General features: G+C 42.2%; 1 protein-coding gene across 2 annotated transcripts; it reads right to left on the bottom strand.

Moving 5' to 3' along the window:
* Positions 1 to 37,942: 37,942 nt before the first annotated feature.
* LOC147628132 (putative choline kinase 2) lies at positions 37,943 to 106,804 on the bottom strand. 2 transcript variants are annotated; one of them, XM_086813164.1, is made up of 7 exons: positions 106,313 to 106,804; positions 105,608 to 105,729; positions 60,943 to 61,056; positions 60,632 to 60,827; positions 40,344 to 40,461; positions 38,352 to 38,503; positions 37,943 to 38,261 (listed from the first exon to the last, which is right to left on the bottom strand). In XM_086813164.1, exons 1-7 carry the CDS (start codon positions 106,751 to 106,753, stop codon positions 38,172 to 38,174), a joined length of 1,233 nt encoding a protein of 410 aa, XP_086669290.1. In that variant the 5' UTR covers positions 106,754 to 106,804; the 3' UTR covers positions 37,943 to 38,171. The 2 variants fall into 2 exon arrangements, with proteins under 2 accessions (XP_086669290.1, XP_086669291.1); XM_086813165.1 differs by lacking the exon at positions 60,943 to 61,056.
* Between the last annotated feature and the right edge of the window lie 37,375 nt (positions 106,805 to 144,179).

Here is a 144,179-nt window from a genome sequence, read left to right as displayed (position 1 = left end):
ATCTGCATACTCAGTTAACCACTCTGGCTCTTTAGCCTTGCATTTTATGTCTATTGGATTCATTTTGACAACATACACAACGTGCCTCTTTCTGAGCCCTTTTAATAATTTAGAAGCCTTGACTAATTGCAGCACTGGGGACCTAGAAATTTCAATTCCTTGAACTTTATTCCCGTGAAGGTCTAGGAAAGAGATGGTTTCTTTGTGACAATGAATATCAGCTTGATTCTTACGGAGCCAATCCATTCCAAGGACTCCATCATAGACTCCCAAGGGTAGGACGACTCTGAAGAACAGGCACTCTGTTATGTTCCCATCTAAACTACACTAAATAAGGTCTGTCTCAAGGTATGTGAAAAGAATTTTTCCACTGGCCAATTTCACTTACATACGTTTCCCTGACTTTTGATTTAGGACTAATTTATGTAGACATCCTGGGGAAATAAAAGAATGAGTACTACCTGAATCAATCAAAAGCTTGAATTGCTTACCCTGGTACTCTCTTGGAGTCTGGAGGACTGAGAATTGATAGTTATTCCCCTGATGCTCTATTGGCTGCATAGATCTGTCATTTCTCTTCCTCCACTTCATCAGCTATAGTGACAGCTCTAGCTACTGTAGTCTGAGGTGGAACTCTCTCTCTTTGATTGTTTCAATTTTGGGAGGGAGTTCGAAGACTACTTATTAAGGCTATAGGCTGAGCTGGCACTCTTCTGGGGTTACCTTGATTTTGGCATGGGGAACCCTGATTGGACTGATATGAAGGAGTCTGTCTCTGAATTCTAGGACCCTTGCTTCCTTGGCCCACAGAAGGAGATGGGTAATCCTTGAGCTGGTGCCAAAATCCCTGACATCTAAAGCATATGTTCTCGCTTCAACGCTCTTTCCTTTGCATTCTGGAGAGAGCCGGATTTCCTGAGAAAGTACTTCGAGGGAAAGGTCTTCCTTCATTCCTGAAGCTTCCCGTCTCCAGATTCTAGTTGGGACCTTGGTGTCTCTTTGGAGGCAGAAGTGTAAGATTCCTCCTCAACCTGAATAACAAATAAGCCTCTACTTCAATCCCTTGTAATCATTCTATGTTTCTGAATACAAGAAAATATTATTTTTCCTTGTTTGGCCTAGCGAGATAAAAATTTCTAGAGAGTGGTAAATTAATATTGGGATATTTTTGGATAAATAAATTCTACATATATCAAAAAAATATTTCCTTGAAATAGAAAATCAAAATAGATTTTCCAAGGTGCAATTGGAATTAATTAAAAATGATTTAGAAGACCTTAGCCTAAGGGTCAAGATTTTCTGAAAATTTTAGATTAAGGTTCCTATGAACCAATAAGATTAATCCAAGTGTTGGGATAAGATAGATCCAAAGAATAAAAGAAAATACCCAAAAATGAGTAAATGCCCACATAAGATGAAGAGTTGACTAAGTACTAGATTTATTAGTTAAAATTTATGAAGTATTAATAAAAAATGAGATATTTTAAAGTAATCATTCATTTTTGACACATTGGTAAGGAGAAGGGGGCCCTTCAAGGAGGCGTCTATTTCACATGTGTGGATGAGTTTTAAACTAAAAAATAATATGATATTTTTATCTCTCCTCTCTCCTGGATCAAACCACATCAAAAAGGAAGCCAATCTGGTCCAAATCTTGTCCAAATTCAGCCAAACTGAAGCTGAAGCTTCAGCCAAACTGAAGCTGGAAAATTCTAGAACTCAATTGGACTCGGTTAATGGCCTCCCTCACCTATAAATAGACCCTCATTCTTTTGTATTCTCATCTGTGTACTAAACTATGTCGGTATTACTCTAAGATAAGCTTATTTTCTATTATCCTCTAAAATTTCTCTACAAATTGAAGAGATTGGAGCTTCTCTCTCTCTTCAATCTTCCTTGGAGTCTTCATCAACATACCAAACCAATTGATTAGTTGGAGGCCTCTACTTTGATTAAAGAATCAAGCAATCTAGGAGGTAAAGTATGGTTTACGGTCTTTTTTTCAAATCTCCAAATGTTTCTCTCTTCTCAACCCCTCGCAAGCTTGAGAAGCATTCAATTGAATGGCTTTTTAATACAATTGAAGTTATTTAATGAATTGTAGTGATAAAACACAAATTTTCATTTATGCTTAAATTATAATATTTTTTTTAAAGCATTTCTCTCTCCCCCCCAAAGAATAGTCATTCCTATGACCTATTCTATATTCAAATGAAGCTTCTCATGGCTATTGAGTGAAGAGGTATAAAAAAATCCGGCTATGTTCTACTAAAGAATTGCCAGTTCAGTAACAACTGGTTACATGTTTCTCCAAGTCCTTAGGGCCGATGCAGGTTCCCCGTCTCACTGTCATTCTCTTGCATGCGGCATTCAAGCAATTCTCTAATCTAAAAGTAATTTCTATGCTTGTCAAATTGAGGCCAAATAAGTGGCTTCTAAATGCTTTTATGCTATTTTATTCATGGAAAAATTAGGAAACAAGTCCATAATTGGATATTGATCCAATTAATGGTTATTCTATCATATGATATTACTAAACTTTATGTTTTCAAAATAATTGAGAATTATCAGTAATAGCAGCAAAGCTATGGCAAAATTTTTGAAAAATTAACACATAAATCATTTTCATTCATAATATGAAAAGAGGACTTCCTACCATATTCTACGATTAAATATCCTAGATTAATTGAATGATTCTCATTTATGATCATGGAAAATTTGATTTTTATGTTTATGCATAAATAGTTAATTAGAAAAAAGAGAAATTTCTAGTAATTGATTTTTATGTTAAAAGAGTAATCCCCATGACAATGGAAATCCATGTATTCCAATGAAGTAAGAGAAAAATTGGGATGTCAAAATAATATATATTTTATTTAAAAATAAAAGAAGAATTTTAGTTAAATTTATCTTTTTGCATAGATAAGTTTAAATGATGAAAGAGGAATCCCCACCATATTGGAATTCAAATATTTAAATGACGAAAGTGTAATTCCTAGTGTAAAGGAATTAATGAAAATTTTTATTTAAATTTTCAGAGAAAAATTAGTTAATTTTTTTTTGCATAGATAAGTTTAAATGATGAAAGAGGAATTTCCACCATATTGGAATTAAAATATTTAAATGAGAAAAGTGGAATTTTTAGCTTAATGGAATTAATGGATATTTTTATGTAATTTCAAGAAGAATTTTAAATAGATTTAATTTATGGTATAAGAGGAATTCCCATGATAATTGGATTGCACTCATTAAAATGAGATAAAGAGGGATTTCAAGTTTATTCAAAAAAAAGGTATGATATTTAGTTAAAAAGAAGAATTTTTATGATAATTAAGAAAAGATGGATTTGAATTAAATTTTAGTGTCAAAAGATGAATTTCCACCATAATTTTACCGAATGAATTAAGGTTGAGAAATTATGTGATAGAAGGAATATCTTTGGATATTTTAAATTGGTAAAATCACTAAATAGATATTTACCCAAATCCAGATGTTTATCTGAAGGGAGAATCCTTGTAGAACTAAACCAAATGAATTTGGCTAGACTACGACGAGAGGGACGGACAGTAAACCTACTTGTCCATCTCTCGATCTGAATCAAGTAAAAACTTCGTGAACCAATTCCAGTTTCTAATCACAAAGAATAGACTACTGGAACTAAACTAGTTTTTCCTTACCAAACTCACCAAGAATCTAGTTGGACAATCAGACTAAATGATGGGTAGATTACCCTAATGAGAGATCAAGGATCCTCGTTATGAAACTGGGAATTATGGAAAAAGAGTTTTTGGAACCAATCTCAAATTGGAATTTTACTTGCATTGGAACCTCTGTTTTTTTTTCAAAGGATTTTTTTATGCCAGAATGGTGGAGGAAGCATTTGGCTTATGTTTTTCTAAGAGGAGGTTCATTGGTGCAGCTAGCGAGGAGTCGTCAAGGGACGTCGCTCGTGGCAAAGCCTGTTGACCAGCCTTGGTACGGCGGTTAAAATGTTGCGCTTTCGATACGATGGGCGAGGACCGACGAAGCGGTCCTTGAATGAAGTGCTAGGACACCTAAGGAGGATCCTAGAGGGTTCGGACCAAGGGATGCACGGGCTCACGGTTGCTAGGACACCCATGCGTATGTCGAGGAAGATTTCGGATGGATTAAAAGGAAAGATTTTTGGGAACCAAATTTTGATACTGGATCTCGTTGGTTGGCCAGTTGGTCTTCAACGGAGAGTCCAGAGGATATTATTGTAATACAATGGACTCGGAATTTTAGAAAATGATGATAAAAAATATTATGATTTCTATTGAAGGATTGTTTTAAAGCCAGTCGAATGTGTTATAAATGGTAATTTCATATTGGGTGTGTACGTGGTATGCCTACCTTAAATTTTGCATAAATCGTCGGCTAGGGGGCTTGGGAACTCTTTTCCTTGGTACTCGGGCAAAAACACAATCTTTATAAGGAATCCCACCAATACATGGTCAGGTGGTTGGCTAACCCATGGGCCTAACCCATGGGCCGGATCAGAGGATTCCTGAGAAACAACTAGATACGATTAGGTACGTTAATCAGTTTAAATCCTGAGAAGACCTTGTTCTGTGGGAGGGGATTAGCGACTGTGCCTCTCGTAAATGAGGAAAAAAGTGGTGATTCCATGGACCAAGTGCAAGTCTCTTCTTGATCTGACTATGTGACTTCAGGTTCAGTCAGATCAGTTTATCTAGTTAAGATTTTGACTCGTTAGAGTAATTCCCCTGTTAGAAGATTTTTTCCTATGGTGGAATCGCCTGTGCCTTCTAGGCGAGGGGAGTCTTCCGGGCCCGCCGGTCTCGGACGGACCACCCAAGCTAGCCTCTCGTCCTCGAACATCCGCGGGTGAGGCCCCGAGTGTGGATCCCTGGTCTGCGCCACGGGAGGCCGACGCTGCTTCCGCCGACGGCGGCAGGGCACCGCGCAGGGGGCAGGGACCTCACACCTGGTAGCAGAGCTTTGTTGAAAGCTAATAAGGATAAACGAATTCTTATCAGAATTGATAGTAAAAAAAACTCAAAAAAAGCATTTTTCATAATGAATTTTCATTCCGCAAGTCTCATTAATAAAGAATTTTTAATCAAAGAAAATTCTTTTTAGATGGAAGTTCCATACTTATCTGGTGTTCCCGACCTCACCCAGTCACAAGACATGACTGTGTTCGCTCTTTGAGCATCTCATCTCTTCTGTTGCAACTCGAACAAGCCGAGTTAGACTTGCACACCATTTTGAGGATTTATATTTTCCTGACCGAGCGGAGAGACGACAGCATAAGTGGTTTGCAGGGTAGTATGTCCACGCCTCTTGTGACCAGCATGCAATGCTGAGGCAGAACCTCTCATTGGCCATGATTCTGATGAAGCTGAAAGTGGTACATGGTGTTATTCTATATCATTTAACGCCTCGGAATTTTAGACTTTCATGCCAAATCTACAGACTCCTTAGTCACTTTATTCCTAAGGAGAAGATCATAGCTCCCTTGGCAGTAAGAGAACGTTTGTATCAGGGCATGGCTATGGCCCAGTATCGCCGTCTTATGCGTCTCCCAAGGAGATTTTGATTTCTCGAGCCGAGCTGCTCTATGTACATATTGTAACTTTTATATAAATAAAGAAATGTTTTCTGGAGAAAAATTCTGTGTTGTATAAGTGATTGTTTATGGACAAACTGATAAAGAAAAATCTGTTACCGGACATATATCATAGATCTCCAATAAGATCATTTATCTTGTTTAAGAAATTGTTTTTCGAATCCCTTAAGTCTTAGGATCTTGTGGATGATATCAAAATAAAAATTTAATAATATATCATTTTTTACAGAATCATGAGACGAGGGAATCGTGGCCGTCAACCAGACCCTCTCTCTGAAGATGATGAGCTTGACCCCAACGTTCGCAAGGCTTTTCATAGAACTCAGCCACCCAGGACCCTTCAAAGGAGAAGGGGAGAACCTGGGCGAGGCTATGGAGAAATGGGTGGATCATAGGCTATAATGAGCGAAGCAAAATGGCTTTTGCCAGGCTAAAAATAGTGGAAACAGCCAGGGTAGCATGGAGGAACCATTGTGACACCAACCGTCTGGACAGGAATAATCAGTCCTGGAACAACCTTAAAACCTATTTGAGGAAGAGATTTTGTCCCCCTGGGTTTTTGGAAACCAAAATAAACAAATTCTTAGAACTAAAGTTGGGGAGCAAAACCATCGAGGAATATCACCAGGCCTTCGCTCTTCTACTCAAATATTCACCACCTCTAGATGAAGAGCAACTCATGGCCAGGTTCATTCGGGGAGGAATGAACGAACCCTTGGACACACTGGTCAAGAATGCCAAGCTAGTGTCCATGGCAGAAGCTATCAGAATAGCGAAGGACTTTGCCAAAGCCTTCATCGTGAAAGTCCACCAAAGCTAGCTCCCTCATCCTTTAAAAGATTTCAAACACTGGGAAGTTCTTCCAACTTTCCGCCTCCAAGAGACACTAAGGTCCTAACCAGAATGTGGAGATGGGAAGCTTCAAAAATGAAGGAAGACCTTTTCCTCGAAGTACATTCTCAGGAACTCCGGCTCTCTCCAGAATGCAAAGGGAAGAGCTTCGAAGCGAGAACAAATGCTTTGGATGTCAGGAATTTGGGCACCAGCTCAAGGATTGCCCATCTCCTTCGGCAGGCCAAGGAAGCCAGGGTCCTAGAGTTCAGAGACCGACTCCTTCATATCAGTCCATCAGGAACCCCCACGCCAGAATCAGTGTAACCCAAGAAGAGTGCCAGCTCAACCTGCAGCCTCCATGCAAAGCAGTCTCCAAACTCCCTCCCAAAATTGAAATAACCAAAGAGAGAGAGTTCCACCTCAAACTGTAGCAGCCAGAGCAGTCACTATAGTTGAGGAAGTACAGGAAGAGAAAGGACAGATCTATGCAGCAATAGAGCATCAGGGGAATAACTATCAATTCGCAGTCCTCCAGACTACTCCAGCAGAGTACCAGGGTAAGCACTTCAAGCTTTTGATTGATTCAGGCAGTACTCATTCTTTTATTTCCCCAAGATGTCTGCGTAATTTAGTCCTACATCAAAAATCAGGGAAACCTATGCAAGTGGAATTAGCCAATGGGAAGATTCTTTTCACTCACCTTGAGACTGACCTTATTCAGTTTAGCCTAGATGGGAATGTAACAGAGTGCCAGTTCAGAGTCCTACCCCTGGGAATAGGACTCTGAAAATGCAAGTGAAATTAGCCAGTGGGAAGATTCTTTTCACTCACCTTGAGACTGACCTTATTCAGATTAGCCTAGATGGGAATGTAACAGAGTGCCAGTTCAGAGTCCTACCCCTAGGAATATATGATGGAATCCTTGGAATGAATTGGCTCCAAAAGAATCAGGCTGACATTCATTGTCACAAAGAAACTATCTCTTACCTTGACCTTCACGGGAACAAAGTTCAAGGAATTGGAATTTTTGGATCCCCAGTGCTACAATTAGTCAAGGCTTCCAAATTATTAAAAGGGCTCAGAAAGAGGCAAGCTGTGTATGTCATTAAAATGAATCCAGTGTAGACATAAAATGTAAGGCTAAAGAACCAGAGTGGTTAAGTGAGTATGCAGATGTGTTTCCTGAAGAGCTGACTGAGATGCCTCCATCTCATAAAGTAGATCATGAGATCGAATTAGCCCCCGGAGCTCAGCCACAGTAGCCCAGCGTGCATACAAAATGCCAGTCCCTGAAGCCATAGAACTTAAGGAACAGTTAAGACAACTGTTAGAACAGAGATTCGTCAGACCCAGTGTCTCACCTTGGGGTGCGCCTGTTCTCTTTCAAAAGAATAAAAATGGAATGTTAAGACTCTGTATTGACTACAGAGAGGACTGAATCAATTAACAATTAAGAATAAGTATCCTATTCCTAGGATTGATGAACTTCTGGATCGGTTAAGTGGGACCCAAATGTTCACAAAGATAGATCTCAAATCCGAGTACTACCAAATCAGAATCAAGGAGCAAGACATCCCAAAGATAGCATTCAATACTCGCTATGGGCATTATGAGTTCACAGTCATGCCGTTTGGATTGACTAATGCCCCGGTGGGCCAATAAGATTAATCCAAGTGTTGGGATAAGATAAATCCAAAGAATAAAAGAAAATACCCAAAAATGAGTAAATGCCCACATAAGATGAAGAGTTGACTAAGTACTAGATTTATTAGTTAAAAATTATGAAGTATTAATAAAAAATGAGATATTTTAGAGTAATCATTCATTTTTGACACATTGGTAAGGAGAAGGGGGGCCTTCAAGGAGACACCTATTTCACATGTGTAGATGAGTTTTAAACTCAAAAAAATAGGATATTTTTATCTCTCTTCTCTCCTAGATCAAACCAAATCAAAAAGGGAGCCAAACTGGTCCAAATCCGAATTCAGCCAAACTAAAGCTGGAAAATTCTAGAACTCAATTGGACTCAGTTAGTGGCCTCCCTCACCTACAAATAGATCCTCATTCTTTTGTATTCTCATCTGTGAACTAAACTATGCCGGTATTACTCTAAGAAAAGCTTATTTTCTATTATCCTCTAAAAATCCTCTACAAATTGAAGAGATTGGAGCTTCTCTCTCTCTTCAATCTTCCTTGGAGTCTTCATCAACATACCAAACCAACTGATTGGTTGGGGGGCTCTACTTTGATTAAAGAATCAAGCAATCTAGGAGGTAAAGTGTGGTTTATGGTCTTTTTTTTTTAATCTCCAAATGTTTCTCTCTTCTCAACCCCTCTCAAGCTTGAGAAGCATTCAATTGAATGGCTTTTTAATACAATTGAAGCTCTTTAATGAATTGTAGTGATAAAACACATAAACTTTCATTTATGCTTAAATTATAATGTTTTTTTTAAGCATTTCTCTCTCTCCCCCAAAGAATGGTCATTCTTATGACCTATTCTATATTCAAATGAAGCTTCTCATCATAAAGCAATTCTCTAATCTAAAAGTAATTTCTATGCTTGTTAAATTGAGGCCAAATAAGTGGCTTTTTAATGCTTTTATGCTATTTAATTCATGGAAAAATTAGGAAACAAGTCCATAATTGGATATTGATCCTCCTCCTCTTCTGCAACTTTGCATCTTTGCTCTTTCTCTTGCTTGTGGAGATGGTGCTCAGAAGGGAGAGTGGTGGGGAAAGGTTGACTCTTGGGAATGGTGTATGGGAAACGTTGATGCTTGGGAATGGAGTGAGGTATGGTGGTGTTGGCGCTCAGAAGGGAGAGTGGTGGGGAAAGGTTGACTCTTGGGAATGGTGTATGGGAAACGTTGACGCTTGGGAATGGGGTGAGGTATGGTGGTGTCGCCCTATAAGCGGATGGGTTTGGGTAAGTCTCCAACCTGCTATATGATACAAGACTTCTATAAGAAGGGATGATGCTGCCGACTTGCCTTGTGGGTTAGTGCAGACTACATGTAGCTCCTTGTGTAGGTATTCTGCCGAGTTGATTTGCATGCCTTAATGAACTCTAACAAGGATGGAGAGGTTGTAGGGGTTAAAGGCAATCCACCCAACGTGTGGTGAGGAGGAAGGAGAGCACCTGTGTTGGCATCACCAACTCCTAGCGGGTGATATTGTGCCATTCCATGCCATCCTTGGTTGTGGAGCCCTAGAAGATGTCAGGCACATGCTGCATGACATGGCTATGGTAAACATAGGGTTTTTCTAGCCAGGGACCTAGAGGGCTTCTTCGACTACATCCCCCAAGATAAGGTCTAGAGTGAGGAGAGTGCCTTCAGAATCAAGTATCTCCTATGTGGCCTAGCTGGCATTGTAAGATTTGATAAAATACAAGAAATTGAGGAGGTCCAGTCCCAGGATCCATGGTGGGCAACCCACCGAGCATGATTTTCTCCAAGAGCACGACCACTGGAGGCTTGGCAATGGCTCAGTAGCACTGCTTCGTGTAGTAGAGTAGCTTGAGCTTGTGCTCCACCTTGTGTGTGTTCTTCATTAGTCTATGGATGGCATAGCCGTCAATCCTCTTCCATGAGTGCTTCACCTAGATGAGAGAGCTGGGTGGGATGCTTACCATATTCTTTGAAGCGATAAGTGAATGGTCACGGATATATAAGAGTGAATGGTCATGGCTAGAATGAGTGAATGACTGTGGATATACAAGCTAGAATGAGTGAACGGTTGTGGATATACAAGACTGAACGACCGTGGATATAATGGGTGAACGATTGTGTCTAGAATGAGTGAACAAGCGTTATTTCACCTCCTCTATTTTTTCCCCTTTTTTGGCACCCTATTTACAAGTTTTGTACCCTTTGACTACGTGGTCAGCACCCCATTATGGGTTTTGTACTAAATCCTTTCCCGATTTGCAATGGCCACCACAAGTCACATCCAATTGGGTTTTGGTGAGGTTTGCAACCCATCCTCTGGCCATGCTGCAACTTGGTCGAGGGCGGCTTGACAGTTAGGGGTTTGAGGGATAGGGTATTTGGTAGGGGTGAACCTTGGGAGTCATGTGATGAGGATAGGTAGGGTTGCCGAGGTTAAGAGTATATCACTGATGAAATGAGTTTTTGTAGTAGTAGTGTTCTTGGCCCCCTCTTGCACTTTCCCTTTTCCCTTAGTTGGCAAAGTACTAGTAGTAATAGTTGTGCCAAGCTTTGTTGGCCACCATTGGAAGTGTTGTGGTACAATGGGCATGTGGGGGGCAAGATGTTGTGCGTCAATAGCCTTGGTTGCCATACCTGCCTATTGCCTTCATAGAACTTCTGGGCTGTGAGGAGATCCTTAGGCACCCATCTTTGAGTGGTTGTGGTTTGAAGATGAGCTGGGATTTTTTGATGTTTTTTCTTTGGTGGTGACCTTCTTCAGATGTTCTTACTGACCTTGTGGGTTTACAGTTGCCTTGGCAAAGGCCGACATGAGGTTCTAGTAGTGTATCTGTGTGTTCGAGCCTTTGGTGTTGTTGAGGCTTGAAAGCTAAGTTGGGATCTCTTGGGGATCCACATGGCAGTAGCACCCTCGTAGTAGTAACCTTGTGTGATGAGGATCATCTTGGGTACCCACACTAGTGAGTATCAGGGGTTATCAGGGGTCGGGTAGATAGCTTTGGTGGTGGGGTCTATAAGGAAATTATTCGAGGATGTACCAACTGGCAATTAGTAGTGTTAGCAGAGTTAGCGGGGTTAGCGGGCGGCATTGGCGAGGTTTGTCATGCTATGGAGTTTGCTTTGATGATGAGGCCTCATTGGGGGGTTCATGGTAAGTATTGGCCTCTTTTTTGGTAGTGCAGTCTTACCTTTTTCGGATCGCTGAAGGGGATGATATGACTTATTGTGGTGGAAACCACAGCTTTGGCTCTTCGTCTATTAACTTGCCCTGAGGCAAGTTGTAGTGTGGCCATCCTTGCATCCCAGTTGATGTGACACCTGTTGTGGCACATCCATTCTTGTTTAGGAAGGATTTCTTCTTGTGTCATCCCTATAGGCATGACATATAACTTCCCTTCCAGGAGGTTATTCCCTATGTGAAATAGAATGTGAAATAGAACTATAATAGCACCTAGGCATTTAACACAATTTGAAGCAACGGTAGTGACTGTGACCAAGGTGCAAAGTAAAGTTGGTTGACCTTCACTCCTACATTCATTCACATCCATTCTCATCATTTCTACATTCATTCACATCCATTTACATCCATTCTCATCATTCCTACAGCCATTCTCATCATTCTTACATCCACTCTCATCCATTCTCATTCATTCACGTCATTCTTACATCCATTCTCATCATTCCTACATTCATTCACATCCATTCTCATCATTCCTACATTCATTCACATCCATTCTCATCATTCTTACATCCATTCTCATTAATTCACTTCATTCTTACATCCATTCATATCCATTCTCATCATTCCTACATTCATTCACATTATTCCTATATCCATTCAATATTTTCACATTCTTTCTCAAATTTCTCAAAATAAAATACGCTTAATATTCTTCTTTTTCAATAAAAGATTCATGGGATTTACAAAATCAATTATACCCATATTTTTACTTTTAGTATAAACACTAATCCATTTATCTAAATGAATCATTTCTATAATTCTCATAAATTGAATGATTCTATAAAATTTGTGCATAACCTTCTTTATTTTTCTGATTATTGAATAATGTTCAAAACTCATCTTTTAGCATGAAAATATCTATGCCTAGAATTTGATGGGAATTTCTCTTTTTGCATTATTAATTTTATACATAAAAATAAGATTTATCTTTTTTCTGAAAAATTTTGCCATAGCTTCGCTGTAATTTCTGAGAATGTTCAATTTTCTATACTTGATTAAATATTCACAATTGAAATATAATAGGAACTCCTCTTTTAAGCTAAAATTTTATCATGCATACATAGCATAATTTAAACATAATTATGATTAATCCTCTTGATTTAAAACATCCATTCATCATTTCTATATCCATTCATAATTATGATTAATCCTCTTGATTTAAAACATCCATTCATCCATTCATAATTATGATTAATCCTCTTGATTTAAAACATCCATTCATCATTTCTATATGAGAATTCTTATAAAATGTTAGAATAACACTCTTTCAACTTTAAAATGAGTTTATAGGATTTTTCTAAATCATAAACAAGCTTAAAGAATTAAACCATCATTTTTAACTAGATTAAAAATCATAAAAATATCTAATCTTTTTCTCTAGCTTGTCAAGCCTAGAGTTTTGATTAGGATAAAGAGATTATCAATGAGAATCATCCTTCTACCAAGGATCTAACCTTAAAGATGATTAATCTTTCCAAAAGAGAGATTTATTAATAAAAAATACTATAATTAAGCATAAAAATTAGCATTAATCTAATTAAACATTATGAATCATTGGAGAGCTTGATTTCAAGAGAAAACCATTCCATTGAAAGCTTCTCAAGCATTAGAGGGGTTGAGACGAAAAAAAGCATTGAGAAGAATAGAAAAAACCATTAAATTAGGGTTTACCTTTGATTTCGGCTTGATTCTTTGGATAGAAGTGAAGCCCACAAGCAAGTCCTTGGCCACCAAGAGGGGGAGGGTAATCTTTAAGAGAGGATGGAGAATAGAGAAGCTCCAAAGCTCTTAAAAGAAGAGGCAAAATAGAGGGATAATAGAAATTACACTAAAAATGAAGATAATACTAGCATGTAATTACTCAAAGATGAAAATACAAAGGAATGAGGGTCTATTTATAGGTGACAGAGGCCACTAACCAAGTCCAACTGGGTTCTAGAGGCTTCTAGCTTCAGTTTGACTTAATTTGGACAGATTTGGATCAGTTTGGCTCCAAGTAATGATGATAAAAAAGGTGCCTACTTGATGGGGCTCTCCCTCCTTACTGAGCTGTCAAAGTTCATAATTTTACTAAAATACACCAATTTTTAACTAATAAACCCAGTCCTTGGTCCACTCTTCATCTTATGTGAGCATTTACTTATTTTTGGGATATTTTCTTTTATTCTTTGTATTTTTCCCATCCCAACACTTGGATTAATCCTATTGTTCCTTTGGAACCTTATTTGGACCTTAATCAAAATTTTTTAAAAATGTGAATCCTTAGGCTAAGGTCTCCAATACAAATATTAGGTAATTCCTAATGCATATTGGAAAATTCATTTTGAATTTTTGTTTCAGGGGAATTCGTCTCAGATTTTAGGAGAATTTTTGTATCCAAAAATATATGAATTTCGTATTACCTCTCTCTAGAGTATTTTCTTTCTCTCTAGGCCAAAATCAAGGAAAAATAATATTTTCTTGCATTCAGAATTAGGGGATGATTACAGAGACTGAAGGGGAGGTTCTTACACCTTTACATCTCAAAAATTGGGGGAGAGGAAGCTTACATTTCCAAGGTCTTGTTTGTCTCTACTACCTGCTGTTCATTTCAATCATCGTATGCATTCCGTCTTCCCAACATTTCACTACACTCATCTCGTAGGTGGGAACTCAAGGCCTTACTTTTAATTGGTTCAATCATGATTATAATGTCATTGTTGTGAGATTGTTGCCCACATCACTGGGTTTTCCAATACCCTAAACGCTTGCATTTGTTCTTTTTATTTCTTTTTAATACTCGGCATCACCAAACCTATATGCACTTTTCAAGAGGACCACTTCCATAAATCCCCTCACTCACAAAACAATGTAGGATTGGACACGTGAAATAGCCGTCTGCTATTTCTTCACGATGTCAAAACCCCATCTCAGTTTTATGAATAATCAACCGTTGTCCTAAAATCCGCCTTCTAAATGATAGATTGCTCCTCCCAAAATAGTGAATCACTAACACACATCACACACTTTTAGTCGTGACCTACACCTGCTACTTCACGACTTAACGTTTCACGAATTAACAGTTCATGAACTTTCAGTTCACGATCTGCTACTTCATGAATTAATAGTTTACAAACTTCCAATTCACGAACTAATACTTCACGCCTTAACAATTCACCTCGTAATCTTAGCCATTTCATGGTTTAACACTTCATGAACTAACAGTTCACGCACTGCTAGCACACGCCTTAACACTTCACAAACTTCCAGTTCATAAACTAACACTTCACGAGTTAACAGTTCACGCACTGCTACTTCACGACTTAACATTTCACGAATTAACAGTTCATGAACTAACACTTCACGCCTTAACAATTCGCATCATAACCTTAGCCATTTCATAGTTTAACACTTCACAAACTAGCAATCCATGCACTGCTAGCTCACACTTTAACACTTCATAAACTTCCAGTTCACGAACTTACACTTCACAAGTTAATAGTTCACACATTGCTACTTCCTGACTTAACGTTTCACAAATTAATAGTTCACAAACTGCTACTTCACGAGTTAACAGTTCACAGACTACTAGCTCATCCTTAACATTTCACGATTTAACATCTCACAGCTTAGCCAATTCACGAACTAACACTTCACGCCTTAACAATTCACGTAGTAACCTAAACTCAGCTAATTCACATTTAGCCATTTCACGGTTTAACAATTCACGAGTTAACATTTCATGCACTGCTACTTCACGTCTTCACATTTCACGAGTTAATAGTTCATGCACTGATAGCTCACGGGCTTCCCCTATTGCTTCACGAAAAACATCAATTCACAAAGTCCAAGGATTTCTGCTAATTCAAAATATCCATTTTTTATTGTTGATTACTCACCACACTAACACTATTTCCATCATACTCCAACGCTTAGGAAAGCACTAATACACACACACACACACACAATATATATATATATATATATATATTTATAGGGTTAGTGGGAATATGAACTGGGTTAGAAGAGTAGCGAGAGAACATACAATCAGCCTCAGTTTTGTTAGTAGGAGATACACTAGGAAAGGGATTGAGTAGCTCATTGGAGATGGAAGTATAAAAACTAGGTAAGTAATAGATGTTGATGATCCTAGTGTTTCTTCTTGTCCTTCTCCTGAATCCAGTGGCTATTGGGTGGGCTTGTTAGTTTTCAAAAATTCTTGGAGGTCGAGGATTTCTTCTTTCTCCTGAATCGGATGGTTGTTGAGTGGGCTTGTTAGTTTTCATAAATTCTTGGAGGTCAAGGATTTCTTCTGTGGTTATAGTGGGATATTCAATATGTTCTTTATCAAAATTATAAACCAAAGTGGTGAGAATTGCCTCGAGATGTTTATGGATGTTTTATATAATTTTATAATGCCATATGGGTGATATAATGTTGATTCAGAGAGATCTAGATGTTGATGAGTATTATAAACTTCAATCCACCCTTGGGTTGATTACCCATTGGTAGCTACGTGCAACAACCTGGTAGTTGGCCGATGTTAATGGTATGTCATCTGGTATAAACATGTCAAGTTTATCGACACTGTCATCGAGGATGGCTAATTGTTTGCAGCACATGACACCAACTACGAAGGTTGAGCACTATTGGGTGTAATGGGAAGAAAAAAGTGTCATCTGGTTAGTAATTACTAGATCCCCTTTGAGGATTCCCATTACTAAGGTGGGATCTGCATCTCTTTTCGTATTTTGATGTATAAGTGTTCGGTCCCCTAAACTGAGGTCATCGGTTAGGTTAATTTTGTATTGAAGAAGAGAGAGGGTTAGTGTAGATAAAAACAAAGTGAGAGTCTGGGGAGGGGTCTGAGGAGTCACTGGAAATTAACCTATCTCCGAAGCTCACTCGATGAGTTGTCGTAGTTCATTGGGTCGATCATCCCTTTGAGGTTGTTTGCTAGAGTGCGAGCCGTCGCTCCAATTCCTGGATCCTGGAGTCTTTGCCATTAAGGAGTTCTGAGATGGTTATCTCACGTTCCTCTCCTGAGCAGCCGCTAGCTCTGTGTATCGACTTTCGGCTTCATTTTTGGCTATGCTATGGGTTGTGGTTTGAGGTTGAGCCTCATTGACATGTTGCAGGCGCTCTTGTGCCAAGACTTAGGTGTTGTGGAGTTGTTGGTTCACATGCTCAAGAACTTGTTGGTGGCTTACCAACATTTTATCCATCTCTTGTGTCTTGGTATTGATAACCTCATTGAGGTCTCTGAGCTTCTCTGCATACATGTGCCTTGTTCAACTGTTCTCTTTTTGTCTGTAGGGTAGCAACCTTTTGTTGGAAGGCAACAAGTGCTTCCTTAGCTCTTAGATCTGCAGAGTGTATCCTTCTTCTTTATCCTTTCTTCTTTATCCTGGAATGTGGCTTGTGCTTCCCTTAATTGGGGTGTGTGTTGTACCTCTTTCTCCTTGGTGTGCGCAACTTACTTTTGGAGTTGTTCCTTCGCTTGATCAACTTGCACTTTGAGCTCATTATTTTCTTTAGCTATTTTGACTATGGTCTACTTAGTAGCTGATTGTGTCCTTCCATGGTTTTAAGCCTTGATTCCTGTTCTTTGACTGCCTTTAAACCCTTAATAATTAATTACCTCCTTATGTATGGCGTCAGCGTAGCTAATTGATCTTGAAGAGATTGCACATGATCTATTTTTTCTCTGAGCTGCTGCCACAATTCTTCATGTCTTTCCTCCATTTGAGGACATTAATAAGTGTTACGTAAAGGCACTATAAAGGTTGTACATTATGAGATAATTGCCACCCAAGGCCTTAGTTAGTAAGTTTTGGGCGCCCAAGTGTGAATAAGGGCCATATGTATAAAAGGCAATTTCTCATAAATAAAAGAACACAATCCCCGTTTGTGCTATGAGAGCTCTTGCTTTGTCTTGAGAGAGAGAGAGAGAGAGAGTGTGTGTGTGTGTGTGTGTGTGTGTATACTCTAGTGCATGTTCCTCTTCAATGCATGTGTATTGGAGAGTGAGAGGAAGATTGCCTTCCATTGTGGTGTGAGTGACTCCGTGGTGACAACATGGAGGTGGAGATTGGAGGAGTGGAGCTTCCAAAAGTGAGCTTAGAGATCCTCAAGGGACGTGAACTCAAAGCATTAGTAAGTACCCAACGATAGTTGTTGCCTATTGCTTCTTCCAAAAGTGAGCTTAGAGATCCTCAAGGGATGTGAACTCAAAGCATTAGTAAGTACCCAACGATAGTTGTTGCCTATTGCTTCTTCCAACTGAGAATGTGTGGAGTTCCCTCTTGGAAGGTGTGGTAGCCCATAACAGGGGCACATTCCGTAGCAGCTAAGGTGCTAGACTCCTTTGGTTTATTGGCCTTCTTGAGCTTGGCATGTAACCTATGACTACATTTAATGTGGATATCTTCCCATGTTAAATGCTCAACACATTGAGGGATGGCATGCCTTTGACCATGGAGTGAGAAATTGATTGCAAAGGGAAATTCTTGAAGTAATGGTCAATTCCATAGTCACCGCGTGACGTTGTGGCATCACTGGTAGGCTTTTCTTTTGAGGACATTCAATCACTCTATGGGGTCCCTGTGGTGGCAAAGGAAACACTGAAGAGGTGGTTTCCCTACAGGTGCACCTATGGTGTGCACAATTGGTTTAGGGTCCATGTGAGGCACATAAAAAGGAATATGATGTGTTAGGGGTGCCTCAGAGATGTCGGAACACAAGGGCTCTAGTGCTTAGCAATGGACCAGGGTTTGGATCTTTCCTTGATCAATGGAGTTTGCCTTGAGAGGCAACGGTTGGAATGGAAATATGGGCACAGTAGAAGGTCATGGTGGCGCTATGTGTGAGTGGTTAGTTGGGGGTGGTGCCACCAGTAATGCATGGTTCCCGGGAGGAGATGAGAGTAATATAACAAATGAGCTTTGGGCTGTCATTAACTCGGTGTGGCCAATTGCATGGAATGGCTTTCTTGCATGTTGTCATTGAGAAATATTGCCCATTTATAGGCTTGATCAATGGTGGAGGGGTCCACCAACATGTGGTCCATGAAGACTTGGATTATGTAAGCCCAAGAGGAAACAGTTCATTAAGTTCTTGTCACTCAATTTTTCCCTTTCTTCGCAATGTGAATTTTGGTACTTAATGTGTGTGATGTAGTCACGTAAGGTTTCCTGTGGTTTTTATTCCAATTGAAACAATTGGATTACGGGGCTCCATTTGGGCCTGTAGGGTGCAACTCCAAGATTGAAGGCCTCTCTCACTGCTTTGAAAGTGCCTTTGTGCCAAGGGTCCAAGCAGTGGAACCATTGCACTACCTTGCCTTCAAGGAGGTTGAGTCCAAAGATATGGACCTCTATTACATCATCAAAAATTTTAAATGCTTGAGAGATTTAGTTAAAGACCTCTAGGTGGGATACGGGCTCTCCAACTCCATGGAATTTCGGCATAAGTTTGAAAATTTTTGCCCACATTGGTGGTTGTGTATGTGATGTCTGTGGGTGCAATTGTTGTGCCACTCCCCTTCCTATAGCTCCTGCTAAGTTCGCAATGTCAATTTGGGGATCAAGGGGAAGGTGGTACGTGGGTGGGGGTGGGAATAGATCCATGGTTATAGGAGGAGGTACGTGTATGTGCTCGGAGTATCTACTCATGTCGGGGGTGGGAATAGATCCATGGTTATAGAAGGAGGTACATGTATGTGCTCGGAATAGATCCATGGTTATAGGAGGAGGTACGTGTATGTGCTCGGAGTATCTACTCATGTCGGGGTGCATGTACGGAGGTGCACCAATAGAGGAGGGATCTTCATAAATCATGTCGCCCTCATGGGCCAAATGTGTGTGGCATGTGGCAGTCACATGTGAATGTACAATGGCCGGCGTGCCACCTAATGGAATGGGGGCACTTGGGGCATGCAACCATGACGGAAAGGTGTCCATGGTGCACGTTGGGGCATAGAAAAGCTTCAACGATGAGCGCGCAAAGTCAAAATATGAGGTTTGGATCTCTTTTTTCTTGCGCACATGAATGCACCCTTACGGTGAAAAAAGGTCTTTTTAGGTGTTTCTTGTGTGTAAAAACTACCCTAGTAAGTTCGGGAGGTAAACCTTAAGCACCTCTAAAGATCTAAAAAATCTGGAATTTTTTTTCGAGACTTTTTTTGGAAGGTATGCCCATACGCTTATGAGTGAACTGCCATGGATTTACATGTGAATGGCCGTGGCTTAGGTGTAAACGGCCGTGGCTAAGTTCTTTCTTCCAAAAAAAAATAAGTTTTTTTTCTCGGGAAGTATGCTCGTACGCTTATGAGAGCGAAAGGTCGTGGCTTTAGGAATGAATGGTCGTGGCGTAGGTGTGAACGACCGTGCTAAGTTTTTTTCTCCAATTTTTTTTAAGGGTTTTTTTCAGGAAGGTACATTCGTACGCTTATGAGCAAACAGCCGTGGCTTAGGTGTGTTCGAACAGCTATGGCTAAGTTTTTTTTAATTTTTTTTAAAAGCTTTTTTTTCGAGAAGGTACACTCGTGCACTTATTATAAGTGAACAGCGACGGCTTTAGGAATGAATGACCATGGCTTAGGTGTGAACGGCCATGGATTTAGGAAGAAATGGCTATGGCTTAGGTATGAATGACCGTGGCTTTAGAAAGAAACAGCCGTGACTTAGGTATAAACGGCCGTACCTAAGTTTTTTTTTTAATTGAATTTTTTGGGTGTCGATTATGTCTGAACGTCCTTATGCCGCGCAATTTTGAATTTGGGTTGGGTGGAGATTTAAATTTTTTAGTGAGGGACAACTAAGATTCCCTCATTAATGTCAAGTAGGTGGGAAGAGGCTAAAGTTAAAGGTTAACTCTAGATTAGTGGTTTTCAACTAATCTAGAGGCGCTCTAATCTTAATTAAAAATTAATCTTTCCTAATCCCAATATTAATCACCTTTTAACCCTCTTTGCTCTCTAATTACTCCCTAATGGTGAGGGTTTAGAGATGGGGATTAGATGGGTGGATTAGTAATGTTTAGGCTAACCTAATGAGGTGATCATCTCCCCAATTAATTTTTCTAATTAGGTCTCTAATTAACCCACTCAAAAGAGAAAAAACTAGGCAAATGAGACCTAATTAGTGCTAATTCTCACTAAGTGTAACCTAATGAGAGTGGTCTATGCATGGAATTAGGTCAAGGCAAGTGTTTAGAATAGTAATGCCACTCCAATAAGTCCAATTGCAAGTAATTAGGCTCAATTTTTTTTATTTTTAGCTCTCTTTAAGCTCACTAATCACACCAATCAATAGATTAGTGATAATTAGTAAAACTTAAGAGATTATTTGTGATTTTTTTTATGCTTTTTGGTTGTTTAGGGTTCTATTTTACATTCCTAAGCTGTCTATGTACACTAATCTAACAAAAAATAGGTTTAAAAATCTCTAATTTTTTTGTTAAAACACTTGCTAATCTTACTCCCAACCACAAGCTATGCACAAACTCAAAACAAAAACAATAAAACTAATCAAAAACGGAATGCCATAGTTACTTACTTGGCACCGAGCTATGGAGACTCTGTCGGATTCGAATCTAGGAAGGCTTCGATAAGTAGCAGATTGGCGCTCTCCGACAACGGTGCCAAAGATGTTAAGCTCACTCATATGTGTCGTGGGAAGTTACCGATCCCCCAAGCTCGAGCTATGCCCAAGAGCTCCATCGTAGTAGTCGCTTGTCACCGTTACCGCACTTGTTGTCACACCAAGGCGGTTGCTAATCCAATGGGTGGTGCAACCTCTCTCAGCAAAGATCGTGTGGGATCTCCACAGAAGACAATCGTGATGATATCCTAATCACTTAAGCAAGAGGGAGAGAAGAAGCAAGAGAGAACAATTGATTAGCACTAATCACTCCCGAACCCTAACCCTAAGCACACCACACATGCTAGATTAGAGTTGCAAGAGAGAGGGAGAGAAGAAGCAAGAGAGAATAATTGATTAGCACTAATCACTCCCAAACCCTAACCCTAAGCACACCACACATACTAGATTAGAGTTACAAGAGAGAGGGAGAGAGAACACTCCACTTCTATTGCACAAATGGGAGAATGAGTTACAAACAAGCGAAATTGGCTTTTATAGTTCCAAGCCTTTTCCTACTAGGCCGCCCGAGAGTAAGTGACCCGAAGCACACAAGGCTTTTCTCTATGGTTTGGCCAAGTGACTGAGATCCTCTTGTTTGTCTTTCGAAGCTCAAGACTTGCGAGCATATTTAGGGTGTTTCCCTCATCAAATTATGGGGTTTATAATATTTTGCGAGTGTCCATTACATAAGTGTGCAAACATAGTTATCATAGAAATGTGTTAACCATATGTGATTAACACTTCCATAGACTCAAGCTACCTTGAAGCAAGCTACCAATGGGAATTTGGATTTGTGAGACAGAAAGGAAGAAGACTGGAAATGTCTCTTAGAATGGAGGCAGGCTCATGAATCCAATGATCCCTATCCATGCTTAGGCTTCTCAAAGTGTGGTATAGGGAGACGAACATCAGTGTGATTTTCTTGGGCGGTCATCCCTCAAATCCTTAACATCAGCAGCAATAGGGTTTTCCTGATGTAGAATTATTTACTAATTCTGGTTCAACCTTTTGAAGGAGATCTCTGAAGAGTACTTGGTGGTTAAGTCCTTTGTTTAGCTCATGGGTTTCATCAATTGGTTCTATGCTAGGCATCAAGGAACTTCCTGTAGCTTGAACTATCTGAGGTCCCTCCTCCAATTGAGCTTGACATTCCTTAACTAGCACTTGAGCTACCTATAGCCTACTTTTCTCCTTAAGTGGGTTCAAGTATTCAACCAATTTCCTAGGCAGACGATTGAGGTTTTTCTGTTCTCTTGCTTGAGGGATGGATGGTAGTATCTTCTCTTCATCAGATAAGGAAGATGACACATTTATAGTCATCCTCTTATCGAATCCACTTTTTATAGTCACACGGCTTTCTTCCTTTGCCGATCTTTGTGGCCCTTTTCTTTCGAGTGTTGTTTGTGCTTGCCTAGGACAAGACCCTTGCTTGTCCTGGGGTTTCTTGCTTCGCGAAGTGGATGCTTTGGTGGTGGCGCCATGAGGAGTAGCTCCCCCCCTACTTTGTATCCATATGACTACATTGAGAGGTATTGTGTGGATGAAGCCATCCCACACTCAATAAGTTAATGCTAGTTCTTGGTTTAGCTTCATTTCCTTTTCCATGTACACCCGTTCTCAATGGGAATCCTTTTACATGTGGTCTATCCCACAACCTGTGCAAAAGGGACTCAAAGCCGGGGTACTCAAAGGAGTACTTGTCATCCCTTTCTTGACTAGACATTTAGCTATTCAGTGAGGTCAAGCACAGTGATAGCATTGCATAGGTGGTCGTTTAGACATACTGTTTAAGTCCCGTCCATGTCATATTGTAGCTGCTAGGTATACGGGGTATATGTGTTCACCCTTGATCACATTATGACTCAGGATCTATGGGGGTGGTCTACTTGGTTTAGGTGGCTTGAAAACGGTATTGTTAGTCACCTCTCTCTCCTCACCTTCTTCAAAAAAAATTGTAATGGTCAACTGGTAAAACGGGGGCCACTTGAGGTAATGGAGGTTATGGTGAAAGGACTATAGGTGGCAATGGTATGTCGGGTACCCTGAGGATACCTCACTTTGCCACTTCATGGTGGCTAGGTTGAGGTGCATTGCACAATGTGCAGGGTGCTGGCAAAGTGGCCGATCGCCTTTGGGTTAGGTAATAAGGCCCATGGTAAGGGCCTAGCTTGAGCAGCTCTTTGGTGGTAGTAGTTTGATGTTTCATGAGTTCCCCATCTTTGGCAGTAAGCATAGTAGATAGTTGGTCTAGGTCTCAAATGTGAACACTCCATTAGTGTGGTTTGCTCAACAAATCGGGCACCACACTAGTTCTCTCTTGGGATAAAGATGAGGTTGACCGGCCTGGTCACGGCATTCACCTATTCTCCATTATTGGGTCATATGTTGCATATCAATTCAGCTGCTAACTGCTCACCTACTGTCTTGAAAAGGATTCTTTCCAATTCCATTCATATTTTGTTCTTATGAATTTAAAGGAATCTTCAAAAGTGCCTTCATGCAATTCTCGAAAATAAGTTCTCTTGAAATTGTCTTCAAAATCCATGGCACTTCTATATCATTTCTCAAAGGAGGTGTGTCAGAGAGCACATAGGGAATTATGCAAGGCTACATATTCAAGTCTCTCTAGGAATCGACTAATTAGTTGTCCTTATAATTACAACGAGAGTGAAGATATCTCACCTCGTTGATATAGTCTCAGATGGATTCTCCCTCCTTATGCCTCACATTACGTAATTGTTCGACCAAACTCCATCGAGTTCCTTGTCTTGAACACCCGACCTTGAAGGTCTCTTTCAAGGCATCAAAGGTAGCCTTGTCTTCTGTTTTAGTGATGATTAGGACCACTTTCTCGCTTTTCCATCAAGGGGGGTGAGGCCAAAGGCTTTCACCTTAATCTAGTCTTTTACATGGCCAAATTCTTCACAGAGTTGGTCAAAGATCTCTAGATGAGGTATGGGATCCCACGACCCATCAAACTTAGTTATTAGTTTAGAGATATGGGTCGGTTTTTTCCTTTCTATTCTTGGCAATGGCATCGGTTGCATGGGTACTGGTGGTACCATCCCTGAAGCTACCCCCTTCCCTCTTTCCATATGCTAACCTCAACATTTTAGGTGTCAACCCTGCAACGGCTGGAGCAGGTAAAGGTGGAGGTACAGGAGGTGGAAAAGCAAAGCCTGGAGGGTAATATCCCATCTGTGTATCATGCCTCAGTGTTGGGCCAGTGTGCACTCCATAGGGATCCATATGGTATCCAGGGTACATCCCTCCAGGTGGGTAGTTACTATACATGGGTGCCATGTGTTGGCTGGGGTGCTATGGGTGGGATCTCCCCTTGCTAGGAGGTTTTAGGGCCTGGGTTAGCTGGTTCTTGACCTAGTATTGGCACAAATCTAGGTTCTTGAAATGAATCTTTTGGCAAGGAAGTCAACATAGCTCCCGAGATTGTTGGATCGGTTTGGATTAGGTTATCTGGGCCCTATCCCACTTCCAATCTTGGGTCCCTCAGGGGTGTGACAATTCTCTCAGGTTGGTGGTCCATACTTCCTTAGTCTCCCAGCAAGACTCCTTTATGAATGTACAAGGGATCTTGGGGCTTACTCTTAAGACAATGGTATGTCCATACATTGGGTAATTAATCCACCTACCCCTGAGTCAGGGGTGGTTCGTCCAGTGCTTGGGTGCTCTTAACTTTTACTGGTATCAAAGACCAATACTATCTAGCTCGACAGAGTGTTGACCAATGGGTCAGATCTAGAACAAGAGATTGCATGTAGGAGGGTTTAGGATCGTCAAATAATGGGTTATTTCACAACACCAATTCCATGAGCATAGGTGCATTAGTGTGTTGAGTGAAGGTGTAGAATCACAATCCTAGAACAGGGAGATTTTTTCCCTTTGGATGTTAGAAATGGCCATTCGTTTCTCAAAGGAACGAACAATCGTCTGTGTGGGTACAAGCGTAGCTTAACAAGAACGACATCCGTTCATCTTCTCAAACATGGGGATACATTCATGGTTGGATAGGATTTTGGGAACGAACGTTCTCTTGCTAATGAAAAAACGTTCACAAGTGACGGTTCAAACGTAGGTAGATTGGGGAACGGACGTTCCCTCAGGGAGGAATGGATGCTCCCACTAGTCTAGAAAGATGTGGCCATAGATTGTTCGAGGAGCGGGCATTCTTCCAGAGAGGAACGATCGTTCGATTTGGAGAAATTGCGACCGTGGATAGCATGGACAAAGGACATTCTCACTAGTAGGGGGAATGTTCGTGGGCTAGCCCAACCGTTCACTCATTGAGGGATGGTTGTTCGTTTGTGAAGGAACGAGCATTCATATAGGCTGACAGAAAGATGTCTTAATAGTGCCGAAATGGCGTATCTCTGATAGCCCCTCTCAATATTCTCCTAATAGAGTCGGGTGCACAACATTCATGCTCTTTTAATGCCCATTACTCATTTATGGATTAGATTTGGAGAGATTTTCAAATTAGAAGTGCATGGGAGTGGCTAAGGAAGGCGCATCCGTTTATCTATGAAGGAATGGGTGTTCACTTCTTAGGAATGCCACTTGAGAGTGAGTTGCAATTGGTTTTCTCTTGGCTTTTCCTTGATAGCCCCTCTCAATATTCTCCTAATAGAGTCAGGGGCACAACATTCATGCTCTTTTACTCATTTATGGATTAGATTTGGAGAGATTTTCAAATTAGAAGTGGATGGGCATGGCTAAGGAAGGCACATCCATTTTTCTATGAAGGAATGGGTGTTTACTTCTTAGGAACGCCACTTGAGAGAGAGTTGACTTGGTTTTCTCTTGGATTTTCCTTGATTTTTTTCCTTGGTGATGATTTTTTGAGGTTTTCTTTTTATACATAGATTAGGCTATCTTAGGCTCTCTAATGATGCAAGGAATGCCTTGTTTAACCTAATATTATTGCATTAATAGTGTAATTAAGATAACATGCAATTTTTCTATCTATTTGAAGATAAAACCAAAATTCATTGAAATCAACGAAAAAATTAAGACGCTTGTTGCTTCCGCCCTTCGATGTAGCCTTTGAAGCTCCTATTGCTCCCAATGCAACTCCATTGTTCAAAGAAACACAAATCAAACAACTAACTCATGCCAAGCTCATACAACCACTAGATTTGCATTCCATCCAGGCAAGATAAGTCTCTAGCTTAGGAAGAAATTGTGAAGGACCCTAATCTGAGTGCTATCCCCAGCAGGCGGTGCCAAAGATGTTCACCTAGATGAACATCTTTGGATGTTCACCTAGATGAACATTCACCTTGCATGAGGGGAGAAGGAGAGAAGAGATGATGCAATGGTTGGTTCGGGAGCATGCACTTAGTCAACCCTATGAGAGTTAACTCCTCGATATGAAGCCACTAGGGGCTCACTCCACCACCACTTGTGTCACCCAAGTGGAGCTTCCATGTGCCAGGTAAAGAGAAATGAGAGAAGGAGCTATGGAAAGCTCAACTTCTATCTTAATGCCTTCATGTGTGCAAGGAGAGAGAGAGAGAGAGAGAGAGAGAGAGAGAGAGAGAGAAGAAGAAGAAGGGGAGGGAGAGAAGATAGAGAGCATCACCTACTACAAGCACACACTCACAATTAAGCAAGGAAGCATGCATTAACACGCAAGCTCACCACCATAACCATGCAAGAGAGAAACGGGGAAGAAGAAGAAGACTCAAACGTGATAACGGGATTTTATCCTTTTCATATTTCATTAAGTTACTTATATACAAGAGCTCACTTTTTACAATGGTCGGGTGCACATTAATCGGGTGCACATTAACAATTGGGGGCCCAAAACTAGTCATCTAGCTTTATGTATACCTAGGCTTTGTAGCTCATGGTTGGCATTACACATGTCGTAAGCTCAGTCATCCTATATCTTTTTACATGAAGCGCTTAGCGCACTTTTACATAAAAATGAATTACATGTGCCACCACATTGGTCAAAAATAGTAGGAGTAATGTCAACCATTGTGGTTAACAATGTACACCATCAAGCACCAAGGATCCTATATGATGATAAAATACCACCATGTATCCTAAAATTATATATACCCCTACACGAGAGACAGTTTCATCGACATTTGCACCCATTGAGATAAAAGCCAACACTTTGTTGTAGACTCGAATATTCTTTCTGAAATTTCCACTCTGAACATTATTCAGCACACATTAATGATTTTAAATGGTTCATGTGGTTTTGCAAGTGGACATAAAGACACATGTCCACCTTTACAATAGTATTTTCCAATGACTTGTCTGCAAAAGCATTCTTCTTCTCACATTCCCACAATTGTGCTTCACAAAAACCACACCGATTTTTGAGTGTCCCTAATGAGTGTACTATCAAAGCTAAATAAACTAATGGCCACATTGTGGCATCATGCATACCTAGTACATGGGGATATTCATGAAGAATATACAAAATTCTTCCCTTTTCTCTATCATGCACGTAGCATGAATCACTTTGAACATCTCTCATTCTCATCACATGCATGTGCTCTACTTATGCACCTTGATGAATAAATGATACTTCTACATCTTGGTGAAGATTTGTCATCTCACTCTCCTCATGAAGATTTTCCCTTGTCACCTAAATATGTGGTACCTTTCTACTCTAATGTAAACAAATGCCAAATCTACATCTTGGTGCAAATTTAGCATTTCTCTTGCCTTATGAAGATTATCCCTTGTCACTCTTTCAATACATGCTACTTCTCTATCATGTCAAAAAGATGATACATCTAAGTTATGATGAAAATTTGCCAGTTCAGCATACTCATGAAGATTCTCCCTTGTCACCATGTCAATAGACTTTAATCTTTGTCACCATGTCAATAGACTTTAATCTTTCAGCACAGATATATGCAAGTACTCATGAAGATTCTCCCTTGTCACCATGTCAATAGACTTTAATCTTTCAGGACAGATATATGCAAGTACTTTTGAAGAAGCTCTATCCCTCACAATTTGTTGACGTTTATCCCTACTTAGCTTTAATCTTACTGCTAATGACAAAGATTTATGCCCATCATGCTACCTAAATCTAGGCAAGCTGCTTGATTTCAAAGGATTTCTATTCATATAGTAATGTCTAGCCAATTACTTTTATTAACTTTTTGTTTTATTGGACTCGGCAAACGGTTGTGCTTTTTCTCCTTGACAAGACATTGATGTACTCTCCCCAATATCCTTAGTATGAATCCCATGCATCAATACATCTAGTGTTACAAGAAACATTATATTGAGCTAGGTCTAAGCAATGAGAAATATTTTCTCGTGGTTCACATGCATTTATTCTCTTCAGATTGGTTTTATCTCAAGTTGTTTGTCATATCATATCCCTTGTGGCATTCAAACATATTGTCTGGAGAGGACGTCTCAAGGTACCCGATCTTACCATTTTTATAAAACACATATTTCTTTTATACGTTTTACTATCAGAGTTTTATATTCTCTCTCTCTCTCTCTCTCTCTCTCTCTCTCTCTCTCTCTCTCTCTCTCTCTCTCTCTCTCTCTTACACATGCAAACATTTATACATTTAGGTTTCGATTCATTTTATAAGTGTTAACATACATCAAATCAATTTCTACGAAGACTTGAAAAGAAAATTATAATTTATTTGATTTCTAGTAAACTACACATTTTGTAAATTTTGTAAAGAAAATTGATTATATTTATTTGTACTTGTAAGAAAAACAAATTTCTCAAAAAAAACCCTTTTATGTGAGGGAGGTACAACAAAGCTTTGATAGCTCTTATGGGATAACTTTGACTAGTTGACTTGGCAGTTAAAAAGTAACTCATGAGCAAAAGGAAAAAATAAAGAGAACCTTTTTTATCAACCAGTCACACGCCACAATCCAAATGTCATAATCTACCCATCGTAATGCTCTCAACAATTGATACTAACACGTAGGCCATAAAGTTCAAACACCATAGCATTTCTCATTCTATTTTTTAAAGCTAACAATACTGAGGTGTGTTTTCTTTTTGGTAAATTTTTAAAAGAAAAGGAAATGCCTTTTTTTCTTGTCAATACGTGTGGGACATCTATTATTATTATAGTTAGCATTGCCTTTTTTATCTTTATTAAGCACTCGATCAGACAATACATATACATCTACACTACTCTTACAAAGCCTGAAGATTTTGACAGCAACTGGAGCCACTGAGACGTCTCATTCGGCTATAGCAAGCATCTCAAACCCTCATCATCTAGTCATTTTCAAATCCAAGAGCTCTGTCATAAATGATGGGAATTCTATCCATTACTCTATCACCTAGGGACCTAATTTCTCTTTTTCTCGAAAAAAGAATATTCTTTTTTGTAATTTTTATTGAGGAAAGGTAAAAGAGAAGTTTTCATCAATTAAAAAAATGAGAAATTTCCATAATAAACATTTATACACTTAGGTTTTGATTCATTTTATAAGTGTAGCATACATCAAATCAATATTTTATAAAGTATAATATTATTTTTATATTAAAAAATTAACAGACTTGAAAAGTAAATTCTAATTTACTTGATTTTTTATAAATGACACATTTCATAAATTGTCTAAAGAAATATGATTATATTTATTGCAAGAAAAATGAATTTCTAAAAGTAACTACATTGACGGCCAACTCATGAGTAAGAGGAAAAAATGAAGAGAACCTTTTTTATGAGATGGTCATTATCCACAAAATGTCGTTCGCACGCAATGCTCTCAACAATTGATACTGCAAACAAGATTGGCAAAAAAGAGCAGACACCTTAGCATTTCTCATTCTGTTTTTTAAAGCTAACAATACGGAGGGTTTTTTTTTTAAACTCAGTATCTTTTCTTTTTTATAATTTTTGATGAAGAATAGCAAAAATAACATGATCAGGGTTAAAATTTTTAACCAAGCAAGCGCATCGTGAAAGAGAGAAGCCATCCTTCTCCTCCTCCTCATCTAAATCATCATCATCATCATCATCATCTTCTTCTTCTTCTTCTTCCCATTTGTTCTCGCGAGCTCATTTCCTCAACTCATAAGCTAGAGCGAGCGACTCACCTCTAAATAGGTGGTGCTCCTCTAATTTGTGAGAAGAGGAGCCACCCAATGGCGCCTGACTGTGCTCCTTCCATTTAAGCCCATCAGCCTTGGACTTCTCCCCCCCTGCCTTAATTCGCGAGTATTGACGCCTCGCTCTAGCCTCGCCTGCAACCTTTATCGCACACGATTCCAATGAAAGAGTTGGGAGAAGACTCCCATGCATGTCGCCCGCGCCCCTCGAGGAGGAGGAGGAGGAGTTGGTAACTGCGACATCATCCTCCACCCACGAGAAGGAGAGCTTGTAACTGCTGCTGCTGCTGCTTCTTCATGATGGAGAGCTTTTTGCTCACCGCCATGGACACAGCATTGAGGCCTTTACCTCCCCTCGCAACATTGGGAGCTTCGCCGCCTTTGGACTTGCAGTAGCAAGAGTTTGAGAGTGCAGTTGAGTGTGGAAGCTGGACATGCATGGATCAGGCGGCGGCTGGCGGTGACAGTGTAGTTATGGCTTCTGTGGGTGCTTTAACAATATCCACTTCCTCCACCTCCTCCCTTCTGACACCCACTACATTCATTCCTTTACAGTAGCAGAGCCAAAACCGTCCTTTCCAGTTCCCTCTCTGCAGCGCCATCTTGCAGAAACAAGCGGATTAATGTGGTAGCGGTGCACAACTCGGACAGAGTCACGAACAATCTACGGTTCCCCACACTCTTTGTAAGCCATTAAGCTCTTGTCTCCACCAGAGTTGACAAGATCAAGAATATGGGATTGTATAATTCTCGATTGGGTTGGAAATCGTAACCACAACTATCTAGTTTAATTTTTTCTTCCTCCTCTTTATTTAGACAATTTCAGGCTTTGTTCATGTAAATACTATTTCTTCTATGCCTCACTTTCTCCTCTTGTGTCTTTGTTTCTTTTAGTTCCTATTTCTTCATTTCCAATTCATATGGTTTCCTTTTTTACAAAATGGATTTCTTCTAACTTTCTTTTGTTGCAAGGCCCATGAAATTTTCTCAGTTTGCTCCCATTCATATATGAGTCAAATGGAATACTATCCAATGTTTTAAGTCTTGCTGTGCTAGGGTGTGCGAACTCTGAAATTTTGAAGGTTCCTAAACCTAACAAAATTTAGCATTTCTTTGTTTTTCTTCGGTGAAGCTTCTCAACATAAAGCCCATTATAGGCTGCTCATATATTCAATTGCTCGAGCTGAGTTAATCTCTCTGAAAGTTCATGGAACATTAGCCTTGTACTTATTACCACTTGAAGAGATGGCACAATAAATTCTAGATGTATTACTACTTCCAACCCATAAGCTAGATGAAACATGGTCATTCCTATTAAAGTTTTATATACAGTTCTAGAAGCCCTGGCAACTTTTGTTCCCATTCATTTCGTTTCTTGTTTACTATTTTTGCTAAAGCATTGCACATGATCTTGGTGGTGCTTTTAGCTTTGGCCATTCACCTGTGGTGGGTAATATAGAGAAGATTTTCAATGGATTGCCATGAATTTAGCTAGGAGGAACTTGATCACTTATTGATAAAATAAGTTCTCCTGTCACTTACTAGTTTAAGTGGACACCCATATCTCAAGATAATGTACTAGTTCAAGTGGGCACCCGTATCTCAAAACAATGTACTCATAAATAAACTTAACCGTACTCTACATATCAACTTTGACATTTCTTTTCACCTTTGCCCATATACAGCAATAGCAAGTAGCTACAATGATACACCTCGCATGAGTAGATTTTTCTCTAGGGCTAATGGGACTAACAAAGTCTTGAAAAACTTATAAGGACACTATGTTGGTTAGAGGCATGTGATTCATGTTATCAGTGACATTGAATCATTGGCATTTGTCACATCTTTTAACAAATTCAACATCTCTAAATAAACGAGGACAACAACACAACCTTGATTGAAGAAACTTTTTTGGCTATGGTTTCTTGCTGGCTATTCCATTATGTGCTTTTTCAAGTACTCATATTCAGACTCAAGGACACATTTGCAAAGGAATCCATCCTTTCCTTGTCTATAAAGTTTCTAGAGATGAGCTAAAAAAAGTGCAGCTAGCTATGAATAAGCTTTCGAACTTTGCCCTTGGGCATATCAAGATCAATGTAGGTAGACCATTGGTCAAAAAGTTGGAGAATATCTAGGCTCCATTCAAGAATCAAGTCAACTTAAAAAAGAGGAGCATCATGAAGGTCATCATCAACTCCCACTGGAAGGTCATCATCAACTCCCACTGGAGGTCACCATTGGTAACCCTTGATGCTCTACATGTATGTGGGTAAGTCCTTTCCAAATTGTAATAATGAAATCAAATTCCATGAGGATAAGAAGCCACCTAGTCATGCATCTAATTGTGAATGGTTTGTTAAAGAATCATTTGGTGATCAACAAAGAATACAAATTTGTTTTTGCCAACAAATACTGTCATAGATTTTTTATTGCATACACCATTCGTAGATCTTTCCTCTAATTTCTCTTAATATCATTGAGTTGTCTACTAGAAAAGCTTATAGGAAAATCCATATTGTGTACTTTAGGTTGTGCTAGTATACACCATATAGCCAATGTTGATGCATAAATGTGGCCCGATGAAAAATCACATCCCATCTTGGTACTCTAAGGATTGGAGCCAATATAAGTGCTCTCTTTAGTTTCTCCTAATACCTTTGGGACAGATCATTCCACACGACACAATCAAAAGTTGGATGAGATACAGGAGGGGTGGAGGCGCAAGATTGGGGCAAGCGGAGAGAGGGAGGGACAAAAAAATTTAATTAATTGGGAAGAGTGAATATGAATGATTGTACTTATTCTAATATATATTGTTGGTTAATAGTTGGTATGTGTGATTATGCAAATGCATTCGAAGAAAGAAAAATCAAGTGGTGAAAGAAAGAAAGAGAAAAGACAAAGAAATATAAAAACTAGAAGCAAAATAAAGCAAAAAGATAAAAATAAAGGTGGAAATAGAAAGAAAGAAGAAAGTCGAAGGCAACAGAAAAATAAGAAAAGAAAAAAAGGAAAGAAAAAGTATTTTAAAAATCAAAGTAGAAACCTAAAAAAACAATAAGAATAGAAGGACATGTAAAGCAAAACAATTTAAAAATCAAAGAAAAAAGCTTTTTAAAAAAAACAACAAGAATAGAAAATAAGAAGAAAAAGAACAAGGACATGTAAAGAAAAACTATAAAAAATTTCAAAGCGACAAGCAAGAATAGAAAACAATACCAAAAAGGGGGGGGGAGAGAGAGAGAGAGAGAGAGAGCGAGCAAGGAAACCGATAGAGTTGAGTTAAAAAGATAAAACAGAGAAAAAAAACAAGGAGTAACACAAAAAAAGTAGGAAAAATATTTAACCACCTAAAACTATAAATTTTCCAAGATTATATTTAAAAACATCAAAAAAAACATCAAAACTAGGTATGCACGTTATTGTTCTCACCATGTATCCACAAAAATTTGACTCACCAAGCAAGTAAAATATTTGATTCATTAGAATGCCATTGGATTGGCATTGATAAAAAGCTTGAGGGAGTGAATATGCAGAGCTTTTGAATCATTTCAAAAACAAGTCAGCAAAGCAGAAATCGGCATTGAACCATAATATCACCGAGTTGAAAGTGAGGAATGATAACATGGCCTAGTTTTAAATGAGCTCACTAATCATGGGTCAACAAGAATCAAAAAGGTTATACTAACTCTCTAATAGTGTTAAAACTGACTCTTTAAAAGATAAATTATGGATAACTAAGATCAACCGTGTGATATTGGTAAAATGGACATAAGAATATTACTTCTACTAAACAAGAATATTTGTGACCACTTACCAAAAATACAAATCACTAAAAATAGTAAGTCAACAAATACTGACATGGATGCAAGGAGCAACAATGAGAGTGTTGTGTGCTAGAATTAGAATTAGAGCTAGAATGTTGTGTGCTGGAACAAAAAGGCAATTTAAGCATACGAGCATTGACTTATTAATGATCTGACTTATATTGTATTGAAGCAAGTAAGCTCGTGTGATGGTATTAGGGTATGCTCACTTATGTGCTTAGATCATACTTGATAAATTACGTGTGAGATAATAGAATCGATCACTTACCTTATGGATTTAAGTATTGTAAGAAAAAAGCGACCTTATAGAGACTTTCGCTTTTTTGTTTTTTTCCAACTTTTAAATATATTGTTTCAAAGCAGGTGCCAGGGACACTCTCTCAACACAAGATATTACTCGAAAAATTATCATGTGTCAATAATAATGCCTTCAATTGCTATCATTGAGTAACTTTTTGTTTTAAAAAATTATAATTTTTAAATTTTTACTTTAAAATTACCTTATATAATATTCGAAGTACACTAAAGTGCAATACACAAATTTGGCCGTATTTAAGCCATTGACATGTATCCTCTATCAATCAAAGGCGCACTTTTTTAATATACTTCTTGGTTTTTATGCTATTTTAAGTAAAATTTAAAAATCATTAATTTATCAAGTACATGATTTTTTTTTCTCAAAAGTTTTATATGCTGGATAAACGTTCTCGTTAGTTGATCTTCATTCTATTTCTTCAAAATTCATAAATCTGTCTTGGTAAGCTCCTCTTGATGTTTCTCTCTAGTTTTGGAAGTGATCGCTTTTGCAACTCTTGATTTCATAGTGCTTAAAAGTGTTCATCCAATCACAATTGTGTTTTGGTAGCTTTGTATGAGCTAGGTTTGTGTGAGAATGGAAAATTTGCACAATTGTGAGAGAATAGTAGAATAAACACATCTTTATTTATTTATATTTTTTGCAAAAAACTACAATAATTTGTTTCATTTTCACAACACGTTAAATCATGTTCACAACATTCACGTTCACGTTCACGCATCATCAATTCACATTCATGCCACCTTAGTTTGTTCATTCCATGCCCTTTGCCTTTACTTTACAATACAGTTCTCATCCAAGTTCATGTTCACACCTCACTAAAGATTCAAATCTCTTGGGAAAAATGAGTGTGTGCAAAAGAGACAGACCAGCCATTGGTTAGAGTAGATAGATAGGTTCACAAGAAGAGAATAGTAAGGCAAGTAAAATATGTAATTATCTTAAGTCTTGTCTGACCTACTATAGCAATAATTGCATACGTATATCATCTTTCTTGGGTTGAATCAACACTAACTTTCTTTACAAAGTACATTGCTATTCCTTCTCGATGGTAAGTCAAACAATGCTCCCATTTTTCGAATATTCCTTCACCTAGGCTTTTCCCACTGTATTTTCAAAAAGCTCACGTTCTTATTTTGATTTTCAACTTATTTTTTATAATAATCATATAAATATACTAGACACACCTTAAAAGAAAAGCATTCCAATCGCTTAAATTTTCACTTCAATTATTTGAAATGTAAACAAGGCAAAGATGTATCTAGCCTTTTAAGATGTAAACAACAATTATAAATATGCGCGTGCTTGAGTTGTGCCTAAATGAGAGAGAGAGAGAGAAAGAAAGAAAGAAAGAAAGATTTTATTAACGTCTTCCAAAAGACCGAACTTGACCTATGAGACAAATCAGTGTACCTGTATGGGGTATACTCTGTCATCCCAACAAAATGAAAAAGTACTGAACTAAAAAGCTGAATCTGGGTGTGCAATAAGTACAATGAGTGGTGAAGGGGATGGAGCTCTACTACTAGGAGAATGCAAAGCTATATGCATGGAGTATACAATCATGATATGCAACCTAGCTAGATCCATCCTGTACCATACTGAGGGTATAAAATGGTATACATCAATGAAGGGGGTGTCCACAGCTCCCTGAAGAACATGCTTGGATGTACTCTGAAGCGAGCCAATCGCTCCGCACCCTCTCTGTGAAACTGAGCTCTGATCTCTGTCATCTCTCTGGTATAGGCGTGGTGTCCGAAAGCCAGGTGTCCTCTGTCTCCTGCGGGCTCTGAGTGTCTCTGCTCTCGGGAGAGTAATTCCCTGCCGTGTAGGAGCTAGGAGTGGGATAGATCTCTGAAAAAATGTAGTAATCTGCGTCTGTCGTCCCCCCTCTAGAGCTGTCTGAGCCTATAATGATGTCTCTGTGGCGCTGTATGTCTAGAATGAATCTCCCCAGTATGCGCTGGTCTGCTGCCTCAAAGATCTGGCGTAGGGAATGTGACTCTCTGAATAAAATGGGATATCTCTCTCTGATGGCTGTATATGCTCTGCATCTGCATACATTATGCTCCTCACTCTCCACCTCCTCTCTACACAATCTGCATACCCTCTCCTCTCGAGGGATCCGTGCTGCTCTGCTAGTCTCAATCTCCAATCGGTGTGATGAAACTCTAAGCTGACCAATAGCCACTCGGGAGCCGTGTGGTAAAAAGCCCTCCATGTATCTATAAATCCATCATCAGTGATACTCATGAAGTGATCTCTGTAGTATAGCATCTTCGGTGGAAGAGGCTGTGTAGGCGATATCCATGTCTCTCGTGTATAGAGCTGCCATCGATCCTGTCTCAATACTCTGTTCCTCTCACTATGAGAGACGGATATGTGGTGCATCCCTGTCATACTGGAATGGTGGTAGATGATCCATGTCTAGGCCATGCTGTGAGAACCAATGTGTGACCTGTGCATACCATGATCCTCTGTCTCCTGCCTCAGCCAGCTATCTACATGTCTCAAAAGCTCTATATGACAATCTGTCCTGTGGCATCTCTCTGAATAGCAGACATATAGTCTGAAATATGGCCTCTACCATCATAGGAGGCGTAGCAAACTCTGCTCGGATAGTATCATGAGGTACTGACGGTTTGCTGCGTATCATGTGTGCCATCATGAGGGCCTGTGGTCTCTCTATCTATGTCCACCAATGGGTAGCAAGGCCTGGCGCCCATACCGCTGCTCCATACATCAATGCCGGTGTGACTAATGTGTCAAATAGCCACCCCTTCGTCCGGGTGGCACTGTCTCTCTAGCATAGCCAATGCTGCGTATCCCCGTGTCAATCTAGCTCTGGCTGCTGAACCCATGGTGAAGCGTGTGGCTGCTTGCTGCAGAGAAGGTAACCCCTAGGTACACGTATGATGTTACCACCTCCACCTAAAGAACATATGAAAAAAATGCATGTGTTTGAGTTGCACATAAATGAATGAGAGAGAGAGAGAGAGAGAGAGAGAGAGAGAGAGCTTTCCATTTAGAAATGAATGGTTAGCTTTCAACCATTACTTTCCGCCTTGACTTAGAAGTTCATTTTATCACTATGGCACACCATCCATGTGTGCAACCCATATGACACACCTTAGCTACACCTTCACAATCATGGTCAAATTGAACGCTTATCTTGCCACTACGGCCTACCAAGGCACTGCAACAACAATGGTAAACCATACTACTATCAAGACAACAAATAATTGTAGCCACCAGTACAGTGAATCTGCTACTTAATGTCAAAGGTTCACAATCAATGGAAACATTAAAGAGCCATACCTGCCATGCCAAATGCTTCACAAACTTGATTACCATTCAGAAGCATACTTACTCCAATTCAACTGCTATGTACACGACACATTTTTTGTTGGTGTCTATGTGCACGGGCAGTGTGTGTGTGTGTGTGTGTGTGTGCGCGCGCTTGCGCACCCGCATGTGTAACACAGAGAGAGAGAGAGAGAGAAAAGACGTGCTGTGGTTCTATGCCGTGTCCAAATTTCAAGACACGGCTCACAGAATCTGTACGTCCACGCATTGACCTGGTGGGTTTCTCACAGAATCTGTACGTCCATACATTGACCTGGTGGGTTTCTCCAATCCCAAAAAAAAAAAGAAAAAAACATTCCTTAAACCTACTGAACTGCATCTAAGCAAAGTTATGACTTTGACACATTTTGAACACGCTCACTTATATAATCAATTTTCATCTCCATTACATTCGTAACAACTTTAACTCCATTGCCCCCTTATTTGCAAGTGTTATAATGAGGTTTCTAATTTTTTTGACATCGTGAAGACCAGCACAATATATATTCACTATAGTGAATACGAAAAGAATCCATGCAGGAGGGGCACATTCAATAATTAATATGTTTTTTAATTTAATCTGAAATTAAGAATATCAAACACCAATTGTTTCAAAGGAGCGAGGGCTTGCTACTATAGTAGAGCTTGAATCTCTGCCGTGCATATGCCAAATAATCAAAGTCGATGTTCGAGAAAGTTGACTGCACAGCATTTTAGAGTCTGTTAAACCTTGATTCATATCCCCTCTTTTGATGCTTAAATAATGACACAACAGCAAAAAGACAACTTACAGAAAGGATCCCCCACAGTCCCCAGTGAATATGGCTGGCAAGTGTGTAGCGTTCAACCTCCTCTATGAGTTCCTCCCTTTCAGGCAGAGCTGTACTAACACTACCTGAAGCCTTCAGGTATGCTTCAATAAATCGAGAACGCTCCTCAAAGTCTGCAGAATCAGGAAATTAAAGAGCCTGAGAAAGGAACACAAAATGCTGAATGTGATTCTACTAGTAAGGATTTAAAGATGCTTATAAAACATGGAGGCCATAACAGCACACTACTGCTAAAGGGTGTCAATATAAAACCTACATTGTGTAGGGAAGATATAGTGTGTAGTGGATCATTTAATCAAAGATTGTCCATACAAATCAATCGGCGAAGCTTCAACTTTCACCAATCTGCGGCTCCAATAAGGCTTTGTATGTGTGCAGCCTAGCCTGGAAAAGTACCTGGTCGAGTGACGGCCCCGTTACTTACTTTCAGCCTCTAAATCAAGTCGAAGAAGAAGGGTAAAGCAAGTGGGCAGGCGTGAATCTATATGGTCAAAATTTAGGCCAGACGAGAGCTCAACCCTTGTGGAAACAGCAAGTAATATCCCGCGTAAACCAGCTCCTCCCAAAGAAAAGAAGCCCATTGACTATGCTAACCTTCCTAAGAAGCTCAAAGAGTACCCCAACCCCATGTTGGAGAAAGAGTGAATGAAACAAGCCCAGCAGCTTGCGAGGAAGGCGTAGGCATGCCCTTGGTGGCAGTTTGTAATCCACTTACTACCAGGTCGTTGAGGCATATACCTACATGGGAAAAAAAAAACAGATGAATTTGGTTTGAGGCCGGGCTGAGAATAGAGGCAGTGCAGGTGATTGCAAGGAGGTGATATTCAAGTTTGCCAGAATATAGGCAGTGCAGGTGATTGCAAGGAGGCGATATTCAAGTTTGCCAGAATATATACTACTGCTGGAAAACTTGGTATTTGCAATGGTCATCAAAGGTAAACCCCCAGTTTAGTAAATAATTCAATCTCTAGCAAGGGAGAAGTTGAAAATGAAAATGGAGATATCCATCCTTCAACTCACTCACTGAAAGCATTTCATCCCATGCACGTGAAGGAGGGAGAATGTGCAGTCCTCCAATAGTTCAACTGAGACTTTTATGTCTTATTAAAATAAATCACATTCTTGTCTACCAGGTGTTCGTTGTAATCTGAGCCCATCCCACACATGGGCCACATGAACTTCAACGAGACCTTATCTATACCTAAGGCTATTACCGTGCAGGTGATGCTTTCAGTTGCAGCCCATTTTGGTTGGTCAAAACTCTACATGGCAGATGGATGTGCAGTCTAACTTTCTTAAGGCAAACTTGAAAGAGGACGTATACATGCAGCAACCCAAAGGCATTCAGGTGAAAGGGAATACTGCTTTAGAAACCTCTTATTAAACCATAGTTGTATGGGATGGAAACAGTAGATGTTTGCACAATGGAAACAACTAGGAAACGGCATTAACATCACATGGTATATATGAAAAGTAAAAATATTTTTTAAAAAATAGAAATGACGAAAAAGTCGAATGAAATAAAGGAGAAACTTGGGGTAGATCAGAAGATAGTGAGGAAATGGGGGGGGGGGGGGGGGGTGTGTGTTTTTTTGGGTGGGGGGGGGGGGGGGGGGGGGGGGGGGGGTGGGGGGTATCTTACAGGGAGACTAGGAAACTAGAAACACAAATGGAAACGAAAACGCTAATGGAAACAGGGACTCTAGAGAAATAGTGTTCCTGTGTTTCAGCTTGGAAATGGCCGTTTCCAACACTTGCAGTGAATAAAGAGTACAACAGACTCAAGTGTGTGTTGCAGAATGGAGATATTTTGGCTAAAGTCATTCTCTACGTCAACAATCTATCATTAATGGGAATGATCATGCATAAACCATAAAAGAGTGTCACTCCATTTTCTTTAAACATTGATTGCTCATAGTAAACATTGATCTGGTCCTCACTACAAAACCATACCTGGATACTTTGAGATGTCCAGCACATGAGATGTCTCTGTGTGATAGTTTGCAGTCATCTCACAAAAATGATTGGCAATATCAAAAGCTACCGGATTGAAGCTTGCATACTCATAGTCCTACACCACAACACAATCCCCAAAAAAAAAACCTTTGACATCATGGTGTAAGTTGAAACCAGAATATTATTGATCAAAGAAAACTAATTATGTGAATAAAATGTTTTCTGGTTGGCCAATCCCTGCCATACAATTTGTGGTACATTGGGATCCATATTAATGTGTGTGCATGATTGCATTATACCAGAAACAAATCTACAACAATATAGAACTTGTTCTATGTAGACAACAGAAAAATTATTACAATCACTACTAGTCAACCCAAATCTCTCCTACAGGGCTCCTCCCATTTTCTCCCCTTTTTTTTTTTCTGACTTGCCTTAGGCCCAAGATCCTCACGTAGTTAGCGTTTTTCAGTGCCCGTAGGTGCCCACCCATAGGTGCTTTTTATCCTCCCATAGGCAATGCCGCCTAGGAAGCACCTTGTGGGGTTTTGAACCCAGGACCTCCTGGTCGTAAGCAAACACCTTCACCACTTGGGCTATCACTTGTCACAAGATGGGGAACGCGGAACAATAATATAATAGACCAACACTTCAAATACCAGACAGAGCATGGAAACACAATGGAAGAACCATAAACAATACAATATAAATACACCGCACTGAGCCGGAACGACCGGCCCCCCATAAGAACTTTATTGAGATAGAAGCTTTTAAAACACAAAGAGGTGCAGGTGCATATAGTACCGGATTTTCCACAAAGCATCAGCACATCTCTTGCCTAGATCTCAGTCTAGAGCCAAGACACAAACATAGCTCCAGAAAGCCATCCGATAGACTGTCTCAAAACAGTCCCATAATGTCACCACTTCTCTGGCAGACGTCTGGAATGATGTCATGATTGAATACATGTGGAAGGGCTCCATGGAAGGATTGGTATCCTGGTGTGAGTTCCTGGCATGATTTATGAACTCATAGAACAATATGTAAAGCATGGGGACAGTTGAGGGATCAGCCTGCACTCTTTTTGTTTGATGATGCATCCACAGATAATTTCATTTCGGTACAGATGGCTGCTGCCATAGGCTTGGATGTATCAGATTTTGGGACTCAAATGAATGCAGATCCCGCTTTTGAGGGTAAAGGAGTTGATGTAACGCTGATCTTTGGCAAACTCCGAATTCATATACAGGGATATCTTGATCATGAGAGTTTCTTAGTTGCTCCTCTCAGAGGATGTGATGTTTTGTTGGGGATGCCTTGGCATGCTCGTATGGAGCCCAAGAAGGACTGTAAGTCCAAGAAAATCAGCTTTGTTCATAGAGGTAGAGAGCTTGTTATAGAAGCTGGTACTCTAGGTGGTACCATACCTATTGTAAGTCATGTGCAGGTTTCCAAAATAATGAAGAAGTCAGCTTGTTCTTACTTGGTTTTTGTACAAGAACAATCTGAACATGAGAATGTAAATGTAGATCATCTAACTCGAGAGCGCATAGACTTTTTGCGTGGTTATGGTGATTGTTTCAGGGATGCATTACCAGGAGAGTTGCCACCTGAGCGTCCCGAGGATCATCGTATTGATGTGATACCTGGGAGTACGCCCCCGAATAGATCTCCAGGGTGAGTGCAAGTCAGCAAGAAGAGATTATGGCGCACGTTAATGACTTGCTTGAGAAAGGGTTGACACCCTAGTTCATCTCCTTATTGCTCACACGTGTTGCTGGTGCAAAAGAAAGACGGGACGTAACAAGGTGACGATAAAGAACAACTTTCCGATACCACGTATCGATGATATCTTGGATAGGTTGGAGGGTGCAGCATGTTTTAGCCGCATCGATCTTAAGAGTGGATATCATGAGATATGGGTGGCCCCTCAAGATATTCACAAAACTGCCCTTCGTACGCAGTTTGGGCTTTATGAGTTTCTTTGATGAGATCATTGTGTCCTCTAAAGATGAGAGCTGTGTGGGAGAAACAGGAATTAGGGTTTAGAGATTCATGTGAGAGACATACACAGAGAAGCACAAGGAAGAGAGAGAGAGAGAGAGTTGTGGAGATAAGTCAACTCATGAAGATATGAGTGTGTGACTCCCCTATCACACATGTATATTGCACTAGTACACATAGTGCACTTAGTACATTAAAAGTACTAAGTGTACTATGTACTATAACTTATGGGCTTGTACACACTATAAGGGTGGGCATAGTGCCTTTACCCCAACAACCTCCCACTTAAAGGCAAAGTGCCCTTAAGTAAAGGAAAAGAAAAATCAGCATGTACATGATAATATACAAGGCCATATCAAGGCTGAAAATGGCCTCATCCAATGCCCATCAAGTGTCTGCAATGAGCAAACCGCTCCGGACGCAAACTCTTTGTCAACAGATCAGCCGGGTTGTCATCCGTATGAATCTTAACAAGCTGAATTTGCTTGTTCTCTATCACCTCTCTGATGAAGTGATACTTCACATCCACATGCTTCGTCTTTGCATGAAAAACAGGGTTCTTTGCCAACTGGATGGCACTCTGACTGTCACAATGCAACAATGGAATATCCCCTGTATAGCCCAAATCAACCACTAACCGAGATAGCCATAATGCCTCCTTGCAAGCCTCTGTGGCTGCAATATACTCGGCCTCTGTAGTAGATAAGGCTGTGCACTTCTGCATCCTGGATATCCATGACACGTCACACAGCACCTCCTGTGAATGTAAATACATAACCGGTAGTAGACTTCCGGTTATCTGGATGACCGGCATAATCCGAATCCGTGTAACCATGCACTAATGCATCCTGTTTGCCAAAACATATGCACATATCCTGTGTGCCCTTCAGGTATCTCATGACACCTTTCACTGCTTCCCAATGCTTCTTGCCAGGGTTGGCCATGTATCTAGAAACCACTCCCACTGCAAATGCAATGTCCGGCCTAGTAGCAACCATGGCATACATGAGACTGCCACAAGCTGAAGCATACGGAACCTTGGCCATATCAGCCCTGTCTCTATCTGACTGTGGGCTGTCCATAGCACTGAGTTTCACATATGGAGGCAAAGGAGTACTAGTCTTCTTCCCCCCGTCCATATTGAACCTCTGCAAGACTTTGCCAATGTATTCCTTCTGAGACAAATACAACACATGCTGATTTCTGTCCCGAAGTATCCGCATACCCAAAATGTGATTTGCATCACCCAAATCCTTCATATCAAAGGTTTGATGCAGCCTCTGCTTCAAGGTATCCATCTCCTTACGAGATTTCCCGGCAATCAACATATCATCAACATACAAGATGAGGATCAATAGAATGCCATCCAAAGCTTTCTTGGTGTATAAGCAGTGATCTATGTCACTTCTCCTGAATTTCTGTGATTTCATGAATGTATCAAATTTATGATACCATTCCCTTGGTGCCTGTTTGAGCCCATAAAGACTCTTTTTCAGCTTGCATACAAACTTCTCCTTTCCACTCACTGCATAACCCTCTGGCTGTTGCATATATATCTCCTCATGGAGATCACCGTGAAGAAAAGCAGTCTTCACATCCATCTGAATCAAGTCCAGATCATCATGTGCAACCAAAGCTAACACAGCTCTAAGTGTGGTCATTTTGACCACTGGAGAGAAGATCTCATCAAAGTCCACACCATATTCCTGCTTGAAGCCCTTCGCCACTAACCTGGCTTTGCATCAGGTGCAACTTTGAGCTTGTAAACCCACTTGCATGGCAAAACCTTCTTGCCTGCAGGCAAATACACCAACTTCCATGTTCCATTTTTGTGCAGAGAATCCATCTCTGACTTCATGGCACGCTCCCAAAGAGCCTTGTCTGTCCTCTGTAAAGCCTCCTTATAACATGAGGGCTCCCCACAGTCAGTGAGCATCAAGTAGTCAACCCCTGGAACAAACCTGTCAGGGGCTCTGGAGGGTCTTGTGGACCTCCGTACCCAATGACCATCATTTGCAGGTTGCTGTCCAGCCTGCATATCATCCATTGGTGGCTCCTGTTCCATGCCATAAGGCTGAAAAATCATGCCCGGTATCTCCTCTAACTGTGGCATATCCATAGGGATATCTTCTGCCATCTCTGGCTGTCCATTTGGACCATTTTCAGCACCATTTAAGGGCTGGTTTTCCTGCTGTAATGGCTGATTTACAGCCCTTTGTTGTTGTCCATGATGTCCATCATCCTCAAAGATGACTCTGCCAGGCTCCTGTTGCCTTGCAGGCTCCTTATACATGCATGTTTCATCAAAAATGACATCATTGCTGCGTATAATCTTTCTATTCACGGGATCCCAAAGTCTATACCCCATTTCACCTCTGTCACCATATCCTAGGAATATGCATTTGTGAGACTTAGGATCAAGTTTGGTGCGCATTTCCCTGCGTATGTGCACGTACGCAACGCAACCAAACACTCTCAAGTGCTTGTATGACGGAGGCTTCCCTGTCCATACTTCCTCTGGCACTTTCCCACCAAGCCTCGTGTTAGGTGACCTGTTTATAAGGTGAACGGCTGTCATAACAGCTTCAGCCCAAAAACCATGAGGTAATGCAGCATGTGACAACATAGAACAGACCTTCTCCTGAATGGTCCTGTTCATCCTCTCTGCTGTCCCGTTTTGTGGAGGATCATAAGGAGTAGAGAGCTCCCTCTTGATGCCTTTAGCATCACAAAAGTCCTGAAACTGTTTGGACATATACTCTCCACCATTGTCGGAACGCAAAGCCTTCAGTGTTTTGCCAGTTTGATTCTCCACATGAGCAACAAACTTCTGAAACACTGAGAATGTATCACTCTTCAAACGAAGAGGATAGACCCACACCTTGCGTGTGACATCATCAATAAAAGACACAAAGTATTTTGCTCCTCCCAAAGAAAGCTGAGGCATCTCACATACATCTGTATGCACAAGCTCTAACTGAGCATCTTTCTGTCCAAGAGCTTTCTTGTGGGGGCACTGCAATTGCCTGCCATATATACAATGCTCACAAAACTGAAAACTTGAAAACTTTAGAGAAGGCAAGTAACCCAAACGAGACAATTGCTCCATTCCTCTGACACTCATGTGTCCCAACCGGCTATGCCACATAGAAATTTCCGGCAGCTCGGTTGCATTTACATTAGCATGGTGACAAACACCTGCATGCATGAAATAAAGAGTGTCCACCTTAGAGCCTCTGGCAACAACCAGTGAGCCCTTACTAATTTTCCACTTTCCACGACCAAATGTGGTAACATAATCAGCATCATCAAGCTGTCCAGTAGAAAGCAGATTCTTCTTGATCTCAGGCACATGCCTGACATCATGGAGCATAAGCTGTGAGCCATCTGAAAACACAAGCCTCACATCACCTCTACCAAGAATCTTGCATGCATGGTTATCACCCAAATAAACCACTCCTTCATTGCCAGCAGCAGTATACCTGACAAACAAGTCTCTGCAACCTGTGACATGAAAGGAGGCACCTGAATCAATGATCCATGAGTGCATACCATGACCACCTGTAAGAAGTGAATGGGCATCAAGTGAAGACGTAAATAGGACCTCATCCTCACTGCCACCTGCATGTGACACATTGATTTCTTCAATCTTGACTCCACTTTTGTCCTTTGGCTTTACATCTTTGGCTTCATCTTTGTCTTTGTCTTTGTCTTTTCCCTTTTCCTTTTGATCATTTTTCCATTTGTAGCATTGCTTTTTAATATGTCCCTTCTTGCCACAATAATGGCATTCCAAGTCGTTTTTGGAGCGGGACTTGCTCCTTCCCCGTTCTTGGCTTTTACCCCTTCGTTGGGATCTCCCACGTGCATTCATTGCATTGGACTTTCCAACAGAGTTGTTTTTCCTGTTCATCTCCTCTTGAAGGAGAGCACCCTCAACATCTGCATATGACAGCATAGCATTCGAATTGCTAGTGGCTGTTCTGAATGTGTCCCAACTCTCTGGCAAAGTGCATAAAAGAAAAGTGGCTTTGAACTCATCGTCCATCGCCAACTTTTGATTTATAACTTGGCTGACAATACCATTAAACTCATTTAGATGGGCTGTCATAGACGCCCCTTCCTTCATCTGAAGACCTATGAGTTTCTTCAACCAATATACTTTGCTTGAGGCACTTTGTTGGGCATACAAGTCCTGCAATCTCTGCCACATTCCCCAAGCTGTCTTCTCTTCACGAATGCTGAAAAGTAATGAGTCTGACACAGACAACATGATAGTAGATCTTGCCAGCTCATCCATATCTTCCCACTCTTCAGCAGTAAGAGAAGCGAGCATTACGCCCCTTTCTTTGATAGGCTTGTGCTGCTTTTTCTGGAGCAACACATTGTAGCACTGGGTTTGCCAAATATCATAATTATGCGAGCCTTCAAGCTTCTTGATGTGAAGCAATGAAGAGCTCTCACCTGTGGTCGCCATAGCAATATGCAACCTCTCAATGCCTGACTCCCTGCAAAATGTGCAAACACTGCACCAAAAGCACACAAAGTGCTCACTGTTGTTCTCCCAAGCTTTATCTCCCACTGCGGAAGCACAAATGCAACTTTTCTCCCACTTTTTGTGATGAAAACACCAAAATCTGGTTGCTGCAGATTTTGGACAGCACCTTAAATGTGCTCTGTTGCCCTTCCAAAGTACTGTACAGCAGTACTAAGTGCTCACCAATGATGTACCAAACCTGTACCGGCAAGTACAGCAGCTGAAATTGAACCTTTTGGTCACTCAAAACAGTGTACAGCCATGCCAAAACATGCACAAAGCTGTGCCAAATCTGTACCAGCAGGTACAATAGCAATAAATGCTCTCCTGGCTGTCCAAATGAGTGAAAATCAGACTTTTACAGTCCTGTACACTGCATACAACAGTCCCGAACAGAAATTGGGCAAAAGCCCCTTGACTGCAAGCTGATTTTTGAGGATTCAAGGCATAAATGTCTTGCCTGCTGCTTTGCCAAGCTCAACAAGCATACGAACTTGAAAAGCCCCTTGATTTAAGATCAATTTCTGATCATACATGGTACATTGACGCACATGAAGGCATCCAGAGTGTTCACGATGCTTCCCCCTGGCCACATATACATCAAATACATGAAAGCCCCTTGATTTACAGGCACATTGAGTGCTTGTAAGGCATCAACACATTATCCACAGCATCAAACGCGATTGCCTGCATGCAAATCAATCAAATCGGCACAAAAGCCCCTTGATTTGCACTGCAATTTGCTGCAATTTTGCCCAAATGTGCGATTTTTCACATCATACAGCATGTATGAGTGCTTAATTGCACAATTACATCAAAAGCCCCAAATTTCAACATCCAATTTCCTGCAAATTGATCCTGATTGTGACCAATTTCCTGCAAATTGATCCTGATTGTGACCAATGTCACCCAATTTTGCCAATTTTGCTCAAAAATTGAGCAATTGGGCGCCTGTACCTGCTCAATTGATTACTGTACTTGCTCAATTGCAAATCCCAAAAAAAAATTGAGGAAAATACCTTGTAATTTTCTGATTTTTCTTCAATTTGCAGGCTGAATTTTGATTGCAGATGCTGGCAGGAGAGGGGGGCAATTCTTGCTGATGTTGCTGTAGAAAGAGTGCTGCACGATGATGATGCTGCTGCTCGTCAGGCTTCTACAGTCGTATTGAAAACGTAGGAGGTGCTTATGCGCTAGGCGTAAAGCCACGAGGCGTGTAATCTTCACGTCAGGTTCACCAACGCCTTCACCTGTTCCACCTGGCTGCTGCAGGCGTAAAGCCACGAGGCGTGCTTTCGTAGCAAGCTATCCTATGCTGTCAACCGACGCCTAGGTGTGTTACACCGTTGCCTGTGTTTCCGCCTGGGTTCGCTCCACGCTTACGCAGCCTGTTGACGCCCGCCTTGTGGACCAGCCTGTTCGCCCGCTTCGCCTAGCGAAGGTAGCCGGTTGTATTGTCGCCCAGCCTACGCTTGCATTCGACGGCTCGGGTGGCGCCTGACACGCCTGCCTTTTGTACTGCCGAAACGCTGACACGACTGCGTATGAAAAAGCGCAGAAATGGCTGCCCGACTCCTCCAGCTACGCTCGACGCCTACAAGGTTGAATGCACTGGCTTTTTATTCGCTCACGCCTGATTGCTGCCCAGCTTCTTGTTGCCGCGCCGACTGGACCTCCTCCAGCCTCACTCACTGTCGCCTATTACGCCCAGCACAGTTTTTGCACGCCTCACCACGTACAAGTGCTCCATGCCATCGCTGAGCAACCAACGCCCTTCACAAAGCTTCAAGGGCGCCCTTCTCAACACCTACAGGCTCCGAATGAACCAGGCAAACCTCCCTCTAGCTCTGATACCAGTTGTGTGGGAGAAACAGGAATTAGGGTTTAGAGATTCATGTGAGAGACATACACAGAGAAGCACAAGGGAGAGAGAGAGAGAGAGAGTTGTGGAGATAAGTCAACTCATGAAGATATGAGTGTGTGACTCCCCTATCACACATGTATATTGCACTAGTACACATAGTGCACTTAGTACATTAAAAGTACTAAGTGTACTATGTACTATAACTTATGGGCTTGTACACACTATAAGGGTGGGCATAGTGCCTTTACCCCAACAAGAGCAACATAAGGAGCATTTGGCCATAGTGTTTGAAGAGCTTCGTCCCCATAAGCTCTACATTAATGGCAAGAAGAGTGAAATTTTATTGGCTAAAATTCACTACCTTGGTCATATTGTATCCAAGGATGGAGAACGTATGGATCCGCCAAGTTGCAGGCTATAAAAGATTGGCCCGAATTGAAGAATGTACATGAGATTAGGAGTTTTCTGGGATTATGCTCATATTATCGCCGGTTTATTAAGCTCTTCGCCGAGATTGCTTCACCTTTGCATGATTTAACAAAGAAGAAAGCTACTTTTCACTGGGGTGACAAGCAAAGGAATGCCTTTCTTAAGTTGAAGGAAGCAATCATGACTGGACCGGTGTTGATCATTCCACATTTGCATAAACCCTTCTCGGTGGAATGTGATGCATGTGGGAGTTGTATTGGTGCAGTGTTGAACCAGGAAGGCCATGCAATGGCATATGAGAGCCGTCGGTTGCAACATGCCGGACTCCACTTGCACGTTTACGAGAAAGAGTTATTGGCAGTGATTCATGCTCTCACGATGTGAAAGCATTATCTTTTGGGAGCTGAATTTACCGTTGAGACTGATCATCAAAGTCTATGGTATTTTCTTACACAAACTAAGCTATCTGAGAAACATATGAGATGGGCAAACTTCCTATCTATGTTTCATTTTCAGATTTTACATACTCCTAGTAAGAAGAATGTAGTGGCCAATGCACTATCCCGAAGGCCTCAAGTAAGTGCTATTACAGTAGCCTATCATCATGACTTATCAGATATGCGAAATTCTTATCATACAAATGATTATTTTCAACATATATGGGCTGGTTTTCAGCAGGGCATAACAGCCCCGAATTACTCCGTACGTGATGGGTATTTGATGTTTTATAATCGCTTATGTGTACATAAGGATTTGAGGCAGAAAGTGATGGATGAATGCCATGCACCACCTTATGCAAGGCATAGAGGAATCCTTGCCACTACACAAGCTTTGGAGAGATACTTTTTCTAGCCAAGAATGCGTAAAGACATAGATGACTATGTGCGCCAATGCATGGTTTGCCAGAAAGTTAAGTTTGACAGGCATAAGACTCCGGGGTTGCTTCAACCGTTGCCGATTTCGAATCAGCCTTGGGAGAGTATTGCCATGGATTTTATCATAGGTCTTCCTAAGTCGCAGTAAGGGAATGATGCCATCTGGACTATTGTGGATAGGTTCAGTAAGCAGGCACATTTTATTCCGGTACGGAAGACCATAAAGCCAGAGCATATGGCAAAGATATTTATGGCACAGGTTTTCAAGCATCATGGTATGCCAAAAACGATTGTGGGGGATCAAGATCCTTGCACCACAAGTCTCTTTTGGCGAGCATTGTTTGATAACATGGGAACGAAGCTGAATTTCTCTTCTGCAGACAGATGGGCAGAGTGAGATTGCAAATTCAGCAGTGCTTGATCTTTTGAAATGCTATGTGGCTGATCGCAAATCAGATTGGGAGAAGTATTTGTCACTGGTAGAGTTTGCTTACAACAATACAGTGCATACTTCTACGGGCAAGGCGCCCTTTGAGATTGTTTATGGCAAGATTATTTTGCCACCTATCCTTCGCACGAAGGATGAGATATTTGCAGCAGATGAGTAAAAGATGGTAACTATCCGAAGCTATCTTGCAGGTATTACGGACCATTTCAAATCTTGGAAAAGACCAATGAGGTAGCTTACAGGCTAGTGTTGCCATATCATTGGCGGATTCATAATGCTTTCCATGTCAGTCTCTTGAGAGATATATTGGTCCTGAGCCGGTGGAGCCGGTTATGGAAGATCAACCCGAGGTTGATGAGCTGGAAGAGGTATTGCAGCCTAAGCAGATTGTTTTTCACAAGGAACGGAAAGCTGCTAGAGGCAGGCTTGTCCGTAAGTACCTTGTGAAGTTCAAGAACTATCCCGCACTTGATGCGAAGTGGATGGACAAGGTATATTTTAAAGATTATCCAGATCTTCTTGCGGCCTACTTGGAAGCTTTTCAATTGCGGGCAACTAATTAGAAGGCGGGGGGTATGTCACCACTTCTCTGGCAGACGTCTGGAATGATGTCATGATTGAATACATGTGGAATGGCTCCATGGAAGGATTGGTATCCTGGTGTGAGTTCCTGGCATGATTTATGAACTCATGGAAGGGTGGCAACCCTAGTGAGTGACTCTGGACTCATGGAAGGGTGGTTACCCGGGTGAGTACTTTTTGGTCCTGTGTGGACGACGCCTGTGAATGGGCTAGTTGGATGTACAAGATGTAAGTTGGGAGATTTCATCCACTATGTTTGTGCACCAGCATATGTATGTGAGTTGCACATGCATGGATGACTTGTTTTTGATGCCTGGACATTGCTTGGTATTTTGCCTGTGAATGTCCACAGGCACCGAGGATGCCTGGACAACCCGTGGATGTGTGCACACCTGTTTGGGACTCATATGGTTTCCTTATGTGTTTGCAGGTGGTAAGTGTGCACACTTAACCCATTTTATTCATTATTTCATGTTATTAAGGTTTATTGGGTGCAGGGTTCACATTCACTTTAAGTGTGGGCGGACACACTTGTAATTTTTCACATCAAGCTGGACTGAACCAAGGCCAATTATGAGAGATGGGCACCCGGGCACTCCCAAATAGCTCCACGAGTTGCTATTCTCGGTGTGGGAGGGCCAAAGTGGGCAAGCCCTGACTTGTAGAGCACTCATCTGAAAAGCGTGGGCTGTTAGGAGCTGTTTGGACAGGAAAAACAGCAAGTTTACTCATTTGCATGAGCTACAGGTGGAGTACATGCCAAGAGCAAGAGTCCCACGGTTGGCTGGCTGCTATTTCTCTCTCTTTCTCTCTCTACAGGGTTGGCCGACTGCATCTACAGGGTTGCAGGCTGTTAGATTTGTTTCCAGAAGCTAGCACATGGCTGTTGGGACTGTTTTTGTGCTACTCTGTTGAGAACGGGGCTTGGACGGAGTGAACAGAGCCTCAACAGGAGCTGGCCGACTATTGTAAGGGCCATTATTGGCTGTTTTTACAAGTTTGCACGAGGTTTCTCACGACGAAACTCGAGCAAACATGTCCCTAGACAAGTACCAGGCCTGGGGATGTGATCTGGTGGAACCTGTGGGTGGCCAGTGAGCCAAAACCATGGCTGGTTATTGCTTTGCAGGTTTGGGACAGCACTTTGTTAGAGGGTTGGTGACCGCTCTATCAAAGTATAGGAGTGGTTGGTGATCTCTCTACCCTGGTTGGTGACCGAGGGTATTACTACAAGAGTGGTTGGTGATCGCCCAACCTTGGTTGGCGACTGAGGGTGTCACAATAGGAGTGGTTGGTGCCACTCAGCCTTGGTTGGTGACCCAGGAGGTGCAGGTATTGTGTTTACCTATGTTTTCACAGTTCGATAAATCTGGTGTCAGCTGGATGAGTGTGTACTCTCCAGGCACCCGCATCTTGTACATATAAATACTTCTGTTGGTAATAAAGATACCTCGGGGGGGGCTGGCCCAACTTCAGCCCCTAGTGCTGTGTCATGTGCAATTTGGTTTATGTTTGCAGGCTGTGTATGCTCATATAATGTTTCACAATGATGGTAATCATGTATATGACAGGAATGGTTGATGTACGTATGCTGTTTTGGTAGTAAATTGGTTCCGTATACACGTGCCCGTTTGTGACACAAACTGTCCATAAAACAGCCCGGCACGGAGCCCAAAACAGCCCCGAATTCCATGCCAAAATAACCCCCATAACAAATCCATAAATCAGCCCCAGAGGAGCTCGTCGGCTCTGAGATCAACCCCAAAAACAGTCCATAAACAAGCCCCAGAAGAGCTCTTAAAACTGTCCCAGATTCCTCCAAAAACATTCCCAGAAAGGAGTCAATCAACCTTGTCAAGTTCTCGGAGAAAGCGACCAGCCATGTGGCTGTACTGGAGGAAGTAGACCAGCTCTGTGGGAGGTTTGGAAGAAGTGTAGAAGGCATAGTGCAAGTCGGCCAACTGAAACAACCCCGAATCTATTGTACAGCCAGTGCAAGAGAGAGAGTGTTCCCAACTGCTGCCTCTTCTTCCTTCTACGAATTCAGCCCATCCTCCCTTTTGTTGGAGTCGGCCAGATCTTTTTAGCCCTTGCTTTTCTCCCTTGAGCACTATGGGGTTTTCATCATTAAAATGATAAGTCAATGTTTTCACACATTATTAACAAAGGGCTGGACATATTATTACTTTTGGACAGGTCTGTGAACAAAACAGGGCGCCTAGCTCCAACTTGGGGAGCAAGTTTGGGAAAAAAGCTTAAAAGTAGTTATTTTTGGCAGCTAAGGCCACTTTTGGCAAATTGGTTCCACCTAGTGTGTGAAACACTAGTCAAGACGGGTGAAGGGACCAAATGGTGGCATCCACCTCATTGGCAGGCTCCTCCCACTTGCAAGGACATTGTTGCTCCAAGTGCTCTGGCTTCTCCTCCCACTTGCAAGGTCATAGCTGCTCCAAGTGCTCTAGCTTCTCCAAGCACTACAAAGACTGAATGGTTAAACGAGGGCTACAGTCCCCTTCCTTTTTTTTTCCTTCTCTCCCTTTTCACTTCCCCCTTTGTTGCATCCCTTTATTGCATAGTATTCAACTGTTGCCCTTGGATCATGTGCGTTTCACTCACTTATACAGCACGTGTTAGGCTTTCAGACCCAATGAATTAGAACGATTTATGCATGCTTTCACAAGGTCTGTCTAAGTACTTGTACCTCCCTTGCAAGTTTGTGTCTAGACCAACTATGGTAGTTTACTAGCTGTGTCATGGGATCATGTGCTCGTGGATAGGAATGATTGTGTCTACAATTGGGGTTCCCTCTAGGAGGATTTGAAGGAACCAAGACCAACTATTGGGGTATATGTGAAGAGAAGCTATACTTATTCGTATGGGAGACGAAGGTTTGGGCTCATAGCTTGATCTAACCTCATGCTTGAGGGCTGGGTGGTGAGGTAGTCAGCTCTTCCCCATCAGCTTTGACTACAGTCTATCTTTTTGTTCAAGATTGTAGGTTTCATGAAAGATTGCTTGTGCACACTCTGGCACCAGCATATTTATAGGCACATGTCTTCAAGTTACAAGGGGGGTCGGCCCTTTCTGGCCCTATTGCAGTGTCATTTAAATTTCAGCATTGCTATCTCATTTGGTTCTGTGCCATTTCATCTTGTTTAAAGTATTAATAGTTTTAAGTGTGTGTTGTGACAAGATTGTGCTCAGCCCTACTTGGGGTTATTGCATTGGTATCAGAGCCTAGGATGTTCGTGTGGAAGACAATCCTATCTTGCTTTTAAACACTATGGCAAGCCATCCAGGTAGTGGAGTGAATGTATACACAAGAAGGCAATCTAGTGGAGAACAGGTTGTCGAAGATGTACACCATGGAACTCATGCAAATGACGAACACTATGCTGAAAATGTATCTCATGCATCATGCGGTGATTATGCACCAGAGGGACAGCCGTCCCGTAGTAAAGGGAAAGACCGTGGTGATTGTGTAAATGAGGGACATCCGTCCCGCGGTAAAGAAAGGGTGAAAGACACTAATGTACTTGATGCTATACATGCTGAGATGGAAAATCTCAAGAGGCAGCTACGTGAGAAAGACACCCAATTGAAGAGCTTGCATGAAGATCCGGAAGTTAAGCAGGTATTGGATGCACAAAGGCACTCAGCTTTTGTGAATGATGCATTGGAAACTATTGCACTTGAATTGGGTGTCAAACCAAGAGAGATGGCACTCTCTTTTCTCATTGATCATGGTGATGTTGTGGAGGGAAAAGAGGGTGAGCTTATGTTCAAAAGGGCACCTCGTCCAAATCCTCTTGGAGCCGCTTCCACAAAGCTGAAATCTGCAATTCAACAAGAGAGGGAAGAGGTGACAATAACCTCTCGTTGTGCCTCTACTACTCATGGAATCCCATCTCACACGCATGCTTCTTCACTTGTAGGAACACATGATAGGAAACCCACTAGGAAGGAATTGGACCGTTACATTCCTCATGGAGACAAAGGCAAAAGAAGAGCCAACATTGGTGAGGAGGATGTGCATCATAGCAAGAGGGCGCCAAAGGGTTCAAGGTAGGAGAAATCTGTAAAATTTGAGAACTACCATGGCGAGTATGACTCTACCAAAGCTTTATCTTTCATCTCCCAGTTTGAGATTGCTTTTCATGAGGGAGGTTTCACAGAGGGATCAAAGCTTAGACGTGTTGGCATGTACATGAAGGGGACTGCAACACATTGGTGGTTGGCCGAGAGCTTTCCGGCAACACCATTGCTACATGGGCTGAATTTAAAAGCAAATTTTATGCTCCGTTTCTACCTCCCAATTTCGTGAACAACATACGCAAAAAGTGGCCCAACGGCATTGGTTGGGCCAGAAAGAAGGGGAATCAATGACTTCTTATGTATCAAAATTTTGGAAAGTACTATTGGAAGTGGTTCCCTTTATGAAGATAGATGAAGAGAAGAAGAGAAAGTTTGAGTTGGGCCTTCAACCCATCTATCAACATGGGGATACAATAGCTCATAAATTCAGCTTTGGCCACTCAGAACCTCAATGTCAAATGGGTGCAATCTAAGATTGATATGAGCATGGGAAAAGGCAAGGACAAAGCTGGTCATTACTTGCATAAAGGTGGACAGCCACCTAAGAAGAATTTTAAGGATGCCAAGGATGCCCCGAAAGCTGAAAATAATAAGGAGAAGAAGCCTTGGTATAAGAAGGGAACATTTTGTTTGTCACGGCAACAAAGAGTGCAATACATGCGTGAAGGCAAGTGCTTCAAATGTGGTAGCAAAGACCACATATCGCCTCAATGCAATAACAAAGGCAAGAAGGAAGAAGAGCCCAAATTGCATATAAATATGGTGCCAGATCTGCAAGGTAATACGAGTCATGCAAGCAAAGATAGAATGGTATGCAAGGCATGGGGACAACTCAAGGATCAGCCCGCCTTATTAATGTTTGATGACTGCTCTACTGACAACTTCATCTCCACCCGAATGGCAGCTGCCTTGGCGATTGAAGTGGGAGACATGGGACCTGAAATTTATGCATGTTCAGCTTTTGTTGAGAAGGATTGGAAAGCTGCGGATTCACATCCAGGATAATCTCGACCATGAGAACTTCCTTATTGCACCTCTCAATGGATGTAATGTGTTGCTTGGCAAACCGTGGCATGCACGCCTTGAACCCCACAAGAACTACAAAACAAATAAACTTTCTTTTATGTACAAAGACCAAGAGCATCTTATAGATGCAAGCGAATCTGGTGACACTATCCCCGTTGTATCACATGTACAAATCAATAAAACAATCAAAAAGAGTGTCTCTTTGTACTTGGTTTTTGTACGTGATGATGTGGAACATAGCAATGTGCATGTAGATTCTCTTACTCGTGATAGGCTGAATTTTCTAAGTGAGAATAGAGATTGTTTTGCCAATGCATTGCCGATCCCATACGGCCAAAGGATCACCGTATTGAATTGGTGCCAAGTAGTTCACCTCCTTAAAGGCCGGCATATTGTGTGAGTGCTTGCCAATACCCTTGTATGGTGTGATTGTGCAAAGCCACAATTTTTGGATTTGTCTTTAGTTGTGTGCTTAATATGGTTTACCACAATAGTGTTCCAAGATCCACGCGTCCTGTTAAAGCACCCAGGTTTAACCTTCATGCACCTTAAAACGCCATTTTACTACGCTTGATATTTGTGCATCTTACATATCATTACTCTTAAATCTTTGCCAACTTAAACGCCACTTAAAGCTCTCCAAAACGAGTGTAGCTTAAGCTTGTGAAAACACCCGCATCAAAGCTTCCAGAACAGCGGACTCTTTTTTTTGTGCAGCTCAGCGCACTAATCTCCACGCAGCTTTTAGGTGGCAGAACTCACACAGCTTGGAGGTGGCAACCCAGGTGAAGATTTGCAAAGCCCATGGAGCTTTGAGGTGGTGGAAATGGACACTGCATTGAGGTGGCAACAACCAAAAAAAACACACACATGCAACTTTTCAAATTGCTGGCTCTGAAAACACTCAGCATAGGGAGGCACACGGCTTATTGGAAATGTCCTACAGAGTTCTCCAACCAAGTCACCGGACTCCTCATGGAACATGTCCAAGATAAAGTTTCATGGAAGCTGTTGATGAAGCCCACACATCATAATCTAGGATTAACACGTAAACACATGTTATAAATTAGGAGATTAGTGACATCCCCCCCGGCTTCTAATCAATTGACCGCAACTGACAAGCTTCAAAGTTAAGCTTTAAGAAGATCATGGTACTCCTTAAAGTTAGCCCTCATCCACCCATTTTGGTCCTCCTTAGAGTTAAGCTTTAAGCTTTAAGGAGATCATGATGCTCCTTAAAGATGGTCTTCATCCACCCATTTTGGTACTCCTTAAAGGTAAGCTTTAAGCTTTAAGGAAATCGTGGTTCTCCTTAAAGTCAGTCCTCATCCACCCATTTTGGATAATTTTTAAATTTCACAAGGTATAGACAAACAAACTTGCGGTTGGCACCGTTCCATTCCTTATGAAAAACAATATGCTAAGGTTGTAGAATCTCTTCAAGCTCATCCACTTCCGGTGGATCATCCAAAACCAGTTCCACACGTTCCATCCCCACATACCTTCTCAAGAGGCTCACATGAAAAGCATTATGAATCTTCTCACGATCCGTCAAGGCAAGCCAAAAAGACACATTTCTTTGAGATCTGGAAAGGACCTTCATATCTCTTGGACTGACCCTCTTCCCAAGCTTAAGGTGTGCTTTCTCAAATTTCAACAATATCCAATCACCTTCCTTGAGATCCATCTCTTTCCACAATTTATTTCTTGTTCCTTTATGCTTTTCCCGAGATCTCTCAATAGCCTTGCATACTTCTACAAACATAGTATCCAAATCCCGTACATACTCATCTGCAACAAATATCTCATCCTCGGTTCGAAGGATGGGTGGCAACACCACCTTGTCGTACCAACTTCAAAGGGTGCCTTGCTCTTTAGAAGTATGCATTGTGTTGTTGTAGGAAAACTCAACAAGTGGCAAATACTTCTTATTCTGACTTCCATTCCGAAACAAAACATTTCAGCAAATCAAGCATAGCTAAATTCACAATCTCACTTTGGTCATCCATCTATGAATGATATACTGAAGAGAAATTCAGCTTTTTATCCATGTTAAGAAATAGTGCCTGCCAAAAGAGAGTTTTGGCTGTGGGATCTCCACCACAATCAACTTGGGCATTCCATCATGCTTAAAGATTTGAGCCAAGAATATCTTTGCCATATGGTCAAGCTTGATATTCTTTCGCACAGAGATGAAGTGCGCTTGCTTGCTAGACCTCTCAGCAAATCAAGCATAGCTAAATTCACAATCTCACTCTAGTCATCCAAAAGTGAATCATATGCCGAAGACAAATTCAGCTTTGTATCCATGTTAGCAAATAGTACCCCCACCAAAAGAGAGTTGTGGTCATGGGATCTCTATCCCCCACAATCAACTTGGGCATTCCATGATGCTTAAAGATTGCATCCAAGAATATTTTTGCCATATGGTCCAGCTTGATATTCTTTCTTATAAGGATGAAGTGTGCTTGCTTGCTAAACCCGTCCACAACAGTCCATATAGCATCATTCTTTTGTGGAGTCCTAGGTAAATCCATGATGACGACCATTTCTATGCTTTATTGGGGCTGATTTAAAATCGGCAAGGGCTGAAGCAAACCCAGTGCCTTATGCCTTTCAAATTTGACCTTCTCACAACCAATAGTGTGAGTTGGAAATGCGTAGGTTGTAAACAAAAGCCCTCTATGACTAGCATAAGGGGGAGCATGACATTCATGCCATCACTTATGGCAAAGATTCTTCACACCACAGACAGTTTTGCATCATCAAATACCCTTCCCTTATTGCATGTGAGTGCATCCACCATTCCTCTTTCTAGGAGTATGCAAAATTTGAAAATGAAACATTGAGAGGAAGTTTACCCATCTCATATGTTTCTCAAACACCTTAGTTTGAGTGACGAAATATATCAAATTTCAGTGGTCTGTTTTAAGAGTAAGTTCAGCCACCAAAAGGTAGTGCTACCACATGGTAAGGGCATGAATTACATGCCAAACATTTCCTTCTCAAAAGCTTACAAGTGGAGCTCTGCATGTTGCAACCACCTACTCTCATTGGTTAAAAACAACCCCTATGCAACCCCATATGCATCACATTCTATGCTAAAATCTGAAATTATGAGCAGAGGTGCAAAGATGACTGCACTCTTAAGATTTTGAAAGGCATCCCTTTCTAACTATGTCCATTTAAACACTATTTTCTTCTTCATTAAATCATGCAACAGGAAAAAAAACAAAATATTTGTGAATCTCCCGCAGTAAGCACATAACCCAATGAAGCTTCCCACTTCTTCCACAAATTTCAGCTTTGGCCAATGTTGTATCACTTAGATCTTAGCAAGATCCAAGCGTGCTCCATCTTTCAAAACAATATGGCCAAGATAGTGAATTTTCAAGGGGAAAAATCACCCTTTTCTTGTTTATGAGCAGCTTACGCTGCCAGAGTTTTCTCATGTCTCCTTTTTGAGCCGCTTATGGCAATACACCTCTTGTGCTTGTTATATAACACAAAGTGGCCTTGGCATATCAATTGATACAAGAAATGCAAGACATTCACATCATAAATTCAAAGCTCAAAAACATTATCAACCTCCCAATAAGCATTGTCGACGATGGCTAAAGAAATGCATACTAGTGGTTCAAGAAAAGGATCTTGATATTCCAAACAAAGAAAGTCGTTAAATGATCATTATGGAGTTTTTGTTTAATGGACAAACTTGCATGACTCTAACTTGACCTAGCAAAGTTGACAAAGATCTTCAACAATACCCTAAACTTCTACAAAATCATTTCAACCACAAAAGTCACTTTTTTTGAGGGAATGCCATTATTGGTGACTGAACTCCTTAATTACTCATTAATTATTGTATTAACTCTAAGAGCCCCTAGCAACCTGACACAAGGGTTACCCAGAAATGGCATGTCTCTTCCAAGAGACACAACCACTCATCCAAAGAGGCATAACTCTCAAATCAAGGGACACATCTCCACACAAAAGGACATGACAACTCATATGTAACCTTTTGTGCTCTATTTAAGAGAGCCTTGGGCAATGTCCAACAACACAACAAATAAACGTTGCAAATACGTTGCTTTCCACTCAGTCTGCTTCATTGATTACATCTTTCATTATGTTTAACTGATTAGTAAGATTAGTACTGTCCTCACACATAGATGAACGTGTGTATGCATACAGGTAGGTGTGTGCTTGCAAAGAGATTTGAAATCTCAAAGGCTGATGACTACCACATCATTCCTTACTTTGACCCTCTGGATGGCCTGATGAAAACTTCAACTACTTCAATAATGATACATAAATTGACACCACATTTCAAAAAAAAAAAAGGGAGGAAGAAAATCAAACCATACAAAAAAAGCCTGTAAACAGATAAACTACACAAAACAAGTATGTGCTGAATGGTCTTACTATGATGGTAACAACACCATTTGTCTCATCCATCATGATGTTCCCATACTGCAAGTCATTGTGACAAAAACCTATCCTCTCTCCTGACTTTGATAATCTGCTTCGAAGTTCTGACACTTCTACCTTCAAAGTCTGCAACTGAAACTCTTCATGACAAATTGGCGGGCAGATCTCCAGAGCCTTATCAATCCAAAACCTGCGGAACAAGCATAGCATGCTGCCATGATTTATAAAAACAAAATCCTCACTTACCTCTTATTAAAAGCACGAAAGATAAAGAGCTCTTCTGTGCATGACAGGTTGGGATAGACCTTTTCAAGGGGTATGTAATTGCTGGCATGCAATAAGAACAACTTTCAACGCAATGGGCATCTGGTGGTTTTTGAAAGCACAAGGTTGAAGAGGCCCACACCGAATTATTGCACCTTTGAGCAAGGAATTTCCAGCAAAGATACATGCCATAGACATGGAAGCACAATTTGTACTACGAAAATTTCATCATAAAGTTGGATTATCAGAGTCTAAATAACTACTGTTCATGCCAATGAGGTGGTAGTTCAAGCGGTAAAGTGTTTTCCTAGGACCGAGAGGTCTTGGGTTCCTCGGCGGCATCTTCCTCCGCGCCCTCCAAAGCCTCATCGTCGACGTCGTTCGTGTTCTGACCCCTTCCCTCCAAGAGGACTCCCGTGTAGCCGCTCCGCTCTCCGTGGTCAAGTGCAGCCGTAGCTCTCTTCTGAGGGCCGCGTGGATGGACTTCGTAGCTCTCATCATCAGCTTGACTGGGACGATGAGTGAGTTGTAATGTTAACTGATAGTAGGATCTCTCTCCCAGAAAAAAAATAAAAATAAAAAAATAACTACTGTTCATCTCCAGCCACCATCAATTGAGTCAAGTGTTTCAAGGATTGGAGGGACAATCAATGATGTGACTAAGGTCATAACTAGGTTGTATTAATGGTGAGGCTAGGTTTATTTATTACTAGAACACTTGGTCCCTAATGGAAGGTGAGGCACAACTAGAGAGAGAAGTGCAACTAAAGTTGATGTGACCAACAAGATAATCAGCACATTAACAAGGATTAACAAGGGGATTAAGGGACGCATACAAGAGAGTCATGGGAAGCATTTTGTATTATGTTATTTGGTCCTTTTTATAGGAGAGGCCCCCTTTACAAGGGGTGTGCATATGCTGCCACCACACATGCCGCATGTCAAGGCATGATGCCAAGTGTCCCTAACAAGTGTCACCTTTACACATCATTGCTTACATAAGATCCTTCTAAATCACAGTTCCAACAAATAAATGAACCTACACACTAGCGGTCGTTCACACACACTAGAACCGATTTATTTAAGCCCTAGTTCACATGCAAACAAGTGCTAGTTTACATAAACACCTAGCACCCTTTTATTTACTAACCCATTACACATTTTCACTACCATGAAGATAATATCCCCCCCCCCCCCCCCCCCTCTACTGGGAATGTGGTAGCGTGGTGATGCATGTATGTACAAAGTTATGTCCCAAATGACAAGCAGTCCAAGAGTTGTTGGAAAGCCTTGAATTTGACTTGTGGCGCTCTTTCTTCTTTTCTCTCGAAGCTTGGCCCACTACTAACGAGTCATCTACAAAGGATGGATGTCCAGCATTGGCTTCATCTTCATGCTTCATTGTGGCAGCTCCACTGTACTCAGCTCCACAAGGATCTTCTCTTCTAAGGTTCCCTCCTGTACCTCCACTACTGCAACCATGTGCTACTATCCTACCACAAGAACCTGTATCCAAGAGATACCAGAAGATTGTTTTGCAGGTGGCAAATGGTATGATGATGGGAACTGTTTCTGATGTACACCACGTGCCCTAAATGCTACAAGAGGTACATAATTTTTTTGGGATTTTTTGCATACATCAGTTTTGGGGCAAAATCAAAGCCTTCTGTGCTAGAAAGTTGGGGATTCTACAAGAGAGCCTCTGATGTGAGGGGACTCTGAGTAGTAGACTGGCGAAGAAGCAAAGACGAAGTCTAAGCAAGTGGCCCAGTCGGTGATGAAAGCTCACGTCAAGGACAGCGGTGGCACCCGTGAGGATGTCAAAGGCTGCAAAACGCAGGTCTGTTGCTGATGATGGTGTCAATCCTATGGAGTGGAGCACCAGATGCCGAATGGTGTGAAGCAGGGCGCTGCCGGATCAGTGATGAAGCTCGATGATGATGTTTGCGTTGGTTGTCAGGCTACTATTGTGTGCAAGGAGTAGAGCCGACGGCTGCTACAGTGCTAGGTTGATGAAGATGTGTGTTGATCAACTGGGCTGCTGCTGTGTGCAGGAGGTAGAGCCGATGGCTTGATGGTGTTGATCCATGATGAAGATGATTGCCGGGCTGCTGCTGTGTGTAGAGGGTAGAGCCGACGGCTACCAGGTCGGCTGGCCCTGTTAGCCAGCCAACCCAACCTGGTAAAAAGGCCTTTTTTAGGCCTTTGGAAGGCTTATAATTGAGGCCTTTTGGGCCATTTTGGGCTTGTTGTCACACACCTCCGGGGCTCGGGCCAAAAGGGGACCATGAGAGAACATGATGAAGATGGTAATTGGGTGAAGAGGAACATGATGAAATATTTGGCTTTGGGTAGGGTTGGTTGTTGCAGGTGTAGATCATGCGTTCGTCTCTGTCTTTTGAGTTTGGGCTGTACTGGATCAATGCCACAATGCAAGGGGTTTTCACATGCATGAATACCCTTATGAGTTTTCATTCACACATGCGTCCCAAACACAAAAAACAGAATGCGATGCAAAGGGTATGCAAGATGGTAAATGCTCTGTAGTGGGTTTTCACATGAGCACTGCCCTCACAAGGTTTTCACTTACTCATGTGCCCGTTACAACAATGATAGATAATCCAAATGCTGAGGATGGTCCCCCTCTCAAGATGCTGAGGGTGACGGTGGAGGACCGATGCCGATCCACTCGTGATGAAGACGCTCGAGGATGGGCCGATTGACGGACTTTGTAAGAATGTCGGCATGGTTATCCGCCATCGGAATGTACTGGAGCCTAATGGTACAAAGCTCAACCTGTTCCCTGGTAAAGTGAAAATGAATACCAACATGCTTGGTACGGTTAGAAAAAATAGGATTGCCAGTGAGGGCAATCGCACTCTGACTGTCTACGTAGATGGTAGTAGCGGTGTCCATGGGAACGTGCATCTCCTCAAGAAGCCGACAGAGATACATAGCCTCAGTGGTGGCGTCATAGAGGGCCCGGTCCTCGGCCTCAGTTGAAAAACCTGCAACGGTATCCTGCTTCTTGCTAGACCAAGAGAAAGAGCCAAATCCAAGTGAGTACAAATAACCACCATGTGAATGCCGGAAATCGATATCACCGGCCCAGTCAAAGTCCGTGTAACCACACACGGTGAACCCACGACTGAAGTGAAGTCCAAACATATAGGTACTCGCTAGATAGTGAACAACCCTCATCATTGAACTCGAATGTGGCTCCTTCAGAGCATTGAAATACTAATTTAATATGGATGTGCAATAGAAAATGTCAAGTCTTGGGTTAGTGAGCCATACGAGTTTTTGTTCCATAGCCTGTTTCCAGGCGGGCGGTTTGATTGCCTCTTTCCACAATGTTGGCTCATCATGCACAACTGTCAAATCCCCATAGGATCACCTCGTAGAACGCTCCTAGTACAAGACTCGAAACCTGCAAACAAACCAAGCAAACGTAAAGGGGGTGTAGGCCTGACTCACCTCCCAACCTTGACAGCCATGCGCAAGCCCACTAGTCTTGGTTGTCCCCACCGAGCCACGAGCTCAACTAACTAGATGGACGCGCCGACCAATCTCTACCTCGTGACGTCCCATACCGCCACGAAGCTATCCTCGCGGACCTCGAGACTGCTGCCGGCCTCAGCTGCATAAAGCACGTGCACGTTTGCACTAGATCCAGGCTCCTGACCATAGAGCTCTCACAAAGACACGCGAGACTCTATGAACTAATGACTAACCTTGGCCACCATTTTATTGGCTCTTGGCCGGTCAACGGGCGTCCACACTTGGGCACCCGCCCGTCCATACTTGGATGCCCGCCCATTAGTCTATCCCTAACTCAACTCGCCAATCAGCCTGCCTAGCTCCAAGCTTCCCCAAACCTCGAAGCTAGCCTTGTGTGCGTGTAGCACACGGTAGATACACACTATGCACATGACATACTCTCCTTCCTCTAAGAGCTCACTCCTAAGCTCACTAAAAAGCCAGGGTAATTCCTCTGAAGAGTAGTCAATGTCTCCCATGTAGCATCCTCCTCAACACAATCCTTACACTTGATCTTGTATTCCGTGATAAGTGTATTATGCAATTGTCTTTCACGAAATCCAAGAATATTTTCAGGTTTATGTAGAACAAATGTCATGTCCTCGACATCTATAATTTCTTGAGTAACTAACAGGTTTGTTCCACCCAGTACTTCCTTAAGTCTACTGACATGAAATATGGGATGAACTTTCACATGAGAAGGCAAATCCAGTTCATATGCGACTGAACCAATCCGTCATGTAATACGAAATGGTCCACAATATCTAGGGGATAATTTCGGAGATCGACATGTCTGTAAAGTCTCGGAATCTTCGGGAACTCGCAAATACACCATAGTTCCTTCAAAGAACTCTCTGGGTGAACGATGTCTATTAGAATAAAATCTGTCTGTCTTGAGCACTTCTAATAGATTCTTTCCCAACTTGTAACATTTCTTGCATATCTTGCAAAAAATTACCTGTTGCATCATGCTGAAATCCTGAAAATCCCACTGTAACAGGTGATTGAGGTTGAAAACCATACATAAGCATGAAAGGACTAAAACCTCTACTCGTATGCTTAGTACTATTATATGCAAATTCTAACATAGGAAGATAATCCTCCCATGAACTCTGTCTTTTGGAGACATATGCTCGAAGCATATCCTCCAAAATCCGATTCACTCTTTCAGTCTGGCCATCAGATTGAGGATGATCTGAGGAACTCAAATTCAAAGTTGTTTCCAACTTCTCAAAAACAAGTCTCCAAAAGTCACTTATAAACTTAGAGTCCCTATCACTGACTATGTCCTATGGTTAACTCGTACAATCTAAACAATTGCTCGATAAACTACCTTGCTAATTGCCTAGCTGTAATGGTCTTCCGGGTCGGTAAAAATCTAGCCATTTTTGTCAAGTGATCCACCACAACCCAAACAGAATCGTGGCCTTGACGTGTTCTTGGCAATCCAGTAATAAAATCCATGGAAATACTTTCCCATTTATTAACCGGGATTTGCAAAGGATGCAACCGCCAGCCTGTCTAAAGCGTTTAGCTTTATTTGCTTGACAAACTTGACACTTGAGAACATAATCTTCGACATACCCCCTTTCATCTTTGGCCAATAAAAAGTGTGTTTCACTAAAGCTAATGTCATGTGTACCCCAGGGTGTCCAGCAAAAGGGGCGTCATGACACACCTTAAGAATCTTAGACCTGATGTCCGGGATCTCTGGTACACAAATTTTGTTGTTACGGAATAGTAAACCATTCCGAATCATCCATTGGCCTCCTATAGGTTGAATGGTAGACTACTCAATCATTGAGTCTTGGTCAATCAATGAGTCAATGAGCTCCCATTTTGGATTTTCTACCAAAATGGACCAAAATAACTATCAGTCCTGCAAAGCCCTCTCAATGACTGAAATAAGTCAGTAGAAATCTCGGTGAACGACAAAGTATTCACCTCTCTAATTCGACTAAGCGCATCTGCGACACTATTCATGGACCCCTTTCGATAACAAATTTCAAAATCAAAATCTTGCATTAATTCAACCCATCGAGCTTTCCTTCCTCTCAAATCATCGGTATTACACACATACTTGATTGACTGATGATCAGTCAATGACTGATGATCAGTCAATACCACAAACTTGGAGCCATATAAATAATGTCTCCAAACCTTGAGAGCGTGAATGACAGCATAAAGCTCCTTCTCAAGGATTGGCCAACGAAATTGAGTGTCGTCTAGCTTTTTACTCTCGAAAGCAACAGATCTACTATCTTAAAATAGTGCACTCCCGATTGCATAGTAACTAGCATCAGTTTCAAGAACATAAGGCCGACTAGGATCGGGTAATGCTAAGACAGGTGCTTCCTTGACTTTATCTTTCAAAAGTCTAAAGGCCATATCTAGATCGTTATTCCAAGTGATAGGCTGATTCAACTTACGTCCACGACCTTTCAACAAGTCGGTCATCGGTAGTGTGAGCTGAGAGTACTCCCGCACAGATTTATGAAGAAAAACGACAAAACCGAGAAAAGAACGAAGTTGTTTCACTATCTGCGGTATAGGCCAGGCCAGAACCTTCTGAACTCAGTCATAGTTAATGCTCAATCCACCTCTAGTGATCTTGTGTCCCAAGTAAATGATGTCTGTCATAAAAAACTCACATCTACTTAATTTAGCATACAGTCAATTCTGTCTCAAAATAGTTAAGACAATCGTGAGGTGTCTAACGTGATCCTCAAGAGTATGACTATATATTAAAATATCATCCAGGAACACAACCACAAATTTTTCCAAATGTTCACGAAAAAGATCGTTCATCATTTGCTGGAAAGTGGTTGGAGCATTGGTTAACCCAAAAGGTAATACGAGAAACTCGTAATGGCCATACCTAGTCCGAAAGGCGGTTCTTTCAACATGCCTTTCATGAATACGTATCTAGTGATAGCCAGTACGTAAATCTATCTTTGTGAAATACTTCGCTCCGGCTAACCGGTCAATCAGGTCATCTGATCTAGGGAGAGGATATCGGTTCTTAATTGTCAGCTTGTTCAATCTCTTGTAATCTATACACATTCTCCACGTGTTGTCCTTCTTTCTCCCGAGTAACACAGGTGCACCCCAAGGTGATTTACTTGGACGGATCTGGCCCATCCTCAAATAATCTTCGAGTTGTTTGGCCAACTCATCTTCCTCAGCTTGGCTCATCCTGTAAGGTGGAATACTAACAAGGTGAACACCAGGGACTAGGTCAATACGATGATCTACTACCCTTTCGGATATGGTAAGCCCGATGGCAGTTCTTTAGGAAACACATCTTGAAATAAATCAAGTATCTTCTTTAATTCGTTGCTTTCAAACACACTTAATTCATTAACATCCATAGTAGGTATGAGAAATGAAGAAAGTGGAATCAAGACACAATGGAAAGCAGTATACAAAGAAGAATCCATTATATTTCCAAAATCAACTGTATTTACAAGTGGTCCCTGAGAGAGATGTATACAATCACCTAAGATACTATACTGGGTGTTCCTATGTTTAAAAGAAAAAATATGACTAGACCAATCTATCTGGACTTGAAGAGTCTTAAACCACTCAATTCCTAATAACAAGTCTACATGCTCTAGATGCATAATATAGCATTCCAGAGTATCTTCGTAGTCCTGAATCCGGATCGGTAGCGTCTCCACCTTTCGATCCCATACTTGCCGACCTGCAGGTAGGCATACCTCATAGGTATGATCGCTGGGTGTTGTTTCAAGACCCAATTTCTGCACAAGTTTGTAATTAACAAATTTGTGTGAGCTGCCAAGGTCCAAAAGAATATGTATTCTATAGCCATTAGCTTCTCCATAAACTCGGAGAAGATCATGCAAGCCAAAAACTTTAAAGTTGAACATACAATCAGAACATGAACTAGGGTGAGAAAGTACAGTAACTGACGTACCTGTCAAAGACAACTGGTTAGCTACCTTTAGCTTGGGTCCTGTGTTGGTCTTGGCACCCTTTTGCTTCGAGCACTCATTACGCATATATCCTTTTTCTTCACAGATGAAGCAACGTCCCTCCTCCTTGAGCTTCAAAGCCTTAAGGAGACGTTTTTTCTTTGCTGGGGTCGAAGTAGAATTCTTCGAAGGTTGGTCCGAAGACTTTCCTTCTGTCGTGCTAGCCATCGGTGCAAAGAACTTCCTTTTGTGCTTGTTCCCCTGCTCGGTCACGGGTTTAGATTTGGAAGAGACCATTGTATCATCATAGATAAATGGCCTCGTCTAAAGTTTTGCATTTGTTGTTTTTAACCTGTAAACGGTATGAGTCGGGTAAACCGGCTACGAAGAAACCCAAAAGAGTAGTAGAATCCATCTTCGTAGCTTTCATCTGCAAGTCTCTAAATTTTTGGAGATAGACCTCATAAGTGAGGTTCTGCGAGGTCATGGTCAAAGTAGCAAACCGGGCAACAATATCATAGTCATCCTCTTTCTTGAGGAATTCTTTCTTGAAGACTTCTTCCAATTGCGCCCAAGTCGTTGGTTTAGGGTTGAGTTCTTTCCACCAAAGCAAAGCTTTGCCTGAGAGGAAACCTACTGCTAATTGGATCTTTTTGCCATCGTCATATGGATGAAACTGAAAATGGACTTGCCACTTATGTAGCCACGTGTCCACCATCTCCTTGGTACGCTGCTTTTGCTCACCCCCAAACTGTTCCGGAGTAATATTGGGGCCTAAAGCAGATGCCAAAGTATCCATACCCGAAAGAGTAGATAGGGTAGTGGTCAACAAAGAGATGAAGTTCTGTAAAGCCTATATCTGCGCGGCGACTTGTGCTTGACGTTCCGAGAAAGAAGCTTCGAGAGCAACTTTAAACTCTTGGAAATCTGATTTTGAAACAAAATCGTCGAAAAGATCGCATCGATGGCTTCTGGGAATGGACTCCAACTGGGATTCTTGGGTCGACATCTTGAAGAGGGCAAGATGAGAGAAAAGTTTGATCTTGCACAAAGAAGAGTGCTAGAGAGCTTGAGAGCTTGAGAGGTGTGTGGCAAGAAGCCTCCTTGAGGGAAATTTATAGGCATCCCCAAAAGCTTACTTAGCTTTTGCTTTTGTGTTTTTTTTTTTTGTAATATATATATGTATGTATGTATGTATGTATATATGTATGTATATATATTCTATTTTTCTTAAAAAAAACACTTATAAAGCAATACTTGAGTTTTATTTAAAAACGCGCTGGTAATTAGATGGGTCTTGTAAACCCTCTAGCAAAGGCTCAAAAACAAAAGCAACGCGTGTATTGTTTTAAAAAACAAAAGCCAAAAATATTGAAAGCTTTTTTTTCACCCGGCGACTGCTTTTCTCTGCAGGAATCTTAGTGCCACCCGTCGACTGCTCTTTGCGCTCGCTTGCAAGCGCCGACTGGAGTGCCTGGAGTGCCGCTGTGCGTATACCTGCCTATCTGTGTGCGCCGCCTGCTTGCCTGTGTGTACCGCCTGACAGCATGTACCAACCCGCCTACCTGAAACTGGTGTAAAGCTCATACGGCTGGCATCTTCGCTCATAAGGGCTGCGCAGCCACTTATGCGCCACACAGCTACAGCCAAACAGTCCTCATAACCACATGCGCTACTTCTCTCTCTCTTTTACAAAAATACACACGCCAGGGTACCTCGAGAGGGTCGGGGGGGGTAGCAGTCCTATTCAGACGGGAGCTACAGGGGAGACTGAGAGTGGTAGCACAGGATCCAGAGGCCAGATACATGTGGATCAGCTTACAGCTCTCACAGGACAGGGTTATATACATAGCTCTATGTTACTTTTCTCCATCAGGATCCTCCTATGTCATTACAGAGGACATGCCACAGGAGGAGGAGACAGGAGCCTCGCCATACACTTGTCTGTCAGAGGAGATTATGCATTATTCTACACTAGGGGAAGTATTTCTTACGGGCGACTTCAATGCCCACACACAGAGCAGACAGTGTGAGGTGTATGACTATGATGACATGGAGATCCTCCACCCTGTGGATCCAGAGGAGATAGGGGCTAGTCGGGCATCAGAGGACACTGGACCAGACAGAGGACATTATGGGGACCACTTACTAGAGCCAGGCATCATCTCGTTATTTATAACGGGATGCTACAGTGGCCGGGATCAGGAGGGCTGATATGCTTCCCACATGGGGGCCATACACGGACCGGAGGCACGGTGGTAGACTACATTATGGGGTCTTTGGAGGCATCACAGCTTGTCACCTCATTCTCCATTCCTCCTCGTCCTATTGGGGCAGATCATACATACTTGGCATTTTCACTAGCCGGATCACCAGTATCACCAGTCCCCCACATACCGACGCCACACACTACCATCTACTTCGCACATGACATGGCAAACATATACACTGGCAGAGTAGAGGATGGGCTCCTACTCATGGATCCCCTGGCATCTATGGATACCATTACAGCCCAGCTGGCATCACTCCTACACACGGCTGCATTACAGAGCTTCCCACATCGTGTACACTCAAGAGAGCCTGCGAGACCTAGGACTATGCCCCAGAACAGATGGTATGATGACGAGTGCAGAGCCCTATACTCACGGCTCCACATACAGAGAGCCTTGGGAGCCATCACAGAGCAGGAGTCGAGGAGAGAGATGAGGAGACTTACTCGCCGCAAAAGGCGGGCCTTCGCAGAGATACAGGAGCTAGAGATCTTTCATTTCTTCATGAGTAGAGATAGCCCTATCTCATGGCGGCACTTCAGAGAGCCCCGGACCCCGACACCTATTGCAGACCCACAGACATGGCACACATATGCAGAGGGTCTATACCATGCCCCACAGCAGCCACCTATACCTCAGCCACAAGAGCCTCGACCTACCACAGCTAGCTTCTTTACCCACTCGATGGTACAGGAAGCTATCCGCTGCCTACAGCATGGACGGGCCGCCGACCATATGGGCCTACAGGGTGAGCATCTCATATATGCAGTAGATTCTTTAGCTCCTTTTCTTGCACACCTGTTTAACAGGGCACTAGCAGAGGGTTTGCCTGCGGAGTGGACGATGCACACCATTGTGCCGATTCACAAAACAGGGGATATGCTCGATCCGAGCAACTACAGGACGGTTATGGTTGGCCACGTGCTGGCCAAACTCTATGGTGCAGTGCTGGAGCAAGAGCTTAGCTTATATGCTGAAGAGCGAGCAGGTTTACGCTCATCAGGGCAGGCAGGCTTCAGGAGAGCTTTCTCTACCACTGACCATGTATTCACTTTGAGATGTATGATTGATCAGGCCAAAGTGAGGAAGAGAAAGCTCTATTGCTGCTTTGTGGATTTCCACAAGGCATTTGACACAGTACCACGAGAGAGGCTCTTTCAGCGCCTGCAGTCTCTTGGCATACCAGTAGATATGACATGGGGCATCTATGCATTATATGAGCAGGTTTTTGGGCGAGTCAGATGTCCAGGAGGTATGTCCGAGACTATTGCTAGCACCATTGGTGTGAAGCAAGGATGCCCACTTTCCCCCACGCTATTTGGGTTATACATTGATGAGGTGGCTGACTTTATTACACGGGGAGGCGGAGATGGAGTTGATTTAGCAGGTACCTCAGTACATATTATGCTCTATGCTGATGATATTGTACTAGTGTCTGAGTCTCCAGGTGGTCTACAGCAGCATCTACATGCACTCGATGATTTCTGCACACAGAGGGGTCTTACTGTGAACCTTGGGAAAACCAAGGTTATGGTCTTTCATACATCGAGACAGTGCAGGAGTCAGCTGACATTCACTCTCGCAGGATGCCAGGTGGAGGTGGTGACATCATACGTGTACCTAGGGGTTACCTTCTCTGCAGCAGCCACACGCTTCACCATGGGTTCAGCAGCCAGAGCCAGATTGACACGGGGATATGCAGCATTGGCTATGCTAGAGAGACAGTGCCACCGGGCGCATTTTCAGGAGCCCTGGACGAAGGGGTGGCTATTTGACACATTAGTCACACCGGCATTGATGTATGGAGCAGCGGTATGGGCGCCAGGCCTTGCTACCCATTGGTGGACACAGATAGAGAGACCACAGGCCCTCATGATGGCACGCATGATACGCAGCAAACCGTCAGTACCTCATGACATTATCCGAGCAGAGTTTGCTACGCCTCCTATGATGGTAGAGGCCATATTTCAGACTATATGCCTGCTAGATTGATTCAGAGAGATGCCACAGGACAGATTGTCATACAGAGCTTTTGAGGCATCTAGACAGCTGGCTGAGGCAGGAGACAGAGGATCATGGTATGCACAGGTCACACATTGGTTCTCACAGCATGGCCTAGACATGGATCATCTACCACCATTCCAGTATGACAAGGATGCACCACATATCCGTCTCTCTCAAAGTGAGAGGAACAGAGTATTGAGACAGGATCTATGGCAGCTCTATACACGAGAGACATGGATATCGCCTACACAGCCTCTTCCATCGAAGATGCTATACTACAGAGATCACTTCATGAGTATCACTGATGATGGATTTATAGAGAGGACTAGATACATGGAGGGCTTTTTACCACACGGCTCCCGAGTGGCTATTGGTCAGCTCAGAGTTTCATCACACCAATTGGAGATTGAGACTGGCAGAGCAGCACGGATCCCCCGAGAGGAGAGGGTATGCAGATTGTGCAGAGAGGAGGTGGAGAGTGAGGAGCATTATGTATGCAGATGCAGAGCATATACAGCCATCAGAGAGAGATATCCCATTTTATTCAGAGAGCCACATTCCCTACGCCAGATCTTTGAGGCAGCAGACCAGCGCATACTGGGGAGATACATTCTAGACATACAGCGCCACAGAGAGACATTATTACAGGCTCAGACAGCTCCAGAGGGGGGGTGACAGACACAGATTACTACATTTTTTCAAAGATCCATCCCCCTCCCAGCCCCTACACGGCACGGAATTACTCTCCAGAGAGCAGAGACACTTAGAGCCCGCAGTAGACAGAGGACACCTGGCTTTCGGACACCACGCCTATACCAGAGAGAGATGACAGAGATCAGAGCTCAGTTTCACAGAGAGGGTGCGGAGCGACTGGCTCGCTTTAGAGCACACCCAGGCATGTTCTTCAGGGAGCTGTGGACACCCCCTTCACTAATGTATACCATTTTATACCCCCAATATGGTACAGGATGGAGCTAGCTAGGTTGCATATCATGATTGTATACTCCATGCATATAGCTTTGCATTCTCCTAGTAGTAGAGCTCCATCCCCTGCACACCCAGATTCAGCTTTTTTGTTCAGTACTTTTTCATTTTGTTGGGATGACAGAGGATACCCCATACAGGTACTCCGATTTGTCTCATAGGCCGAGTTCGGTCTTTTGGAAGACGTTAATAAAATCTTTCTTTCTTTCTTTCTCTCTCAAACTGTTCATACAGTTGGAAAACACAGACAGCCCTTCTTCTTGCAAAGCAAACAACCCAAACAAGACCAAAACCTTCATCACGGCTTCCTACGATGCAAACTGAATCTGAAAAAACAGCAGTATGCACACAAAAAACAGCAATCTTCTCGAACTCATACCTCTTCTTTGACCTCTTTCTCTCTACCTACCGACTTGCTTGTTCTCGAGGCTTGCTCTGATACCACTGTCAGATCCCCATAGGATCACCTCGTAGAACGCTCTTGGTACAAGACTCGATACCTGCAAACAAACCAAGCAAACGTGAAGGGGGTGCAGGCCTGACTCACCTCCCAACCTTGACAGTCGTGGGCAAGCCCACTAGTCTTGGTTGTCCCCACCGAGCCACGAGCTCAGCTAACTAGATGGATGTACCGACCAATCTCTACCTCGTGACGTCCCATACCGCCACAAGGCTACCCTCGCACGCCTCGAGACTGCTGCCGACCTCGGCTGCATAGAGCAGGTGCACGTCTGCACTAGATCCAGGCTCCTGACCATAGAGCTCTCACAAAGACACGCGAGACTCTATGAACTAATGACTAACCTTGGCCACCCTTTTATAGTCTCTTGGCCGGTCATCGGGTGTCAAGACACACTTGGGCGCCCGCCCGTCCATACTTGGGTGCCTGCCTGTTAGTCTATCCCTAACTCAGCTCGCCAATCAGCCTGCCTAGCTCCAAGCTTCCCCAAACCTCGAAGCTAGTCTTGTGTGCGTGTAGCACACGGTAGATACACACTGTGCACATGACAACAACATAGTCTGCTGAAAACACAGAGGCAAATGAGGTACGAGGATAAAGCCTGGTGCACCAACAAGGACCATCCAAGGGGGTATCGTTGGAAAGCATGCCTGAATCCCACATGGTCTGTTGGTACCAGCCGGGTAAAGTGTCTCTAGGTGACTGTCAAGAAGAGCAAGGCTACTCAAGTGGCAGAGTAATAGTCGACTCATTAGGTCCATGTGGCGGAGTAACAATCGACTGATTAGGTCCGTGTGGCACAATCGGAGAGTCTTGTTCGGGTGGTATGGGCAGCAAAAGGCGAAGTAAGTCCCGCTCACCAAAGACAATGTCTCGACGAACGAAGACTTTGTTCTGTGCTTGACCTCGGGCAATAACGAGACCAGTAGTCTCATCAATCACCTCGACAACTCGCTTGTTGAAGTCAACTCCACGATCGAGTTGAGTCATCTAGGATACAGAAAGTAAGTTGAGACCCAAGTTAGGAACAAGATAGACAATGTCCAAGGTTTCTTGGTTGGGGCCTGTGGTAGTGTCAAATAATACAATGCCAACAGATTTGATGGGCATCAATGTATTGTTGCCACATCAAACTTCACTCTTAGCAGGACGCTGAGAGGTGAAAATGTCGGCATTGCGTGCCATATAGTGTGTAGCTCCACTGTCAACTATCCAAGTGACCGGATGGCCACAGGGAAGGGTAGGGTGGGCTTCGATGATTGGCATAGATGGATTATCAGGTAGCTGATAGATCTGAACGAGGGCAAAAGCTTCCATTCGCTAACTGCCTCGTCTAGCCTGATGTTTCTTCTTCCTTTCGAAAAATTGGCTAGAGTCAACCTCAAATGTGGCCTAAGCGACATTGGTCGAGGGGCCGGGATTAGGAGTAAGTGATGGCCAATCAGACATTCCTTCCGAGGTGGCGAAAGATACTGACTTTGGGGGGGGAGAGGGGGGACCTTGAGCGACCTGACCAGCAGTTCGCCACTGAGAAGGCCTAGGCCACTTCATACTGTTAGCACTTTCATCCCCAGTTTCTGCTCTTTTATGGTGCCCATTTGGTCCCCTTTTGTATGGCCCTTGCTTGTGGGGTAGCCACCCCTTTTTTTACTATTTTTCTAGGATTTTTCCCAGCCATTCTGGCATTTTTCCAGTCGGCCATGTCCAACAGCTCCAGTCGGCCTGTTTATGAGCTCCAGTCGGCCAACACTTCCCCACTATAAATAGTGGGTGCCAAATATCAATCTGTGCCTAAGTCACACCACCGGAAGCAAGGGTGGGAGAGGTGGCATTGGCCGGTGTAACAAGCCCATCCTAGAGATCCACGCCACGCAAGGCCGATTTCACCTTCACCTTCCATAGGGTGTAGTTGGAACCATCCAACTTGGCAGACTCAGCAAACATATGAAGAGAAGTGGGAGCAGCCATCACAAAAGCTTGGGCTCAATCTCAAGAAATGCACAAACTCTGAAGAAAAGGTGTCCTCCACAGGTACCAAGAGTGCCACCAAAGCCTGCAACACCACAAGCCCCCTCTGTAAAGGGAAAGGGCCACTGGAGAGGAAAACGCAGCAGTGAACAAGTGCTGTCCTGTAGAAAACAGGCCGCCTGCAGTCCAATCTCCAAGTGGGCAATGAAACGCTGATCAACAAGAGCTAGATGGCTGAATTGGTGAAGCCAATCTGAAGGAAAAGCGACCAGCAGGGTGCTGTCCAGAAAACGCAGCAGCAAAAGCTATGAATCTAGAAGAAAACGCATAGGAGTAGGTGCTGAAAACAGGGCTGAATCTGGGGCAGCAGAAAGGTTGCTAAACCGGGAGCGATGATACCATGAAAGAGTGCACAAAGCGGAAGCAGAGTGGCACTAGAATGTGCTGAACAGAGAGTGCAAGAGAGAGAGAGATATGGAGCAAACTATGCTGAATATACTGAACCAAAACAGTCCCAAGCAAGAGACACGAGGGAGCACAATGCAATTCGTTGGGCTGCTTTGGGTGAAGACCATCACTGTGATTCTAAAGAGGATCACGGCTGTGACTCTAAACCCTGCAAAATCAAGTTGACTAATATCTTCAGAATCGAGAAGAGAAGCACGTAGGGACTTCTTAACACTACGTAAAGTTGTAAGGTCTGAGAATAACTAGTAATTTTGATGTGATTCCTGTTGTGATCATGCCCACGATTTCTTATCACACACACACGAGCATGATTCTGGATGGATCTGTGCAAATCTAACTTTTTAGACAATGAAAACCATTTCATGCACGTAAGGTCCGGAAGGCTTGTGACAACATTTCCTTTGATGATACAATGCATCTAGCCAACCAGGATCCTCCTCCCAAGGAAGCAACGCGCGGCCAGCACACACAAAGGAGTGTTATGTACAAGACTGAATGAGAAATGAGAGGCCAATGATCGACATGTTTTCTCCTTCCTGATGTTGAACTGTCAGGATGTTGTTCTCTCTCATGTGCGTACAGCAGATGCTGCACATGAAGTTTGGAAGGCTTTTGCAGATCTCTATGAGATTAAGTCTCCGGGTCAGATTTTGGCATTGGAAAAGCATCTTATGAACTTATCAGTTTCTACGTTTCCATCTTTATGTGCTTTCATCTCGAAGATGAAAGATCTCTGGGACGAGCTTGCTGTTTGTGGCAAGGACATCTCCACAGAGGATATGGCTATTCGGCTGCTCTCCAAACTTCCAGAGAGGTTTGATGCATACTTTCAGTCTCTGGTTTCTTCTCCTCGTCCTGTTCCAGTTACTTGGGAGGAAGTTCTCCCCTCCGTTATGCAGATTGAGTCTCGCTTTGAGGAGCGGACTGGCACCTCCAGTGGCCCTGATGGAGCTTTGGCAGCACGAGATAAAGGGAAGACTCAACAAAAGAAAGGAAAAGGGGGTTCTGACAAGAACTCCAAGGATTCCGATAAGGATAAAGACAACAAATCTTCAAGAATAAGGACATTGAATGTCATTATTGTGGCAAGAAGGGTCACAAGTCACCCCAATGTCACAAGAAGAAGCGTGATGAAGCAGCAAAGAACTCTTCCTCAACGGCGGTGTCTCAACCCAAGAAGGATGATGGAATTCTTCTCTTAGTAGGTACTCGGCGTATACTTGCTCCTGTGACTTCTCAGTCACGGTCTTGGATTGTTGATAGCAGTGCTACTACTCATATGACACCTCATCGAGATTGGTTCGAGGACTTCACTGCCAGATCAGGCGAGATCACTCTGGGTGATTCTTCTTCTGTGCCAGTGCATGGTCATGGCACTATCCCCATCTTCCGTTCTGACGAGAACAAGAGGTACTTCTCTGACATTCTGTATATTCCAGATTTGGCTTTTAACCTTTTGTCAGTGAGTGCTCTTACAGCTCAGGGTGCGGAGGTGATCTTTTCTCGTTATGAGATTACCATTCGTGATAAGGCGACTGGTAGCATCTTGGCTCAGGGAGTCCAAGATAGTGGCCTCTACAAATTGACCGCTCTGCTTTCTTCTGGTGCTTCTTCTGCTCTTTGGCATGCTCGGTTTGGCCATTTGCGCTATCAGCTTCTGCAGCGAGCTTCGAAGGATGGGTTGGTTGATGGATTACCGACCATCAAGGCTCCGTCTTCCGCTTGTTCCTCTTGTTTACAGGGGAAGCAACACCGAGCCGCCTTTCCAAAGGAGGCGACACACAGATCTTCAACATCACTTGCTCTCATTCATGCAGACTTATGTGGTCCTATAAGTACCGCGTCTTTGAGTAAGGCGTTGTACATGCTCGTGATGGTGGATGATTTTACCAGATTTACTTGGGTTTTCTTTCTGAAGACCAAAAATGAGACTTTTCATCACTTCTGTGATTGAAAAGCCGAGGTGGAAAAAGAGACCGGTCACTCGATCAAGGCTCTCAGGACCGATGGAGGGGGTGAGTTCACATCCCAGGAGTTTCAGCAATATTGCAAGACACATGGCATTCGGAGACAACTTACTACAGCATATACTCCATCACAGAATGGAGTTGCCGAGAGGAAGAACATGACCATTATGGAGATGGCCCATGCATGCTTGAGCATTCTTCATTACCTCGATGTTTCTGGGCTGAGGCGGCTTCCACTGCTGTCTACATTCAATATAGGTCTTCTACTGCTTCTCTTCCCGACAAAACTCCATATGAGGCTTTCCATGGTGAGAAGCCCTCCGTTGTTCATTTCCGGATATTTGGATGTGCGGGTATGTTCATGTGCCTAAGGAGCACCGCTCCAAGTTGGACTCGAAGTCTCAACGCATGACTTTTCTCAGATATAGCACTGTGTCCAAGGCATATCGTCTTTATGATCCTCAAGCCACTAAAGTTGTGAGCCGTGATGTGGTGTTCGACAAGACTCCTACATCTTCAGAGGGGGGTGGTGAGCTTCTTCTTCCTGCACCTCCTTCTCCTCCTCCTCCTGCTCCCGCTGTGACTGTTACACCTCCAGCTGAGGATACTCAGTCAGATGATGATGACCCTGCTCCTCCTCCGGAGAGTTCAAGCAGATCTGTACCTGGTTGGTATTATCAGACAGTTCGTGAGCTTCCTTCTGCTCCTCCGCCTAGTTCTCTTCGGCGTTCTTCTAGAGTTACAGGGGGAAACAAATTCATGAGGGCAACATGTTTGTTAATTATGCTCTTATGTCTACAATCATTAATGGTCCTTCTGATCCCAATTCTGTAGACGAGGCTCTTTCACATGAGTCTTGGCGTCATGCTATGCAGACAGAGCTGGATGCTATCGAACGAAATGGCACTTGGATTTTGGTGCCTCGGCCTCTGCAGCGTAAGGTGATTGGTGTGCGTTGGATTTTCAAATCAAAGTTCCGAGCTGATGGTAGCTTGGACAAGCACAAGGCGAGGTTGGTTGCCAAGGGTTATGCTCAGCGCCCTGGTGTCGACTTCGATGAGACCTTCGCTCCGACGGCCCGGATGACTACCATTCGCACCGTTCTTGCACTTGCAGGACATCATAGGTGGCCCGTTTTCCAGATGGACGTCAAGTCGACTTTCCTGAATGGAGAGCTTACACAGGAGGTTTATATTGATCAGCCGCCAAGATTTGTTGTTCCGGGCAAACAGGATCATGTGTACCGGCTGAAGAAGCCTTTATATGGTCTAAAGCAAGCTCCGCGGGCTTGGTACCAGCGGATTGATGAGTTCTTTCCGAAGCTCGGCCTACGCCATTCTCATGCATATTCGAACCTTTATATCCTCCTTGAGAGGGGGTTGATTGTTATCATTGTGGTCTATGTTGATGACCTCATCTTTACAGGTTCTTATTCTGTGCGGATCCGTTCTGTTATGGATGCTTTGGAGACAGAGTTTGAGATGACGGATCTTGGCCTTTGAGATTTGGTAGACCTCGACGGGCATTTTCTTCTCTCAGCAGAAGTACACTCGGGAGATTCTCGACAGATTTCAGATGACTGGGTGCAAACCAGTATCTTCTCCTATGGATATTGGTGAAAAGCTTTCTTCACTTGATGCTTCTCCAGGGACTGATCAGGGACAGTATCGGATTCTCGTCGATTGTTTGGTATGGTTAACCTACTCCTGATTGGGCATATACTTCGCAGTCAATTTATTGAGTTCCTTCTCATCCAAACACCGTCAGCAGCATTGGCGGTGTGCTCTCAGAGTTCTTTGGTACTTGCGTGGCACTCTGGATTTTGGCATCTTTTATGGCCAAGGACGCACTCTTGTTGGATGGTCTGACTCAGACTGGGCTGGAGATCCAGATACACGGCATTCGACCACTGGTTGTGTTTTTTCACTTTGGTCTGGAGCCATTTCTTGGAGCAGTAAAAAGCAGCCTACTGTGGCGCTTTCCTCTACCGAGGCAGAGTACCGTGCAGTTTGTTATGCTGCACGTGAGGCGATATGGTTGCGGAGATTATTGGAGGAGCTCGGCTGTCCTCCTATCGGATCTACTCTTCTTTGGTGTGACAATCAGAGTTGCATCGCCATCGCCAAGAACCCTGTGTTTCATGCTCGTACGAAACACATTGAGATTCAGTATCACTATGCTCGTGAACGGGTTCTTGCTGGAGATTTGCGTTTGGAGTATTGTCCTTCCGCGGAGAATGCTGCAGATTTGTTCACCAAGCCGGTTTCTCAGGCTTCCTTGGCTCCTCATCTTCGGATACTCGGAGTTTGTTCAGCATCTGGTGCTGAGAGGGGGTGTTAGCACTTTCATCCCCAGTTTCTGCTCTTTTATGGTGCCCATTTGGTCCCCTTTTGTATGGCCCTTGCTTGTGGGCTGGCCACCCCTTTTTTTACTATTTTTCTGGGATTTTTTCTAGCCATTCTGGCATTTTTCCAGTCGGCCATGTCCAACAGCTCCAGTCGGCCTGTTTATGAGCTCCAATCGGCCAGCACTTCCCCACTATAAATAGTGGGTGCTGGCCTCTCATTTCTCATTCAGTCTTGTACATATTTTGCTCCCTCACTTATGAGACTAACAGTGTCTCTTGCTTGGGACTGTTTTGGTTCAGTATATCCAACATAGTTTGCTCCATATCTCTCTCTCTCTTGCACTCTCTGTTCAGCACATTCTAGTGCCACTCTGCTTCCGCTCTGTGCACTCTTTCACATACCAGTGCCTTGTTGCTGGTTCCCTAGTGGAGGGAACTGCAGAGTAGGTGCTGGAGCATTACCCCCTCTCAACTGCCAATTTGGGGCATTGCCGCCACCTTGGTTGTTTTGGCAATTCAAGTTGTTGGTGTTGGAATTGGTACCTCTGTTTTCCCTAGCTTTGATGCCACACTTATCATCAACATGTCCAGACATCTGGCAATAAGTGCAATATCTATTCCTTTTAGGAATATGCTGGCAATAGGGAGTGGGTGTCAAGGCAGTGTTTTTGGGATCAGTGTTGTTGCCTTGTGGTTTGCCTTGATTTCCTGGGTTGTTGTTCCCCTTCCCTTGTTGCCCTTTGCAGGTAGAGGCGGTATTGGAAACAAGGGCCCCCTCTTGGGTAGAGGAGGAAGAAGATTACTTCTTGGGGTGAAAATGGTCATGCAATCGGGTGAAGCGCAAGAGTTGGCACTCATACAAGTTAGGCATAGGTTCTAAACTGATGGCATGTGTGACAAAAGTACAGAAAACAAGGTGGCAACTTGTCCAATAATGTGAGGGCTTGGTCTTCCTGAGACATGGCGAAGCCAGTGGTGGTGTGCTCCGCGTTAAGGCGCCGATACTCATCAACCTTGACTTTCAGGTTATCCCCCTCTTTAATAGTGGATTTTTGGATTTGATGCTAAAACTCCAGCACAAGGCCTTGCATGAGCTTCACTATGGCACTAGCATTCCCAACTTCCCAATAGCGGATGACTTCAAGAGGTGCTAGTGAGGGGTGGGGTTTCTAAACTGGACAAATAAACATATCAAGGCTGCGTTTATGCTTCTGGCTCTGTTCACACTTATTACCTGTATCTGTAGCCTATGGCCGCCTACTGCACAAGGTTTGTAGCCAGCCGGCAGCCCCTTGTGGACTCCCATGAGATGGATGATGATGATGATGGTGCTGATGTTGATGCTGATGCTCCTACTTCTGTTTTGCACGTCCACACTTTAATAAGTGTGTCCACCCAAGTTATAAGTGAGTTTGAGTATCCACACTTCATTAAAGTTTGGGCGGACAATTCATAAAGAGGTTGGACCAGTTTCCACTCCTGGTCGGCCAAGCACATATTCAGGCGCCCTTTTCTACATGTTATGAGCTTTGGGCAACCTCCCACATGTCAAGAGGAGGGATGGTTTGGACAGGTGGCCCAATAGGCACTCCACTCATCCTCTACATGTTGGAAAAGCTTATCTCCCCTCTCTCTCCTCTCTCTAGCAATGGGCACCAACCATATGGAGGTTTCTCTTTTCATTTTTGGACATACACACTTATGGGAAAGCTGATTTTCTTCTTTTTCATGATTCCCATAGCTATGAAAGCTTGAAAAATCTTGTCTTCTACTTATATAATCTCCATATGATCACCAATTTGATAAATTCCTCTTCTATTCATGAATATGGAGCCTCCTAAGTATTCTATCGCCCCTAAATTTCTTGTAAACCCTAATTTTGGGGCAACCATAGTACATCTATAGCCCTCTGCTTTCGACATCTTTTGCACCCAAAAGCCCCAATTTTGGAGTTCGAATACCTACTAAAAACCATAATTTCAGCCGGGAGTGAAAATGGACCCTTCGAAGCGTGGACATCAACCATACAATGGTTGTACTCAAAGGCAAGAAGCAGAATTGCGGTAAGAGCTCATTTGAGCTCTCTTTCTATCATGTGCATCCCGCACTTGGATGCCACGTAGACAAGGTAATTGTGACCCAATACTGTGTCCTCTCCATCTCTCCCTCTCTCTCTCTATTTTCTGCACATCTCCTTTCAGTTTGTGCGTTAATTTCCGTCGCGAAAAGAGTGCTGAATTCTGAGTATTGAAGTTACCGATTTTTCTCCGGAGCTTCCGCATATTATAGTGGTATCAGAGCCTACTTCAAGTACAAAGATTCAGCAAAGAAACCAGAATTTTTTCTCGCTCGTGTGGTTGGTTTTTAGACGCCGGTGGACTACCCCTTTCAGAGTGACTCCTGTCCCTCGAAGGACGGCTGGTTTTCAGCCTCCGGACGTCTCCCACACAGATAGTGGATGGTCAGATTGCGTTCCGGAAAGGAAGTGCATTTTCCTGCTATGGCAAGCTTCGACGACGAGAGAGACTAAGAACCATGGGACCAGAGTGCACTAGGCAGCCCAGCTAGGGCACCAGGGTTGAGTGTCACAGCAGACGATGCAAGCAATCGCAAAACAGACAGCCAAGTTGGATGAGCAGAAGACATAGATCTTGGCTCTGGAGGAGCGTATCCGCTCTCCAGCGTCGCGTTTTCCATCTCTTCCTCCCTCTCCTTCCGTATCCCAGATACCAGATCCTCGACACAGGGACCCTCTCGCGGGGTCACAGCCGCAGCCAACCTCTTTGCTTGAGTTGCAGATGCGTGCATATTGGAGATCCGACAACGAGAAGACGAAGCCATGTGACGCGTGAAACACGAGCGTTACCTCAAAGCATTGGACGCCAGATTGACACCGGCGGCGCCCTTGAATCATTTTCCCGAGAAAATGAACTTTAGTAAGTATAATGGTAAACTCGATCCCACAACTCTCTATTCATGGTTACATCAATTCGAAGCTTACTTTGCTGCAGTTAGAAAAACAAATACTGACAGAGTGATCTTAGCCAGTTGGTACTTGGAAGGTGAGGCCATTCCTTGGTGGACTCAGTGGGCTCATGCCCACACCAGAGCAGGTATGGCAACTTATGTGTGGGACGAGTTTGTCCGCGACCTTAAGCAGCGGTTTCTACCGCCCCACTACCTTGAGCGACTTGAAGACAAGTTCAGGGGAGCGCGTCAGAACGCGCAACTAGTCCTTCAGTTTGCCAATAAAATTTTGACTTTATGTCTGCAATTAGGCTTATCTGATACGGAAAAGAAAGGGCAGTTTTTGCATGGCCTGGACACGCAAATCCAATGGGAGGTGCGTATGTTTAGGCCAGCTACCTTTGAGGACGCACTCTCGCTTGCACAGAGTGCAGAAATGAAACATAATGGTGGCAAGCCCAAGACTTCCCAGCCGGCTTCTCCCAGGGCTACCGCCTCCAAGGGCAAAAGCCAGAACCAAACGCGGTCTTCCCCAGGACAGAGCCCGGGAGCCTCTGGCTCCAAGAACTCGAACAATGCATCAAATCATACTCCAGACCAGAAAGCGGAGGCAGGCAAGACAGGTGGCAAGTTGAGTGCTGAGGAGCTTTCTCAATACAAGAAGGAGTGTAACGCGCGGAAGCTCTAGGGGTCTTCTTTCAGCCCTAAACACTCCAAAAAATCATCTGATGCAAAACGCAAATATAGAGAGAGAGTAGAGAGAGAGAGAGATGTGCTGGAAAATTCAGTATATTTCATATAGTACAAAAAGGGTACTTTGCTACAGCCCTAGGCTGCCTTCATAAAAAGGTGGTAAACACCCTAGATCTGGTCCCTACTTGGACCCCTAAGACCCAATCCCTAGAGGATTGAATGATTAACTCAATGAGCACCTACGCCTATTTATAGGCTTCTTGAACCTTAGGAATGCTGGCGCAACTGCTGGTCGGCCAGCCGACTGGCATACTTCTCCATTAAACGCTGAGCGCCTGCAACCGCCGTCATCAGGTACAACCGACTCCACTTTGTTCAACCGACAGCCCCTTGTCTCGCAGCCGACAGCCTCTTCCAAGTCTTCCATGCCTTGTACCAAGTCCAACACTGCCTCTTCTGCACTTTGTGCTCAAAATCCTAGCTCTAATCTGTTTTTCTGGTTGCCCCTTTAGGATTAGTTCCAGGAAATGTCCATGGGCAAGCATGCACATGACATCCCCCTCTGCTAAACTTGATGACGGGATTCCAACTTGTTCTTGGATGACTGTCATCATCCCATTCTTTTTCCCGAGGTCCCTCTCTCATCCATCCATCCTTGGCAACCCTTTTTCTCTGAAAACCCAACCTGTTCTCCAAACCACTCTGTCACAGACTAAGATCTATGCATCTGGTTCCATCAAGTCCACAATCCATTCCTGCCGTAACTCTGAACACCGTCTTGGTCTTCATTCCTGAGACATGAGTCTGGCACTCTCACATCACCCTTGGAGGATAAATCTCCCTTGGGACCGTTGCCCGTGAACCTATCTCGCTCACAAGACTGCCATCCCCTTTCGCTTTGTGGAACACCACCAACAAACCTCCTGGGAGTTCTTCCCGCTTCTGTGTTCCTTGCCTTGGGCTTCGTATCCGTGTACTTTCCTGTACCTTGGACCTGTACACCATCATATGGGACTGAATCAGTGTTTAGCTTTACTGAGCCTGATGCTCTGATACCAATGTAACCTGCGGAAGCTCTAGGGGTCTTCTTTCAGCCCTAAACACTCCAAAAAATCATTTGATGCAAAACGCAAATATAGAGAGAGAGTAGAGAGAGAGAGAGATGTGCTGGAAAATTCAGTATATTTCTAATAGTAAAAAAAGGGTACTTTGCTACAGCCCTAGGCTGCCTTCATAAAAAGGTGATAAACACCCTAGATCTTGTCCCTACTTGGACCCCTAAGACCCAATCCCTAGAGGATTGAATGATTAACTCAATGAGCACCTATGCCTATTTATAGGCGTCTTGAACCTTAGGAATGCTGGCCGACTGCTGGTCGGCCAGCCGACTGGCATACTTCTCCATTAAACGTTGAGCGCCTGCAGCCGCCTTCATCAGGTACAGCCGACTCCACTTTGTTCAGCCGACAGCCCCTTGTCTTGCAGCCGACAGCCTCTTCCAAGTCTTCCATGCCTTGTACCAAGTCCAACACTGCCTCTTCTGCACTTTGTGCTCAAAATCCTAGCTCTAATCTGTTTTTCTGGTTGCCCCTTCAGGATTGGTTCCAGGAAATGTCCATGGGCAAGCATGCACATGACAAGGAGGGTAGATGTTTCTTTTGTCATACAAAAGGACACACTTCTCGGGATTGTCCGAAGAAGCCTCCAAAGCCCGCCGCCGCCGCCTCCACAACTTCCATGGTGTGCTCAACTCCCACACAGACCCCAACAGCTACCCCTAGTTCTTCAAACCCCGGTGCTTCAGTTGGAGCAATTATTAGCCAGGAGCTCGAAGATAAGCAGAAGGGCGCCCATGACCACGAGTATGAGCGCAACGAATTGCTCAAGTCCTTTGGCTACATAGGTGGCCAAAGAGTCGTTGTCTTGTTTGACAGCGGCAGCACGGAGGATGTGGTCACGAAACAGGCCGCTAGGCGTGCCTGTTTCGATCTGCGTCGGTGGACAAACAGGTTGAGGGTTTTAGCACAGGCATGACAATGAGCGTCAAGTATGAAGCTCTAGGTTCTAAGTTAGTGATTCAGGGCCGAGTTTGTGCGTGATTTATGGTTGCCCCTCTTGTAGGAGCAGACATAATTTTGGGTATTCAGTGGTTTCACAAGTTCCTTCCTAATGTCAAGTGGGACAAGCACACGTTCCAGATCAATCGGAATGTGTCAAACGCCCCAGTGACCATTAAGTGTGAGCCAGGAATTCCGAACTTTCCGCTCATAAGCCACTTACAGGCTAAGCGAGCAGTCAGGAAAGGCGCACAGTGTGCGATGATTTACATCTAGACAGCCCAGAAAGTGGCAAGTGCTTCCGAGAAGTACTCGGTTCTCCATGAAAAGTTCCAAAAGATTTTTATTCGGGACAACCTCCCTCCCCAGCTCCCCCCGTCCAAACCGGAGGACCACAAGATAGACCTCCTCCCAGGCTCGGAACCCCCGAGTAAGTTTCCGTATCGCCTTTCCAAGGCAATGGAATCGGAGTTGGACCGCCAACTCCAAGAATTGTTGCAATCTGGCTTCATCCACCCCAGCGTGTCGCCATTTGCAGCGCCGATCTTATTTGTCAAGAAAAAAGATGGGTCTTCCCGTTTGTGTGTCGATTATCATGCACTCAACAAGCTGACTATCAAGAGCAAATTCCCAATGCCTCGAATTCACTATATTCTCGAGAGGCTGAATGGAGCAAAGGTGTTCTCGAAACTAGATTTAAAGAGTGGGTACCACCACGTGCGGATTGTGGAGGGGGACATCCCCAAGACAGCCTTCCGTACAAAACGGGCCCACTATGAATTTGTGGTCATGTCATTTGGCTTGACGAACGCCCCAGCTACATTTAACCGCATGATGATGCGTGTTTTCCGGGATTTGATTGGAAAGTGTGTTTTCGTGTTTCTGGACGACATACTAGTATTTTCAGCTACGGTTGGGCAGCATGACGTTGATGTGGAGAAAGTCCTTAAGTTGCTGGAAAGCAACGAGCTCTACGTCAATGAAAAGAAGTCGGAATTTTATCTGTTCCAAGTGCATTACTTGGGATATATAATTAGTGCTGAAGGCATTCGACTTGATCCAGCTAAAGTGGCCGAGATTGTCAACTGGGAAGTACCTCAGACAGCCTATGACATTAGATCTTTTGTGGGTATATGCCAGGCATACTCCACTCACATCGACAAGTTTTCTAACCTCTCGACAGATCTCACCGATCTGCTAAAGGGAGTGAAGATAAGAAGGCAAAAGATTCGAATGACTCCACGAGCATTGGAGGCATTCCAGAACCTCAAGGTGGCTTTGTCAGAAGCGCCTTGTTTAGAACTTGCCTCATGGAACGACCCATTTCAAGTGATCATTGATACGAGTAACATCGCAATTGGAGGTGTATTGCAACAGAATGGACATCCAATAGCTTACATGTCTCGTAAGTTACTGCCCGCCGAGAAGAACTACTCAGTCTATGATCGTGAACTCCTAGCAGTTACATTGGAAACATTTTCTGTATGGCTGTGACTTCGAGGTTCGCACTGACCATCAGGCATTACGCTGGATTCAGGCAATGCCAAGTGCACAATGGAGTGATCGACAACACCGCTGGAGTCGGATATTCCAGCAATTCGGTGGTATGATTGAGTACCTTCCAGGAAAGGCCAATCCAGTGGCCGACGCTTTGAGCAGGAAGGGACAAGTGTCTACGATTCAGACCACTAAACTTGATCTTGTTGGTATAGGACTAGAGGACATGAAGCACACGTACACGGATTCCGAGGAATTCGGTACACAATGGGAACAAGCATTGGATGCCACAGGACCATGCCACTTTCTGATACGCGATGGTTGGCTTTTCTACAAAGGCCGACTATGTGTCATGAAGTCGTTCAGGGCAACTCTTCTCCATGATGTCCACGACGCCATTACAGGTGGTCATAAGGGCATGAATTCAACTCTGGAGAAATTAGAACGGCAATACTATTGGCCAAAGATGAGGCGTGATGTGTTTACATATGTACAACGCTGAGACATTTGTCAAAAGGTGAAAGCTCCTCGTGGAAAGAAGATAGGGTTGTTACAGCCCTTGCCAATTCCTAAGGATCCTTTCCAGGACATTTCGATGGACTTTGTCACAAATCTGCCTCCCAGTCCGAGTAAGCATAATACGCAGTGCTTAACTATTGTTGATAGGTTTAGCAAATTTGTTATTCCTTGCAGGGCCAATGTGACCGCCGAGAATGTTGCCCAGTTGTTCATTCGGCATTGGTACCCGATTGGCGGGATTCCTAGAACCATAGTGTCAGACCGAGATGCCAAGTTTACCAGTCATTTTTGGAGGACACTGTTTGATAATTTTGACCCGAAGACAAACGGCCAGACAGAGATATACAACCAGTTGGCCTTTGATGTGCTGAAGTGTTATGTCCACGATCAGCAAGGTAAGTGGGAATAATATTTGCCTTTAGTTCAAGCTGTTTTGAATGATTCTTTTTCTTCAGCTATTGGCTAGGACTCCATATGAGGCAGCGTTTGGAAGACCTTTCCAGTCGTTGTTGACCAGGACTTCATCTTCAGTACCAGAGGCGAACAGAGTGACGGAGTCTTACCAGGAGATTTTAGAGTCAGTAAAAGACAGATTGGCTAAAGCGCAAGAGACCTGCACTCGACAGGCCAATAAAGACCGAAGGGACATGAAGTTTTCGGAAGGGGATTGGGTTTATCTTCAGATTATGAAGCAAAGACTGAAACAGGTGGGCAAGCAATGCCCAAAGTTGTCTTTCGGGAGCTTTGGACCTTTTCCCATCAGGAAAAAGATTAATGAGGTGTCTATGCAGTTAAAGCTATCTCCGAGTTGGACTATGCACGATGTATTTCATGTCAGTTGGTTAAAGCCATATGCAGGTCCAACCTCTTCAAAAGTCATAAACAAAGCGGAACCAGACATTGTTGAAGCAGAAGTTATGGTTCCAGAACAGATCCTTCTGCACCATTTCAAGCATGGCTCAGGCCGAAGACTACGACAGTTCCTCACAAAGTTTCAGGACCGGGGAACCCATGAAGCGGTATGGCTCGACAAAGAGTTTTTCGAAGACTATCCGGCGTTATTGACGGATTATTTGGAGGCTATGCAGCTTCCGTCAAGTTAAGCAGAAGGGGATGTCACGTGCATCCCGCACTTGGATGCCACGTAGACATCTCTGTACAGAAGGTGGAGGACCTGGGATGGTGAACTGGTCCCATGTGACCCTAGTCCGGGACGAGTCAGCCAGGGATCCATCTCAGTCATCCGAGGTCAAGTGTGCAAGTCCAAGGTCAGGTGTGCACTGTCCTGCACATGAAACAGTGCCAATCCGCGCTGTGAGTCTCCCTCTAGAATGATGTCAGTGATTCTATGTATCTGGTATGGTACCGGATGCCAGATCACTGAGTAGATAGTGGTTAGGACAAGGGGCCAGCCCATAGGGCTACCCCGGATCTTAGTGTGGGCATGGGAATGGTGTGGAACCACCCCCATGAGGCCCAGGAAGGCCCAGGCTGAACCCACCAGCCATGGAGGGGCTGTAGGACAGCCCTAGGGCAAGAATAAGGTAGATTCCACGAGTTTACAGCTTTTACATGGCTGTAGGCAAGTATGGGGCAGCCCATACAGGCTGCCCAGCCCTTGGGATGTGTGCAAAGGCCTTGTCCAGCCATTGGAATTCAGGCGCATCACCTTTTCAGCCTGTAGGAAAAAACGCAACATTTTTTGGGATTTAATTCAGCATTTATTGCTGGATTTTCACAAGTTCTGGGACTTTTAGGCTGGCCGACTGCTCATATTGAGTAGTATAAATAGCCTAGCCCATGTTCCCATTCAATCATCTCATTATTCACCAAGAGCTCAAGCAAATCAAGGGTTAGACAAGCCAAGGGAGTTGCTAAGCAAAGGGGTGGAGTACTGAAGGTCAAGGGCAGGGATTTCCCAGCCAAGAAAGGTCAAGAATTCTGTATTTTCTTTTCAGATTCACATCATTCTAATAAAGCAAATACACCATCCGTGGTGGGGACCCTACATAGGGTAATTGGGACCCAATACTGTGTCCTCTCCATCTCTCCCTCTCTCTCTCTCTATTTTCTGCACATCTCCTTTCAGTTTGTGCGTTAATTTCCGTCACGAAAAGAGTGCTGAATTCTGAGTATTGAAGTTACCGATTTTTCTCCGGAGCTTCCGCATATTACACTTTCACTTACTCAAGATCCAAATACTAGTCATTATGGTCCTATGTCTCGATCTTGGCACACACAATGTTTATGTATGGATACCAATGGAGCATAGTTGCATTTGATTAGCTATGACGGATCGAGAAGTGAGACTGTGAAATCAAATGGAAGCTATGAAAGCAATCAACCGCATCAACAACCATGTTTGCAATGCTGTTTTCATTTGCATAAATGCCTATGGACAGTTCGGCATGTGAATGCCTTTGGAGCTTGTAACAGGACCTTGATAATATAATCTATTACAAGGGGGGTCTGCCCTTTCCGACCCTAGTGCAGTGTCCAAGTGATTTCAATTTTCAGCTTTGTTAAGCTTCATTTTGTGGTACATTTTCAACTTGTTTAATTGTGTTAATTGCTTCAGCGTAAGGCAAGATTGTGCTCAACCCCGAATGGGGGAGTCGCATTCGTATTAGAGCCTAGGATCTTCTCTCTTCTTACGAGGAAGACGATCCAAAATCTTGCAAACGCTAGCATTTAGCATTGTTAGACAAGACAATATGGCAAGCCAAACACGTACCATGCGGGATGTAAATGCAAGACAATATGTAGATGTGGAGCATGGAGAAAAGAATGTACACAGTGATGCTGATATGCTTAAACAAGATATGGCTGAAAATATCTCTCATGCATTTCATGATGGCAAAGTGCATGGTGGATAGCCATCCCATGGTAGAGAGGAAGAGCATGTAACATATGTACATTTGGGACAGCCGTCCCATGGCAAGAACAAGGCTGTGGAGAAAACTGGACATGATGCAATGCAGGCTGAAATTGCAACTCTCAAGAAGCAACTATGTGAAATGCAAGGCCAACTCAAAAGCATACATGAAGGTTCACAAACTAGGAATGTATCTCATATGTCCAGGCAACCCGCCTTCGTGAATGATGCATTAGAAAATGTTAAATTGGAATTGGGAGTGCAGCGAAGAGATATGGCCATCTCTTATCTTATGGGACAAAGTGATGTAATCACAGGTAAACAAGGTGGGGTTATGTTCAAAAAGCCACCTAATGTAAGTCGGCCTTCTCTTGTGGTATCAAAGTTGAAATCAGTTTTGTGCATAGAAAAAGAGAAGAGGTGTCTGCAACCTCTCATTATGCCTCTACCACACATGCCACTTCCTCTCGTAGGCCTCCTCCTATACCACTTGAAACCCTTCCCAAAGAGCATATGCATAAATCAACCCCTCTAAGTATGGAGCATAAACGATATGTGCCTACTTTGGATACAAGGAAATGACCACCCATGGCACATGAAGAAGAAACCCACCACCATAGAAAGAAAGGCAAAGAATTTGATGTGGGTGACAAGCATGTAAAATTTGAGGTTTATCATGGGGAGTATGATTCGGGTAAAGCATTGTCTTTCGTCTCCCAGTTTGAAATTGCATTCCATGAAGCCAACTATTCTGAGAGTTCAAAACTCAGACATGTGGTAATGTACATGAAGGGCAACGTTGCACATTGGTGGTTGGCCGAGAAACTTGCAGGCAATACCATTGCTACATGGGCTGAATTTAAAGAGAAGTATTATGAGCAGTTTTTGCCTCCAAATTTTGTCAAAGACATGCCGGAAATGGGATAGGTTGGAACAAAAAGAAGGGCAATCTATTTCCTGTTAGTGTCACCTAACCCTCGACGCTTAGAGTGGAACCCTGCACCTACTGTAAAGATATGTCCACTCCAGGTCCTGCACCTACTGTAAAGATATGTCCACATGGCATCAAGTGCGGGATGCACGTGGCATCCAGCCTAAGCACCATTCAATCCCACACTTTCACGTCTCCACAAAAGGAGATGCAAGAGGTTGAGGAGCAGGTGATGGCTGTCTAGTAGGTAGAGGAAGTTGCACATAGCTCGTATGTTGAGGATACGGAGCAGCAACCTGAGAGAAAGCTTGAAGAAAATTGGGATCCACAGCTTTCTGTATTGCCCGTAAAGGCTGTCCAACATACTCTAGCACCATTCAATCCCACACTTCCACGTCTCCACAAAAGGAGATGCAAGAGGTTGAGGAGCAGGTGATGGCTGTCTAGTAGGTAGAGGAAGTTGCACATAGCTCGTATGTTGAGGATATGGAGCAGCAACCTGAGAGAAAGCTTGAAGAAAATTGGGATCCACAGCTTTCTGTATTGCCCGTAAAGGCTGTCCAACATACTCTGGGAATACATGTGGTATATTGGGTTGAACCATGTCACCACCTAGTACAGGTGCCGCAGGTACAGTAGCTACTCCAGGTTGTCTCTGCAGAAGAGGTCGGCGAGGTTCCATGTACCACCACATAAGAGATTGAGGTGTCCATATACTCAGCCATGAATAAGCGTAGAGAGAGCGTATGAGCAATAGATGCTTATGACAGGTGAGAGTCGATGAGGGAAGGGCTGCACAAGTAGGAAACACCAAATCATGTAGTTCAGGGGTGTCAAAAAATATTATCCCATTATCCCTGGTCGACTTCAGAGAATTCAATAAATAGAGTGACCACACTCCCAAAAAAAAGCACCAAAGTATGGAGTTCAGGAGATACTAGTTTGTTGCTTATATAGCATGAAAAGTGTTGGCGCCACCTTGAAATGGACACATGGGAACCAGGAGCTTTTGATGAGTGGTTATTGGAAATCCCTTTTTGGAGCCAAGTATGCCTTTTTTGGGAGTGTGTGATTGCTCTATTTGTTGAATTCTCCGAAGTCGACTAGAGATAATGCTTTTTGATGCCTCTCGTGTGCACCTGATCCAGCCACGTGTGCTTCATTAATCACTGCCAACACTCCATACTATTCAGGGAGAAATCCAGCACCTTCTGCTGTGCATCCAAGTTCAAACCTTCAATGCGGGAGGGGCAACTAAACATGGAAAATCTAATCAATCATGAAATCTGAAAATACACATATGCATGCCAGATAAAACAAGATGACAAAGCTGCACAGTACACCACACTAGGGGCCAGAAGATGGGCTGACCCCCCCCTTTATATGGTTAGATTACCAAAAAGGAGTCTGCTTCCAATACAACTTTGTGGGTGCCCAAGGGTTCACCACTGGCTGCACCTATTTCTTCCAATACAATATGAAAACAAGAAAAACATCACAATATCTGAATTTGCTGACAATTTCAGCACAAGTGAGCATTCCCGGCATCAAGCACATGCAGGACAACTATGGACAGCCCATAGCACTCCCACATCAGCCCGAGACAACTCAACATCATCATCTTCCTCCTGTCTGGCTCATAGAGCAAGTCGACCAGCCCTCGAAGGCTGTTTTCAGCAGTCGACCAGCCCTCAGTAGCCACAGAAGAAAGCGACCAGCAGTTGTGCACAAGCTTGCAAACCTCCGGTCGGAAGGAAAACTGTCTAACAGCCCACGACCAGCTCTTTCTCCCTATTTTTAACCTCTGTCCAGCCTCTATTCAAGCTGTAAATCAACCGGCCAGCAGTGAAGAACATGCAGAAGGAGTCAGCCAACTTCTCCCATGCATCCGGTGAAATTCAGTCGTGATGGATGGCTGTAGAAACTTGCCAACCAGCTGAAAACCAGCGGACCAGCCCTCATGCACTCCCTAAAAGCATGCGTCCCCCTCCAATCTGGAGTTTTGTCAATAATAGAGGCTTCCCCGCTGAAAATAGCACACGTGTGTGCTTTTCTGAACCAAAAAGGGGCGCCTACATGAAGGGAGTCCAAATAATGTCCAGTGCCCGGTCTTTGGCTGCCACGTGTATTAAATAAGTCCTACTCAATGTGTACTCACTTATAAGTTGTCTGGTCACTTATAAGTGAGTGTGAACCTGCACCCATAATTATTAACATGTGAACTCATAAAGCTGTAAATTGTGTTTTTGGGAATACTTACCACCTGCAAAACACATGTAGACCACCTGACAATCCCAAACAGGTATGCACATACACGTCCAAAGGGTGCTCAGGCGTCCCCGGCCCCATGGACAACACAGGCAAAAATCTCAGGCATTGTCCACGCAAACAAGACAAGTCATCCAAAGATAAAATAAAAGTCATGCACACACGAGTGCAATTATATTGGAAGAAACACCCATCTGCTCAGTTGTATCCGATAAAATGTCCAAGGCTCATGATCCTTCCGGAACCTTCCCAGAACATAAATACACGATCTCCAAGATAGCTAGTCCCAGAGACTTTCATCATGTCAGGCTCCATGGCCATACATGTACACCATGTCAGGCCCCAGAAGCCACACATGTACTATCATGTCATGCTACACCAGCCATACATGTATGTCATGTCAGGCTCCATATGCCATACAAACACACCATGTCAGGCTACACCAGTCTATACATGTATGTCATGTCAGGCTCCACATGCCACACATGAACAGTAGAAAAATAGAAGCTGTAAGAAATTTTGTGACATTCCCCCCGGCTTCTAAGCAGTTGACCGCAGCTGAAAAGCTTCCAAGTAGGTCTTCAGAAGTTCCAGATAATCCGCAAAATAATCCTCGTCCATCCATTTTGCATCCATAGCCGAATAGTTTTTAAACTTCACAAGATACCTGTGCACTAGCTTGCCACCTACATGCTTGCGCTCTTTATGAAAAACCATCTTGTCAGGTTGCAATACCTCTCAAGTTCATCCACTTCAGGTGGATCTTCTAAAACTAGTTCCATAGGAGGTGGTCCCACATAAGGCCTTAACAAACTGACATGAAAGACAATGTGGATTTTCCAGTGATCGGGCAATACCAATCTATTTTCCACTTCATTTATTTTCTGCAAAATTACCTGTTTGAAAGCTTAGGAAACCGGCCTTCCTTACCTAGCCGCTTCCGAAGACGTGCTTTCTCAAACTTTAGTAATACCCAATCACCTTCCTTGAAAACCACCTCTCGCCTGTGTTTGTCAGCTGTCTTTTCTTGCTTACCTTGAGATCTTTCTATGGCTGTCCGAACCTGTGCAAACGCAATATCCAAATCATGGACATACTCAACTGCTGCAAAGATTTCATCTTTTGTTGGTAAGATAGGTGGAAGCACCACCTTGCCATAGACTATCTCAAATGGAGCCTTATTAGTTGAAGAATGCACTGTGTTATTGTATGCAAATTCAACCAATGGCAAATACTTTTCCCACTCTGACTTCTGCTCAAATACATAACATTTGAGCAAGTCAAGCACAGCTCAATTTGCTAGTTCACTCTAACCATCCGTCTAAGGATGATAGGCTGATGAAAAACTCAACTTTGTGCCCATATTATCAAACAATGCCTGCCAAAATAAACTGGTAGTCCGAGGATCTCTATCCCCCACAATAGACTTGGGCATGCCATGATGTTTGAAAATCTGAGCTAAGAACAACTTTGCCGTGTGCTCTGGCTTGATTGTTTTCCTCACAGGAATAAAGTGTGCATGTTTGCTAAAACAATCTATAATTCCATAACCTTTTGGCGTAATTCACGCACTACACAAATACGATTCTGCATCATCAGAAGCCCATCTCTAATCGAATAAGATGAAACAGCAGTACCATGATTCAAATCAGCCCAAATAAGCCAAAAGTTTGTGTCCAATGCATACATATCCGGCATCCCTAATAAGTCCTGATGGTAGGCGGTAGTTACGGCATGCACTTGTGGCTTGCATGACAAAGCATCCGCCACCAAATTCTTCTTGCCCGGGTATGCAAAATCTGAAAATGGAACATGGACAAGAAGTTTGCCCACCTTAGATGCTTTTCCGAGATTTTAGGTTGTGTAAGAAAGTGCCGTAAACTCTGGTGGTCTGTTTTTTACCATAAATTCAGCCCCCAAAAGATAATGCTTCCATGTTTGAAGGGCATGAATAACGGCTAACAACTCTTTCTCGTAAACCTGCAAATACAATTCCGCATGTTGCACGCGGCGGCTTTCAAAAGCCACTGCATGTCCCTATTGGTTCAAAACAGCCCCCAAACAATCTCCACATGCATCATACTCGACCACGACAGGTCTATGCAAATCTGGAATAATAAGAACTGACCCTGATATGATGGCATCCTTCAACTTCTGAAAAGCTGTCTTTTCGGGTTCCGACCAACGAAATGCTACTTTCTTCTTTGTTAGATCATGTAACGGTGAAGCTAAGAAAGCAAAGTGTTGAATGTATTGACGATAGTATGAGCATAAACCAATAAAGCTCCTAACTTGATGCAAATTCTACAGTTCTAGCCAATCCTTGATTGCTTGAATCTTTGCGGGATCCATGCGTACTCCATCCTTGGAAACAATATGCCCTAAATAGTGAATTTCTCACAAGAAGAATTCACTCTTCCCATTGATGAAAAGTTTATGTTTCCTTAGCTCTTCAAAAACAATGGCAAGATGCTCTTTATGTTCAGCCTCACTCTTTAAAATGATAATATCATCAAAGAAAGTTCCTGTGAACTTGCGGTGAGGTCTAAAAATTAGGTCCATCATTCTATTAAAAGTGGCGGGAGCATTCGTAAGTCCAAATGGCACAACCAAATACTCATATAATCCAAATGATGTTCGAAAAGCCGTTTTGTGCACATCTTGAGGTACCACTCGAATCTAATGGTAACCACTCTTAAGATCAATGCGACTGAAACAAGCAGCTCCCTCAAGTTTATCAAGAATATCATCAGTTCGAGGAATCGGAAACCTGTTCTTGATAGTAATCTTGTTAAGGGCCCTATAATCAACACACATCCCAACCTTCTCTCACGGATAATGACTCCTTATAGCCATATCCAACATCATATTAGACACAACTGTGTAGAAAGCCAGGCTCTGATACCAATGTAAACGGAAGGGACAACTGAACACGAAAAATCTTATCAATCATGAAATCTAAAAATACACATATGCATGCTAGATAAAACAAGATGATAAAGCTGCACAATACACCACACTAGGGGCCAGGAGATGGGCTGACCCCCCCCTTTATGGTTAGATTACCAAAAAGGAGTCTGCTTCCAATACAACTTTGTGGGTGCCCAGGGTTCACCACTGGCTGCACCTATTTCTTCCAATACAATATGAAAACAAGAAAAACATCACAATATCTGAATTTGCTGACAATTTCAGCATAAGTGAGCATTCCCGGCATCAAGCACATGCAGGACAACTATGGACAGCCCATAGCACTCCGGGACAACTCTAACATCATCATCTTCCTCCTGTCTGGCTCATAGAGCAAGTCGACCAGCCCTCGAAGGCTGTTTTCAGCAGTCGACCAGCCCTCAGTAGCCACAGAAGAAAGCGACCAGCAATTGTGCACAAGCCTGCAAACCTCCGGTCGGAAGGAAAATTGTCTAGCAGCCCACGACCAGCTCTTTCTCCCTGTTTTTAACCTCTGTCCAGCCTCTATTCAAGCTGTAAATCAGCCGGCCAGCAATGGAGAACATGCAGAAGGAGTCGGCCAGCTTCTCCCATGCATCCGGTGAACTTCAGTCGCAAGGGATGGCTGTAGAAACTTGCCAACCAGCTGAAAACCAGCCAACCAGCCCTCATGCACTCCCTAAAAGCATGCGCCCCCCTCCAATCTGGAGTTTTGTCAATAATAGAGGCTTCCCTGCTGAAAATAGCCCACACGTGTGCTTTTTTGGTCCAGAAAGGGGCGCCTACATGAAGGGAGTCCAAATAATGTCCAGTGCCCGGTCTTTGGCCGCCACGTGTAGTAAATAAGTCCTGCTCCATGTGTACTCACTTATAAGTTGTCCGGTCACTTATAAGTGAGTGTGAACCTACACCCATAATTATTAACATGTGAACTCATAAAGCTGTAAATTGAGTTTTTGGGAATACTTACCACCTGCAAAACACATGTAGACCACCTGTCAGTCCCAAACAAGTGTGCACATACACGTCCACAGGGTGCCCAAGCATCCCCGGCTCCATGGACAACACAGGCAGAAATCTCAGGCATTGTCCACGCAAACAAGACAAGTCATCCAAAGATAATATAAAAGTCATGCACACACGAGTGCAATTATATTGGAAGAAACACCTATCTGCTCAATTGTATCCGATAAAATGTCCAGGGCTCATGATCCTTCCGAAACCTTCCCAGAACATAAATACACAAGATCTCCAAGATAGCTAGTCCCAGAGACTTTCATCATGTCAGGCTCCATGGCCATACATGTACACACCATGTCACGCCCCACAAGCCACACATGTACTATCATGTCAGGCTACACCAACCATACATGTACTGTCATGTCAGGCTCCATATGCCACACAAACACACCATGTCAGGCTACACCAGCCATACATGTATGTCATGTTAGGCTCCACATGCCACACATGAACAGGAGAAAAATAGAAGCTGTAAGGAATTTTGTGACATTCAACCATGAAGAGAGGCGTCCCCCTCACACTCAGGCATGCCCAGCTTTTGGGGATCAAAGCCCCACACTCGGGCGATCTCCTGGGCAGCCTAAATTAGCCACAACAATGTGCCTTCTCCTCTCTGTGCTTTGAACAGTAGCCGCACAGTCCCTATCATGCCAAAACCAACATACATGCTCGCTTCATATACTCTCCTTCATTCCCTCTTGTTGTTGACCAAAAGGGTTCCCCACAAAGAGCTAAGATCAGCCCCATATCCATGTATATCAACACATAGGAATATGGCGACCAGCTCCTACATAACCCTAATAGTCCAACTAGGAGAAATTCAGAGCATAAATAAAAGCCAAAAAGCACATAACATCAGGCACTAACTTACGGGGTTAGGGTAAACAAATTCCTAGAACATAAACTCAAAAAAGCAACAAGAAGCATGATGCTTTTCCCTCTGCTTTTTTCCTCATGGATATGGAGTGATTTGCAAAACTCCCACACATCCAACCACACCGACCTGCTCCCTCAAGCCCAATTACTCCCCACTTTCCGTCCAAGCGTCCCATACCACCCAGAGCCAGCAAAAGAACAACACGAAAACTTGAACTCTAGAAGACCCAAGTGATGGATTTTCTCCTCCCTCTTTCGGATTTTTCCAAGCCTAATCCAAGCAGGTCTGGCTCTGATACCAATGTTGGGTGGGAGTGGCTTACTAGAATGACCAGGCGTTCTAGCTAGTCTGGGGTAGGAAAACACAATATGCTCATGTTCTGACACAATGTTCTCATAATCTGAAGATACTATATGCTCTGGACCGCACTGAGGCTGGTTGCCCTAGATGCTCTAATACCAATGTTACATGATGATGGTTGATCGTAGTAATCACAGCCTTTATTAACTTAATTATTGTAGGGATGAATATAGATGAATGCAAATGCAACTATGCAAATGATTACAACCGAGACGAGATCAGTGAACAAATCGCTGATGTTGATATTGACTTCATGCTGATTACCACTTCAATTGCTGAACTTCTGACTTGAAGAAATGACTTGATGATTGCTATTTTATGACTTATGCTATTTATATGGGTTGAGGATGCTGGTCAGCCAGCAGAAGAGCTGTCTACCAGCTCTTGGACAAGGTACCATGCTAAACGCCTTAATAAATGCTACGATTAATCCCTGGCTAGTCCACACCTGCTGTTGCCTCCCTTATGCCTGCCTGGTACTGCTGGCAGCCGACTGGGCACTTATGCTCCTCCTGAATGCCTGTGATGATGATGATGATGATGATAATGCTAATGATGAAGATGATGCTGTAGATGATGATGATGCCAGCTTGTCACCATGCAACCGGAAGGGCGATATATTTCAGCAAAGAAAGTCGTATGTGAATGTGTGTGGCTCAGAAGATTACTTAGAGAATTGATGTTCACTCTGAATGGATCAACATCTATTCACAGTGATAATCAAAGTTGCATCCAGATTGCAAAGAATCCGATGTTTTATGCTCGCAGAGAGCATATTGAAGTTCATTATCATTTTGTTCATGAGAAAGTGCAAGCAAAGGAGGTGGAATTGATTTATTGTTATACAAATGATCAAGTAGCAAATTTTCTTTCCAAACCACTTGGGAAAATGAAGTTCAAGTACTTCAGAGACATGATAGGTGTCAAGGAGAATAAATTGATCATTAAGGGAGTGATTTCATGGTCAAATATGCAAATCAATTGTGTATAGTTGTGTAGTACTCGTCAAGAGCTTCAAGATGATATATAGGATGTATAGGACGTTCTCAATTATTAGGATTCTATTCATGTGTATAACGTATGGACAATATAAGTGACTTTAGGACATTTATTAGGTGTGAACACTTAATAAACTTTCAACCATGAAGAGGTACCTACATCAACCTCTCATCTAACACATGCAGTTGTAATCATTAAATGGGATTTAATCCCTTGGTTCATGTCCACAGCAAGCCGACAGCCCCTTGTACCTGGCCGATTGCACCCCAAACATATATATATAGCATTCAGTCATAAGTCATTTCAGCAAGTCGGTCATTTCCATCATTCATCATAGAAGTCATCAGGTAAGCATATGTAGGGGCCACTGCTCAACCCCTCCAAGGCTGACCAAAGGCCTAATCATGTACAACCAATCAGTCACCTTTTTGTACCATATGAAATACAAGAAAACCTGACACCAATCTCTCTCTCTTCTCTCTCCTCAGTCTTAATCATGTTTATTCAACATCTTGCTCTAACTGAGGCTTATGGCTGTGGATCAGTACAACAAAGGCTTCCACTTATGCAACATTGGTATCAAAGCATTCAAGCTCACCCCACTAAGCATAGTCCCAAGGAAGGTGCACAGTTCCAGCAGAAGAATGTTGCAGGATCACAGATGGAGTGGTCTACAACAATAGCTAGAGGAAGCATTCCCTGAGGGCATGTACGCAAACCCAATACATCATTAAGCTCTCAGATCAGTTCCAAAGGCCTAGCAACAGGCATGATCAATTCCGGTAGGTGACCCACCGTTGTGTTAAGGGTAAGCGAAAAGCAGGCATGGGGACAGTAGTCGAACAGATGCTCAATCCTTCAGCAAGACTTGGAAGTGGAGATCAGGAGTGAAGGTGTTCAGACAAAAAGATCAATCAAAGTCAAAGTCAGTTCAGTAGAAGATCCAAGTCACTAGCAGTGGCGACAGCAGCCAGAATGGCATGGCAACATGGTGGGCAGCATTTAATGCAAAGCATATAATTAAATGGGATTTAATCCCTTGGTTCATGTCATCAACAATCCCTTGGTTCATGTCAACAGCAAGCCGACAACCCCTTGTAGCTGGCCGACTACACCCCAAACATATACCAAGGGCCCAATGAAGGGAACAACTATGAGGTTGATCGAGGACTTCAGGACTTCAGGATGGGAACCAAGGTCATCAAAAGAGTACCATGACTTTCAACAATTCAGGTAATTTCTCAAAGACAAAGAAGTCCTTGCTTGGAGAACTAGAAGGGAACCTATAGCCCAAGGAGCACCACAATTGAGGACAATTGCAGGGTGGGAATGAAACTATTTGGCCCTCATAGCTCTATTTCACATGATAGAACCCTTTCCCGGACACTGGACATGTGGAAGAAGGCATGGGGACAGGGACCATAAGGTTTCCCGAAGAAAAAGCACCAGTCTTGGTCAAAAAGCAAGAAAAAGCAAAAATTCAAACTAGGTTAACTGCAAGCCAAGGACACCACTGGCAAGAGGAGACTAAGCCGGACCAAAAAGCTAAAAGCCGCTTTTTCAAAAAGCAGCTCTAGGGCTGAAAAGCAAGGCCCTAAAGTTAGAAAAGCAAAGTTAAAGAACTTTGACAAAAGTGAGTAATATTTTATTATAAAGTGGAAAGCAAAGGGAAAAAGGCATAAGCAAAAGCTTGGTTAAGCTATTGGTAAAAAGTAGAGCCCTTTTCAAGTATAAAAAGGCTTGAACCTCTCTTGTAGCATCATGAAGATCGTGGAGTATGTGTGCCATGTGGGCATCATTATGATCATGGAGAGCTTCTTCTTCGCCATCAACACCTTCTCCAACTTGCTTTTCAAATGTACGGTCGACCCTAGACTTGTATGGGCATATGCATGGGCGATACAGATGCGTGTATGGAGCTGTACGGACATGTGCAGAGCTGTATGGACTGAAAATTTCAAAAACCCTAAAACTGCTCCAAAAACCCTAAAATTTACTTTTTGGAGGTTTTTAAAACCATTACAACAAGTTTTATATCAATTTTCTTGCCAGAAAGAGCTTTTACATGGTTTTCTTCATCGACAAGGCTATAGGAGTTGTGGAGATTACTCATGGGATGAGCAAGCGATTCTTGGACTTGAACTTGGAATTGGACTTTGAACTTGGAGCTTGGAACTTGGAGCTTGGACTTGGATTCATTGGATTTGGATTTGGATATGGATATTGGACTTGGTACTAGCCCAGTGAGAGATACTTGTGGGTCATCCCCGTGGTATGCTTGGCATCAGAAATCTCGTGCCTCGACATCGACTTGGATATCCTACATCGGCATATCTATTTGTTTTGTATTCATTGATTGTATTGATCCTGGCCAACGTGCCCTTGGATTGTTCCTGAATAAATTCCTGAAAGGGGGAGGGGTCTGTTCCCCGCTCAATGTGGTGTATTGTGCAAGATCCCTATTCCCTTATCTCTCCCCTCTCTCTATATCTTTACCTCTTGGACACATGGTTGAGTCTGTCACGGCACACCCCGCTGGGCTTACAATCAGACTTCAGTACAACAAAGGCTGGAAGCGCATGCAACATTGGTATTAGAGCATTCAAGCTCAGCCCACTAAGCATAGTCCCAAGGAAGGTGCACAGTTCCAATAGAAGAATGCAACAAGGTAGTAAATGGAGTGGTCTGCAAAACAGGCAAAGCTAGAGGAACCATTCCCTGAGGGTGTGTACGTAGAACCAGTACATCTTAGCGGGATAAGCAGGAAATGCTAGTCAATGCTCAGGATGCTATTGGGAGTGCTGAGGATAGGACACGGCTTTATGCTGATAGGCAGCCTTCACCAAGGGAGTTATCCAAGGGAATGCTACTATATTTGAGAGTACCCAAGACTTCAGAGACATTACAGACCGGGAAGGTTGGGAAGTTATCCCTATATATATATACATGCATACATGAACACGACATAGGTTTGGCGTATCAACTCTGGATTCATGGATTATGGAGGGCACGTGCCTGACAAGCCATTATACTGACAGGAAGGCCAGTTGTGTATAAAACTAGTTAAATACAAGTGTTCACATCATTGATAATGAGGGTGGACAAGATTATTAAATAAGGCTAGGCAATTTATACTTCGGGCCTCTCATAAGTTAAAGGCTTCACATTCATTATTACTTTGGGTGCCCAAGAGAGCTTGGACATTACACACATTATGGATTGGGACATTAGAATAACAAATTGGGGGAGAAGCATGGAATGTCAAAAGCGTGAAAAGAGAAAATCGACGCCAAAATGCTCAACACACATAAATATATATTTGCAATTTTGGAATCACACCATCCTCAACATCACCGTCATATCTATCTCTGCCATGCTGCCGTACTTAATCCATACAGGGCTGTACAACTGTACGTACATTGTACACCAGTCCATACTGTGGTCGTACAACCATGGCTAACATCATCATCTCTTTTACAATGCAGACTTTACCAAGAAACTTGACTATGGAATGTCAAACGCAAGGACAAGGTAGACCAAACATCGGCTGGGGATGAGGGACTGATGGCTGAATGCTGAAGATGACTTCTTCTACTGCCTTGGACTGTATCACAATGAAGTGCTCTTGCTGAAGATGTATGCACAAGTCAAAAGACTCTCAAGCATATTGTCAGCCCTGGTCCAGAGACCAGTCGCCACTTGCCATCACAATTAGGTCTTAGGAAAAACAATCAGTGAGTTGTCTGGCAAACAGATGTGCCCCACTTGGATTGTATGTGTCCAGGCAACTTAATAGCCCAAGGCTGGGCATCAGACATAGGTGTGAACAAGTCATAGGACCCACAAGTCCTTTGATAGCCTAAACACAGTTACTGGGAAGTGTGAGCACCATTCCAGACAAAAGCAGACAGATCCAGGCAGACCAGATAGGGCGGATAGGCCACTAGGTAGGTGGACAGGCAGTTGGGCAGGGAGGACAGGCATACAGACAGGGCAGGTCAGGTACAAGTAATGCAGCAGTCGTGGGGCAGGTCAAGTAGGCAGACAGGTGAGCAAAGTCACGCTTCCTATTGAGCTTGGATTATACCCCACGCTCAATCCACAGAGGTCAATTCACACTTCAAGTATTATCATTGATCCCAACATTGTCCTTCATTTCATATCCAGCAATACCAGCAATTAAACCACGAGGTGGGAGCCCTTCAAGGGGTGGTTAGTTGGGCCCCAATCAGGTGTACCGTGTATCTCTCTCTCCTCTCATCTCTTCATTAGAAGTTGATTGCACCAAAGAACAAAATAAGCAAGACTTAATCAGAACACTTCCACATGCATGTAACACCCACTGAACCAAGTTGCACAGTCTAACCTTTCACAAGGTAGGTCTGGTCGATTGGTGGTGAGCATGTCTGCCTGCTGCTAGGGGGGCAACTCTAATGGAGGAGACGTGTCACAGTTGGGCATGCTGTCAGGCTGGTGGCATGGTTTTATTTCTTTGATTGATTGTGTTCAATTCATCCTTGTTATCTAGACTTCTACTTTTGGTAGTTTGGCACTGCAATCTCACACCTCACAGTGAGGATCAGAACTGACTCTGCCATTCCTACAGTTGAGAGGTGTGGAATCTCCTATCACAATTCATGCATTTCCTTAGATTTGTATGCACATACATGAAGTTAGAAACTAAAACAATATTCTAAAAAGGTCTCTTCTAAAAGAAACATGTGTAATTTCAAAATGTCAAGAAGACCGACCGGATTCGATTCCAGAGCTGAGGTTCATGAGGCCCTTGCATATCCAATTGATGAAATTCTCTTAGCTTTGAGGCAATCCTTGTAGAAATTGCCAAATCTCGCAAATCAGCCGCTCTTAACGTCTGTAAACCACGTCAATCAAATGTATCAAATGTAAAACCAAATAGCACATATAAACTGATGCATCCATGGCAGGAAAATAGGCAAGCCCCTTGTAAGGTGGCCTCAGGTAACTCCCTAGCGCCCCTTCCATAGAGGTCAAACAAATAAATTTGTCCAACAAGGATTTTCTTAAGAATTACATTAGGACCACCTAGAGGATTGTATACAAACCTTCTATGGGGTTTGCTCAATGGAACAGCTGCAAACCTATAGCGATCAGCCAGTCACGACTTTGAAAACAAAACTTTCTTTGATATGCCTGCCTTTGAGGACATAACTTTGACGTGGCACTGCTACCTTTCAGCTGCGGCTGCCACGATTGCTCGACAGCCAAGTGGTACTTGTCAAACAAAGGATTGCCCCTCCATACGGGGGCCAGAGTTGAGTCTGAATTGAGTTGAGCTTCCTTCCTTACCCCCCTCCCAAAACAAAAAACGCACAAACACTCACACATACTCACACACAAAGACGCGCTTACTGCTGCTTGCATCATATTTTACATGTTCAACGTTAAATGTATGCACAAGGAGCAAGATATCCTACCCTAGCATTAAGAAACTCTTCCACCCGACCGTTTGGGAAGCGAGAAAGGAGGCGAGGTCCCTGGCCAAGCTGAGACATGCGCTCGAAGATGCGGATCTCGTCCTCTCGTCTGAAGAAGATCTCGCAGCCATCGCCATACACTCGCACCAGCACCTTCTTGATGTTATCCGCCTCCTGCTGAGGCCACTGGCATTCATAAACATGATTGGTCATGGCGCCCTTCAGAGGTTTCAGGACCAAATTCTTCACATCCGGGACGTCCGCCCACTTGTCCGCCAGTCTGTGAAGAACCCCATAGACCTCGCCTGGTATGCCTCTGCTGCTGCTATTGGTATCGATCGCAGGTTTAGGGTTATCTGAAGGATTGCCTTCTGTGCACAAAACAGAGTCCGAATGTACTTCCCGAGCAACAACAGGTGCTACCATGTCAGAAGGTAACATAGCTTCACTCCGATTTGCGACCAACGTGCCTTCTGTAGTTCTGTATTAGGTTACAACACATGGCGTTTATGGCATTCTGCCACGTGTTTTCTCTTAAATAACGGGGCGACGCTTACACGCCAACGTGTTTTCTCTTAAAATAGGGTGGGCTCCATACACGCTTAAAAAATTTCGTATTTGCAAAATTTCACAGTTGAAGGTTTGGAAATTGTAAGATTTTGGGTGATGGGTGATTTAGTTATACATTCAAATTTAACAAAGCTCTCATGACAGGTGTAGCCACGGCAAGCCATAACAACTTCCCTCCCTTAAACATGACCACGTACCAACACGGAATTGAATAATTGAGGTGTGGATGTCATCCGTGGGATGGCTCACACAAAGGGCAGTCTCGTCGAGACCCCATCTCATCTGAACCTTAGATGTGTAATTCCCAAGGGAGAGTGGAAATGATACACCAGGAGATTTTGTTGTGAGAGCATTCAAGGGCACACTGGTGTGAGGGTTGTATCTTCGTAATACAATATTCTTCTCTGTCTATTTATTGTGCAATTCGAGTTTTAAAGCTTCTGTGCCATGAAAGATACTACTTCAAAAGTGTTCTCTTGGATAGAAGACCGCATGTTGTATCCTCTTACAAACTTCACACAAAGCTAAAGGGGTAAAGGTAGATCAATGGACCTTGGAAGGTATGGGTTTTTTGAGCAATTAACTGGGCATGCCAAAAAGATAAAGTCAAGGGTTGATCCCTAATAGCCCATTGACTAACAAGCAAGACTTCCTTGGCCATTACACGAGATTGGAACTTAAATGTAGCCCTTAGGAAGGTTATGGGCTTTCTCAAGCGTCTAGCCTCTAATATTAATACCATCTATGCTGAAGGTATGGGCCCATGCAAAAGAAAAGACTTAAGCTTGAATTTCTAGAGAGTCGTTAAGCTTTCCCCATCAACATCGAATGATGATGGTGAGTGGGATCTTGTCGAAGATGCCATTTCTCCTAAGGGTACTATAGACAGCAATTAACAAAGAAGTTTTGACGTGAGAGGCAAGGACAGTGAAATGGATGGGGAGAAGGGTAACGAAGTAGTCCTAGCCACTCAAATAGGATCCCTCAACATCTATGCAACCACCAAACAGAAGCCCCCAACATCCGTGCCAGACCTAGGAGAAAATGTGATCCTCATAAGGCCAAAAAGGCTTCAACCTCTTGGTTTCTACCTTGCTTATAACTAGTGGGCTACTATCGTTAAAGAGACCAAGAAATTCATAGTTAACACTAAGATGCAAGTATGGGACATTAGAAGCATAAGAGGGACTCAAAGTATGAGGAATTATCCAAGGTTCCAAACCCCAAGCTCCTCTATCCTTATTAGCAAAATATCAAGACCTCAAAAGACAAGAACGGATACAGTATGAGCACCTCAAATTATATACCAAAGAGTGGTGGGCTGGAAAAAAATGACAAGCCTAGCAAGGAGACACTATCCATGATGCTGAAGTCCCAAGCCTTTAAGGACCTGATTCCCCCCCTCCTTAAGGCCCAAGCCTTAAGGAGAAGCCTAGCAACGAGACACTATCCATGCTGAAGTCCCAAGCCTTTAAGGACCTGATTCCTCCCCTCCTTAAGGCCCAAGCCTTAAGGAGAAGCCTAGCAACGAGACACTATCCATGCTGAAGTCCCAAGCCTTTAAGGACCTGATTCCTCCCCTCCTTAAGGCCCAAGCCTTTAAGGACTTGATTCCTTCCCTTCTAAAAGAGGGTAACTCCCACACCTACTCTATAAAAGAGAATCTCTCCTTTGTTAAAGAATAATATACTAATGTATATTCTCAACTCCCTCATGCATCTCTTGAGATTAATCAATGTATACAAGCCATCTTTAGTGCAAGAGAGAGGCTACCAATCCTCATGCTCTTGCTACTTTGCCGGACCTCCCCTCTACACGAGAAGGGTTTTAAGTTACAGTCAAATCCATGAAAGATGGCAAAAGCCCTAGCTTGGATGGCCCACTAACAAGTTCTTCTCAACACCTGCTGTGAAGAAGAGAATCTCTCCTTTGTTAAAGAATATTAATATGCTAATGTATTTTCTCAACTCCCTCATGCATCTCTTAATATTAATCAATGCACATAAGCCATCTCTAGTGCAAGAGAGGCTTTCAACACCTACTCTAAAGAAGAGAATCTCTCCTTTGTTAAAAAATATCATGCTAATGTCTTTTATCAACTCCCTCATCCATCTCTTCATATTAATTAATGCATATAAGCCATCTCTAGTGCAAGAGAGGCTATCATTCCTCATGCTCTTGCTAGACATCCCCTTTACACTAGAGGAGTTTGAAGCTACAATCAAAGCCATGAAAGATGGCAATATCCCTAGCTTGGATGGCCTTCCAACAGCAGCAGCAGCAGCAGGTTATTTTCAAAACTTTTTAGAAATGAGTCTCTAAGGCAATATTGATGCTATGGCAATTTTATACTACAAGTGGAACTCTGCTCCCTAATTTAAATGCAAGAGTTCTTGAAATGGTTCACATAAAAGGAGATAAGGATGTATCATATGGACTCTGCTCCCTAATTGAAATGGTTCACACAAAAGGAGATAAGGATGTATCATATGGAGGCCTTTACCCATGCTGAATGATAAAATTTTTGCTAAAGACTTGGCCAGAAGACTCTTTGATAACATGCAATGAATTAGACAAGAGTAAAATGGATTTATCAAGGGCAAGTATATATTGGATGGTATTATTGTTAGGTGGGAAGGCATAGATGCTATTATTGCTAGGTGGGAAGGCATGGAATATGCTAAACAACCAAGTCTTTATTTTTTCGAATTTGATTTCAAAAAGGCCTATGATAAGCTTGAGTGATCCTATGTGCTCCAGTCTCTTCAAGATGCAGGCCTTGGTTCCACATTTCACTTGTTGGGTCAATGTGCTCTTTGGACATGCATGAGCTAAAGTTTTGGTCAAAAGTGAGCTCCATGAGCCCATCCCTCTTAAGATATCTATACAATAAGGTTGCCCTTTAGTCCCTTTCTTGTTCTCCATTGATGTTGACAACTTGACTTGGCTAGTACATAAGACAATGGATGCTTGACTAATTAAAGGGATCTCTCTCCTGATAATAAAGGGTAGATGGCCTTGCAGAGTAGTTTAATAGTGATTGTACTAATGTCATGTTGAATATTGAACACTCTTCTATCTCTTATTTTTGGAGTGTTTACACATCTCTCTCCTGATAATAAAGGGTAGATGGCCTTGCAGAGTAGTTTAATAGTGATTGTACTAATGTCATGTTGAATATTGAACACTCTTCTATCTCTTATTTATGGAGTGTTTACACATCTTATGCAAGGCCTTTGGTTTAGTATTAATCATCACAATATTGGCATCAAAACCCAGAGACCCCCTGCCCCAACTTCCTCATACAACAAGGGTGTGAAGTTATCCCCAATGGCAAGGTCTTCAAGTTACTAGGTATTCCTATGGGTTTTGTAGGACTTGGATCCTTAGTGAATTGCATACCGAATGTGACATATGTAGATGGACCTTCTTGTTGGAGACCTTTTGCTCAAGAGTTGAACACTCTTGAATCTATGTATAGGAACTTTATGTGGTCTCGAGATTCAACTTCTAGGAGAATGCCCGAGGTAAAAATGGGATATCTGCACTTCCCTTAAAGAAGTTGGGAGTTTGGGTATCCCCAAGCTATGAGAACGTGTTGATAGAATGTCGCTGGAGATCTTCCAATCAAGAGTTGAATCCTCGTTGAATCCATATATAGGAACTTTATGTAGTATGGGAATGGGATGCAACTTCCAGGATAATCCCTAAGGTGAAAATGGGATATCTTCACTTCCCTTAAAGCAGTTGGGTATTCCCAAGCTCTAAGAACTTGCAGATAGAATGTTAGTGATAGAATGGTATTAAAATGGGTGTTGAGGGCCTTCTCTAACCCCTCAGAAAATCGAAGCATCCTCCTAAACAGAGCTATCAAACTCATAGGCATCTTCGGCTATTTGAAAATCAAGAAATTATGATGTTTTTCTAGGTTCACTCATTAATCCTCTAAACGTACTTATTCCTAATTTGGTTTGTCATAGATTACAAATGATAGAAACCAAGAATAATTAAAAGCTGATTGAAGCCTTTGACCTTTGAAGAAGTCAACACTATGTTGGACAACAAGTTCATAAAGTTGTAGCCATTAGAGTCCACAAGTTGTAGCACCAGACCTATTATATTCACTTTAGAGAAAACATCTTTGTGTTGCAACAATGTTTGGCAAAGAGAACAGAGAAAGGGTCTAGCTAGTCTCTGATAATTCTCTTTCCTTCTTTATGGTGATTTAGTGTTCTATCAAAAACTCTCTTTTTGTTGAGTATAATGACGTTTCAACTCATTTGATCTCCTCCTAGCAAACATCTTTTTGATCTACTCCCAACAAACATCTTTTTGATTATATTTTGATATAATGAGTTATAGGTCTAATAGTTTTATTCAATTAATATAGTTTAAAATATATATTTTCATATTTTTAATTTGTTAAATATACCTCTAATATTCAAAGATGAAAGTGAATTATTTTTGCATGACGCTAGTATGGTATGATGGTGAGACGGTGATGATGACATCTCAACTTGATATGTATAAAATCCATCCCCATCATCGAAAGTGATGGATGTTGGCACACACATAAACAATAATCTTTGGTAAACCATGATGCATAAACACTTGTTTAATGAAAACATGTGCAACTTGATAAGCAGTCAATGCCTTTTTGCAAGCAATAAAGTAAGCATGTTTACTAAATCTATCTACTGTAATAGTCCAAATCATATCATTCTTGTTGGTAGTCAAAGGAAAACTAGAAATAAAATCCATACTTATTTGTTCCCATGGTCGATTAGGAATAGGTAAAGGCATAAGTAAACCAAACTTCTTTTCTTTATGACTTTTAATCTTTTGACAAATAACACATTTAGACACAAAGTTAGCAACATCTTTACACATAGTAGGCCAAAAGAAATCTTTGGAAACTTTTTGCAAAGTAGATGATTCTCCTCTATGACCAACAAACGGTGATTTATGAGATTCTTCGATAATAGCTTGCCTAAATGGTTTAGTAATGTATAATCTCTTTTGGAAGAAAATAAAACCATCATCATATGAATAATCCGAATGAGGCAACCAATCATTGTCTTTCATCTTGTTATATGCATTAGAAAAATCAGAATCATTTTCATATGTTCCCTTCATGTTATCAAAAGAAATGCCTAGGTCTCCTAATTAAAGCATCAACAAACAACATTTTCACGTCCAGGTGTATATTGAATAGTTGGCTGAAAACTTTGAATAAAAGATGCCCACTTAGTATGTCTATCTGGATCATCTAAAACATCTTCATGTTTAGAATTACCATCTTACTTGGAAGAGAAGTCATTGTGCTCTATATCTTCTTTGCCATCAGTCATGTTGACTCGTGCAGTTGTTGACTTATTCTTCTTCTCCATGTAATTGGGTGCAGTGTGTCCTTTTTGTCAACAATTATAACATGTCACAACTTGTGGTACAAGATCACTCCTTTATTCTTCTTCTGCAGGTAATTGGGCGCAGTGTGTCCTTTTTGTCAACAATTATACACATCACAACTTAAAACTTGAAGAGTAGGCTTTAATATGGCAATGCATTTGTGCTTTTGATCCTTTGTTCTCACTCGTTCAATGGCTTGGAGTTGAATGAGAACTTACCAAAATTTATCCACATATAGCTGTATGGTCTCTTTGTTAAGTTGACGAAGCATATCCCATTATTGATGTGCTCTTGCTTTATATTAAGGATGTGGTAAGAAATTCTTTTTAATAAGATTTTGAAATTCTTTCCAAGTTCTTAGTCTTTCACTTCCTTACTTGATTGTATTCCACCATAATGATGTAGTTTCGACCAAGGGATTTGCATCACACTTGACCTTATCTTTCTCAAAAAATTCTTCTAAAAAAAAGCATCAAGTTGACTAATCCATGACAACACCATTTTTGCATCCTTTTTATCATCGAAATTTTGAAATGTGAAAGCCTTACGACTTATTTTCTTTCCTTTTTGTTACTCTTTCTCATGGAAAATTTCTTTTATGGTACATCTAATGTCAAAGTCAAATTCAACACTTAATCATTGCCTATTAGAGATTACTTCTTTCAATTCTATCATTTTAGCTTGTTCTTTATTTAATTGAGCTTGAAGAGATATAAGTTTCTCGGAAATAAAGGAGGTTATAGGTTTGACATGATGAGGAATTAAGAAAGAAAAATAAAATTACAAAAATTTGATAGTAATTAAGATAAGCAAATAAATAATACATGAGGAGTAGTACTTACAGTCCTTGCTTTGAATTTGTTGAACTCATATGTTGTACCAAATTTTTTTGGAGCAATAATCCCAACTTCAAGTGTCACAAGGTTCACAAGTCGTGTAAAACTTTGAGGAGTAGAAGTTGAAGAAAGTCGATGTATGGAAAGCTTAATGCCCAAAATTGCCTTTTGGTTCCCTTTGATCAAAACTTTGAAAAAGAGAACACTCTACCAAATGCTTCTTTACATGATGCACTTTTGGTGTATTTGGAATTTTTTCCCTTTTTGTAGCACTTTAAACTTTTAAAAAGCTTTTGAAGCAAGTGCATATAAGGTCTCTTTTTCTTCTTTCTTTCTTTCTTTCTTTACTAATTCAAAGGTTCAGCCTTAATTATAAAGTTTGTGAATATTATAAAACAAAGCTTTTAAAGCTTAGAGAGAGAGAGAGAGAGAGAGAGAGAGAGGGGGGTCGCTTGACGTATTAAATTTATAAGCTTTATACTAAAAGCTTACTAATTAAAGGTTAAGCCTTAATTATAAAGTTTGTGAATATTATAAAACAAAGCTTTTAAAGCATAGCGAGCGAGCGAGAGAGAGAGAGAGAGAGAGAGAGAGAGAGAGAGAGAGAGGTCGCTTGACGTATTAAATTTATAAGCTTTATACTAAAAGCTTTTGACGCAGCCATCGAGGAGAGAGAGAGCTGTTTAGCATAAACGTGCAGCAGCAAAAGAGAGAAATGGGTGGCCGGCGAATCGGAGAGAGAGAAAAAGATAAAACAACCGACAACAATTGCGAAGAGAGAGAAAAAGTGAAGAAGGTCGCTGAGCAGAGAAGGAGAGAAGGAAAAATCTCCCTAAAAAAATAATTTTTTTAATGAATTGAGGAAGCCTCTCCAACACCGTCAAAATATAAATGTTAAGGATTGGGAAGCTGTTGAGATTAGGGGAATGATCTTCACTTATTGTTCATTCCATCCATAAGCTTGGATCTTGGAGAGGATGAAGAAATCAAAAGGTGATTTTCTGTTGAGGGTGGTATTTGGCATGTGGGAAGTGGTATTTGAAAAAAGGTGACAGATCTCAAATCTCAAGCCCTTGATCCAATGGTTCACAAAAAGCACATAAACCACTCAATCTTTTGCCCAAAGGTTTTCACACCCTTACTTTCTTTATCCCTTAGATTTTTATTTGAGCTTCTTCCTTTTTATGAAGTAATTGTACCCTTCACAATAAATTTCTTTACAATGTCCCAATTCTTTGGCAAATTTCTTTACAATGTCCGAATTCTTTGGCCTTCTCATGCAAGTATTCTTTGTCTATTTGGAGCTTTAGTATTTACCAAAAATCAAATCTTTGGCCTTAACTTGCTCCAAATAATTGAGTAAACCTTGCTTTTGAATTTTTCTTCAAAAATTAGAGCGTAATATATACATGTACAAATTAAAAGGATAAACCTTAATAAACAAAATTAAATAAACAAAAGAGCTAGAAAATAAGAAAGAGATCACCCGTCGACACAAGATTGGGTTCAATCCCCCTTGGATGAGTGTGGCCCTTATACCACTCACCCATATTTATATGTATTAGAAAAAGCTTTCTTTTCAAAAAGATAACTTGCAAAAACAAAGCACAAGTGCTTTTGTGTTTTTTAGTAAAAAACCTCTACAAAAATATAACAAGCTACAATTAAAAGTCTTGGCCCTACCAAAAGTATAAAATACTTTTTGGTATGTACAAGGGTATGAGGCCTTAGCCTTACAAAAATATTAATGCCTAAATATGAAACCATAAAAGGTGTTCACATGTCTTCCAATGTATCTCATAGTGGTCCAACACATGTTCCACTTGCTATTAACACATAATGTGCCACTTAATCGTCGCCTACATCCAAAATAATATTAGTTAATGCACACAGCTGATTAATGTGTCACACAACTGATGAAACACATTAATCCTGACCATATCATACCAACGCACACAATTGATTAAAAACATTATTCCTGGTAAATGATATTAATAAAAGGCACATCCAAAATAAAATAATGGGTATCCTCACAAAGGTTATGACTAACACCTTAAGGTCCAAGAAAGAGTGCCACCTTTAAAGGCTCAAAAAATGAAGAAGCCAAGCTTTTGCACTATTCTCTCTTACTCAGAAGCATACGAAGAAGCTAAGACTTTGCATTATTTAATGACATGCTATTCTCTCTTACTCAAAAGCATACAAATAAGCCAAGCTATTTGCACTATTAAATGAGATGCTATTCTCTCTTAAATGGACTGAACGCCTAAAGTGCATGGAACTATCTAGTAATCAAATACCACCGATGGTGGGTGAGTGATAGTGGTGCCATATCCCACATCAAAAATATATCAATCGCGCTGTAAGAGGTGCTCCAAATGGAGTGGAATTTGAAAGTGCCTAGAATTGTTTAGCAATAGAATGCCACTGAGTAATCCATAATGATGTCATCCACACACTAAAAACATATCCTGACCTCCCTTGCATCATGTGAGAGATAAGAAGAGGTCGTGCCACCACTCAAGTGCCATGTACACTAATCCACCACCTACTTTACATCTCTAAATCTCTCAACATCGTGTCAAAGCTAGTGACATCATAAAGCATGCTTCATATATGCTCCAACACCATCATGATCCCCTTTCCCATGGCTAGTCTCAGAAAAGCTCCAAATAACCTATTTACAAGTCTCCCATATCAATGATCCCCTTTCCCATGGTCATGCTAAAAAAAGCTCCAAATAACCTATTTGCCAGTCTCAAAAAAAGCTTCAAATAGCCTATTTGCCAATGACACATGTATAGCCAATAGGACTACCTTGAAGACTTGATCCAACCATCACATCCATTAGACCAAATCCACCACAATGGCCACAATCCCTTATAAATGCATCATGAAGGGAGGAACAATGCTGTACAAAATGTGCATCATGTGAGAGATCATCATTAAGATAAAAATGGTACTCTCCCTGATAGTAATGCGAGCCTTTGGGGTACTAGAAACTCCATCCAAGTGTACCTTTCCATGATGATAGTTGATATATACCAAAATAGCAACCTAAAAATATAATAACATTTAATCTTAAATACATTAATCAAAAGCTATACATCACAATATAATTGTAGACTTGTACCTACTCTAAAAACTAGTGCTCATACGGTATCTCCTAGTAAGGTGAGAGAACATGTGGTTGTCAAAAAAGTCCACTAGTGCTCATACTGTATCTCCTAGTTTGAAAAATAGTTCTCTGGTTGTATCTCTTGGTAAGGCAAGAACATGTAGTTGTTAAAAAAGTACACCATGGAGATAACCACACCAATGGGGAAACTGATGCGAGCATGCATGGAACTAGTAGCGGTCTTGTCACACTTGACACAATGGGTGTGCCATATATAAGGGTATATGTGCTCTCTAAAAGATGATGTGAACATTGCGCATGGAATATGTTTCTCCACAAGCTGCAACCTCTTGGACTGCTCCCTCCACCATCAAGCTGGTGCACTACATACTCATATTACCCATAAATGCACTACCTTGATGTCACTTCCATCTCCCTCAATACTAGGTAGTGCTGCCAACTCCCCACATGCACCACACATCCCCTCGACACATGAGAGGTGATGGTATCAGCATTGGCCTTTTTACCATAGGAAAAATCTGCCAAATGCTAATTGTCATTTTTGGTGGGGCATCTATTCAGCTCCTCATACGTGGCACACATAACTGCCTCTAACCAAAAAATGTAAGACAAATCCTAGCCTTTAAACATGCGATGTGCCATCTCCATGAGAGATATGTTCTTCCTCTCAACCACTCCATTTAGTTGAGGTGTGTAAGGCACTGTGCATTGAGTTTTGTGCCTCTTTCATCCATATATACACGAAACTCCTTTGGTATATGCTCCTTCCCTCGATCTGTACACGAAGGGTGCTAACTTTACATGTAGACGCATTTTCAGCACAGGAAAAAAGTGACTAAATCATGTAAAACCTCAGACTTTGCTTTCAATGGATACACCCAAGTGTGCTAGGAGTAATTATCAATAAAATTCCCAAAGCAGAGATATTCCCCTATTGATGGTGTCCTCATAGAACCACATACATCATTATATATAAGCTGTAATTTTTGAACAGCCTTACTGATCCATCTTTCAAGTGTAATGTTGTGACCCTTTCATCTTGCCCAAAATGCACCCCACATATATGTTTCATAGGGGCCTCAAGCTTTGGAAACTCTAACACCATAAACTGCCAAAATTTAAGTGACCAAAGTGGGCATACCATAGCTCCACATCACTCATAGCATGTGTGGCAGTAATTGAACAAGCATTATGTGCTAATCTCTCATACATGTCCAACTTGTAAAGCCCATACCTTATAGTACAAGATACCATAGTGATGTCTCCATCACTCAAGTCAAAAATTGTATACCTCTGACAACTAGGCTTGCTCTAACAGTGGCAGATACTGATAGCAAGTTATTTTTAATGCCATCTAGCACAAAAACAAAACTTCTGAGAGAGTGATTATCCCACCATTTGTAGTAATAGTAGTGAGAACAAGCTTACCAACTTCTTTCACTTGACATGAGGATTTATTTACACATGTGAATGTGCCATCTTCTTGAGGAGTACTCTCAAGGGAAAAAACAAATAACACTATAAAGTAACTTATGGACAACGTGATCAAAACTAGACATGATGATATATCACTTACATGCATATATCATGGACAACGGGATCATAACTATAGTGCACAATGAATGGCCAATCATTCTCCTTCTTTTTAGCACTTGATAAATCAACCCACCACAACCATGCCTAACTCTTTCTTCTTCTCCTTCTCTAGCCTTTTTCTATATTCATTGATATAATGGTTTAGCTTCTAACAATAATTATATTTTCCTTCTTCTTAGGCTTATCACCCCCCTTTTCAATATCTTGCCAAAAGACTGTTGAATTTACCTTTGTCTAATAATTGTTCCTAAGAAAAGGATTTTTATTTACCTTTGTCTAATAATTGTTCCTAAGAAAAGGATTTTTATTTACCTTTTTGACTGGTACTATTTCAGATTTGTCGAGATTTCTCTTCTTTGTAAGAGCATTGCAACCAACTCAACAAACATAAGGGAATTAGGGTTACCCTTTATCATGACCCAAAATGTGGAGGAAATGCCTTGGCTCTCCAATAAAGCTATGAAAACAGTAGACACTCATGAATTGTCTTGATAGATAGGACTCATCAATACATGTAAACTACTTCCTAAGATCTTTGATCCATCAAATCTCCCTCATTTATATGCTTGAACTCTAACTACTTTTATGGTAGGTCACTAGTGCCCATTATGCACCTAGTAAAGCTTAGCAAGTGCATTCCAAGCCTGCTTGCTAGTTTTTTACATGAGTAAATATGAGAATAATGCTCCTTTTCATGAAAAGTGCCACTAATGCATGTGTATGTGCATCCCTACCATCCTACCTAGCTTATTTCGTTGGGAGGGAGGTGTGGAGAAGAATGCCATAGTTACATCTAAACTATTGTCACACCATCCAAAATACTTATACTATCATAAGTTGGTAGGACAGGGCATGCCTCAATGCCAATAACAACATTCCACCCTCATTCCACCCTTTGGTGGTCACCAATATGTGACATCTCATATAGAACCACAATGGGTAGTTGGTCCCGTCAAGCTTTTACTCAATGGAGAGCATCCCAAATGCATCACTGCTTGCCATTTTACCTTATAAATGACAAATCTCTGACATAAAATGCAAATATCCCAACTACCTGCTATTGTAGGTACTAAATGCAATGAATAAAACTAATTGTAGAGCTTCACCAATGTTCAAGAAAGTGTTACGAAAAAGAGTCTCTTAGCTTTGTAGCGTTTTATATGGTAGTGATATGTGGACATAGGCTAATAATGAATCGGGGCACTTTTCCCTCCTTAAGGAGGTTTTTTTCCTCTAGCATGTGTACGCACACTCTTATAAGTGCGTATAAGTGACCTTATCTTGTCACTTCACTTGTACTTCACTCATTCCCATCAATCTACTTTAGTGTTGTGCTTCTCTCTATCTCTCCTCACTTGTTACATGTGTTGCTACCAATAATTGGTATCATAGTAGATTCTCTTGGTACTCACCCCATGTTAGCTTTTGCTCAAGCTGCTCTTCTTATTGTCTTAGATTGAGCTATCCTCTTTACCCTATAATGTGTTGCTAACTACACTACTAGAGTTCTTATGTGTTTCGAGCATGTTTTGGGAATGGTTTGCATTCTATAAGGTTTTTGTAGACATTAGGTGCCCCATTCACAATCGCAAGTGTCATCTCGTTGCGTACCACTATGGATTTATCTACTACTTGCATGTGCTACTTGAGGATGAAAAAGTTGTAAATGAAGAAATTGAGGGGAGAAGGCAGAGGAACCTCCAAGAGCAAAAGATGAAGTTCAAGAGATTTGTGGAGGAGATAAACTTGGCTGCGTAGAGGGACTTAAGTGAGCAGTTGGATATTGACGCGCTTAGAAGAGAAGACACCTTAGTGGTTATAAGTGACGAGCAGCCCTCTATGATAGAGAAAGCAAGAGACATTCCAATCCCACTACTCCCCACATTTCCTATTGGTGACAAAGAATATTTGTTAACTACAGATATTCAAGCTCTGTTTGACATAAGGGAAGACTACTGTCTAGCCATCATTGCACAGAATCTTGAGGAAGATGAAGATTTTGTCGATCTAGATTTGGACAAGTATCTCTTATTGGATTCAAATGTCAAGGACAGTGAGTTCCATTCTGCTGGCGACACATTATCTATGATGTACAAGGATGCAAAAAGCTATGAATCCAACCTTCCCACCACTGAAGAGGAATTTCAGGCTATTCAGCAAAGCTAATATTTCACACATGGGAAGGGAAGGGGCGTCCTCATCAGCAGCCCAGGACACCAACTCAACAATCAATATATGGATAGATGATTTACTTGTTAATGACGAAAATCAAAAGGTGTGTTTACTTGTTAATGACTTTTTATCTTTGCTGAGTAGCTTATTCTATTTGTTGTGTTAGCTCATCGACAATATTGTTTTGGAGCTGGTTGTGTTTGAGGATGAGTTTCTCGGCGGGCGCGGAGTAGGCAAACGCATGGGAGGACTCGCAATGGGAGAGTACATAAACCGATTGAAGTTTCCATAATTCATTATATTCCACAAAAATTTCTCGAAAGACAATGCAGAATTTTCTTTGTTTTTTGCAATCAAGACATTATCCAAATACCTTGGGGCATATCCTGTCAGGTGGAATGCAGACAAAGTCATGCTTTTGGAGAAGCAGTTAGCGTTGCAAATCTTTGGGTAGGGCCCTGGAGTCTATGCACTAAGGAGTAAAGATTACTTAGCCTATACTGCTTATGGATTGGCATGTGGGAATAAGGACCCTAATATGCTAAGTGATTATGGCAAAAGGGAGCATCTGAGATTCACAAAACCGAGGGTTCCTCCAGTTTTACAATTACTGGATGTTGCAGAGCCATCTTCAAAAAGGACAAGGCTTCATGTACCTGAGGATGTTAGTGATCAGGTTAAGGAGTAGTAGTATATTCCTATCTCTTGTAATAATATTCTCTCTTGTGTAATGTCATGACACTTTTGCATATGCTCATTTCTGAATTTGAAATGTTAATCATGGATCTATGGGTATCCAAATCTTTCCATTTCTTTGTTTTGTTCCTCGCCATTCTGCGTGCTTAATACTTGCATTATATCTCCTCCATATATCTTGTTTTCTTTCTTTATTCCTCCCAAAATTGCTCTAATAGTGCCCTATGCGTGGTGGAACACACCCTTTGGGACTCTTTTTCGTAATGCTTTCTTGAATGTTAGCAAGGCTCTATAATTCTCCTCCTTAAATTGCTCTAGTAGTGCCTTGGTGATATCTAGAAGCCCTTAATGCCCCAACATTATTTACATCTACACTTTACCTCCCTTCAAGAAACAATCTTTAAGAGTGTGTGGTGCTATATGAAGAATGCGAGATGTAGCTCTCATCGCCACAATTGCCTTGTGGAGTCTACATATGCCTCTACAATAGCATGGGGAGCCACAGATGCATCTAAAGTAATCCTCTTCTTTATCAACGCATATGAGATACAAACACTATTGAGAAACTTAGCGCTGACTTAAGTGTTGTATGTGCGTGTAGTGATGGTCCCAGACTCAGGCACAAGATGTTCTTCTTCATTTACCAATTCACAAGGTTGTTCTAACGTAGGATAAGAAGATAGAGGTCATCTAAAAGGTCTATGAAAAGAATTATAAATAAGACAATTAGAAGGTAGATCCAACTTATATGCATTATTGTTGATCTTTGCAATTATCTCGAAAGGTCCATAAAATCTAGGAGCTAACTTTACTACAAGATTGGTCTCTATAGATTTAAGGCTCCTTTTCTCAATATGAAGTACATAATACCCTTCATATGGAAAATGATATGTTTGTATTTATGATTTTGCATACTTTATGTATTTCTCTTGAGCTTTTTGAATACTCAATTTTCCTAACTCATGAATTTGGTCAAAGTCTCTATAACAAAATAATATGTAGCCTGTATAGTATGTGAAGTCATAGGAGTTGGCAAAGCCTTACCATTGGAGTGACCCCACTATCTTTTGATACATTTTTAGTGTGTGGATGATAGCAGTGTGGATCACTTATTGGCATTTAATTGCTAGATAGTTCCAAGCACTTGGGGTTCTACTCCATTTAGAGCACCTCTTACAACAAGCATCCATTCTTAGTGTGAGATCCTAAGTGGTACCTTAAGGTGTCTTGTTCTAAGAAGGCTCATTTATACTAGAGTAACTGAGTGTAGGTCTAGTAGGTACTTTTCCCTGGATGAGGCATCACCTTTTAGGTAAGTCTAATGAAAAATCTAAGCGACGTGGAGAGATTCATGGACTCTAGGCACCTCCCTCTCTTGAGCCTATATAAACAGGGCACACTACTCATTCTCATAGAGCTAAGTGGAGGGAGTAATGCCCATGCTTTGTGTACATGCTTAGTGGCTAATATACTAAGTGGTCCTTTGTGAAACTACTCTCTTCTTTGGCATTTTCATTAGCATGTGTTTATGTGATGCTTAGTGGTGACTCATGAGGACATTTCAATGCTCATTGGTCACATCTCATCTTTATCTAAGTGGTTTCATGTGTTGCTCTATTGGTGTGAGTTTGATTATGTGATAACCATCTCCATTGCGTGATTCATTTAGTCATTGTTAATCCTAAGCTCACATCATGTCTTTTAACATGGTATCAGAGCTACCCTTCTTGGGAGCTTTCTCTATGTGAGAAGTGTGTGGGTTCATATGAGTGATTTGTTCACAAGCATTTTCTCTTATCATTAAATGGCATTTTGGTGAGAGGATTATTGTGTGTGAGCCTCTATGATGTGAGCATAATTTTTGATGTGATCATTGCTTTGTGAAATCCCTTGAGCATTACTCTCATATTCTTAGTGAGTGTCACATTGAAAGATTGAGAAAGGGAAGAGCATTGCTTCATCTTCATCTTGAGTACACATGAGAGTGAGGGAGGGAGTATAGGAGCATGGAAATTCTTTGTGAATGTAGTTCAAGTGTAGAGAAATTTCTACATTTTTAAGTGAGAGAGAGAGAGAGAGAGAGAGAGAGAGAGAGAGAGAGAGAGAAACCTTCCATCCTCCAATTGTTGTGAGAAAGAGAAAGGAAAATTTATTGAGGTCTTTCAACCGAGAGAGAGAGAGAGAGAGAGAGATCTCGAGAGAGATTTATGATTTTCTGTGTGAAGGGAAATTGCTTACTATGTGAGGAGTGTTGAGCCACAAAACTTAGTGGAAGAGGAGAGGCAGCAACTAAATCAGTAGGTAGCAAGGGGCGGCATCAACAGCTCTTGCAACAACAAAGGCATTGGTAGCTCTGAGTTGTGTGTGGAGTAGGCAGCTCTCTCTGCGACCTGCAAAAGCAACCGCTTGTGTGAGCTCTGAGTGTTAAGCATAGAGGCAACCTCATCCTTAGCAAACAGACGATTGAGTCTAGCTCTGAGTGAGCTTAAACAAGGCCCTCTCGACTCCTCTGTCTACACCATACCTCATAGCTAGAGGTAGCTTGACGCTGCATCGAACAAGTGGCAAGTGAGCTCTACATTTGACATTGCTCAAAGACCGCCTCAATAGCAACAACTTAAGGGTGAGCTCCCGCCTCCGTGCTTGGTTTTAGCTAGTGTGCAGGATTCCAGGCGCTGAAGAAGCCGCTGATCATGCATGCGTATTTCAAGACCATATTCTCGCATTTCTTTTCCTTGATTGAGCAAAGTTTAATTTTTAAAAAATCTCTAAAAATAACCTTAGTAGTTTCAACCCTTAAAACTTTGTGATAAAAGGGTTCATCAAAGCTTGGGATATTATCATTATCTTTATGGGGGGAGAGTAGCATTACACATTATCTTTATGGGGGGAGAGTAGCATTACACATTATTTTTCTCCAGAGAGTAGCATTAAACATGCATTCCTTGTGAAGTTCATCATGTACACTACTTTAGAGATATAAAGAGCACATCTCATTTTGCATTTCTTAGTGAAAGGGTTGAAGGGTTCAAGTGTGCACAGTGTGTTAGCCAAATGCCAAGGTATTTACACACCAAAACTAAAGCACAAGTAGCACTTTTAAAGAAGTCAAAGAAAATCACCAAGAGCAAACCAAAACCTTCATGCTACCATCAATGGTAAGATAGTATGTGCATTCATTTACATCTCTTTGGTGAGGGGGTACTTGAATGATTTGATTTCTTAGTGCAAAGCTCCATTGTAAAGTCCTCAAACTATAAAGGACTTCCCTATTTGTGTAATTTGGGAACACTGTGTGTGTGTGCATAAGGTTGAGTACCATGGCAAATATGGTGGGAAAGATGTTTGATAAAACAAATAAATATAATGGATTCAATTATCATACTTGGTGCATCAAAATGCAAATGTGTCTCATAGAAAAACACATGGAGAGTGGTCAGTGGTACTGAAAAGAGGCCAAATAGAGATTTAGACTCCAAAGCATTATCCCTCATCATTTGTCGGCTAGGTGATAGCCAAATCCATCAAGTGAGCTCAACAAAGACTTCCAATGAAGCATGGCTTAGGCTCCAGTCCAACTTTGGGCAAACCAATGCTGCTAGATTAGATTCTTAAGGAAGAAACTTTACAGGATAGAAAAGGATGACAAAACTAGTGTTGCTTCTCATGTAAACTAGTGTTGCTTCTCATGTAAATGACATTAGATGTATGATTGATCAACTTAGTGGTGTAGGTGTTACCATTGATGAAGAGGAGGCCATCTATGTGTTGCTCTTTAGCATGCCTCCTTGTTATGAGCAGTGTGTCTCAGTGATAGCCAATCAAACCAATCATACTCTTACCTCAGTGACTTCTGCCATTATTCTGGAGGAAACCCGCATGGAGGGCTACAAAGCTTCAACTTAGTCAACACCAGTTCTAGTGGAGCATGCCTATTCCGTTATAGTCAAGGAAAAGAAAACCAAGGGTCCTCAAACTTGCTATTATTGCATGGATACTTGATCAATGGAGGGTGTTAGAAAATATGTGATTTAGCATCCATTCTTAGTTTGAGATTCTTAGAGGTACCTTAGAGTGTCTTATTAGAAGGGGCATTTACTAGAGTAAATGATGAGTATAGTCTAGTAGATACTTTCCCTTGATTGAGGCATCATCTTTTAGGTAAGTTTGGTGAGAAATGTAAGGGAGGTGAAGAGATTCATGGGCTCTAGGTGCCTCCCTTTCTTGAGCCTATATAAACAGGGCACACTACTCATTCTCATAGAGCTAAGTGGAGATAATAATGACCATGCTTTTTGTACTTGCTTAGTGGTGGTGGTAATATACTAAGTGGTCCTTTGTGGAAATACTTCCTTCTTTAGCATTTTCATTAGCATGTGTTTATGTGATGCCGCTTAGTGGTGACTCGAGTACATTCCATTGCTCATTGGTCACATCTCATATTTATCTAAGTGGTTGCATGTGTTGCTTTATTAGTGTGAGTTTGCTTATATGATGACCATCTCCATTGTGTGATTCATTTAATCATTGTTAAGCCTAAGATCAAACCATTTCTTTTAACAAAAATTTGCATGCTTTTATGGAGCATGCATTGACGATGAATGGGGGAACTGTGTTACTAGAGTATTTGATGCATGTTGTGCCTTGGCACATGATGTTGGTGCCATTTTTTCAGCTGGACTATGACCAACTTATAAGTTTATAAACCATGGATGATGTCTTTGCCATCATTGCCCTTGATGGCATGAGGGGGGCACTATTTGTTGAGATTTTCCATGCCGAAGAGAACTCTCCAACGAGAACGTTGTGGATGGTCATGGAGTTCAAGTAGTATGGTCGTGGTAGGGTACTACTTTTAGCAAGTTCGTAGGCACATGAGATGCATTCATTTTCAACAGCACCAAGCTAACTGTCAGGCCTATATCTTCTCCCACCTTGTGATTGTGATCAAGCTTCGACTTAATCAAGTTCAGAGTCACAAATGTGGTGTTCAACTTCTTTGGTGCCTTCATGTAGATGAGAATGGGAGCACATAAGATGAGCATGGGAGCACATTAGATCATTTGAGAGCTAGAGAGGATGCTGATGATTTGTTTGATACCACCATAGGTTGTACGTTGGCTTTTATTATTATATTATTGGTGTCACACTTTTTTCATTGTAATTTATCTTGCCTGATTGATTGTTATGTCATTTGTTCTCCATTTGGTTGATGTCATTTGTCCCCTTATTTACAAAGTTAGGTGCAGTTTAGAGTCGTAAATGTTTTACTTTTTTCATCTATTTATATTTGAATAAAAAAAATTTGGGTTTAGGGGTGACAAATGATGCAAACTTGTTTAGATGGCGACCAATTTTGAAGACACATTCAAAAGTACTCAAGTGGTAACCAAGTTCAATGGGGCTCTCTAGAGACACTTTAAGCAAAGTTTGATCACCATCCGAGTACATTTGGTTATATGTGTGTGAACATGGTCAGAATGGCAACCAAACTTTGCACGTGTGTACATGTGTACCCCACCCGCACTTATGTAAAGTTTGGTTACTACCTAAGCACATTTGGATAGAATGTTGGGACCAGGGGCATACATTTTAATGTGCTTGGCCCTTAGAGAGCCCCCTTGAAATTAGGTTGTTAAACAACACAAAAATGCTCAGATGGCTAGAAAAATTTGCACATGTGTGCATGTGTACCCCACCCACACTCATGTGGTCACTATAGAGCACATTTAGTTAGAATGTTGGGACTAGGGGTCTACTTTTTCATGTCTCGGCCTTAGAGCCCTATTGAAATTGGGTTATATGAGTGATAAAACGATGCAAACATGCTTGGATGGTAACCAAAATTTTCATGTGTATGTGTGCAACCCACTCACACTCAATGCAAAGTTTGCTTTTACCATTCGAGAACACGTAGTAAAAATGTTCGGGCCAAGGGCTTACTTTTTAATGTGTCTTAAGCCCCCTTAAAATTGGGCCCCTAGCTTACACATTCCAACCAAATGTGCTGAAATGGTGGCCAAACTTTTCAAGAGTAAGAGTGGGGTCTACATGTACACCCTTGCAAAGTTTGGTCACCATTTCAGCACATTTGGTTGGAATGTGTAAGCTAGGGGCCTAATTTTAAGGGGGCTACTTTTTAATGTGTCTTGTCCTTAGAAAGTTCCCATGTGAGCACATTTGGTTGGGATGTACAGGCCAACGGCCTACTTTTAATGTGTCTTGGCCTTAGAGAGCCCCTGGCTTGCACAACCAAATGCGCTCGAATGGTGACCAAACTTTGCATGAGTGTGGGTGGGGTCCACATGTACACACTTGTGGTCACCATCCATCCAAGCACATTTGGTTAGAATGGGCCCCTATCTTACACATTCCAACCAAATGTGCTCAGATGGTGAGGTCAAATTTTGTATGAGCAAGGGTGGGGTCCACATTTTTATGCTTGTAAAGTTTGGTCACCATTTTTATGCTTGGAAAGTTTGGTCCACATTTTTATGCTTGTAAAGTTTGGTCACCATCCTAGCAGATTTGGTTGGAATGTGTGGGCTAGGGGCCTACTTTTTAATGTGTCTTGGCTTATTGAACCCCCTCGAAATTGGGTCTTGGCCTTCTTATTTGAATAAATATGCGCACATGGTGAACAAACTTTTTATGAGTGAGAGTGGGGTCCTCATATACAAACTTGTAAAGTTTGGTCACCCATCCAAGAACATTTGGTTGGAATTTATGAGGAGCAAGGGGCCTACTTTTTAATGTGTCAGCTTTAGAGACATTGTGCCTCATATACTTTGATAGTGATGACCAAACTTTGCATGATTGAGGGTGGGGTCCACATGTCCACACTATTGCGAAGTTTGGTCACCATAAGAGCATGTTCACATCGTTAAGGAACAAGTATGCTAAAAAAAGAACGCTCTTAAAAGAGATAAGTATGCTAAAAAATGAAGACATGATTGGCTAAGTTGGCCCCTAATCAAACATGCTCCCTTAGCTACTAAAGTTTGCAAGCATGTGGGAGGAGTCCACATGTATACCCTTGCCATCCGAGCATGTTTGCACATGATGCCACCCACATAACCCAATTTTGAGATGCCTCTCTAAGGTAAAAAAATTATGTGTGCATCAAAAATGGTTTATGCATGTGTGTGTGTGTGTGTGTGTGTGTGTGTGCGCGCGCGCCTTTTGGAGAGAGAGAGAGAGAGAGAGAGAGAGAGAGAGAGAGAGAGAGAGAGATCATACACTTTAATAGAAAGAAAATGGTTTGATGTATAAATATGAGAGAATAATACATAGGATAAATCATGAAACTATAACATAAGGGTGCTAGCCCAACTACTATTATAGGCTTACCCATAGAGACAATTAAAAAAAACATCACAAAATGACTTCAACTAGGATGCTAGACTAGCTACTACTATAGGCTTAGCCACTAGCACACAATAATAATAATAAATCATAAATGCTAACCTGTCTACTCTCTACTCTAGGTCTAGTCATTGTCATTGTCCAAATCTAACCAATTAGGATCATCATCTCTTAAATGAACTCGCTGTCAAGGAGCCTTTATGACTCGTTTGGAACCAGTACCCTTTTGCAGCGGAGACTCCACTACAGGTGGAGTCAGCACCATGCATGTTTGCTCCACCTCAAGGGAAGCCCTTAGCACCATGCATGTATGCACCACTTCAAGGGAAGCCCTTAGCACCATGCATGTATGCACCACCTCAAGGGAAGCACTCTCATTCTTTAGTCTTTTATATCTCCTAGGAAGATAGTGAAGTTAGAGCAAACATGTGTCTTCCATTCAACATGTGTAATCTCCTTAGTATAGTCAAGACTCACTCTTGATAAGACTTTGTTGATGTGCTGCTAGGACTAGCACCACCAATGCACTCAAGTGTCATTCACTTGCTCTCCTCTAGAACATAGCTTGTAACTATTGGAAATATGCCTCACTCCACTCGAGCTCTATTGGCTCCTCAAAGCCCTTTGGGATGGTCTCAATACCCGACTTATGAGCAATAGCTAGCAAGTCCTCTTGTGTTGTGTGAGAGACCATCCTCCATATCTGTGGATCAATCTATGCTATGCCCAGGGAAGAGATTATCGATTCCTAGCACTTGATATGTAGCCAAGTCACTGCCCATCACTTGATATGCAACCAAGTCAATGTCACTCGACATCTATCTTGTTGCACACCAACTGGAGAAAGATGCAAGACCACATCCTAGTGTATATACCCCTATCACATTGAGGGGATGAAAAGCATTCACCCTCGTATAGAATCTATAGTGCATGTGTAGAAAAAGGCCACATCCTAGTGTATATACCCCTATCACATTAAGGGGATGAAAAGCATTCACCCTCGTATAGAATCTATAGTGCATGTGTAGAAAAAGGCCATCATTTTGCTAGAATCTCAAAAGGAGTCCATGGATATAGAGCAAGATAAGGATCGCTATGGTCTCCTTGACTACTAGAAGAAGATAAGGATCACTATGGTCTCCTTGACTTCTAGAAGATTTGTTGGGTCTACTGGAAGAAGTGCTCCACTCGATGCTATAAGATGCAATGCCTTGTAATCTCCTAAGAGGACTTCTTCTCGATTCCCCCATTTGCACACATATGATCCATCTCTGTACAGAGTCTCTGCACTTTCTATCATTATGTGTTGGGTCCATAGTCTATGTAGACCTATGGTGTCTACATAGAAAGAGAGTCTCTACACTTTCTATCATTATGTGTTGGGTCCATAGTCTATGTAGACCTACGGTGTTGGGTCCATAGTCTATGTAGACCTATGGTGTCTACATGAAAGAGAAAACACGAATAAAATATATAGCAAAAAAAAAAGTGAAAGAGTAAACACGAATACGATATAGCAAAAACACAGGAGACATTAACATATATGTAACTAAGCAAATCAAAGATAGATACCAACCTACATCACTGTACTATGTGCATGATGTGCGACATAGCCGTAAAAGTAAATCTAAGATAGATACCAACCTACATCACTATAAGCACCATGTGCATGATGTGCTCTCTGTGTAAGCCAAAAAATGACCCCAACCTAAGATCCAAGGGCCTCAACACTAAAAAGTGGCACAGAAGACGGGTTTGCCTCAACAACTCATGAAGGCCCCAAGGGGAGGGGTAGTCCACCTCTAGTCCCAATACAAACTCTGTATACTACTACTTTACAAAGTATATTAAGGGAATATGGCAATGGTGTAGCATCCTCCCATAAGTGGTACAAATGGGAGCACCTAGGAATAAGAAGTGATTTCTTAACCGTAGGTTCTCAACTATAGGACGGACTCCTTGGCCATCTTTTTATAGATCTAAAATGGAATCTCTAATACTAGAGCCTGTCATAGTAAGTCAAGCCACGTTGTGAAATGCTAGCGGATGCTACATCTCTATCCTCTTGTCTATATAGATGTGACACTACCTAGGCTGCATAAAAAGAAGCATCACCTCTAGATTCGCCACCATGTGTAGGGTAGATGGTATTTCAGTCGCACTTGCACGGGCTATTGATAGCTCATGGTGGTGAATCACATCTATGAGGTCCTCAATGGACTTGCATGAGTCCATGCTATGGAGGAGGCAATGGTGCCTAAATGAAAACCCGAACTAAGTGTGAAAGTGATGAAGTAGTCTAATGGAGATTAGGGGATACCTAATGGAGATTAGGTGATAAAGCTAAGAAATATTAGAGAGAGAGTGAATAGTGACAATGAGGGTTAAAAAAAGTGATCTTTTGGAGATTAGGTGGAGAATTTGGTGATAAACCTAATAAATATTAGAGAGAGAGAGAGTGAACAATGACAATGAGGGTTAAAAAAAGAGGTCTTTTATATCTTGACCGAGTTGGTGTTAGGATTTTTCTTTTGGACATCAAGTTAAAGATTGGCTCTCCACATAGCTTGATTGAGTTACATGAAAAATACAAATTTTCCTTGGACCTCAAGGAACATGTTTCAATATCATCAATTAGATCTCCACATAACTCGATCAAGTTATGTGAAAAATATGAAAAATAATAATTTAGGCACCAAGGGACATGTGTTAATCATTCATTGGGTCTCTATATAACTTGATTGAGTTACTTGAAAAATGCACGTTTTTAAAATACATTCCAGTCACGTAACTCAATTGCATTTTTTTAAAAATACATTCCATTCACGTGTCAATCATGCATAGAGTTTCCATGTAATTGAATTGAGTTACGTGGAAAATATAAATTTTTAAACATTAATCTCCATGTCTACATTATCTAGGTGTATGCATGATGTGCGTGCATGCCATGGAATGAGTAGGTAACTCGATCGAGATACATAATGAGAATCCACATAGGGACCATGTAACTCAATTGAGTTACATGGTGGACATGCACCATTACTTCTATTGAGTTATATGGTGCCTACATGGATATCCATATCATAACTCGATTGAGTCACATGGATGACTACTATGTCATATTCACTAGATTCGAGTCACATGGTGTCTATATAGATGACTACTATGTCATATTCACTAGATTTGAGTCACATGATGGTGTCTATATAGATGTCCACCCACTGTAACCCACCACAATGGTTAACATTTTTTTAAGTGTGGTTATGCTTCATGTAATCCATTTTTATGCACAAAACTGCACTAAGTGCTTCATGTAAAAGATATATGGGATGATCGAGCGTACGACGTGTAACGTACGCGTAACACCGGGCCATGAGCAATAAGCCTAGGTGTACATAGAGCTAGAGAACCAATTTTGGGCCCCCAATTTTTAAATGGGTGGCCGACCATTGTAAAAAGAGAGCTCATGTATATTTAAGTGACTTATGAAATATGAAAAAGGCTATACAATCCCATTATCACAATTGAGTTTTCTTCTCTCTCCCTCTTACTCTCTTGGGGCTATGGTGGGGTGAGCTTGTGTGTATGCATGCTTGCTTACTTAGTTGTATGTGTGTGCTTGTGGGTGATGCTCCCTTTGCTTGAATCTTCTTCTTCTCCTTTCTCTCTTGCACTCTTGCACACACCAAGAAATTGAGATAGGAAGTTGAGGTCTCCAAAGCTCCTTCTCTCATTTCTCCCTACCTAGCTCAAGGAAGGCTCCACTTGGGTGACACAAAGTGGTGGTGAAGTAAGCCCCTAGTGGCTTCACATCGAGGAGTTAACCCTCATTAGGGTTGGCTAAGCACATGTTCCTGAACTGACCCTCGCATTGTGTCTTCTCTATTCTCTTCTTCCTCTCTCATGTAAGGTGTATGCTCATCAAGGTGAACATCTATTTACCGTTGCTAGGGATATCACTTAGCTTAGGGTCCTCCACATTTCATTCCTAAGCTAGAGTCTTGATTTGCCTGAATGGAATGCAAATCACCGGTAGAAGTGGTTATGAGATGCTTGTTTGATGTTTGTTTGATTTTTGTATTTTGTTTTTCTTCGTACAATGGAATACAATGGAGCATTTGGAGTGTGAGGAGCTTTGGAGGCTACACCAAAAGTGGGAGCTACAAGTAAGTGTCCTAATCTTGCTTTTGATTCCATTAATTTTGGTTTTTTATAATTAGTAAAAATTATATATTAGCTTAATCCCACCATTAATCTTAGGATCTTAGGATATTAGGATTAATTAGGCATTCTATGCATCATTGGGTAGCTTGGGACTACCCTAAGCCATTCATAAAAAGAAAACCCAAAAATCATCATTGAGGGGAAGAAATCAAGGAAACACCAGAGAAAAATTAGGCGTAGTTCAGTCTCATGTTGCATCTCTAGAAGTGAACGGTAGTTCACTTCACAAAGGTATGGCTGTACCTTCTTAGGCCATACCCGTACCTTCTTAGGCCATGCCCGTTCACTTCCTATGAAAGAAAATTTTCCATATTTTCCTTATAAATGTGAATCATGTGGATTAAAAAGGGCATAAATGTGCATTAAAAAGGCATAAAAGTGCTACAGTGAAGTGTAGGGGAACATTTGAAGGCATATGTCAGAAGATACCCCATTCTGATGCAGTTAAGATACGTACCAGTGCTTGTGAGTGTATGTCTGTACCTTTATAGACATACGTCTGTTCCTTCACAGTGAATGGTCATACTTTCATGATTGAACTCCAGTTTTCCCCCACTAGAAAGTCCTTTTGCTAAGACAAGACACCGTCGTACTTTTTCCAATCGAATGACCATTCCTCCACCAAGGAACACCCGTTTCTCTATCTATCCACAACTGTGCCCTTCCGACACATGAATGACCATTCTTGTTCTTAACCCATGACTATACATATGGCCATGTACATCCATAACTCTTCCTAAGCCATGCCTGTACGTTCATAAGCAAATGGCTATTCCTCTATGAGCTTCGAGAGGGCAAAAAATTTAAGTGTCCAGAGTGTGATTCTGCACTATTACTCGACACATTCCTGCACCTACACTCAGAAAAATTGGTGCAAAAAAACTCCTTGTTATGACGCTGAACCATCCTATGCTCAATCACTTGTTAGATCTGACCCTTCAGTCAATACAGCATGGAGTCAAATGGTGTTGATCCTCGATATAGCACAAGTGAAAGCGAAGAACATCCAAGCATGGGACGAGCCACCCCTGACTTAGAGATAGGAGGATTGGCTGCCCAATGCATGGACAGACCATCGACTCAAGAGCAAGACCTAGGATCCCTTGCACATTCACAAAGTAGTCTTACATTAAGACTAAAAAACTTTATCGTGGGTAACACACAACCAAAAGCACCTCATCCTAGGGACACAAGCATGGATTGACAATTTGAGAGAACCACCACATCTTTGCTAGATTCTAGAGCGAAGGTGGGGTAGGGCCTTTATGACCCACCAATCCACACTGATCCAACCGTCTGGGAGCCATGCCAAACTACCGTGGTAGTAGAGTCATACCAAGACCATAGGCCTGCACCAAACGTAGGTCAAGATCCATCTCACCAAGGTACAGGGACCTATTATCAAAGAGAAAGAGGCCACCTAGAACATTCCAACTAGCACATGGCACATATATATAACCACTACCCACCTCGCAGAGAGTGTACCCAGATACCATATGGATTCTTACAATGCGCACACTAGCTCATCCCCTACATGCATTGACAATAAGTTTACACATGTCATGAATTAAAGCCGCCTCTAACACATGGTAGTGGTGCATTCAATTATCATGGATATAAAAATGATAAGGGCATTTGTTCTGATTTTGCAATATGGACATGAGTTTTTGCCTCCGTTCTTCTGAGCCGTTTGTTCTTTGAGTTTTTTCATATGTTCTTCTGAGCAACTCCTACAATTTTCAAAGCTATCTGCACCATTATAGGTATGTTGATGCCAATTCATGCTGTTTTGATTTTCGACAATTATTTTAGGTTATTTATGTGTATTATGATAGAATCACTATAATGTGAACATGCCATTTCTTCATGGACAAACACGGCTAGCCCTGTTGCATTATGGTGATTTATATGAAAGTCATGGAATTAATGTTATTTGCACCATTAAGACCCTTTGAACACGTTATTTGAGGTTATTTCTTGAGTTATTTCTGTGTATTATGATAGAACCACCATAACGTGAACAGACCGTTTCTTCGTGGACACAGCCAGCCTTGTTATGTTGTGATGATTTATATGGAAGTCGTGAAAATTATGTTATTTTCACCATTAAGATCCTTTGAACACGTTATTTTAGGCCATTTCTTGAGTTATTTTTATGTATTATGATAGAATCACCACAAAGCAAACATGCCATTTCTTCATGGATGAACACAACCAGCCCTAGCGTGTTGTGGTGATTCATATGAAAGTTATGTAATTAATGTTATTTGCACCATGAGAACCCTTTGAACAGGTAATTTTAGGCCATTTCTTGAGTTGTTTATGTGTATTACGATAGAATCACCACAACACGAATAGGCTGTTTCTTCATGGACGAACACAGCCAACCTTGTTGTGTTGTGGTGATTTGTATGGAAGTATTGAAATTTATGTTATTTGCACCATTAAGATCCTTTAAACATGTTATTTTAGGCCATTTCTTGAGTTATTTCTGTGTATTATGATAGAATCACTACCAACACGAACATGCCGTTTCTTTATAGACAAACACAGCCTTGTCGCGTTGTGTGATTTGTATGAGAGTCATGGTATTAATGTTATTTGCACCATTAAGACCCTTTGAACAGTTATTTTAGGCCATTTGTTGAGTTATTTCTGTGCATTATGATAGAATCCTCACAACACGAACGGGCCATTTCTTCATGATGAACACAGCCTTGTCACGTTGTGGTGATTTGTATGAAAGTTATGTAATTAATGTTATTTGCACCATTAAGAAACTTTGAACACGTTATTTAAGGCCATTTCTTTGTATTAACATAGAATCATCATAACGCGAACATGCCGTTTCTTCGTAGATGAACACAGCTCTATGGTGTTGTGGTGATTTGTATGAAAGTCATGGAATTAATGTTATTTGCACCATTAAGACCCTTTGAACATGTTATTGTAGGCCATTTCTTGAGTTATTTCTATGCAGTATGACAGAATCACCAACCATAACATGAATAGGACGTTTCTTTGTAGATGAACACAACCTTGTCGCGTTGTGGTGATTTGTATGAAAGTCATGGAATTAATGTTATTTGCACCATTAAGACACTTTGAACACGTTATTTAAGGCCATTTCTATGTATTAACATAGAATCATCACAACGCGAACATGCCATTTCTTCGTAGACGAACACAACCCTATCGCGTTCTGGTGATTTGTATGAAAGTCATGGAATTAACAGAAAATGCACCATTTAGTCCTTTTGAACACATTATTTTAGGCCATTTCTTGATTTATTTCTTTGTAGTAGTAAGATAGAATCACCCACAACGCGAATAGGCCGTTTCTTCATGGACGAACACAACCGTAGTCGCGTTGTGGGATTTTTATGAAAAGACACTTTGAACACGCTATTATCGATTCTTGATACAAAGAAAACTCTTTTAGAGATGTCGTTAATTTGATTTGACATTATTTTATTTTGAACTCGTCGAAATCACCACAATGCAAATAGGGTCCCCAAATACAACCGTCAAAACCTTATCGCGTTTCGGTGACTCTTGCGTGAATAACCATCTTATATTACTATATATTATTTATTTGCAGATGGTTTAAGCGTATCTCATAGACACCAGCAGTGATGCTGTTTAATTTTTTGCACAAATTGGCCTGCACAATCGCTTAAAGGAAATATAAAAAATATTTAATTGTGATTTTTCCCTTGGGGACATCCTCAAGGTCGATAGCGGCGGCGATCAAATTTTAGAGCATGAGGCAGAATTCTCATGATTAACTTTGAGGGATAGAGCCCACTCCACCAGTGATGGTGGCTGGTGCTTCTAATGCCTTTGATGTTTCTAGCTCTGATGTCAGAGCTGGATCCAAATGTCTGAACCCTCTGTCATAATTTTCATCTCTTGAATGGTGGAGAGGTAATTACTTGCAGGAAGGTGTGGGTGCTTGCATTACTACTGTTAGCTTTTCTAAATAAGCTTCCCGCACCTCCTTAAGGTCATCCACTACATGAACCTCCCATTGCTCCATTCTTTATGCATCCAGCTCCTAAACTTCTGGGAATTCCTCTGCATCAAGAACTGCAAATCTTGCTTTTGTCTTCACTAGCTTCACTTTATCTTTGTCAGCCCTGTCCTGGACGTCTCTTATGATTTTGAAGTGCTCCTCGCAAATCAGGGTGACTTGTCCCTCCATCTTGGTTTGCTTTTCTATGGCCCGATCCAACTCCTCATGCATCTGTATTGTTTTTTGGTTCTTCGTGGCCATCTTCTCCTTCATTTCCTCCATCTCCTTCCTCATTTCTTTATTGGCCTGGTGGATCTACCTCTACATGTCATCCAATCTACCTGCTTCTGCCCTTCTCCTGCGTAGCTCCTCCTACAGGGCTTCCTGCTTGCTCATCACATTTTGCAGGGCAACATCCTTTTCTTTAATGAACGATTATAGTTTTTTCATTTCCTTTAGTCCATCGTTCATGCATCGTTTGTAAATAATGTAGGGCTCCTTGCACTCATTCCATCTCAATAGTGTCCAGAAAGCTTGCTTGGGCTTGTAGTGTCTGCCAACATGGGTGCGGAGATTCCTCACTGTGGACGTTGATTTTCTAGGTTATAGGTCGGTGGTGGAGGTAGCCTCCTCCTATTTGCTTCTCTAGCCTCTGGATCAGTACCAACTTGCCTAGGTCGGCCAAGTCCTCCTTCAGTTGTCAACCGCTTGGTTCTTTCATCACCCCACTGGCCCCCTTCTTGGAAGCCTTTCCCTTTTTCCTATCGGCCTTTTTCTCTCCAAATTCAAATATTCTCTTTTTCCCCTGTCCCGAGGTGGCCGATCCGGAGGGCTTTGAGCTTTCTAGCTTCCCTGGTGCATTCTCCCTGGTGCATTCTCCTTGGGGCCCTCCTCCTTCTTCTTCTCAGCACCTAGTTGGGCCTTCCCTTGAAACAAAGCATCTAGTATGGCTCAATCTTTGTCTTTGAATTGGGCCTTCCCTTTAAACAAAACATCTAGTATGGCCCAATCTTTGTCTTTGAATTGGGCCTCATGAGCTTTCCAATATGTTCCTTTAGGTTGTGATATAGAACTTCTACCCAAGCCACTCTCGTACCAGCTTCAGTTGCCTTCACCATCCGGAAGGTTTTCCTGGATATGCAATACAGTTTGTGGGTGAGATTTATCATCTCCACTACAAAGTATATCTGCTTTTGCTTGTCTTCATCTATTGTGCCCATTATTTTGTACTCCTTGGCTCTTCCCTCCAGTGGGCCAAATTTTTTGATCAAGTCGTCATCCTCTATAAGCTTAATCTCCACTTCTTCCTCGGTCTGCAAGTTGAAAACCTTAGCCACAAATAAATGATTGAATTTCCTCTTCTCTCCCGAGGCTAGTGTGATGATGTTTAATCTCTAGAGTTGTTCTAATCACTCCCTAACTATGAAATTGTGCTAGATCTCCTCCGAGGGTAGCTCTGCGAACTTCTTTAGGCCCATCCTCTCTAGCCATTCTGCATGCTTATCTTTCTCCTTGTACATGGTAGACGAGAGAGTCCACTCAGTCCTATAAATAAGACACGAGAGAGTCCACTCAGTCCTATAAATAAGACACGAGATAGCTAGGGTTAAGAGAAAGAAGGTAAGGGTGACATCAGAGCTTAACAAAGAGAGTATTGGAAGCACAGTGCAACAAAGAGTTTTTGCACAATAGAGACATGTAAATTAGGCGTTCGATAGAGAAAGTGCCACGATTTCCAACCGTTGTCTAGCGCATGCCTCCACTTGGTATTGCCATAACTCCTTGATATTTCCATGATTCTCCCTAATCCTTTTTAAATTTTGTCTATGAGTGCCTACTGCATGAGCCACGAGGTCATTAATGGTTGGCATGAGGTGGGGAGAAAGTGACATGATGCCTCTCCCTTTCCATACATGCATCCTTTTTTTGGGAATTCCTCTACATCCAAAACTTCCAATCTCGCTTCTGCCTTCACCAGCTCCCCTTTATTTTTGTTAGCCCTGTCCTATACGTCTCTTAAGATTTTGATGTGGTCCTCTATTTCTCGCTAATCTCCCTATTAGCGGAATGGCAAGACAATAGTCTGGGGTGGCAAACAAGTCAGGCAATGCCGTGGGAGACATGAGGACTCTCGTCGGAAGTTCAAGGTTCAAACACCAATTCCTAAGTGGTTTTTGGGAATGCTCTAGACTTCTCTCTTGTGGGAAGGCTTGTGTGTAGTGAGTGTGTGTGTCACTCCCTTCCTTTCTTAGCTCTCACTTAACATGCACACGTGAACAGAACTACAAGATAATGATTCACTATAGAGTAAAAGTTGACACAACAAGGATGGGTAATAACAAGTGTGTCCCTTGATCCATTCCAGAAGTATTACAAGTGAGACAGAAGATATTTGTAAGACTCCACATTACAAGTTCCATGACATAACAGTCAATTACCATTGCAAGCTTACAAGGCTACACTGTAGCACACAGACCATAAGTCTACACATGCACACACCAACACACTCTCCTCATCCATCTCTCTTTTTTGTAGTAGTTGATCACTCTTTTAAGTCGTGCCTTATGGATCTTGCCAACGGCTCCAAGGTGGTTATAATCCGCCACCTCTACACGTGTGACACACCGAGGTGGTGCTCACGTCGTGCGTTATGGGTCGACTGCTCTGCCAACTGCCACTGATCCTTCTATTGCTATTGCACTGCTAGGCGCAACACTTGGCATGCACGGTGATAGAGCTTCTACTTTTCCGGACCAGTTCCCTTTATAAATTTTTGCTTGAACTTGAAGAACATCTCTAGGGGTGTGTGATCCGGAATGCAAATTTCATCAAAGTAGGTGGCACTTTTTTGAATCCTTTTTATCTTCTGTGCATGTTCTTTTGAACAGCCCGGACCCCTGTTGGTTGCATGTGATATCTTTTTATCAAAAAGTCTCACCACTGGTCTGAGTGGAGTTTGCCCCAGAATCTTCTTTTCTACCATTGGTATTGGTCTCCACTCAACATAGGAAGCCTCCTCATACTCTTCCAGATTATCTGAAGAAGGGCTTTTGCTGGTGCATTCTTCAAGCCACTTGCCTTGGTCGACCAAGTCCTCCTTTAGCTACTGTTGGCTACTTGGTACTTTCGTCGCTCCATTGCCCCCCTCCTTAGAAGTCTTCCCCTTTTTGTTGTTGGCTTTTTTCTCTCCAAATTCAAATGTTCCCTTTTTTCCCTATCCCGAGGTGGCCTAATCCGGAGGCTTTTTGGAGAGCTTTGAGATTTTTGGCTTCCTTGTTGCATTCTCCTTGGGGCCCTCCTCCTCCTTCTGAGCTCTTGGTTGGGCCTTTCGTTTAAACAAAGCATCCAAATATGGCCCAATCTTTTTCTTTGAATTGGACTTGGTGAGCTTTCCAATCTGTTCCTTCTTTAGGTTGTGATACATAACTATTTCCCAGGCCACTGTTATACCAATTTTAGTGGCCTTCACAATACCTAAGGTTTTCTTGGACATGTAATACTGTTTGTGGGTGAGATTTATTATCTGCTTCTGCCTGTCTTCATTTGTTGTGCCCATTATTTTGTACTCCTTGGCTCTTCCCTCCAGTGGGCTGAATTCTTTGATCAAGTCAACTTAATCTCCACTTCTTCCTCGATCGGCAAGTTGAACACCTCAGCTACATATAAAGGAATGAATTTCCTCTTCTCTTATGAGGGTAGTGTGATGATGTTTGATCTCTGGAGTTGTTCCAATTACTTCATGAATCCTAAATTGTGTTGGAGCTCCTTCGAGGGCAGCTTCGTGAACTACTTCAGCCCATCAACTCTAGCCATTCTGCATGCTTATCTTTCTCTTTGTTGTACATGATGGATGAGAGATTCCACCATCCTATAAGACATGAAATAGCTAGGGTTAAGACAAAGAAGATAAGGGTGACAATAGAGCTTAGCAAAGAGAGTATTAGAATCACAACACAACAGAGAGTTTTTGCATAATAGAGATACAAATTTGGCGTTCTATAGAGAAAGTGTTGTGATTTCCTGATGAATGCCTCCCCTTTGTACGGCTTGATATCTCCATGATTCTCCCTAATCCTTTTTAAATTCTATCTATGTACCTACTACACGAGCCGCGAGGTCATTAATGGCCAAGTTGAGGTGGGGTGAAAGTGATGTGACGCCTCTCCCTTTCCATCCATGCATCCTTTTTCCGTGAATTCCTCTGTATCCAAAACTGCCAATCTTGTTTCTTAGCCTTGTCATGGACATCTCTTATGATTTTGATATGCTTCTCGTCTGCGGGGATCATGGTGACTTATCCCTCCATCCTAACTTGCTTTTTTATGGCTTGATCCAGATCCTCCTGCATTTGCATCATTTCTTAGTTCTTCCTGGCCATCTTCTCCTTGATTTCCTCCAATTCCTTCTTCATTTCTTTATTGGCTTGGTGGAGCTCCTTGATCTGTCTCTACATGTCATCCAGTCGGCCTGCTTCTACATGTCATCCAGTCGGCCTATGTACTTCTCCTACAGGGGTTCATGTTGCCTCATCACATTCTACAGGTTAGCATTCTTTTCTTTGATGATTGTAGTTTCTTTATTTCCTTTAGCCCATCATTCATGCATTGTTGTAAAGAATGTAGGTCTCCCTATACCCATTCCACATCAATAGTGTCCGGAAATCTTGCTTGGGATTACGTTGTTTGTGCCAACATGGGTGCGGAGATTTTTGTGGAGGCTGAGTTTCTAGCTGTAGGTTAGTGGTTGAGGTAGCCTCCTCCTATTTGCTACTCCAGCCTCGGGGTCAATACCAACTTGCCTAGGTTGGACAAGTCCTCCTTCAGCTTTGCCAGTCACTTGGTACTTCAGTTACCCCGCTGACCCCCTCCTTGGAAGTCTTCCCCTTATTGTTGCCAGCCTTTTTCTCTCCAAATTCAAATATTCTCTTTTTCCCATGTCCCAAGGTGGCCTAATCCAGAGGGCTTTGAGCTTTTTGGCTTCCTTGGTGCATTCTCCTTGGGGCCCTCCTCCTTCTCCTTCATATCACATGGTTGGCTTCCTTGGTGCATTCTCCTTGGGGCCCTCCTCCTTCTCCTTCATATCACGTGGTTGGGCCTTCCCTTTAAACAAAGCATCTAGATATCGTCCAATCTTTTCTTTGAATTAGGCCTCATGAGCTTTCCAATATGTTCCTTTAGGTTGTGATACAAAACTATTTCCCAGGCCACTCTCGTACTACCAGCTTTAGCGGCCTTCACCATCCCGAAGGTCTTCCTGAACATGCAATACAGTTTGTGGGTGAGATTTATCATCTCCACCACAAAGCACATCTGTTTCTGCTTGTCTTCATATGTTGTGCCAATTATTTTGTACTCCTTCACTCTTCCCTCCAATGGGCCAAATTCATTGATTAAGTCGTCATCCTTTGTTGGCTTAATCCTCTCCACTTCTTCCTCGGATGCAAGTTATGAAGGATTGAATTTCTGCTTCTCTCCTGAGGGTAGTGTGATGATGTTTGATCTCTAGAGTTGTTCCAATTACTCCTTGACTTTGAAATTGTGTTGGAGCTCCTCCAAGGGGGGCAGCTCAAACGAACTGCTTCAGGACCATCCTCTCAAGCCATTCTGCATGCTTATCTTTCTCCTTGTACATGGTGGATGAGAGATTCCACCATCCTATAAGACACGAGATAGCTAGGGTTAAGAGAAAAAAGGTAAGGGTGATAGAAGAGATTAGCAAAGAGAGTATTGGAAGCACAATGTAGCAGAGAGCTTTTGCACAATAGACACATGCAAATCAGGCATTTGATAGAGAAAGTGCCGCAATTTCTAGCCGTTGTCCTGGTGCACGCCTCCCCCTGGTATGGCCATAACTGCCTGATATCTCCATGATTCTCCCTAATCCGTTTTAAATTCTATCTATGAGTGCCTACTACTCCTGCATGAGTCGCAAGGTCATTAATGGCTAACAACACACACTCAATTGTTACACTCATACTTGTCTACACCACACACATTTTCATCCACACATTCTTTTCTTAGATACTTTAATTTTTAGTCTTCAAGGCTCTTTCAGTTTTTTTCTCAACGATTCTAACCATGACTTATTTTTTCCATCCATGCATTTGAAGTCATCTACAAAATCTTTCATGAAGTTTGTCAGGTAATCATAGAAAATCTCTTGCACCATGCTTTGAAAAGTAGCCAGTGTATTTTTCAAGCCGAACATCATGACAGTCTCGCCAACAGAGACACCTCATTCAATGAGTGAAGGCTATTTTCTCCTTGTCTTCTGACACCATTTTTACTTGGTTGCACCCATTGAACCCATCCAGAAATGAGTACATTTCCTTCCCAACTACCTCATCCAGCACGGAGTTCAAAAACGGAAGTGGAAAGGGATCCGAGGTAGTTTCGGCATCCAGCTTGTGGTAATCCACACAAATTCTGATCTTCAAGTTATTTTTAGGTACTACCACAATTAGGGATATCCAAGCAGCTTTCTCTATTGACACAATGAAACCTAATCTTAGTAGTTTGTCAATTTCTTCCTTGACTTATTTGGCATAGTTAGGGTTCATGCTTCTTCTCTTAAATTGATGCTGTGCTGGAAGAATTTAGGGTCAATTGGGGATATCCAAGCAGCTTTCTCTACTAGCACAATGAAACCTACTCTTAGTAGTTTGTCAATTTCTTCCTTGACTTGTTTGGCATAGTTAGGGTTCATTATGTACCTCTGTTGTCTGACTGGTATGGCTCCTTCTCTTAAATTGATGCTGTGCTGGAAGAATTTAGGGTCGATTCCCTCCATGTCCTCATATGAACAAGAAAAGGCATCTTGGTATTCTTTTAGTGTAAGGACACCAATTCTTGCTTGAATTCTTCTTCCAATTCTAGACTAATCTTCACAGGATTTTCTTCTTTTTCATTTCCCAGATTCACCTCTTGTAGTCTATCCGAGCTTACTTTTGTAGCATTTTTCTTCTGGTTCTCTTTTTGCTTCTACACCCAATCATGGATCTCTTGCATTTCTTCCTCTTACTCCATATTTTGGGCCCATTCAACCTCTTATGAGGCTTTCTCCCACATGATTTTGCTCAGTTTTGCTCTCCTTGAGCCCTCTAGTTTTGTGGAATTTGATTCTTTTTTCTTTATTTCTTTGATTGCTACTTTCGTGTTTTTATCTTTTGCTTCAGCATAGTGTCCCATCACTTCATCTATATGTAGCATGTAAAAGGGCAACAGGTCGGGATGTTCGTGGAGTATTCTGTCTTCTTCATCATCATTAAAGCCTTCTGACATATTAAATGTCTCCGCATGAACTGGCCTTTGAGTAGGTGTTACTGATCCCCTTACATCCAAAAGATCAACATGGACTTTCCACTTCCCCTTTCTAATAGAGATTCTATTTTGGCCCCAATCCTGCTTAACTTTGCCATGTCTTAACCAGGGCCTTCCCAATAATACCTGGTAAGACCCGGTGTTTTCAGTGGTTATGACTATTATGTTGAATGGAATGGGCTCCCATTTGAGACCCAATCCTACTATAGTTTCCTTAGTTAATGACATTTACTCTGGATCCACCATCCAGTACTGCATCATTAATGAGCATGTTGTTTAGTTGGATTGTGACTTTGGCCACTCCATCATCTCTGGATGTTGGGGGTTCCTCAGCTTGCAATCTGATGCATTTTGGGGTTTCTTCTTCTTCTGAGTGTTTCAATTCCTTGCTTAGTCCTTCAATGCCTGCCATCAACATTTTAGCCTTGAATCTTGGACATAAGTCCAGCACTTGCCTCAGTAGAACCTGTCTATCCAGTAGCCTTCATACTATATTGGTGACCAATCGGCATCCTTCTTTCTTTCT

Source organism: Cibotium barometz, chromosome 19 (assembly GCF_041138505.1).
Source record: "Cibotium barometz isolate CiBa-2024 chromosome 19, ASM4113850v1, whole genome shotgun sequence".
Lineage (NCBI taxonomy): Eukaryota > Viridiplantae > Streptophyta > Polypodiopsida > Cyatheales > Cibotiaceae > Cibotium > Cibotium barometz.
This window is presented reverse-complemented; position numbering and strand designations above follow the sequence as displayed.

Excerpts from the sequence above, each read along its gene's own strand:
- LOC147628132 (XM_086813164.1), bottom strand. The coding sequence starts at position 106,753 with ATGTTACCTTCTGACATGGTAGCACCTGTTGTTGCTCGGGAAGTACAT. Across the intron at positions 60,828-60,942 it reads ATTACATACCCCTTGAAAAG|GTTTTGGATTGATAAGGCTC; the intron begins GTCTATCCCAAC and ends CTTGTTCCGCAG. Across the intron at positions 38,504-40,343 it reads GGACATCTCAAAGTATCCAG|ACTTTGAGGAGCGTTCTCGA; the intron begins GTATGGTTTTGT and ends CTGATTCTGCAG.